Source organism: Schistocerca cancellata, chromosome 7 (assembly GCF_023864275.1).
Source record: "Schistocerca cancellata isolate TAMUIC-IGC-003103 chromosome 7, iqSchCanc2.1, whole genome shotgun sequence".
Classification (NCBI taxonomy): Eukaryota; Metazoa; Arthropoda; class Insecta; order Orthoptera; family Acrididae; genus Schistocerca; species Schistocerca cancellata.
Window position 1 is genome coordinate 482,317,571 of NC_064632.1, and position 144,179 is coordinate 482,461,749.

The following is a 144,179-nucleotide window of genomic DNA, read 5'->3' on the forward strand; positions in this document are numbered from 1 at the left end:
GTCTTGTTACGACTCAAACTGTGTGCAATAGGCTGCATGATGCATAACTTCACTCCCCACACGTCCATGGCGAGGGTCATCTGTGCAACCACGACACCATGCAGCGTGATACAGATGGGCCCAAAAACATGGCGAATGGGTCGCTCAGGATTGGCATTACGATATTTTTATCGATGAGTGTCACATATACTCTCAACCAGAGAATCGTCGGAGACGTGTTTGGAGTCTACGTGGTCAGGCTGAAAATCACAGACATACTGTCCAGCGAGTGCAGCAATGTGGCGGTTCCCTGATGTTATGGGGTGGCGTTATGTGGGGCCGTCGTAGGCCGCGGGTGGTCATGGAAGGCACCGGAACGGCTGTAAGGTACGTGAATCCCATCCTCCGGCCGATATTGCAACCATATCAGCAGCGTATTGGCGAGGCACCGTGCACATCTAGTGAAGGACTTCCTTCAGGATAACGACACCGTTCGATTAGAGTGACCAGCAAGTTCTCCAGACATGAACCCTATCGAAAACGCCTGGGATAGAATGAAAAGGGCTGTTTGTGGACGACGTGGCCCACCAACCACTCTGAGTGATCTACGCCGAATCGCTGTTGAGGAGTGGGACAATCTGGACCAACAGTGCCATGATGAACTTGTGGCTAGTATACCACGACGAATACAGGCATGCACCAATGCAAGAGGACGTGCTACTGGGTATTAGAGGTACCGGTGTGTACAGTAATCTGGAACACCACCTCTGAAGGTCTCGCTATACGATGGCACAACATGCAATGTGTGGTTTTCATGAGCAATAAAAATGGCGGAAAAGATGTTTATGTTGATCTCTATTCCAATTTTCTGTACTGGTTCCGGAACTCTCGAAACCGAGGTGATGCAAAACATTTTTGATGTGTGAACAAATATTGGTGCTATATCTCGGTGCAATAATTTTAATTTTTGATTCGGTACCTTTTGTTTTCCGACAATGTTTTGTTTGTTCATGTAGCAATCTTCGATTTCAAATACTTCTTTCCCGTTTGTATTGCTTTCCAAAAGTTTGCATAACAGTATATTTTTCGGTAGATATACCGTAGTTATATCTCACTATTCCAAGTAATATTGATAGACCAGCTACATCAGTATTTTCATCGAGTTGCATTGCAAACATATCAGAAGCATTCAGTCTGCATATGAGTTCATCTTCAGTGTGATCCGACATTTTGTGAATGTGATAACACACAGTATTTTTTGAATATTCTGTTGTTGCAACTTTCTTTACCGAGTCTTCCCCAGGTATACAGCTAACAGTTTTAACAGTTTCTCTGCAATTGTATGTGGTTTTCCATATCGAGGTGTCCTGTAATGTAGTAGGAAAAATTCTTCAGTAGCATTCTCATCATTGGCTTTTGAAAATTTATTCAATTTGGGCACTGTGACTTTATGCATCTGTTAGTTTTTTTGGAAAAAAGGCTGGTATCCTTGTCTTTGAGATTTTCGTGGCTTGTATCAGTGTAGTTTTAGCTTTACTGTTGCTGGAGAGCTCTTTACTAACTTAAACTCTAACTAAGGCATATTACACCGGGTTCCTTGGTACTCCCAACAGGAATAAGCACACAGGATAAATAAGTCCTCATATCTTCCTTTGTGAAGATTTTGCTTTATAATTTTATCTTTTAGTTGTTGTTGAGTACGAAGCTATGTTTGGGCACCCTAAAATTAAGGAAGGAATAAATTAGTGAAACTATTATTTTCAAGAAGAAATGGAATGTTAACTGAAAAAAAAAATAAAACGGTAGTTTAAGTATACTGGAAACATAGTTTTTCAGCGGTGAGAAATAAGAAGTAAAAACATTTGTTGAATATAACTATTACGTTCAGCAGCAGTAAGAAGTCGGTTAACTCAATACTTCTGAGTTAAACATCAATAGCTACTTATTATTTCTATTGAATGAAAGCTTTGCGTTTTAAGTTTATTTTTCAGTTTATATCGCTACAAAAAGTGTATTTTTAGTATGTTTTAGTATTATAGATTTTATTTTATAAAATTAATGAGGAGTCTCAGAGCTTAGTGTTCTGTGTGTGGTAATAAGTACAAAAGTATTTAATTCATATTTTCTAGCGCGCATAAACAGACAATAAAATTTTCCCAGATTTTTCCTCGATTCGCTAATTAAAATACTTTTTCGAGGGTGATAAAACACTTTTCCCAGGTGAAAATATATTTTTTCCGTGTTAAGTTACAATACACTTTCCCTCTGAGCTGTAAAACTTATCGATCGTTTGAATGGTAAAAGATTTATACACCATTGTAGAACTTTCCGGCATTTTAGGAAATGAAACCGAAAAAAAAGGAACTCATTTGGAAAAATCCTTGATACATGCCGAAGTGTACACTGTATATTTCCATAGGAAAGCCAATTGTGTGTGAAACTGCTCAAGAAGTCACCTTAAACCTTTTCTTAAGGCTAAATATAGTTTTTGCAATCGTTATTGTATTATTTGTAATCTGTGCAAAAACTAACATAAATATGGCAACTAACCTTGAAGTTTGGTCTTATGTAGCGAATATTACTCTTTAAGATATATCAAACACAAATGTTCCAGTTATATTTTAAATAATGGTATCAATGGCTTATCTCCTGAGCCACAAATTTTTTCAAGAGGCTAGCCCTCAACACGTTGAGTTCTGAATGAGAGTCAAACGCTCTGTCATTTAAGAAAATTACCGCACATCCTCACACGTAACACAGTTCACCTTGCCTACAGTGAAATCTATTTTCCAAATAACAACTCTCAAATCACCATTCGCAATATTTTGCCGCGACCGTCTAAGCCGCGTACGCAATGCACTTGTAAAATATTATCGAAACATGTTTCCTGCTGCTTGATGTGGTTAGCGTTTGAAAACATCTTTCGAAACACGTAAAAATCCATTCGTACCAGTGTTGCTACAGATCAAAGGAAATAATGTTTCAAGCTAGCTATTACATGTCGCCGCTCCACGCCGATAGTGAAAGTCGCATTGTGTCGTCTGCTGTGTAGAATTGTTAGGTACTGCACTTTCGCTTGGTATATTAAGCTTTTCGAGAATAATTGTAAAGAATTAGGCAGCAGACTGCTAAGTTGATACTCCTGTACCAGCCTGAGGGCTGCTTGTACAGCATACTCACAAAAACTTTCTTCGAAAGTGACGTAATTGCCCAAGGCTGGGGAATGAATTTACTGTCGTCAAAAAACGAAGAATGGCAGGATGGCCTTGGTTGAAGGTAATTGCTTTCCATAAATTTTTATCTTCTTTTCAAACAATTGGTGCTCCCACATTTGCCAGAAATTCGAAATCGATGGATGACATTCGAGTGAAATCGTAGAAACCAAAGCGATCTTCTATATTCAGCTACGGAAGTAAATTATTCACGCCAGTTCTATACTATCTTTTCATCCGAGAACGCCGTTCATTTTGTTAGGGTAAACCTTAGATTATTAATAATGCAACACCACATATCATTATAATTTCCACGTCTCTAGACGCAGTGTAACAGACTATACGAAAACAATACTGTAATGTGAGTTGCAGGCGATGTCATTACACAGTGAGAAATGTTGTCGACAACAACAGAGACAAGTAACAAAGTTGGTAACATGTTGCAAAACACTGCAGGAAACATGTTTCCAACAGAAACATGTTTAAGGGAGCAGTGTGTACGCCGCTTTAGAAATGTAAACAAACGGCAGACTAGGAACAGTTCTGGCATCACACTCGTTGAAAGCAGTTTGTTGTTAGGAAGTACGGCTTAGTCTGCGTCCTAAAGCTTTTGACAAATTTTGCAGTTGGCAGATGTTTGTGCGTATACTGTGTATTGGTGCTGTAATTTTCTTTGCATGACTAAAGTTTTGTTCTGCAGTTATTCTATCGTTTATGTTTTACTGCAGTAGTATTACTCTACGGTATCGGGCTAAAGTAAAATTCTGTGTTAGAGTGTCATTTCGTACCAGTCTAATGTACAATAATTTAACTGAAGACTAAAACAAAAAACAATTCCTGGGTTTCACGCTGATTGATCCCGAATTAAAAATTTACCGCATTCTCTCCGGATTTCCCGGTGGGTATGCATCCTGTTTTTCGTTACTGAGCAATTTCAGCTAATATGTGACAATTTGTCATGACGATCCTGGACGAAATAGTAGGTCAAAGTCACGAAATTATTGCATTGTAACCGATTTTTAAGTATGTGAGCAAAATTTCAAATTATTCAACTATAAATGGGTGAACATTCAATTGAAGTATAAAGGACAAGTTAACAAAAAGGTGAAAAAATATCATTAACGGAAAAAAAATTCTAAGAATTTTATTTTCTTATTCTAGCACTATTACATTATAAGTGACACCGTATGCAGCCAATATCAAAAATACAATACAAACAAGTAAATCTTTTCGAAAACTAGGAAAAACTTTTTCCGGGAAATTTTCTTGCGGTTTTATTCCGCCTTTACTCTCAAATCTACGTTTGAGCTTGAGACGTCGTGTGAGGCCGTCCCAACCTTACCCATCAGTCCATGATAAACCAGAAAATAAATACAGTTTTACTTATGTACCTACGAACGTGGAAATAAGTTTACAACAATTATTTAGAATTTATAGTTACACGTTATTGTAACCTTTATTAAATTTTAATAATACTACATAGCAGTAAATACTTAACTCTGTAATGAATCTTACTTTAAGTGTCAGTTATGCACCAAATTTTTTGGGTCACGGGAAAGCGATGCATCAACTGTCGCCGTCAAACGAATGAAATGAAACAACTGAAAGTTGAGACGAAGCTGGCGGGTGACGTCCACTGAACGTTCCTTCGACCTGCAGCCGCGCTTCACCCGCACCGGACATTGGCGCTCTTCTCAATAATTTACGCTATTCCAAAATAATTTTCGAAACTGTGGAGTTTCTTAAAATCCTAAAATAACCCAAGAATTCCATGATAAATGTAATTTCGTGGAACCCTGCTGACTTTTCCACGGGACTCCTAGGTTGTTCGGGACCCATTTTTGGGATCGCTGGTTCAGACAACGTTTCACATCATACTCGTTGCGTCAATAATACTTAGAAATTTTTTCAGGCCGAAAGCTGCTCTTCGTCCCATCTTGTCTCAGGCCAGACGTAGCACTGACACTTTGCTTATAAAATATCGCCGAATTTTCACATGATGATTTTTTGCTTTGTAGTTTTTCATGTTTCCTAAGCTACTGCTGTAGAACACCACTACTGGTTTGGCACTAACTGTATGTTCGTATTAGCTGAATGTGCGTGATTGCTGTTGCAACTGTGTGTTCTCTTGGAACCTCATTTCTTGTTTGGCCAACCTAACGAAGAAATATTGCTAACTAACGCCTGTAAGTTTTTAATCGCGCGCTCTCTCTCTCTCTCTCCCTCTCCCCCCACCCTCTCTCTCTCTCTCTCTCTCTCTCTCTCTCTCTCTCTCCTTCTCTCTCTCGCTCTATTTTCTCTTTCCTCCGACCACCCTCTCTCTCTTCCCCCCTCTCCCCCTTCCTCCCTCCTCCCTCTGGCTTCTCGCTCTCTCCCTCTCGCTCTCTCTCTCTCTCTCTCTCTCTCTCTCGCTGTGTGTATGTGTGTGTGTGTGTGTGTGTGTGTGTGTGTGTGTGTGTGCGTGTGTGTGTGTGTGCGGAGATGCGACTAAAGCTTAAGCCTTACAACACTGGTATAAAGTTTCGGTTTTGTATTTTTAAGGCTGTGCTTCATGAATTTATTGATTTTGTTCCAATTTTGTGTTTTTCTCATATCACTGATCATTATGTCCCTTGCGGAACTTTTTAATTTTTTTTACGGTTTATAAAACACCTTTAAATCTACTAACCCATTTTCTGATACCGATTTAAAGTTCTATATAGTTTACTAAATATTTTTCTGTCCTTTAAAATATTTTATAATAATATTGCATTTGATACGAACGTTTCATTGATGTGTAGATACAGCTCTGTAAAAAATATCTTGGTTCCCAAGTTTGAGTCAAAACTGTATAAGTGAGCTATTTGTCACAGACTGTTATCCAGAGCTGCTCAGAGTTGCACGAGCTCTCGCGACGCAGTGGAAATGAGCCGTCCAGTGTTGCGTGGGTAGGGACATTGCACTGCAGGCAGCAGCCTCCGCCCACAACTTAAGCTGACAACTTCTGGGCCCCAAGGCTCCAGAATGTAATGGAGTCCCTGCCCGTGGCGCTGTGATGTGGTGAGGCGGCAGGCTGGACTCCACAGCAAACACGCTGGAGGCTCCAGTAAATGTTTTGTAGCGTGAGGTCACGACTATGTGCTTGTGTTGAACGCTCTGAAACTTCTCCGTACCGTGCCTCCACAACAAAGCAGTATGAAAGACTCAAACTGCAAGATACAAGCATTACGTGATTCATTTCCTTTAATTTCAGTTTGAGATGGTCGGTGCTTGGAAAGTGGCTGCTGTTTTGAATTGTTTATGGTTCAAATGGCTCTGAGCACTATGGGACTCAACTGCTGTGGTCATCAGTCCCCTAGAACTTAGAACAACTTAAACCTAACTAACCTAAGGACATCACATACACCCATGCCCGAGGCAGGATTTGAACCTGCGACCGTAGGAACAGCGCGGCTCCGGACTGGAGCGCCTAGAACCGCATGGCGATCGCTGCCGGTGAATTGTTTATTCTTACTTGTTTACACTCTATGTAATTATTTCGCACCACTTCAGGTAACTTACGTTATTAATTATAGAATACACAAACATCCTTTAGTTCCCGTAGCATCGGTGAAAACAAAAACTGGCTAACTACAGCAAGAGAAGGAGCATTTCAGCAGTCATTTATCTCGTAGTCCATACGCGATATGAAAGTAAAGAAACTTTTACGTGTGATACCACATTAAGTATAAACTGCCAACACTTCACACACGTATAAACATTTCGTTTGCGTAGATGTCGATATAAAGTTTTCAATGTATTGATACCATTGATCTTAGTTCACACTGTCACTACGAATGACAACAACATAAAAGGTTTATTGCCTCTTGTTTGACATGTCACAGGTATCAGAAGATCCTTGTGCTAAGGATGTTCATAGTTGGCAATCTTGTGATATTCCTGGTACCTTTATGGGACCTATCATTAGAGACGAGTAACCAGTAACACAAGTAATCATTAAATGTGATGGTTTCTTTTTCTTACATCACTTGACCTGTGAGTACCTGACTTGGAAGTAAATAATTTAGTGGCTCTAGCTGGGTGTCTTCCCACGATGTAATTTCTTTTTCTTACATCACTTGACCTGTGAGTACCTGACTTGGAAGTAAATAATTTAGTGGCTCTAGCTGGGTGTCTTCCCACGATGTAATTTACTAATGGATTACAGTTTCTTGAATGAAACTTTCGTGACTCTTGATGACAGAGGAATTCCGTATTTGCCGACTGCATGGTAGAGTTTGTAGAAGGTTAACATTCTCAGTAGGCAAATTCACTCTTATTCGTATATTACGAGGTATTATGCTGTGATGGATTTAATTTCGTGAATAAATGCAATGTTTTAGACGCATCTGTGCGGGACATGGTAGTCTCATACACACTCTGCCTCAGTGCTCACTGAAGTGAGTTTTCGATTTTGGTTGCTCCTTCACAAAGATATTAGTCGCCTTTGTATGGTGTAACTAGTACAAAAATTTGGGCTGCAGGGCCTACGTTTTATCATATCGTCTCTTGGCGGTGCGCCAAAGCCCACCCAGTTGGTCTGGCTTGCCCACGGAAATGTGTGTATGTGGGGGGTGGGGGGAGGGAGGCGGAGAAGTTTGTAATCAGCTCCAAAATACCACGTGCCAGAATCCATGGACAAGCTGGTCAGACATCAGATAGACGGGCTGAAACCTGCACCTTTATTGGCGCTAGTCAACGAACAACTTTCGTCAGCAATTTCGGCAATATTTATGATAAGGCTTCCATCGACTCCTTAGCCCATATTGGCTATCACCGAATCGGGCTTCCATGACCCATGTTCATTGACCATATCTCACAGCTTCTTCGTACATGAATTTAGTGTAAAAAGTCTTCTTGGAAGTTAGAAACGAAACTCTTCTTCGAAAAGCCGAGAGACTATTCTTCCGCACTTCTTCTTCGGTTGAGGAAGGAAGTGAGGGTGTAAGGTCCTGTCGATGTTCTTCGAGAACATGGTGACTCCTCTTCGATACATTAACAAACCTTGTTAGAAAACTAATATTTTTGGAAAAATAAAATACTTTCTTTGAAAAATTAGAAACAAACTACTTCATCGAAAACTTTACAAACTCTTTTTCGCAAAACTATAAATACTGTGCCCTGTTGAATCGTACAGTCGATTTTCTCCGCCTCCAGAGATAACTTTCAAGTCACGTGTAGGACTCGTGCCTCGAGAGGGAATAGAGAGTTGGTAATGTGATGACAGGAGTGCCCCTGCAGCCGAGCTGTGGACAAGCACGGACGTTGGTGAGGAGTCAGGTTTAGCAGCCAGTGATGTGTCCACAGTCAGTGGCTGCGACCTGTCAGCGATTCAGATGGAGTAGGCGCACAACTTTCCAGAAGTGTACAGTTTGTTTCAGAGCACTTGATGGACACACTGTATTTCTAGGGTTTGAAGCGATACTGTTAGTACGCTCCATTTACGCAAATTGCATGCCAGAGATGTTAGCGTGTCAGTAGACTAATTGTTGTGGCAGTCTGTAGCATAACAAAATTTTTTCTATTTATTTGCACTTATAATATATGGCTCTTGGATATGAGATGGACACATTTATGTTTTATTTCAATGTGTCAGTCTTGGCAGATCCTGTCCATATACTTCCGTGAGTGTGTGACTACATGAATTGTTAATGTGATGGATATTAGAAAGGTGAGGGTCTAAGCAAAGATTGTTAGAATGCAATGGGCTTTGCCAAAGTAGGACCCAAGGGAAAGCTAAACAAAGATAGTGCCTGTAAGCTTCAGAAAAGATCGACAGAGTAGAAGATGTCAGGTGGCTTCAGTCAATAGGAGAAGTTCCCCATCATGAAGTTTGAACAAGGATTCGTTGGCTCCAGAAGTCCGCCTTGCTTGGGCACTGTTCGACGAGCTGGCGTGAGGTGCGGACACTTCTGAGGAGCACACTGCTGTGGAGCTCTTCCTGATACGGTGGATAAAAAGTATTAAAATGAGTTATATCATTGTCGATAACGTTGGTAATGAGTCATTTCGAGTCAGTTTACTCAGAGAAATGTTAGAAGACGGTTTAATTGTCATAATTTTGTTGGTATATAGTAGCTGGTGGACGTGGTCGTGACTGTTGGGTATGAGTGTTACACACGATTTGTGCACTCCGCTTGCGGAATAATAGTGAGTAAAATCTATTCAGTTCAAAAAATGTGATAAGCTGTAACCTAATTAGTGAAGTTTCGTGGGATGAAGTTGTATTTCAAATCAATTTCTTTGTAAAGCAGTCATGAGTACATGTTCGCTCCAATTCTGTGAGCGCAAATTAACAATTAGTAATTGAAAGTTTTGTGGGTGGTAAATCATCTTAAAATGCTTTCTGAAGAGAATGGAAATGAGAGTTTGGCGTCGTTGGCCTTGGTGCAGGTCTTATTACATTCTACGTCACATTGGGCGACCTGCGCGCCGGATGGGGATGAAACGATAATGATGACAGCACAACACCCAGTCCCTGAGTGGAGAAAATCCCGGATCCAGCTAGGAATCGAACCCGGGACCGTAGGACGGAAATCCATCACGCTGACCACTCACCTATCGGGGCGGACGCTGAAAAGAATAGATGCCGAGCTACAGTATTTTCACTCCGTTTTTTCATAAATTTTTGGGCAGTTTCTTTCTGACTTGTACTGGAACCGCAGAGTTCACCACATGTGTGCGTGCAATCTATCCTGAGCCCACTTGAGGTATCAGAGTGTGTTAAGGTGTGTTAACGTTCTCCCAAAAGATTCTGTGGAGCTGATATCGTTTTTGTGTGAATTTTCTTTCGAATTTAACCTAATGTAAGGAAAACTTCGGGTATGAAGTTTTCTAATGCCTTGATCCCGCGTATATACACGGGATTACTAGTTTCGATAGGATTAAGCTGCCATCTTCAGATTTGCAAGGTTACAACAACTACAAAAATATTTTTACACTGTAGTAGCAGCAATCGTAAAATGTTGATATTAAATAAATCCATTTTGATGTACCGACATAGTACACGTTGTGAAATCATGCCATGTGATACACCACACGTTTGTTCTCGTACAATCGAAACGGCTGTGAATTTGAAATAAAGCAAAATTACCGTCACATAAGTTGTAATGTCAAATACACAAATTAAAAACTTGCCCAAGATAACATTATTTCATAATAAAAAGTTAGTAATCTCTATTTTGTTCTCCAAAAGTTTATTGAACGTAACTTCTTCGACAATACAATAGATGGCTGTACAATAGATGTAGACGTCCGTCGATCTAGCCGGAGATGTGGTTCCTCTCGGTCGGCTGGTACTTCGATCGGCGGTGCAGTACAGCGGCTTCGGTTATATCTTCTTGGAGACTCTGCTATAGCGCTTGCCATTAGCAGCGGACGAAGACTGGTCTGCCTTCGACCGGGCGGGCATATTTAGTGAGCTGGAGCCAATAGAAACCCGGCGTAGGAATCCGTGGCCGGATATGTCGCGGCGACCTCTGCAAGGAAAGGTTCCTATTTACCGACTGGAATCTTCGGCGTGTTTACGTGATGTCTTCGCCTGTTTGGCTGTTGGTTTGTTTCCCTCATAGCGTGGCTGTTATGCGGTGGTGCCTGCCATTTAGGGGAACCCAATGGCAGACAGTACAATCTCCATGGCAATACGGAGTCACAAAAGTGCGGCACATCATGAAGTACTCCATGGGTCTGAGATAGCTGCCGGCTAAATTCCACTGGATACCTGTCGGGATAACAGAGTAATACAGAGGAGTACCACTACATGGCAACAAACTCCTGGGTTTTTAAAATCATTCGTGTAACAATAGATAAGCGAAGGCGAAGTGAATCATTTAAACTGGGAAATGGTATACTGTCAGTCACATAACAGGGAAATACATTGGGAAAAAAATATTTCGTCAATTTTAACACCGGAAACATTATTATTTTCAATAAGGTAGTGAACGTTAAACTTTCGATACAGGCTAAATGAACGACGTACGTGGACAAAATGTAGATAAGAGTATAACAATAGCTCATTTAATAAGATTACGGCAGAACGCTTAACTCTACAACTAATATTTTTCGTCTCACGTTGTACATTATACTGAAATTTACATTTATTGTGCCATTTTACTTAACTGTTTATTTGTGATGTATACATCGATAATTGTTGTGCGCCCTAGAACACTAATCATCATCATCATCGATACACAATACATGGCGTAAAGTAACAGCACATTGGCGTATTACAATAGTGGATACTGGAAGGAACTTGCCATAGCCCGAGGTCTAGGTTACCAGTTTAAGGTGGACACTTACATATTTCACAATGAATCCACTCATATACGTTTGCCTATGCAGTGATAAAAGAGCGAGGATCAATAATGAAACACAAATATTTTTCATTCTTGTTCTAGATCTCAAACTTTTATTGCTGTCTAAGGATATGTATACGTTTGGAGTCATTATGAAATACGTAAGTGTCTACCTTAAATTAGTAACCTACCTGGAATTGACTGAACGCTCTCCAGCCAACAATGTGTTGGGCCGTGTGTGTAGTAGTGGTGATAGTATCTAGAATGAGATTTTCACTCTGCAGCGGAGTGTACGCTGATATGAAACTTCCTGGCGGATTAAAGCTGTGTGCACGACCGAGACTCGAACTCGTGACCTTTGCCTTTCGCGGGCAAGCGCTCTACCATCTGAGCTACCGAAGCACGACTCACGGCTGCTCCTCACAGCTTTACTTCGGCCAGTATCTCATCTCCTACCTTCTAACAAACTTTACAGAAGCTCTTCTGCGAACCTTGCAGAACTAGCACTCCTGAAAGAAAGGATATTGCGGAGACATGGCTTAGTCACAGCCTGAGGGATGTTTCCAGAATGAGATTTTCTCTCTGCAGCGGAGTGTGCGCTGGAGACGAGATACTGGCGGAAGTAAAGCTGTGAGGACCGGGCATGGGTCGTGCGTCGGTAGCTCAGATGGTAGAGCGCTTGACTGCGAAAGATAAAGGTCCCGAGTTCGAGTCTCGGTCGGGCACACAGTTTTAATCTGCCAGGAAGTTTCAGTGGTGATAGTAGTCCACATGGTACATAAATCTGAAAATGATTCAGATGTTGTTTCATTTTGTGCTGTGCGATATTACGATTCTGATTGGCGTCAGCAATGTCTTACGTAATAATTTAGTAAATTTCATTGTGCATCTATTGTGAACGCAAACGGACTCCATGTGTTCCCGCCATTGTGAGTCCATTACACCCTGTCCGTCCAAGCCGTTTGTTTGAATCTCTTGACGTGAAACAATAACCCGTAATAGCTAAAATTTGTTAATTTATCTTAAATTTTAAGGTTTTCGGTAGACTTGATTCGTCAAGTCAACCCACACCAATTTGCTTTAGTAAACGGTATCACAAACGGTCGCTAAACTGACAGTGGATAACATAAGTTGTGTATTCGTCAATGTGCAGCTATACAAAGGAATATCCGTTTTATTTCGCTCTCCAATAGTGCAAGCTGGCACAGTTAGTCGGAATACCTACTATCGCATGCCCCCTTCCCTTCCCCTTTGCTACAATTTTTACGTGCTCTGTTGTGAAAGTAATGTTGCATGCCGCTACTTGGAACAACACTGAATTTAATCAGTGCCCCTAACCTATAGCGACTGAAGTTTCCTGAGTACTTTAAACTCTTAACTTGTTGCCATTAATTGAAACGCGTTTGCCCTACCTAGAATCAGTGTTATGTATCACCTCATATTGATGGTTTTGTTCTAGGCCAGTAAATGCAGATATTTATAAGGAACCATATTTTTACATCAATGTGGCCAGATCATCAGTCCCTTTCCTTACGATTGTGTTGAACCGTATTGCAAAGAATGATTTGAAATGTGAAAAAATGGATTGTAGGAAGAATTATTAAAGCTTTAATGGAATAACCTCAAATAGTATTTTCATTATGGTCACAATAAAGCAAGCGGTTACCGCCCTCTGTACTGAGAGTGTTGTTTCAAAATGCAGCCCGGGTTATCCCTTTCACTGTTAAATTGATTAGGTTTTAGGCGCAGCCTTCTACAAGGAATTCTGCACAACCGTTCAAATTTTGTACAGAGAACGTTAGAACTATAAATTAATTTTTAAGAAAATTTTAACTGGCATACAAAGGAACTTACTGGTTATACTTGGTGAAAACCAAACTTTTGGTTCACTTGCCACAAATGTTGAAGCACTCTTTTTACTTCAGAAATACAGCAGTAATGTCTTAACTGGTAGAATTGTGGGACAACAAAAATCATTTACCATATCTTTTTTGTGTTGTATAAGAGAATAACTAAATTCAAGAAAAAAATCTCAATATTGACTTTTGTTTCTTATACAACTCCATTCTTTGGATCAGGTATTGCGTAGTACGCTGTAGAGCTCAGTGTGCTGTTGAGGAAGAAATGGGACCTTCATCAACAGGTCTGTCCGATTTGCAACTGATAAACATGGCTGGTGGTAGACAAGAAGTACAGCATGGTATTCAGGGTGTCCCAGCTATCTTGTCCACCCAAAATATCTCTGGAACAATAACAGCTATTGGAAAACGACTTTCACCGGTATCAATGTAGGGCTGGGTCCCATGAATGTACATATTTGGAAACATTCTAAAACGAAAGCATATATGTTTTTTAACACAAACTTATGTTTTTTTTTAAATGGACCTCCTATATTTTTTCTTCAGCAATCCATAGCATGACAAAGCACAATGGCGTTGATTGCATCGCAATATTCCCATTACATCCCGAGATATTGAGACGCGAAGTTGACGCTTGAAACACCCGACATGCGCTGCTAGAGCACGTCCTGAGGCTCAGGCGTGAACCCCATGCTGCCCGTAATCGCGATGTGATTGACATGTGTAATCATACCTCCATACTTATCAAGAGGTCCGAAACGAATAATACGGTCTGCTGCCATCAACTCTCATAAGCACATAATGGTTTCCCTCTTGCACGTTTTACGTATGTACGTACACAATATGAACCAGTACCGATCGGTGTACACCCGTCAGGTTGTCTTATTTATCCTGCACACCCAAAATAAAGTTTATCTAATGCGTTATATGACCCATTGTGCCTGTCGCGCAGGGCCTGGCTCTACCTAGTCAAGTGTCCAACGTAGTTCCCACTACTGCCACAGTTACCACTTTGCCTTGTTTATGATTTGCGACCCATGCAAACTCCTGTACTCCACAACCCTCCGAGCATCCCATTTATTGTTGCTTTGGCGTGCAGTACACCGCTTGCCAGTGTAGTCGTGCATCAGAGTAATCTAGTGACGGCACGGAGATAGTACACATTGTGAATAAACGTTGTGTTGTGGAACTTATACTGTACAGTATAATGTACACACATGAAGATATGGTAGAAATGCTGCTGATGTATGGAGAATGTACGTTGACGGGAAATACGTTATGAGATTGCTTGTTTGTTGATAGTACTGTTAGCGAACATTATGATTATTAAGTTAATATGTCTGTTTTCTATCCTACTCTACATACCTGTACTGTACCCTGTTGTAGGTGGACGAAATGCTGTTCAGGCAGAACGACTGTACAGAAGACGTTTCCCTGACAAGCCATCGCCTTCGCGCCGGATGTTTGGTCGTCTCACATCTCGTCTACGTGAAACGGGAAGCTTAAATCCAAGACCTCGAAATCGTCCTAGAACGCGCACAGATGAACGTGCTGAAGTTGCTGTGCTCGCTATCATAGCTGTGAATCCTCAAATCAGCACACGTCAAATTGAACGTGAAGTTGGTGTGTCGAAATCAAGTGCACAGCGTATTCTTAAACGTCATAAATTTCATCCTTACCACGTTCATCTACACCAGGATCTTCATGGAAATGAACATTTTGTCGGTGGGCTCAGAAAAAACTTCTGACTAATCCAAATTTTTTTTGCAGATGTTCTCTTTACCGATGAGGCATCATTCTCCAACAAAGGAATTGCCAATATGAGGAATGCGTTATTCGTCCGCAGACAATCCAAAATCGCTCCGTCAGGTAGAGCATCAACGTACGTGGAAAGTTAATGTTTGGTGTGGGATTATTGGCGATACCATTATCGGGTCTTTCTTTATAAATGGCATCCAAAATGGCAGACAATACTGCAGATTTATTCGACACAATATTCCTGTTCTCTTGGACACCGTACCTCTGAACCGGAGAATGGTCATGTGGTATCAGCATGACGGATGCCCTGCACATAACGCCTTACGAGCGCGACGACTTCTGAACCGTAAGTTCCCTGGTAGGTGCATTGGACGAGGTGGCCCAGTTAGGTGGCCTGCTCAGTCTCCGGACCTTACACTGCTGGATTATTTTCTTTGGGGAGCAGTGAAGGATGCTGTTTACCAACATGAACCAACAACACCAGAGGACATGAAGCAACGCATTATTGAGGCTTGTACAGCCATCAAAGAGGAAACAGTAGCACGAAGTAGGGCATCCTTCATCCGCAGAGTGACCCTATGTATGCAAGCCAATGGGCATCACTTTGAGCATGAGATGTGAACGCTATGTTTAGTATGTAGTGCTGGTATCACAGTGGAAGTTTCTACAAAGGGCCATTTTACCCAGTGATGTTAAGAAACATTTGTTTGCAACAATTTGTCATTTAAAGCATTAGATAAACATAACATTGATAATTATGTGATAATAAAACTAATTGGTTAAACATGTTTACATTCATCTTCTACGTCCTACCTGAACTTCCCAAATCAAAACATTTTTACCTAAACAACAGTAAAACTTTTAGTCCACTTGCTCGTTTCACTAAAACCATCAACATGAATTTTACTATTAGGAGTGAATGATTAACTGTCACTTGCGCTAGATCTACAGTAAAGTAGAGTTTTAACGTTGAACGGCATTACCTTTTTAGTAACGGATTAACGATAAGCGAAGTTAACTTTGTGACTAACTTTGAGGTTCACAGATATGTTACAGAACCGCATCACCCCTAGCCTATGGGATAAATACCTGCTGGAATGTACGACGTTAATGCAGGTTGGCAGCAGACCGTATTATTCGTTTCGGACCTCTTGATAAGTATGGAAGTGTGATTACGCTCGTCAATCACATCGCGATTACGGGCAGCATGGGGTTAACGCCTGAGCCTCAGGACGTGAGCTAGCACCGCATGTCGGGTGTTTCAAGCGTCAACTTCGCGTCTTAATATCTCGGGATCCAATGGGAATATTGCGATGCAATCAACTCCATTGTGTATGTGATTTGTCATGCTATGGATTGCTGAAGAAAAAATATAGGAGGTCCATTTAAAAAAACATAAGTTTGTGTTAAAAAACATATATGCTTTCGTTTTAGAATGTTTCTAAATATGTACATTCATGGGCCCCAGCCCTACATTGATACCGGTGAAAGTCGTTTTCCAATAGCTGTTATTGTTCCAGAGATATTTTGGGTGGACAAGATAGCTGGAACACCCTGTATATCAGCCATGACCTTTCATCTTTTGAATACACAGACACCTTTCCACTTTGTTCCAGTGAAAGAATTCTTAAAAGTTTTTTGAGATGGGTGACTATGAGACACTTAGATCATACAGCATTTGGAGATATTACACCCCCGTATTTAGTTATTAATTTATTTAACCGGCTCTGACTGAAATCGTCACGTGCTCCCTTACATATGACGAAGGTTTCATATATACAGCATCATTTCTACATCACAGTTCCCTAAGAAATAACCATTTTATATGACAAACAGTATTATAATGATACGTCTATAGCGACAATGTGATTGAGTAAAACTGACAATGAACTAATAAAGACAATACTGGCAGTACTTGCACTTTTGCTGCTGCTCCCACTAATAGTGACAAGTGTAATAATAATAATAACAATAACATAGACAGTAATAACAATGAAGATAGTGACACATGTAAAAACAATTTATATGTGTGTAATATAGATATTCTTTGATGTAGCGAGTTCTGAGGAAAGGAAATTTGAGACTTCACAGGCTAGAAATGGGAGTCAGGAAGGTCTGGTTGGAAAGAAGAATGTACGAGGGTATCAAATATGTTCTGGGATAATGGTAATCATTACTGTTGCTTCATTAGACATGCCATTAACTGTCTTGTCTTCTGAAGCTGGAAATGTTATTCTGCTCTCTTATATACTGTGGACGTTTATTCCATATTCCGGTTCCTGCTGCTGACGAAGACTTCGAGAAACTGGCTGAACGATGAAGTGGAACGAAAGGCTTTTTCTCTAATGGGAACGAATCTTTCTACCATGTTGTTCAAACAAAAGCGTTAAGGTCCGGAAGCGAAATGAGGGACGTTGTACGTTTATAAGACATAGAAGAGAGCGTATATGAAAATCTCTGCGCTTGTCTGCATGTTTCCCGGATAGCTGTGAACATGTTTCCCAAATATGATCAAAAAGCGAACATCACAGATACAACGAACATAGGCGTTCATAACAAGTTCCGCTTACCGTGAACATTTCTGAGAAAGACATTGGAGGCTAACATCGCTGTAATCAGCACAGGGAAATATAAATATTTGTAAAAGTTTCTTTTTCGGATCAAAAGTGAAGAGTTTTTTATATTTATTAGCTCACGGATAGATGCTGATGCATTCTTGCACATTACGCTTACGCACTCAGTTCAATTTAGATTTTCATCTGTTATTACTTCTTGCCTCTTTGCTAAAGAAGAGAAGACCATATTTGTCCCTTTTAGGATTAAAGATGGTAGGGATTCTTGATATTTCAGGATAATGAGCCTAGAATGACCAGCGCATGTTAAATTTGGGATATTTGAGCTTTCACTTTGTATCCTGCATCCAATCTGAAAGGGCACATAGATCGGTATTGAAGTCTACAGGTTTAATGGTTTCTCACGTACTGTAGATGCAACCGGAGGTCATTGGCATACATGTGGTATTTGCAGTAGGATAAAATTGATGATGCATCATTAACATTCAATGGAAATACTATAGGACCTAATGCTATTGACAATAATTCAGCAACATCCTTCAATTCAAAAAAGTCAGGTGAATGCATTGGAATTAGATGGAAAAAGTGTATAGTTTTTGATGATTCAACAATCATGTGTAAATCTTACTGAACAAAGGCCTAGATTACTTTAGGTCTTTCTTTGTATAATTGTAAAGACCTTACCACAACTCAGAAACTGTGCCCACTAACCAAGAAATTGTGTGTTACCTCTTAAAAATATACTCGTTTAAATCGAGGAGAGTTTGGTGCATGGCACTTGGCAAGAAGACCATGTGCCATTTAGTAACAAACGTTTAAAACTTGTTCTCCGTGATTTGACTCTTGGAAGGAGTTTAGGGGTATTCAGCAGAGTGCCAAGAGTACAACAGGTGAAACGCGTTTTGTGGAGAAATGTCTGTTACAACGTTTGACATTTTCACTTCTCTGTTGCTGCTAATTTACAATAATATTTAAACTGGAATCTGTTATCAATAATTTGTAAATGCAGAGCATTTTATCATATCATTTTTTGATATATCTGCTACCAGTCCTTTGAGAAAGAGTTTGTCTAATCCAAAGGTGGCACGTTTTCAAGAACGTAGACAATCACACTTCCATTCAAAAAGAACAGAAAGTCTTTCATAATATAATCACAGTAACGGCTAACAAATTATCTACTTTAACAGGCAAGTGACGATGGCTGTAGCAGAGAGTCAACAAACTGTAGATTGGCAACGGAAAAAAAAGTCTCATCAAGGTAAACTGGTTAACATAGAATATAAATTTAAGTGATGGAAATTATTGGTTCAGTTAATTTATTTGTAGTGTGTTATGGGCTACACTACTTCTTCACATCCAGCTGTTTGGTATGTAGGTGGTTCTCACCCCAAAAGGTATTCTCTCAAGAAGTTAAGTGATACATGCAACAAGTTTGAGTAAAACTGATCCAGTAATTTAGGAGAAGATGTGGAACGTACGTACATCCATCCATAAATACATGCACACATACATCCATTTATATAATATGTGTAGATGTTAGCCACTGAGAACTTATAACCTGAAGTACAGAACAGAGTATGCCAACATATCGTTATACCACTTTTGAGAATGCAGTTCTCAAAATGTGAATTAATAGGTTTCGACAGCTACCTTATAGATAGTTATCAACGCGTAGTCTGTTAGTCAGAGAAATCACCTTGGGTAAAAATGCCGTAGGGGTCTCCCAGTATTCAGTCCTTTCTCAATGGATTTTCTCGAAATAGGTCAATGATATTCCATACTGTGCCATGCTATGCTATACTGTGCTATACTGTGATAAAAACCGATTATGTGCTGACAACATCTAGATTTTCTATGCTCCAGCCCTAAGACTCTTGGTGCTGACGTATCATGTATGAAAGACGACTTCCTTCAGAATCATGAGGGACACGAAACAGGGATCTTAAATTTAATCTTCAGATGATATATTTTATCGCCATGCAACACCGAAACTTTTGACCAAGTGAAGCAGTTCCTTCAACACTCCATGATGACAGCCATTATTTATTGTTCATCGTTCTTCTGAATGGTTTGATGAGGCCTGAGAAGAAATCTGTCCTGTACCACCCTCTTCTCGCCATAATAATTATCATCCTCAACAGTTTTTAATTTTCACAGCTCCTTTAGAACTGTAGAGGCTATTCCGTTTTACTTTAGCAAATGTCCCATTATCCTGTCCCATCTTATTCTCAGTATTTTGCATGTTTCCATTTCCTCGTTAGTTTGTCGAAGAACTTCATCATGTCTTATCTCATCGGTCTAGTTATTTTTCTACACTCATATAGCACTAGATTTCAAACGCTTTAGTTTCCTTCTTTTCCGGTTTTCCCTCATTTTATAATACTCTTGCACAGCATGGTGTGCTCTAAACGTACCTTCTTATACATTCTTCCTCAAATTATTGCCGATATTTGATACTAGCAGACATTTTTTGGCCAGTAATCCACTCTTTGTAATAGCTGGTCTCCCTTTTATATCCTTCTTGCTTCGTCCTCTTGTGTTATTTTTCTTATAAGGTTGTAGACCTACGTCACATCCTGTTTTTCTTGATCACCACTTCTTGTTAGGTTAATCGTTAATCTGATTTCTTCTACTACTCATTAATTTCGTGTGTCTTACGTTTACCGGCAATGATTATTCTGTACTCGTTAAACTGTTCCAAACATTGCAAAAGTCATGTAGTTCTTGTTTCTTTCGCTTTCACTGAGGACGGGAACACCATCAGTGGTCTTATAGATATCCCCTTCTTGTTCTAATCGTAAACCTGTCATTTACTTCCGTTACGGCACTTTCGATGCGTGCACTGAAAAGTCTGCATCCAAGCCTTAAAGCGTTTTTAATCTGATTGTTGCCTTCTTTGTCTTCCGTTATTATTGTTACTTCTTCGATTATTTAAATATTCTATAGTACCCGGATTTCCCTGTTGCTTACACCTACTTTTCTGAGACGTTTTAAGATTTTGCATCACTTTACATAGTCGAACGCTCTTTCTAGGTCGCCAAGTCGTATGAAGATTCCATTACCAATCGAAAACATTCTCTGATGGCTTTACCTTTCCGAAAGCCAAACTGGTCGACATTTTACAGATTCTTAAATACGTCCTGTTCTTCTGCGTATTATTCCTGTCGGCAAATTCAACCCTTAAGATGTTGAAGTAACAGTGCGATAATTATCGCACTTACATGCCTCTGTTATCTTCAGGATTGTGGGATGATGTTTTACTGATTCTACCACGATGTTCAGTTGTTTGGTTGCCACTTCCCCCATTGATTCTAGACATTCCGAATGGATTTTATCCACGCGCTTCCGCCCTATTCGATCTCAAGTTTTCAAAGTTCGAATAAATTGTGAGTTTGAAACTAGATCTCCTGTATCTTTCAAATGGAATCGTATTTCTTTACCCATCACTTCGGCACACGGTTCCTCCATCACGCAGAGGTTTTCACGGTACTCTTTCCATCTAACAGCTCTGTGCTATGCGTCAAAAATGAAATTACCCTTCCTCGCACTGTAGACGACTTTCGTTTAACTTCAATCCCTTGGACTTCTTTGTATGTTGACTGCGGCCTTCAGACGACCATTTCTATTCAGATATCTCCATATTTTCCTGAAAAGCACTTCGGTTTAGTTTCCCTTCATTGTCTACCTATTACTTTCCTTAGCGACGTATTGCTATATTGCTGTGGTATTCTGGAAATTATGTGCTTCCTTCTTTTATCGATAAACTGGAATATTATTTGAGAAATGGCCATTGTGCTTCAGTTGAACCTCGTACTGCGGCATTCACTATCGCAGTACTTACTACCTTAGACAAATTGAAGCGCATCTCATTTCCAAATTTTCGATATCCCTTTTTGTTTCACATTGTTCTTTCCGAGTGATTTTCTTAAACTTCTGTTTACTCTTCATTGTTACCAAATTGTAATACGAATCAGTATCTGCTCTTGAGTACGCCTTACAATCTACCACCTGATTTCGGAATCTCCGTCTCACTGTAATGTAATACAGGTGGAATCTTCCCGTGTCGCTAGACCTTTTCCAAGTAGAGTTCCTCCTCTTGTGATTTTTAACATTGTATTCGCTGTTAGTAGCTGAGATCCATGAGGAATTCAGTTTGATTTCCTCCTCTCTGATTCCTACCACTGATCCTCTATTATTGTGTTTCCTCTATTCCCTCCCCTACAACGGCGTCCCATTGCTACATGATAATTAATTTTCATCTCCATTTGTATCCTGTATTACTCATTTTCCCAATATGTTTCATTTAGCTCTTCATTTTCTACTTGTGACATCAGCATTTATACCTAAACATTGTCCGTTTCCATTCGCTTGCTGCCTATTCTCATGAGAATAATGCTATATCTGAATTATTCACAGCGACTCACTCCCTGTCCTACAATTCTATTCAAGACGATTCCTACTCCTGTTACGTGATCTTCAGCTGCTGTTGATACGGCAATATATTCGTCTAACCATAAGTCCTTATCTTCTTTCCAAATGGCTCTGAGCACTATGGGACTCAACATCTGAGGTCATCAGTCCCCTAGAACTTAGAACTACTTAAACCTAACTAAGCTAAGGACATCACACACATCCATGCCCGAGGCAGGATTCCAACCTGCGACCGTAGCAGTCGCGCGGTTCCGGACTGCGCGCCTAGAACCGCTAGACCACCACGGCCGGCTATCTTCTTTCCATTTCGTTCCTCTATCACCCACTACATCTACACTGAGACTTTGCATTTTCCTTTTCAAATTTTCTATGTTCCCTACTCCATTAGAACTGCTAACATTCCACGCTCACCTCCCAGTGTGTCACCCTTTACTTGGTTACTCTAATCATTCTCTCGTTGTCACCTCCATATTGGAAGACACATCCGGGAGATTCGAATGGTGATCACATGTTTTGTGGTCACACATTATGCGTCTTTAATGCAGTGGTTTGCATTGCCTTCTGCATACTGATGCCGTTGATCATGGCTTATTCTGCGCAGTTTCCCACCCCATAGGCATGAGGTTCCCTTGAAACTTTTTCGACAAGGTTATTACCAGAACGAGGATAATTGCTGAGTGGTGGGGGGGGGGCGGGGGGAGGGACTTCTCGAATGAAGCTGTGAATATAGGTTTCATAGTGTGCGCTACTGCTAGACGGTGGTGAAAAAAGGTATGATCCTAGGAACGATACATTTCCTATCTATTAGATGTACAAATACAGCTTGTATCAGAGGACTAGGCTGGTAGTCCCGAAGTCGAAAGTAAAAAGCAAAAATAACTGAAGTTAAAAAAAAATGGTTCAAATGGCTCTGAGCACTATGGGTTCAAATTGTTCAAATTGCTCTGAGCACTATGGGACTTAACTTCTGAGGTCATCAGTCCCCTAGAACTTAGAACTAGTTAAACCTAACTAACCTAAGGATATCACACACATCCATGCCCGAGGCAGGACTGGAATCTGCGACCGTAGCGGTCGCGTGGTTCCAGACTGCAGCGCCTAGAACCGCTCGGCCACACCGGCTGGCAACTGAAGATCATTTTTGCAGTCATAGGTAAATTTATTCCTGATTCCAACACCGTACAACTGCATTCATACCTTCCATCAACGATGGAAAGTTTTAATATGTAATATAATAATAATTATTATTATTATTACCTTTTTTATTACTGAATACTGCTCATGCACGAAAAATATCATACTGTTAGTTTACTAAGGCTGACTGGGGGGATGTGAGAGAGTCAGAAGGCTTCAATCTGTCTAGGTGATACATATGTATCCTTGCGACCGTATATCATAGCCGCCAGCAGTCATGTATAGTGGCTACATTCCTGTCAAGCCTTTCTGCAATATCGTAGAAGGAATATCCTGTTTCTCGTCGCCCTCTCGTACAATTTCGTTCAAACTCAGATGTTGATAACGGCGTGGTTGTCGCCTTATAGAAATTCTTGACTAACATGAACTCACCACTTCCAGTCTCAAATTTAACCAACACTCTCGACAGCTACTGCTTGTATTTAAGCAAACCTGATTTGCATGTTCATAGCGGTGTCAGTAGCACCACTCTTTTGCGACTGGCAAGCAATTCGAGTACACGTAATTTTTCAGATGTACAAACACGCCTGCTATCTTCGTTTACGCCACCCAACTCCTACTTTATTTTGCGATTTACTTTTGTTCAGTATATACAGATTCAAAATCTGTATCACTGGGTGCAAATCATGCATTGTAAAAAAATGTATCTAAATGCCATTGAGAGACAAGCAAGAGTCATATTTATTTAAATGTAGGTATCGATCTGAAGCATTACGAAGCTAAATGATTGTAATTTCTGGTATATTCAGTTTCGTCATTACGTGCGACTTGTCAACAGTTATCTCGTTACAAACGTATCAAACACATTTCGTGATCTAACAAACAACACCCTGAGTCGGCACGTGTAGCAACGTGAGGTCAGGCCGGCCGCTATGGCCTGCAGCGTTACGACCACGAAGATGCTTTCCGGTGCGCGGCGTGCTTTGTTCGTGTGCTTCTGCGTATTTAGTTGTGTGTGCGCGCTCGCGCATGCGCTCGCGAGCGTGCTGAGGCAGTCGTCGGCAGCCCATCTACTGTTCGTTACGCAGTGAGCCGCAAGGATACGCACGCTCCAATAGCGCTGCAGTCATTCGTTCCGATCCAATAAGGCCAGAAAATCGAAACAGTGCCCGAACGACTTGCTGCCCAGAAGTCCGAGGAGATTCGGCGAAGTAAACCTCGAAATGTTCTAGTGAGCTCCCGGAATACGGCGTAACTTTTCACGTGTTGGCGGACACCCGGGAATCGGGATCAAACAACTGCAGTAAGAGTAGCGGTCTACAAGCACCCTTCTCGGCGATCAGAAGTAAAAAAAAAGAAAAAAGAAAACAACTTTCTTTGTTAACAACTACGGGCCCGAAACCAATCGTTGTGTACATTCGTATTTTGTATCTCCATAAAATTTAAATCGAATAATCACGATTGGTCCTTCCGATGACTTTCTCAAATTGTGAGAGACGAGAGAGACGAGTACGAAGATGGTACTTTTAATCTGAACTCCATCTTATTACCAGACCTCAGTCAAGATGAGATAACTCTTCAATGCTTTACATCTTTTCACAACATGTGAATTGCATGCTTTTGGACAGAACGTGATAAAGGCAAACCTGATTATCTAGTTTTAGGGGTTCTGTAGAGCACCTTAAAAACTTGACGCAACAACCAGAATTGTCTTCAAGAAGTTCACATGCTCTCTATGCGCTGAATTAAAAGAACAAAGAAGAGTAGGACAGGAGGAAAGGAACAGATTTACTGGTAGGAGCCAGACACAAATATTTCGACGTCTCCTCTTACCAATAATTAAATACTTCTGAAACAGACTGATAAGTCTAAGTAGTTTACCAATTGATATCATGCAAGCAGCTTACTGCAATATACTTGTATATTACAAGAAATGTGCCGGGTGCTGCACTCTGGAAGTTACGTGATAAAGATGGTCGGACAAGATAGGTTGGGCTGGAATTATTTCTGGTGAGCACTTCACTTACGTTTAGGACGGGATAGAATTTAGTTTATGCAATTAGTCTATTTTGATCGTTGGTGAAGTCGAACACTAGGTTCCTGATGACAGTTTTGTAGGTCTGCCGATTGCGATGCTGTGGTGAAGATTTGGATGTGGACGTAATGAAGGTGTGATGGAAATGTGAGGGCCAGAGGCGATTTGTCAGGACACATAGAGACAGGGAGCTGGATGATATCAGCCACGTATCGGATTGTGGCTGGGTATAACGAGCAGTTATTTTAATGATTTTCGGGCAGCGTACGAACTTCTTTACTACGGAACTGAGGACACTGGCATAGGGATAGTAAAACAATAACGGCGGAAACATTCAAAATAACTACTGTCGTACATATTAATTCAATGTCAATTCTAATTTAGCAACTCTGGTTCCACACGGAACCGTTACGCAGAGCGACTGTATGTTATTATGAGGAAGGATAGGAATACAGCAATCAGTCGTATTCCCGTCCGTTTTTTCTTTTTTTCCCATTGTTCTTGCGTATCCAGATCGCAGATATTAAGCACTGAAGATGGCTATTTATAATTGTAATTACACTACTGGCTCGAAAATTGCTATACTAAAAAGAAATGCAGATGACAAACGGGTATTCATTGGACAAATATATTATACTAGAACTGACATGTGATTACATTTTCAAGCAATTGGGCTGCATAGATCCTGAGAAATCAGTACCCAGAACAACGACCTCTGGCCGTAATAACGACCTTGATACGCCTGGGAATTGGGCCAAACAGAGCTTGGATGGCGTGTGCAGCTGCCCATGCAGCTTCAACTCGATACCACAGTTCATCAAGAGTAGTGACTGGCGTATTGTGACGAATCAGTTGCTCGGCCACCATTGACCAGACGTTTTCAATTCATGAGAGATCTGGAGAATGTGCTGGCCAGAACAACAGTGGAACATTTTCGGGTCCACAAAGGCGCGTACAGGACCTGCAAAATGCGGTCGTGCATTATCCTGCTGAAATGTAGGGTTTCACAGGGATCGAATGAAGGGTAGAGCCACGGGTAGTAACACATCTGAAATGTAACGTCCACTGTTCAAAGTGCAGTCAATGCGAGCAAGAGGCGACCGAGACGTGTAAGCAATGGTACCACATACCATCACACCGGGTGATACGCCAGTATGACGATGACGAATACATGTTTCCAACGTGCATTCACCGCGATGTCGCCAAACACGAATGCGACCATCATGATGCTGAAAACAGAACCTGGATTCATCCGAAGAAATGACGTTTTGCCATTCGTGCACCCAGGTTCGTCGTTGAGTAAACCATCACAGGCGCTCCTGTCTGTGCTGCAGCGTCAAGGGTAACCACAGCCATGGTCTCCGAACTGATAGTCCATGCTGCTGCAAACGTCGTGGAACTGTCCGTGCAGATGGTTGTTGTCTAGCAAACGACCCCATCTGTTGACTCAGGGATTGAGACGTGGCTGCACGATCCGTTACAGCCATGCAGATAAGATGCCTATCATCTCGACTGCTAGTGATACGATGCCGTTGGGATCCAGCACGGCGTTCCGTATTACCCTCATGATCCCTCCGATTCCATATCCTGCTAACAGTCATTGGATGTCGACCAACGCGAGCAGCAATGTCGCGATACAATAAACCACAATCGCGATAGGCTTGTTTCCGACCTTTATCAAAGTCGGAAACGTGATGTTACGCATTTATGCTCCTTACACGAGGCATCACAACAACGTTTCGCCAGGCAACGCCGGTTAACTGCTGTTTGTGTATGAGAAATCGGTTGGAAACTTTTCTCATGTCAGCACGTTGTAGGTGTCGCCACCGGCGCCAACCTAGTGTGAATGATCTGAAAAGCTAATCTTTTGCATATCACAGCATCTTCTTCCTGTCCGTTAAATTTCGCGTCTGTAGCACGTCATCTTCGTGGTGTAGGAATTTTAATGGCCAGTAGTGTAGAATATGCAAGAACAATCAATAACCACATCAATAGGAGTGCGACTGATTGCTGTATTCTTATCCATTCCTATTATTGCAATTTATTTTATTCGTTCTTGAAATCATTTGACTTTTCCAGTTTTTCTCTATTTTTTACAATCGTGTATTGAATTTTAAAAAAATTATATTTTGTTCGAGATTTCATTCTGTATACCTAGAACAGTCGATGGGGTCAATCTGACACCACTGTAATTAGTCTTCTCAACTTTTGCGGATAATCCAACAATGAAGCGACAGTAGCCTGCGGTAAAGCAAAGTTATTGCTGCTCATTGCTGAATCTTGGCACGTGCCCTACTTAATCTGCCAAAGCTCATATCGTGCCATTCAAGTTGACCGTGGAAGATGTTTTTGAACATATACGATCAGCGTGAACTTTCTGATAGTGAACAGTTATGCACGTTACAGAATTCCGAGGCTGAATCGGAAACTGATTTCACTGATGAAGATGAGGATATTGTACCACAGACAAAAAAAAAAAAAAAAATGGGTCAAATGGCTCTGAGCACTATGGGACTTAACATCTGAGGTCATCTGTCCCCTAGAACTTAGAACTAGTTAAACCTAACTAACCTAAGGACATCACACACATCAATGCCCGAGGCAGGATTCGAACCTGCCACAGTAGCGGTCGCGTGGTTCCAGGCTGAAGCGCCTAGAATCGCTTGGCCACAACGGCCGGCGTACCACAGACAAGTGGAGATGATGATGAGGACATTATGAATAAGGAGGGAGCCGAAAGACACGCGTTTAAGCTCAAGCAGGCTGGCGTGAGGTCTGGAACAGTTAAAGGGATTGAGACTGGCAAATAAAGTACGTAGCTGATGGAATACTTAACTTTAATCCATAATTGGTGAACATCGGTCTGACGGTACATGCATCACAAGATAAATAGCAAATGATAAAGGCGCCTTGCTAGGTCGTAGCAAATGACGTAGCTGAAGGCTATGCTAACTATCGTCTCGGCAAATGAGAGCGTAATTTGTCAGTGAACCAGCTCTAGAAAAGTCGGCTGTACAACTGGGGCGAGTGCTAGGACGTGTCTCTAGACCTGCCGTGTGGCGGCGCTCGGTCTGCAATCACTGATAGTGGCGACACGCGGGTCCGACGTATACTAGCGGACCGCGGCCGATTTAAAGGCTACCACCTAGCAAGTGTGGTGTCTGGCGGTGACACCACAGTGGGCGCCTCTACAAAGATGTTCGCTAGGGATGGAACCGAACGGGAGACTGCAAGTTTCTTACCTTCTGAAAGAATATCGGCTGTGGACGTTCTCGTTCTAAAGGTAAGAGAAGGTCCCACTAATCACTCTTGTCAATGAGTAGACCACTCTCTCATCATTTCTTACCGTTTTATTTTTGACATAGTAATGCTGCTTCTCATGAAAACATATACAGAATCAAATGTTCGAAAAGTACCACAAAGAATTATTGGCCCGTATCACTTAAGGAACTGGTAAAATTGATAGCTATCATGTATGTTCGGGGTAACATACGTATAAAAGTTATGCTTGTAATTAAAATCACTCCATTCCATGACTACCACAGTGGCACTGACTGGTACAGCAACCGTAATAGATCTTCGACCTTAAAGGGGAAACACCCCAGGAGATTAGTTAACATCAAAGTAAGAACCTTAGGAAACTTAGACATGTACATAGTAGATCTCCCACCACAATTTTGTATAAGCGTCAGCATAGATTTCTCTTCGCTGAACCTGTTGTTAATCTCATAACAAAAAGTGCCACCAAGACTGTTCTTTCTGTTCTAGAAATATGCTCTGAAATATTGGACTAGCTCCGACGAAGCGACAAAGGACATACGTAATTCTTCCCGATACTTCGCAAAAGAGAATACAAATAGGGAGAAGAAACTACTGGGATGGTACATCGTTGTACGTGTCATGGAGCCATTTCTGATTCAAGGAGGAAACGTGACGACAGACAACTTCTGCATTTCAGCTCAACTTGTTAAGAAGCTCGAACAAAAGAAAACCTTAATAATTGATACTATGAACAAGATCCGTCGTGAAATCCTTGGTGGAGTAACAAACCAAAATTCTGAGATACACTCCACCAACGTCCTGCGCCAGATTGGCAACACAGACTGCGCTATGACTATATACCAAAGAAAGATGAATATAGATGTTAATCTTCTGAGTACGTTGCATGTTCAAGTGTCCATAATTAAAGAAAAAACCTGAAACGATAACATTCTACAAACAAGTACCAGGTGAACGTGATTAGTGAAATGAAAGGTTTCCAGAGACAACTTCGCTGGTCGTTGGGGCTCAGTTCAAAGCGGGACTCGTCACTGAGGGCAGTTCTTCTGGAATAAGAGGCCGAATACGTGTCTGGATTGCCACGGACAGCGGTGGGCTATCGACCCGACTGTCGCCAGCCACACGACGCAACAATCAGTAGTGATGGTTTGGGGTGACGTTTCTTTTCATAGTAGGACCTCTTTTGTTGTCTGCTGTGACACCATTACAGCACAGGGATACTTCCACGATATTTATCGCATCGGTTTATTGTCCCTCATGGTAAGCTACCTTGGACTCACATTTCAGCAAGATAATGCCCGCTTGCACACTAAAAGAGCTGCTACCGCTTGTATTCGTGCGTGTCAAACCCTACCTTGGCCAGAAAGGTCGCCAGGTGTCTCCCGAACGGAGAACGTTTCAATTTGTATGGACAAGGTCCTCCAATTATCTGGGGAGTTTGGCTGTCTAACGTGCCAGTTGGACAGAATTTGGCAAGATGTTGCTCACGAGGACATCTAACAACTCAGTCAATCAATGCCAAGACGAACAGCTGCTTGCATTAGGATCAGAATTGGACATACACGTTATGACGTGTTCAATTTGTGCAGCTCTCTCTCCTGCGTGAATCGCACGTTTTATCTAAAAACATCAACATTTGAATATTTGTTGATATATAAGTTTTTTGTTTGCGCGTACTGCCAAGACTCCATGTAGGAAATGGTCGATACATGTTTTGTACAACATCTTGAACATGGCGCCAGTAAACACAAGAGTCATTAAAAAAATAATAACGAAGAAGGAAACAGAGAGAAATAATATACTAATTCTTGCGAATGAACTCAAGAGAACGAAAGAGGAAATGAGAAGAACAGAAAAAGATTGGGTATACTTGTCAAAAATCATCTAGAAACAAGAAGAAGTGTCAGATCAGCCTCTGCAAAGGCATCAGAACTTACGGCACCTTTATGAAGTGCTACAAAAGCATTTGCAGGAAATGTGGGCTTAAAAATGAAATGTGCTATGTGTGTCTAGCAGCTTACGAGTCGAGTAAACAGTGGAACAATTGCGAGGGCACATATGAGAATAATAGATACGATTTACACTAATTGTGCCAGTAACGATCTACAAACAGAAAGTAATTTAAAGTCCACAGATTATGAAACTTTTTAGCTTCAGGAACAATAAATTTGTAAGGTGCCTCATTGTTTAAACAAATAAATAAATAATATATCAATTACCGTGTAAAAAATTGTTACAACACCAAAAATGTAGGATTTAACGTAAACGTAAATAAAGTACGATGGCTATGGGTTAAGTAAGGAACGATAGGACGCCAAAAGGAAACCACAGTGAAAATCTAAACTGTTTTATTTGCAACGGTTAGCTACATCTCCGAGCTACTTCTATAGACAGTCGCCGCTCAGACTTAGACATCTGTTGTAGGGTTGTACCAACTTTTCAATTACCTCGTCATATAAGATAGCCGCCAGTGCTTTTCGACAATTTTCTACTCAGGACTACAGCTCATTGTCTGTGTCAAAATTTGTCTTCGTAGCCAACGGTTCATCTGAGTAGAGATGAACTTTAGGGGTAGCCAATTACGGGCTGTATTGTGGGTGATCAAACACATCCCATGGAAAACGATGCAGGAGCATCTTCATTGGCCCTAGAATGTGCTGTCAAAGATTGTTGTTTAGAATGAACTGCGTGACAGTTATGTTATGTGGATTGCATAGCTTCAGGCGAAATCTTTCGCCAGGCCCTCATACTTGGCGGGAGACGCTAATTTCTAGCCATCTTTACGTTCTTACTGTGAACTCAGAACTGAAAAGAGCGACATGATGCGATCGACAGGCGTACTAAACACCGTTCCAGCACATCTGTGCAATGCTTCATCAAATTTTCACTGTATTTTCCATTTCGAAACCAAACGTTCCTTACTTTCCGAATATCTCATACATTTCAGCTGAAGGAATGCGGAATTTTTAAAGGGGAAAAGTGGAATATCCCCGCTTCAGCCCTTATAATTCTGTGAAGTTCCGATGGGTCTGGGCGCCATACGGGTCATTCACAATATCATCTACACTACTGGCCATTAAAATTGCTACACCAAGAACAAATGATGATGATAAGTCATTGGAAAAATATATTATACTAGAACTGCCACTGATTACATTTTCACGCAATTTGGGCGCATAGATACTGAGAAATCAGTACCCAGAACAACCATCTCTGGCCGGTAATAGTGGCCTTGATCCGCCTGGGCATTGAGTCAAACAGAGCTTGGATAGCGTATACAGGTACAGCTGCCCATGCAGCTTCAACACGGTACCACAGTTCATCAAGGGTAGTGACTGGCGTGTTGTGACGAGCCAGTTGCTCAACCGCCACTTGGTGAGAGATCTGGAGAATGTGCTGCCAGGGCAGCAGTCGAACATTTTCTGTATCCAGAAAGGCCCGTGCAGGACCAGCAACATGCGGTCGTGCATTATCCTGCTGAAATGTAGGGTTTCTCAGGGATCGAATGAAGGGTAGAGCAACGGGTCGTAGCACATCTGAAATGTAACGTCCACTGTTCAAAGTGCCGTCAATGCGAACAAGAGGTGACCAAGATGTGTAAACAATGGCACCCCATACCATCACGCCGGGTGATGCGCCACTATGGCGGTGACGAATACACGCTTCTAATGTGCGTTCACCGCGATGTCGCCAAACACGGATGCGACCATCATGATGCTGTAAACAGAACCTGGATTCATCCGAAAAAATGACGTTTTACCATTCGTGCATCCAGGTTCGTCGTTGAGTACACCATCGCAGGCGCACCTGTCTGTGATGCAGCGTCAAGGGTAACCGTAGCCATGGTCTCCGAGCTGATAGTCCATGCTGCTGCAAAAGTCGTCGAACTGTTGTTGTCTTGCAAACGTCCCCATCTGTTGACTCAGGAATCGAGACGTGGCTGCAGGATCCGTTACAGCCATGCCAATAAGATGCCTGTCATCTCGACTGCTAGTGATACGATGCCTTTGGGATCCAGCACGGCGTTCCGTATTACACTCCTGAACATACCGATTCCATATTCTGCTAACAGTCATTGGATCTCGACCAACGCGAGCATCAGTGTCACGATACGATAAACCGCAATCGCGATAGGCTACAATCCGACCTTTATTAAAGTCGGAAACGTGATGGTACTCATTTCTCCTCCTTACACGACGCATCACAACAAAGTTTCACCAGGGAACGTCGGTCAACTGCTGTTGCCAACCTAGTGTGAATGCTCTGAAAAGCTAATCATTTACATATCACAGCATCTTCTTGCTGTCGGTTAAATTTAGCGTCTGTAGCACGTCATTTTCGTGGTGTAACAATTTTAATGGCCAGTAGTGTAATAAGCTTCGTCTAGTAACGTCCAATATGCGGTCGCGGCATATCTCCTTTCTGCCACCAAGACGGGATGAAGTCCTCCTTACTCGTCTTCGAATAGGCCACATTCCTCTGACACATGCTTTCTTGCTCCAGCGAGAGGATCCTCCAATGCATGGTGCTTGTGGGGTACAGGCCAATGTGCACCACGTTTTACATGACTGTGTTTTATTTTTGAACCAAGTTGCAACGGTTGATTTGCTCCAAGATCTGCCCTCTATGTTACGTGACAATGAAACGAAAGTAGTGTGAGCCTTAAAATTTTCCAACACGTCTCAAAAAGTTTAAGGGAGACGTTGTTAATGTGTTAACTTGGCTCCTCGGTCACTTTTTTTTAAGTAGTCAACTAATCACATTACCGTTTGCATTTCTTTTAATTCTTCTGTGGTTTTACTTCTGTTTTAATCTCATATATAGTACCTTCACTCTTCTCTCTTGCATTGAGGCCTCTGAGATAGAGTAATTGTGTGGATCAACGCGAGTGAGGTGGGTGTGAGTGAATGAATGTCAGTTTATTGCTTTCCTCCTCAGTGTGTGACGACAATTTTAGACATTTTATCCACAATCGCTTCTTCTTTTATGTCTAAGATCACAGATAACATCGACTTTGGGCGCCTGTAGGCTCCAAACTCACACACTCACACCCACACAATTTCCAACTTGTCCGTAGTCACAAATGAGAGCCATGCACTGTCATGTTCATATGTTCGTCCATTACTGTGGCATAGTAGTCGGCTGCTTTGATGCTCTATGCATCCTCTGCCATGACAGAAGAGCAGAAACAGCCTTGGTATTTACTGACGGCACAGGGGGGAACTTTAACTGTGCTGCGTAATCTGGGTAAAATTTACAGATAAATAAAGTGGACATCGCACAGTTGTAGGCAGACCAGACGACGACTGCGTAGTTGACTAGAACCTAGGCAGGAACAAGTTCATATTACAGAATGCCGAAGTTCAGCTGGAGTAGAAATAAACTCTTGTGAAGAATGTCAATCCTCCAGCTACCTGAGAGTCCAAAGAACTTCGCACGAGGTCCCTGCCACACCAATGCGTGCTCATGCGATGCCATAAGCTGCTGACCGGTGTAACACTGCACTGGTCATGATTCCGTTACCTACACACACATATATCGGAGTATAATATACACTTTCGTGCTCGTCGTTTCAGATGAAAACTTGTGAGCAATTAGATCCTATCATGTTGCGCCTCAGTCTTCTTGCACACGCGACTCTTGGACTGCGCTGCTGGAATCTTCCCAGAACCCTTGTAGTGCAGCTGAATAGCTGAAGACTGTCGGGAGCCAGTGTCGCGCTCATTTACACAAGGATGTTCCCCCAAATTCGACAGCATAGCCTACAAAGCCACTAAAGATCCTCATTTACTTCCACAGCGGAAAAAATGTAGAATGTTCGTCACATCATACCTTGTAACTAACAATTCTACGCAAGTGAGGTACTTCTTGCTCTTTGTGAAATAATAATCGAACAAGAATAAATTAATTAATTTACTGATAAAGACGAAAACACGTTTACAAAAATCAGACCTATACGGAACCGTATGCAAAAAACATCTTACGTGAACTTTCCCAGCTAACCAGCTTAAAATTATACTATCTTCCGAAAACATGAGCTAAATTATGAATTTATCTGCACTTCTTACATTTACTGGAGAGTCAATGATAACAATTAAAGGAAAATCTCTAAATTTACCGCGCCAGAAAGAAGACGGAAATAGCAGCCAGAAGCAGATTTTATAAAATTTTCCCACGTTCTGGCGTTACGCAAAAAGAGACGTGAAACCATTAATAGTAAGCTACAACGGATAGTGACAAACGTATTTACAGAATAATCTGACTAAATTGACAGTCATTCTAATGTCTGTTCCAGTACTAGCTACCAATATCACTCCACTGACGATAGTCACCACTGGTAGGCTGAAGAATCTCATCCAATAACGCCACGTAATTGGATGGTATCTGGATTCCAATCCTGAAGATGATGTGTACCAGTCTTCGAAAATGGTTTCATATAGATAGTGGAAGACAGCAGGCCACAATGGCCAAATCTGCTTGAGTTTTCAAAACATGTGACATTACTCCTCTGCATAGGAGGACGCAGAGATAGATTTTTAAGTCAGTCAGTAACGAGCCAGGTATGCATCGGACCTTTGAAGTAGCCATCGGCCGCTTGGAAATGTCTTCCACAGATAAGAACTAATCGTTAAGTTTCAGCAACAATTTCGATCGACCATGACAGTAACGGGCAATATTGTACTAAGTTGGAAAGTCCTAAACTGATTTAAAAGTTGTTTCTCCCCACAAGTAACCGAAATTAGACCAAATTTATAGAGAAGATATGTATTACCCAAGAAATGAAGGGATGTTTTAAGACCGTATCTGTCATACAAAAATAGCTCTGACGTTTCTGCTATAGCTCTACAAGCTATGTTTCCAAACATTGAAGACAGTAACACGACGGATACTAAAGCAAAACATTACGAAGAACAAGGTAGTTAGATGAGGTAGTTACAGAAGGACAATTTGGGATTTAGTGTAGTATGAGATTGATGGAACCTGAGATGAAGAGGACGAAATATTATTTAAAATAGTTGACACTTTGCTAACACATGTATACAGTGTTTCAAGAGTTTTAACAATCATTAAATAAATGTTACTGGAATTAAGGGGTTGTCGGGCTCTGTAGACACTGTAGTGAAATCTCTCAGAGATGCCGGACAAACTTCAGTAACGTGAATACGACTCTCAGTATATCATTAGAAGCAATGATAATCAAATCTTTCGGACAAAGATATTTTAGTGGTTGACAATAAAATCTTTCAAATCAATATATTTTAGTGGTTATAATAAAATATCAACGAAGATAATAAAATGATGGTTTTCTGAATTTAATAACAAATTAAGTTATTTGTATAACCAGTCATTTACTGGTGGAACATTTTCTTTGTATAGGGAAGGAGATAAAGAAATAGCGCCAATTTTCCATCCAACTTCCCTCTAGCCAACATACACGAAATACTTAGAAGGGGTAATATACAGTCAAGTTCTTAACCATGTTGTTGTTGTTGTTGTTGTTGTCCTCAGTCCTGAGACTGATATGATGCAGCTCTCCATGCTACTCTATCCTGTGCAAGCTTCTTCATCTCCCAGTACTTACTGCAACGTACATCCTTCTGAATCTGCTTAGTGTATTCATCTCTTGGTCTCCCTCTATGATTTTTATCCTCCACGCTGCCCTCCAATGGTAAATTTGTGATCCCTTGATGCCTCAGAACATGTCCCATCAACCGGTCCCTTCTTCTTGTCAAGTTGAGCCACAAACTCCTCTTCTCCCCAATTCTATTCAATACCTCCTCATTAGTTATGTGATCTACCCATCTAATCTTCAGCATTCTTCTGTAACTCCACATTTCGAAAGCTTCTATTCTCTTCTTGTCCAAACTATTTATCGTCCATGTTTCACTTCCATACATGGCTACACTCCATACAAATACTTTCAGAAACGACTTCCTGACACTTAAATCTATACTCGATGATAACAAATTTCGCTTCTTCAGAAACGTTTTCCTTGCCATTGTCAGTCTATATTTTATATCCATTTTATATCCTTCGATCATCATCAGTTATTTTGCTCCCAAAATAGCAAAACTCCTTTACTACGTTAAGTGTCTCATTTCCCAATCTAATTCCCTCAGCATCACCCGACTTAAATCGACTACATTCCATTATCCTCGTTTTGCTTTTGTTGATGTTCATCTTATATCCTCCTTTAAGACACTGTCCATTCCGTTCAACTGCTCTTCCAAGTCCTTTGCTGTCTCTGACAGAATTACAATGTCATCGGCGAACCTCAACGTTTTTATTTCTTCTCCATGGACTTCAATACCCACTCCGAATTTTTCTTTTGTTTCCTTTACTGCTTGCTCAATATACAGATTGAATAACATCGGGGACAGGCTATAACCCTGTCTCACACCATTCCCAACCGCTGCTTCCCTTCATGTCCCTCGACTCTTATAACTGCCATCTGGTTTCTGTACAAATTGTAAATAGCCTTTCACTCCCTGTATTTTACCCCTGCTACCTTTAGAATTTGAAAGAGTATTCCAGTCAACATTGTTAAAAGCTTTCTCTAAGTCCACAAATGATAGGAACGTAGGTTTGCCTTTCCTTAATCTATTTTCTAAGATAAGTCGTAGGGTCAGTATTGCCTCACGTGTTCCAACATTTCTGCGGAATCCAAACTGATCTTCGCCGACATCGGCTTCTACCAGTTTTTCCATTCGTTTGTAATGAATTCGCGTTAGTATTTTGCAGCTGTGACTTATTAAACTGATAGTTCGGTAATTTTCACATCTGTCAACACCTGCTTTCTTTGGGATTGGAATTATTATATTCTTCTTGAAGTCTGAAGGTATTTCGCCTGTCTCATACATCTTGCTCACCAGATGGTAGAGTTTTGTCAGGACTGGCTCTCACAAGGCCGCCAGTAGTTCCAATGGAATGTTGTCTACTCCCGGGGCCTTGTTTCAACTAAGGTCTTTCAGTGCTCTGTCAAACTCTTCACGCAGTATTGTATCTCCCATTTCATCTTCATCTACATCCTCTTCCATTTCCATAATATTGTCCTCAAGTGCATCGCCCTTGTATAGACCCTCTATATTCTCCTTCCACCTTTCTGCAGTCGGCCTAAGTGGCCGTGCGGTTAAAGGCGCTGCAGTCTGGAACCGCAAGACCGCTACGGTCGCAGGTTCGAATCCTGCCTCGGGCATGGATATTTGTGATGTCCTTAGGTTAGTTAGGTTTCACTAGTTCTAAGTTCTATGGGACTCATGACCTCAGCAGTTGAGTCCCATAGTGCTCAGAGCCAGCCTTTCTGCTTTCCCTTCTTTGCTTAGAACTGGTTTTCCATCTGAGCTCTTGATATTCATACAAGTGGCTCTCTTTTCTCTAAAGGTCTCTTTAATTTTCCTGTAGGCAGTATCTATCTTAGCCGTAGTGAGGTAAGCCTCTACATCCTTACATTTGTCCTCTAGTCATGCCTTCAAAAATGGTTCAAATGGCTCTGAGCACTATGGGACTTAACATCTGTGGTCATCAGTCCCGTAGAACTTAGAACTACTTAAACCTTACTAACCTAAGGACATCACACACATCCATGCCTGAGGCAGGATTCGAACTTGCGACCGTAGCAGTCGCGCGGTTCCGGACTGCGCGCCTAGAACCGCTAGACCACCGCGGCCGGCTAGTCATGCCTGCTTAGCCATTTTGCACTTCCTGTTGATCTCATTTTTGGGACTTTTGTATTCCCTTTTGCCTGCTTCATTTACTTCATTTTTATATTTTCTCATTTCGTCAATTATATTCAGTATTTCTTCTGTTACCCAAGGATTTCTGCCAACCCTCGTCTTTTTACTTACTTGATCCTCTGCTGCCTTCACTACTTCATTCCTCAGAGCTACCCATTCTTCTTCTACTGTATTTCTTTCCCCCATTCCTGTCAATTACTCCCTTATGCTCTCCCTGAAACTCTGTACAACCTCTGGTTTAGTCAGTTTATCCAGGTCCCATCTCCTTAAATTCCCACCTTTTTGCAGTTTCTTCAGTTTTAATCTAGAGTTCATAACCAATAAATTGTTGTCAGAGTCCACATCTGCCCCTGGAAATGTCTTACAATTTAAAACCTGGTTCCTAAATCTCTGTCTTACCATTATGTAATCTGTCTGATACCTTCTAGTATCTCCAGGATTCTTCCATGTATACAACCTTCTTTTATGCTTCTTGAACCAAGTGTTAGCTATTATTATGTTATGCTCTGTGCAAAATTCTACCAGACGGCTTCCTCTTTCATTTCTCTCCCCCAATCCATATTTACCCACTATGTTTCCTTCTCTACCTTTTCCTACTCTCGAATTCCAGTCACCCATGAGTATTAAATTTTCGTCTCCCTTCACTATCTGAATAATTTCTTTTATCTCTTCATACAATTCATCAATTTCTTCATCATCTGCAGAGCTAGTTGGCATATAAACTTGTACTACTTTAGTAGGCATGGGCTTCGTGTCTATCTTGGCCACAATAATGCGTTCACTATGCTGTTTGTAGTAGCTTACCCGCACTCCTATTTTTTTATTCATTATTAAACCTACTCCTGCATTACCCCTATTTGATTTTGTATTTATAATCCCGTATTCACCTGACAAAAAGTCTTGTTCCTCCTGCTACCGAACCTCACTAATTCCCACTATATCTAACTTTAACCTATCCATTTCCCTTTTTAAATTTTCAAACCTACCTGCCCGATTAAGGGATCTGACATTCCACATTCCGATCTGTGGAACGCCACTTTTCTTTCTCTTGATAACGACGTCCTCTTGAGTAGTCCCCGCCCGGAGATCCGAATGGGGGACTAATTTACCTCCGGAATATTTTAGCCAAGAGGACGCCATCATCATTTAACCATACAGTAAAGCTGTATGCCCTCGGGAAAAATTACGGCTGTAGTTTCCCATTGCTTTCAGCCGTTCGCAGTACCAGCACAGCAAGGCCGTTTTGGTTAGTGTTGCAAGGTCAGATCAGTCAATCATCCAGACTGTTGCCCCTGCAACTACTGAAAAGGCTGCAGCCCCTCTTCAAGAACCACACGTTTGTCTGGCCTCTCAACAGATACCCCTCCGTTGTGATTGCACCTACGGTACGGCCATCTGTATCGCTGAGGCACGCAAGCCTCCCCACCAACGGCAAGGTCCATGGTTCATGGGGGTAGGTCTTAACCATATGACTACAAATAACATGTTGTCCAAGCAGCAGTTCGTATTTTTAAAGGGATTAGTTTATAACACTAACCAGTATTTTCAAAACGCTCAGGCTTACGTCACAGTAACGGTACACAAACGTCACAGTTATTGTAACCCCAGTGGTTTTACCTGTTCATAAGATTTAGTTGACGGTTATCTGCGTGTAATGGATTAAAGTTTGTCGAACTGTGGATACTGTCTCCTGACACAGTTGTGTATCACAAAAAAATACTACACCAACATCGGCTTACGAACTGAAGTGTCTTAGACAACAGTAACTCTAAATGGCAGGATAAATGCAAAAGGTCACCAGTCCAAAAAGAACAAATTATTTTATAACAACAGTTAATGATTTTCAAGTGTCAAAAATGGAAAATAAGCTCTTAATTGTCTCTACTTTCAGAATGCAAACAAAAAGCGATCAGAAAGAGAATACATAAAACGCAGCAATCATCTCATCTGTTACCATCTTACATTTTCCTATCGATGAGCACGAATAAAGCAATGAAGTTTGTCGCACTGACTTGCACAAGATGATGAATAAGACATCCGTTACGTTCTTTAATAGTCATCAACCGGCTTATGACTAACACAGTTCGTAGCAGAACCTGTTATGAGATACAGCTACACTTTTGACCAATCTTTTATTATGTACAAACACACAGCGTTATCCTGGTTATTATTATATAAGAGTAAACCAATTATTGAACCACACACTGACTGACACATGAAGACCCCACTACATCTGTTATTGTATTCTACTGCCCGTCTAGTGAAACATCCACTAAGCACGGACGCGTAATGCTTAGGTTATCCTTTAACGAAATGTAACTGATTTGCAACGTGAATACTGCCTAACCCCTAAAGTATGGAGACCATACAACTGTTACGCTCAAGTAAACATTCTTCAACAGGCTTTGGTTATAAACCAACTTGTGAATCATAGACACACTACTTTACTGTAAAACTTCACTGATTACAAAATCTGCATACTATGTAGAACATGAGGGTGGCTTTAAATCTGGTATGGCACACTACGTATTTTGCAAAGCACTTTTACACTTCCAAATTTTCTCAGCAATTAAAACTTATACAGTATTACTTCCTTGGCTAGGGTTACGTGAGAATAATTTCATACGCAATGACCTTATTCACTTTTATGAACACATGGAACACCTGAAACAGTATTTTGATTCACATTACAAAAATATCTCCACTAATACTTAGCACACTTTATCAAATAAATCAATTAACTGTTTAAGTAACAAATTTCAATTTTACGATCATTTGGAACTTTTTGTACATTAGCAATAGGTTCCTAACATAGGTGAGGTGATGCACCTCAAAGATTTATACTTGAGACATAATATTAGTAAAGAAGTATCATGAAACACTGCTTCAAGCGTAATGCCACAATGCTAATACATTACGTCGTTTGGATATGGTAGAAGAGTACACCTGGTGTGCGGCAGAGTTGGTTAGAAATATACAATCGTAGCTGTTCATGTAACACGCTCCACGAAACTTCTTCTTGGTGCCGCAATTATAAATCAAACTATGCCACTATTATCACTGTATGATGAACAAATGCAAATTCCATCCGAGGCCCAGCGAAAACAATCTAGCCAAACTTTGATTTGCTCTTCTCTCCAGTTTCTTCCACATCAATGGCTGACTGCAGACTGGTCTTCGATGTAGTATCAGCGTGTTCACACCGCGCCCTCCCACCTTCTCAATGGACGCATTCACCTACCTCCCAGGGACAGGACTTCCCTCCGCCTTTTCCTTTCATCTGTAGTTCTAAAATCCCCCGCTTGAACCAGCTGCATCGCATAGTGGTTTCATGCATTAGCCATACAAACGAACATCAACTTCAAATTTAAGAAAACAACAATATTTATGTATTTATATCTGTATGTCATGTGAAGTTGCATTAATGTTACATGAGAGAAAAACAGTGCATTACATGATACTGAGATGGCTGTTTACACATACAGCGGGAATGTAGGTAATTCGTTAGACAATAAATTACAGGTTCCTTGCATAGTTTGTTTTCTAACAAAGGAATTTAACTGTGTACATTAAAACATACTTTTAAGAAAGTTAGAGTATTATGGTGTAATATTAAATATTCAGATCGTATCTTTCTGGCAGAATAAGGATGGTGTTAATACGAAAGAGTCCTGTATTACATTGTCATATCATCCAACTGGGAACTAGTTTCACGTTGTATCCCATTAGGTTCTCTGTAGGAGCTCTTAATTGTTCTTGTTAGTTCATAGACCATACGCAAATTTTGTTTCGTTTGGTGATGTTTCTAACACTGTAATAAACAACAAATCAAATATACTTTTGGAATAATTGGGAACTGAAAATTTGATGGACGTTATGAATGCTTACTAGCGAATTCATTACCATCAAATCTGAAAAAGGCACTATATGTGCTACGGAACTTGTAAGAGGCCGTCCTTCTCCACGTATAGGTCTGAAATATGCGATCAAGTAGAAAGAAGATGATGAATGTGTTAAATTCCTGGAATTACAACTTGACAATAAATTCAAGTGGAACGAGCATACGACAAAACATCTGAAGCACCTAAACAAATCTTCATTTGCAATAGGGGCGTTATCAGACATAGGTGATATAAAAACAAAAATGCTAGCGTTCTAGAGCCAGAATTCTTTGCTTACGTTTTTCCCCTAATGTCATATGGTATCATATGCATTTGTATATAAAACTCATCAAGCCAAGCTTAAGTTTTCCGAGATGAAAGCATGTAATAAGAACTATTTTGGTATGAGCTCAAAAAAGTCTTTCAGAATGCTGTACAAGGGACTGAGGATACAAACGACTGCTTCCCAGTACATCTATTACTTAAAGATATTTACATTAAATAACGTAACTTATTTTCAATAAATCCTCTCCATTCTTGAATTAAACAATGGAAATTAGAATAAACTTCACAAATATTTAGAGATACTTAGTTTGGTTCAGAATGTTGTGCATCATTCAGAAAAACACATTTCCAATACTGTTCCAGCAACCATTGATAGTTTAATTAATAAAGTTCGGTTTAAGAGCAGCCTAATGAATATATTGGTAACCAATTAGTTTTACTCTATTGACATATTTGTCGGTAGAACTAACTGAAGTGTATGTTCTGTTAATAAGTTTACATAATGTGAGTTTTAAGTAAAACTCTGAATTCTCTACATCTTCTCTGTAAAAATGCGTCGCTACAATAGCTTAATAATTAACATACGCACGTTAGTGTATTGTACGTCTACTTTTTTGTGGCAAGTAAGTTTTTGTCTTCCAAAACTGTAAGAATCATTTCACATGGGATCTGTAGAAGGTACATTGGGAAATCCTTTTTTCTATGTACATACACAATGTGTATTCCTGTTTTATGACATCTTATAGGATCTCCTATCTATGGAATGAAATATACAGTTTATCATATCCACGAAGATATTAGTGTTTCCGTGATACGAAAGTTACTTTCTCTTTGTCGTTCGTATTCCTTGCTCATGATGGCTGGGTATTTAATGTATTCTTACCGTCCTCCCAGATTTGTCTGCATACACTTTCCCACAACTTAACATCAGTTCATAGGCTCCTGCAGCATGGAGGCAATCAAGGAAATCGTTGCATTTATTTTATGCTGAGTGGAAAATGTAGTTTTTATAATGCTTCAGCGAAGAATTTCAGTTATGTGGTCGGCTTTTAGAGTAATGTAGGTTATCCTACTTGTCATAATAGGATTTCTGTACACTCGTTGACCTAGGCCAACACTACTTGAAACGGCACACTGATCTCGCACTCTGTTTCGAAGGTGAAGTGTATTCTCAAATGAAAATCATTCAAGAAGTCGTCGATCTATGCAACTATTCATTACTGTGAGAGCATGCAACGAGGATGTCATCAACATATCGGAGGCAGCAATATGGCTACAGGTGAGCATCACTTACGGCTTGTGTTGGAAATGCTCCTCAAAACGGTAGTCTCTATTGATGTCAAACGTAAACTTTCCAACACATCTGCATTCAAAATATCTCGATATCACAGAATGGAACCGACAGTCGTAGGAAGCATTTTCTGTCTTTCGGTACAAATACTGTGCTCTCTCTCACTCGGCTGTAAACCTGTTGGTTTTGCCAGCCAGGCAAGGATTGCAGATGGCTTCGTCCGGTTATGTGCATACTGATACACAGAGTCCCAAATCGCCACCATCATAAATAACGTTTCAGATAGGAGTTGCTTATCGACTGACCGCAGTTGTACAGAATTCGGCATTGGGGAAATAACAGTAGAACGCAGGGGCTCGATACGCAAAAGGCGCCGTTGCAAAATTTAAGTGACTATAGATTGCTGCCATATCATTACTTACTTATGAATGTGTTTGAGTTTACTGAAGGTGATACTATTGTTTCGCACATCGCTATTTTTATTATACAGAGACAATTTTCGCAAAAGATAAACACATAGACAAAATTACAGGAAAAACGAATTTCTCTGTGACGTAATGAAGTAGAAGGCAATGAAGAGAGGAATTGTTATAAAAGTACGAGAACTGTATTTGTCCTGATTAATAACTACTGCATTCGATAGGTGTCACGTTTTCTTTCGATTAAATTATACAATATTTTAAGTCCTCAAGATCTTTCTCTTTACTGCACCTCATTAAATGGAGACTTCTACTGCACACTTCTTGTACACTACTGCCCATTAAAATTACTACACAAGGAAGAAATGCAGATGACAAACGGGTATTCATTGCACAAATATATTATACTAGAACTGACATGTGATAACATGGGATCGAATGAAGAGTAGAGCCACGGGTCGTAACACGTCTGAAATGTAACGTTCACTTTTCAAAGTGAAGTCAATGCGAACAAGAGGTGACCGAGAGGTGTAACCAATGGCACCTCAAACCATCACGCCGGGTGATACGCCAGTATGGCGATAACGAATACACGCTTCCAATATGAATTCACCGCGATGTGGCCAAACACGGATGCGACCATCATGATGCTGTAAATAGAACACAGATTCATCAGAAGAAATGACGTTTTGCCATTCGTTCACCAGGTTCGTCGTTGAGTACACCATCGCAGGCGCTCCTGTCTGTGCTGCAGCGTCAAGGGTAACCGCAGACATGGTCTCCGAGCTGATGGGCCATGCTGCTGCAAACGTCATCGAACTGTTCGTGCAGATGGTTGTTGTCTTGCAAACATCCCCATCTGTTGACTCAGGGACCGAGACGTGGCAGCACGATCCGTTACAGCCATGCGGATAAGATGCCTGTCATCTCGACTGCTAGTGATACGATGCCGTTGGGATCCAGCACGGTGTTCCGTATTACCCTCATGAACCCACCGATTCCATATTCCGATGACAGTCATTGGATCTCTAACAACGCGAGCAGCAATGCCGCGATACGATAAATCGTAATCGCGATAGGCTACAATCCGACCTTTATCAAAGAAGGAAACATGATGGTACGCATTTCTCTTCCTCACAACAACGCTTCACCAGGCAACGCCGGTCAACTGCTGTCTGTGTATGAGAAATCGATTGGAAATTTTCCTCATGGCAGCACGTTGTAGGAGTCGCCACCGGTGCCAACCTTGTGTGAATGCTCTGGAAAGTTAATCATTTGCATATCACAGCATCTTCTTCCTGTCGGTTAAATTTCGCAAGTCTCCGCACCCGTGGGGAGCTCACGAAATTTCCTTGGACTGTTGTTCCGCATCCAACACACAGCCCGGATCTCGTACGTTCCGATTTCCATCTGTCTGACCCAATGAAGGATGCATTATGCGGGAAGCAATTCGTACATGATGGGAAGGTTATTGGTGTAGCAAGACATTGGCTCCGACGTCAACCTGTAGTCTGCTACCATACGGGCATACAAGCCCTCCCAGTAAGTTGGCGCAATGTCGTCGCCATGAACGGAGATTAAATTAAGTAGTGTTTTGTAGCGTAAAGAATGGGAAATAATATGGTTTATTGAAATGCTGAAGAAAACAAACCTGCTTTAAGAAAACCTGTGTTGTACTACTTACTGAATGCTCCTCGTATTTGTGTTCAATAGCTTCGCTGAATCAACTTGTATAGTAGCACGTGGTCAACGATTGTTTATATTACAGTGCAAATAGAAAAAACGCCAACGTGTATGAGTTCTGGGTGGTATCATTAAACTGGTAAACGTAAGCCGTTGGTTTGAATCGTCCACTGGGCGTGGATATGGAACAGGAATGAACAAATGTGACAAATATCGTCCTGTTGTTTCTGAGAATTCTCAAATTTTGTTTTCGTGGTGCATGAGTGTTGTCAGTTGAAACAAAAAATCCTCACTGTATCATCTATTGGTGGCTGTTGACAACTACGAGGCGTGTGTTTTAAGTAAGTACTGTTTTGAAATTAAAATAATACATGCCAAGATATGTCAATAATTTTATTTTTACATGAAAGCCTGTACCTTAAACTACTCTACTACATCATTTCCGTCAATATTGAGGTACTTGCCATAAAGTTGTACCAGTTTTTGAATACCCCCCTCATATAAGTCTGCTAGAAGTCTGCCGCCTGACTTGTTAAGCATTGCATCATCACTGTTTTGACTTCGTCATCGTTTTGAAAACGTTGACCGCCCACGTGTTTCTTCAAGTGCAGGAACAGATGGTAGTCACTTGGTGCAACATCGGGACTGTACGGAGGATGATCTAGAGTTTCCCATCGAAAATATGTGATAAGATCTTTGGTCGGATTCGCCACATGCGGACTGGCATTGTCTTGCAGCAAAACGATGCCCTTGCTCAACTTCCATGGACTGTTGCTTTGATTCTGGTGTGACGTAGGCCACCCATGTTTCATCGCCAATAACAATTTGCTTAAAAAATCATCACCGTCGTTGTGGTACCGCTCAAGGAAGGTCAATGCACTGTCTAAACGTTTGGTTTTGTGCACATCCGTCAACATTTTCGATACCCAACGTGTACACAATTTTCGGTAATTCAAGTTCAAAATGGTTCAAATGGCTTTGAGCACTATGGGACTTAACTTCTGAGGTCATCAGTCCCCTAGAACTTAGAACTACTTAAACATAACGAACTAAGGACATCACACACATCCATGACCGAGGCAGGATTCGAACCTGCGACCGCAGCGGTCGCGCGATTCCAGACTGAAGCACCTAGAACCGCTCGGCCACTCCGGCCGGAGGTTATCAAGTGCTCGGTCACAGTGCCATACACAATACTTCGAGAAACATTAGGAAAGTCATCCCACAAGGAGGAAATCATAAAGTGTCTGTTTTCTCTCATCTTATTGTCCACTTCCTGCACCAAACTTGCATTAACAATCGAAGGACGCCCACTCCATTGTTCATCATGCACAATTGTGCGGCCATCTTTAAATGATCTCACCCACTTTCTTAGCATTCCATCACTCATAATGTTTTTCCGTAAACTGCACAGATCTCACGATGAATACCTATCGCTTTTAGGGCTTTAGCACTAAGAAATCTTATAACATCCCGTACTTCACAGTCGGCGGGACTCACGATTATCGGAGGCATCTTAAACACTCAGTACACAACGTAAACAAGGAAGAATCAGACTGTAATGGCGTCAGTGCGTAGATTAAGGTACAGGCTTTCATGTAAAAATAAAATTATTGAGATATCTTAACACGTCTTTTTTAATTTCAAAACGGTACTTACTCACAAAACACGCCTCGTATAAAAGTTGACTGTATTCGCGCAATTAAAGAATTTAATGGTAATTTTTTGCACAGTCGAGGGAGAGCTCTAAAATTCCTTTGATGCAACGTGCGAGAACGTACACAATATATAAGACGTAACAGTTGGAATTTACATCCTAAACGAATCAAAATATCGATGATTTGATAGTGCAGCTGCATATATAAAAGTCATTTTCGTGTAAATTAAACGATGAAATGTTTGTACATCATCAAATCCGATGTCATCAAATACACAAGAACCTTGAACAATCAATCGTTATTGATTAACTAGTTGACATTTCACAGTTTGTTTGCTACAAAACAGAGTACGGGGTCGGTGCAGGTGGGGAGGGCCTAAATAATTATTCATATTTAACGAATGGCGTGGCATACAGAAAATCCTCTCAGTCTCTTGAATATTTTGAGATATAGAGAATGAGATTTATTTCACGTTCTCCTACTTTACCGCCATTATTCCATCATCATGTTCCGAAAATGCTTTCACATCATAATCTATTGTTTACGTAAAAAATACGAGAAGACGCAGAAAAAGTACGAGCTTTACGAGGCTGAATGAAAGAATAAACTGAAACCCAAATCGGAAATAATGTTATCTTTGTTTTGGAGAAGTTTGATGAGAGGAAGTAAAGCTATATGTTGAAACTGCAAACAGTTACTTTCAGTTAAAACGTCTGCCACTTCATCTCTGTGTTACTTAAACCACAACGAATAACTACTGATTTGCATACCATATCTCATTATACCTGTGAATGCAAACTGTGAAAAGATTTTCTTCCAGTCGTTAAATTACAACTGTGACTTCTTCCGGCTTCTTGTTACAGCGGACTGTTGTCGTAAAAGACAGTAATGAAGGATGCTCAAAGCAAGAGCGCTTCTTTGTAATCATTGTAGGACGCGGAGGAAAATGTGAACATGTAAACAAAGCACAGTGGAAATAGCAACGAGAGCATGAGAGGGTTATATCTGCGTGGGCTCAGAACTTTATGCGAGGCGTAAAAACGTCGGGCGGAAAGCTGCAAGTGGTACGTGACGCAACAGAGGAAGTGCGGGGTTCTGACTATTTGCTCCGTCCCACATGTGGGTCAAATGGGGTTGCGGGGCTGCTGAACTTGGCAGGGTCACCTTTTCGTCTTTGTTGGTGCAGTGCGAAGGCACTGCAGCCAGAGATAGTTCAGCACAGGTACTCTGTCTTTCAACGCCAGATTGCGGGCAATGTATTTCGTAGAAGCTCCCAGCCTGTTTGACGCATACGTAAGTAGTCGAGGATACAGCTCACAGCCGTAAACTTTATACATGCCGTGGCGTTCGTTTTAAAGCAAAAGACAAGAGGGAATCACAGTGAACTAACTTATTTCCATTTTTCGTTCTTTCATCATTAAACTTGTAATTCTTTATGTGTACAGGAGTGGAAATCTTAGTTATAAAATTGAATGACTTAACTTTATGGGTATTGTTAGTTAATTTGAGTGGATTCAAGTTATACAAATTGTTCTCTTGCTAATGAGAAACTAAAGTATGGAGATACGTGAATATTCATGGGGTAGAGACTATTTCAAATGGTTCAAATGGCTCTGAGCACTATGGGACTTAACGTCTGAGGCCATCATTCCCCTAGAACTTAGAACTACTTAAATCTAACTAAACTAAGGACATCACACACATCCACGCCAGAGGCAGGATTCGAACATGCGACCGTAGCAGCAGCGCGGTTCCTGACTAAAGTTCCTAGAACCGCTCGCCACACCAGCCGGCTACAGACTATTTTCAAGACGATTGGCACACATGGAGAATGTATGGAATGTACATTTTTTACAGTGAACTTTCGTCTTAATTCTACGTTTATAATGACACATTAATTTATCCTCCACATCATTTTCCATAAAATTACTCTGTGACAAGTGCTCTTTAAGAAGTCGCAAGATACATTCGAACTACTTCATAACCAAAATTGTTTAGTAGGAAAACGATCGTTCCAAATGTTATATGTTAACTTTGCGAATACCTGTAGCGCCTGAAGATGCAGTTGAGTTTCAATGGATCAAATGGCTGTAAGCACTATGGGACTTAACATGTGAGGTCATCATTCCCATAGAACTTAGAACCACTTAAAACCGAGCGAGGTGGCGCAGTGGTTAGCACACTGGACTCGCATTCGGGAGGACGACGGTTCAATCCCGTCACCAGCCATCCTGATTTAGGTTTTCCGTGAGTTCCCTAAATCGTTTCAGGCAAATGCCGGGATGGTTCCTTTCAAAGGGCACTGCCGATTTCCTTCCCCATCCTTCCCTAACCCGAGCTAGCGCTCCGTCTCTAATGACCTCGTTGTCGACGGGACGTTAAACAACACTAACCTAACCTAACGTAACTACTTAAATCTAACTAACCTGAGGACATCACACACATCCATGCCCGAGGCAGGATTCGAGCCTGCGACCGTAGCACAAGCGCTGTTTTGGACTGAAACGCCTAGAACTGCTCGGTCACAACGACCGGCAAGATTTGAGTCTTGAGAGTATATTTCCTTAAAGACAATGTGTATCACGCGTTATGTCTTCCCGTGTTCATGTATAAAATGAAGAATAGAGCTACTAAATTCTGTGGTGAAAGATGTTTTTAACAAAGTGATTCATATTTTTAATAAGCTGCAGATCTGAAAACCCTTTGTGTCCAAATGTTTTATACACACACTGCAAAGGCTGGTTGTATAGACGATACCTATATTGAAAACTGATTCTCCTATAAATAACATCAGCTCTTGCTGGCGTTTAATAATGTTGACTGTAATGAGTTTTATCATATATGGTTTCAGGAGTTGGGAATGGAAGCCAAATAATGGATGGTGTACTCACAGTAGAGCTAAGATTACCACCAGGTATGAGGTTTGGCAGTCGTCGTTCACGTTCAGAGATCGTGGAGGCAAGAGCGAGGTAGGAATGCAACGCTTAACGCTAAGAGAGCTAAACTGTTATAAGACGTTAATGACAACTTGTAGTGCGAAAGCTTTAAGTCTATGTGGAAGACCATCAACATCCAAATCGGAAGACAATATGAATGTTGTTCAGCACAACTTTGAACAGAGGTCTTACAAGTCAAAGGAGACAATCTGCTATGGAACTGGACTGGTCATGTCACACGGAAATGACCAATTTAAAACGTGAGATATTTTCGATCTAGGTAGCCTAATTACATGTAATGAGTGTTCGATCAGGACTGGGAGAGGATAATGGAATTTTGGAAGCTCATGCTCAGTTGGGAAGATTATTATCCAGTCTGTACGACAATCTCCTGTGGTCTGATGAAATGGTGTTTTACGTTGGAGGTATTGTGAACCGTCACAATTGCCATTGGTGGTCAAATTTGAATCCGAATGTAACTGTTGAGAAAATGGAATGCTAAGCGCAAATTGAGACGCGTATGGCACGTGTGAAGTGATACGACAGTCCAGCGCGACGCACACATTGCGCCCGCGCCGCGTTGTCCAGCGCATACTGAGACGGTTACACATACTTTGCACGCGCCCGTTGTCGGCGCTCTACGCTGACAAAATCGACGCGTGCACCCTGCAATCTTTCTCAACTTATTGTACAGAAACTATTAAGTAAAAATATTTCATTTTTTCCTTACTAGTAGTGTTATTTGTCAGCTTCGTGGCGAAATGCCCATTATCTCGCTAATGGTCACAGTTATAGTGATATACACGTTTTAGTAAGACCCTAGGCAAAATTCGAGAAGTTCGCAGCGAAAAATATGGGTTGCTATGATTTTGCATTTGGTGCTTAGTACATCATATGTTGCTGCGTATGAGATTTAGCTAACGTTTTTCTTTAGACTTGTGTCTCTGTCTTCAGTCTCGAGAAAATGGCTCCCATGTAGCGTGTTCAGTCTTGATCTCATGCCTGTGAAAGTGAAATATTCACAACATCCCTCATACCTGCTAAACAGCTCGAGACATCGAAACGAGCCGGCGGCTGTGGCCGAGCGGTTCTAGACGCTTCAGTCCGGAACCGCACTGCTGCTACGGTCGGAGGTTCGAATCCTGCCTCGGGCACGTATGTGTGTTATGTCCTTGGGTTAGTTAGGTTTAAGTAGTTCTACGTCTAGGGGACTGATGACCTCAGATGTTAAGTGTCATAGTGTGTAGAGCCATTTGAACCATTTTTTGAACATTGAAACGAGATTTTGGCGATTGATAGCACACAAGTAGAAGAGTACTTTGCCAATTTGTTAAAACACAGAACTTTCTTATCTTAGACGATATATCGGACGCTATACTTTCTATTTTATTTTTTTCACTCCAGTGACTTCCATTTCCTGAGTTATCGATAGCTAGTGGAACAAAAGCTTCCCAGTACGATAATAACCATTACGCGCTCGCGCGGGCGATGAAGTGACCGCCTTTTTGCAATTTCGCGCCATACTTACTCCACAAAGGTAACGAGGCGGCGGGAGGGACATGAATTCTCTAGTTGCACCATTTTCCGACAGATGCTGCTCCAAGTTCGTCCAAGTCGCACCTCCCTGCCTCTCAGGACAAGTTCAAATAGGTCCGAACACCTTCGGCGGTCAGTTTACTGCCTTGCAAGCGCTTACGGCACTTACAAAAACGGTCATTAACCGCCTTGCGAGCGCTTACGAGACTTTGTTCTACTCATCTACTCCGGAATGTAAGTATTTCTTTTTGTAATTCCCCTATAATTCCTCAGTTTTATAGACTCTTCCAATTCTCTAGTGAATGTGCATTACTTTCTATCAATTTTGCCATTCATAAATTCTGTTTTTATTTCTACTTTAGCGCTTCGTCATTCTAAGAAATTTCTATTGGCAAAAGTAACAATTATTTTTATTTTTTAAAGGGAACGACGAAACCTTACGTCTGATGACATACATAGAATCTTATCTGAATTGGAGAGAGAGGAAGCAGAGGGGAAAGGCCATGAGGAATCCCTAGAAGATGACGTTCCCGATGACCCAGATTATGAACAAGAAGGGATTGAAGATGATATACAACAAAGTGAGTCGGAAACTGATTTGGAAAATGGGGGAGAAAATGACATAGATCAACAGGAGCTACCAACAAATGGCATCAGATTTTATATAGGTAAGGACATGGAAACTATTTGGGCTAGTAGTGCCAATATTACCAGCACAAAATCAAAGTAAAAAATTATAATCAAAACTCTACCAGGTCCTAGAGGAAAAGCCAGACAATGGGAAACTGGACTGGAAAGTTTTCAGTGTATAATAACTCCGGAAATGGTAGAATGGATCGTAAGGTACACGAATATTTATATTGAAAGGAAAAAATTGGCACGTCAAGCACTGCTAGAAGGAAGCAGTAACTCTGAAGTACGTGAAAGGGATTATAAGCCGACAACAACGGCTTTAATGCTAGCATTGTTTGGTGCTTTGTTTTTGATTGCGGTCAAAAGCGGAAACCGTGCATATTTCTCTGAATATTTCAATAGCAATGGAACAGGTCTGACAATTTTGCAAGCCAATTTCAGGCTAAATAGATTTAGATTTTTGCTATGAGCTCTAAGATTTGATGAGCTAAACACCAGACTGATACGTCAAGCAACGGACAAACTTGCTCCTATACGAGAAATTTTGTATTATTTCATTGCTGACAGCCAAAAATCATTCAGTTCAGGGGAATTTGTCACTGTTGATGAGATGTTGGTTGCTTTTAGAGGACGGTGTTCATTCATCCAATACATGTCTCAAAAACCAGCCAAATACGGGTTAAAAACGTATGCATTGCTTGATGCACGCACTTTTTATACATATAATTTAGAAGTGTACTGCGGAAAACAAGTGCCAGGCCCTAACGTACTCTCAACAAACCATACGACTTGGTCGCTAGATTGGTTTGAATGCATAGAAGGAACAAATAGAAATGTAACAACTGATAATTATTTTTCAAGTTACCCGTTACCTGAATACCTCCTTAGCAAAGGCCTCACTTTTTTACTTACAATGAGTAAAAATAAAAAAGATATTCCCCCAGAATTTGCGACAGTAAATGGAAATGCAGTGGCAGGAGACCATGTTCGGTTGTCAAGATGACAAAACTTTGATTTCTATGATTACAAAAAGAAAAAAAGGAAATCTGTAGTAGTGTTCTCCACAATGCATGATACCTACATCACTGATGAAGATACCAAAAAACCTATACAAATCACAGACTATACTTCAACCATTAGTGGAGTTGATACTGCAGACCTCATGTGCTCCAGAATTTCAAGACGAAGAAGAGCACAGAGGTGGCCAGCACGTATATTTTTCCGCTTACTTGACTTGGCAGGAATAAGTTCGTTACGCATTTTTCAATTCAACACAGGTAATATGAAAGAAAAAACGAGAAGACAATTCTTATATGCGTTATCTTTGGAACAGATGAGCGAAAACCTGAAAGAAAGAGCTAAATTGAAGCATTTACCAAAAGATTTGTTAGTATTTTTGGAAAATTACAGAGATAGTGACGTAGTTTATCCAGCTGTATCAACCCCTACAAGGAGAGGAATGTGTTAATTGTGTGGCTGAAACGAGAACATAAAAAGAAAGCGAGAATGCGGTGAATATGGAAGAAACGTCTGTCTACGACATTCAACCACGACAGTTACGTGCAATAATTGTTGGCAACCTCAAAACGAAAATGAAATAGATATAGACTGATCAGCATTTTTCATCTGACGTTTTCAATCAAAAGTTCTTTTTTCGAAGCAAAATTAGCTTTCCTTGTGACGAGTTAAGATAGTGAATAATTCTAGTCTTAAGTATTACATTATATAGTCCCAAAACATTACAATTTAAAAAAAAGTGTTCTTGTATTTCCTTTTGGTATATGGCTTCCTTTTTGTGTTCCATTGTATATTTTCTTGTTAAATAAATAATTTTGATTACGAATGTGTTTGCAATGTTGTGTGAGATATCCTATATCGGTATTTTATGGAAATATGACCTTTAAAAACGGAAAACCTCAAGAGATTGATGAAAACTGTCGGGCGGTCGGCCGACCGCCCGCGCCAGCGCACGCGTGACTGTGTTTCTAGCGCGAGCGCATGAAGGATAAACATGTCTTCTCTTATGTTACTGCAAACCGGCATAACGAGGTTTTTCGTAAGCTATTGAGCTCTCTGGTCGGCAGTTACTTGTTTAATTAGACACTCTGTTTCAGAATTCTATCCCAGTAGCTGCTGCAAGATGATTTTTGGCAAATCGAGTATAATTAAACCTGCCAACAAGAGAAATGTGACCGTTACGTACAGATGGTGAGGCTTCTTAGAATGAGAAATGGTTAACAATTTATACAAAAATTAATCACCACTTGGAATTTTGGTGAATCCCCGTAATAAATCGTATTTTTAATACTGAACGATTGGAATGGAAACTTACAAAGGGATTTTATTCCTTTTCTAATCTGACCAGTATTAAAATAATGACTAGCGTTCCCTTCAGGCAGAATTACAGGCGCGTGTCAGATGCTAGTTAGTCACCTACCCCTTGCCAAACTGACAATGTGTAATTCACGAGTAAAATAGTTGTTATTGTGAAAAGTAACAAATTGATCAGTCGTTCAACACAATGGTCACTATATTATCAGCAGATGAGAATACTGCGCTACAGGAATGCGGAATTGCCTTGTGAGCGGAAGAATTCACATTGTTCCAAAAACATCGTCATGAAAGTAGAACTGCCTTTGTCAGCAATATATTTCAGTAAACTAAATATATAAAAACGCCACACTCCTGCGGGATATTCATACTTTCGGAATAGTACCGGTCAGTTCTTAATTTTTGTAGTTTGTTCTAAAATTAGTTTATTAATGCTGACAGCGTGTATGCTACCACTGAAATGCATTTTCTGGTCGCGAAATGCCAGTTAAAACATTGTTATTAGTGAGGGATTCTCGACTGTTTCTAGCTTGCAGTGGAAATGTGCTTTCCACTTGTACGAAGTGTAGTGTCTCTTATTACATCCATAGCCAAGTAATGATAGTGGAACTTACGCACTTCTGATCTTAGGCACTTTTTATCAGGAGCACAAAGGGGTCATACCAGAGGAAATTACGCCCTTTCGACTTTTTGCAAGAGGTCGTAGAGATACGTTAGTATAACAGGCAGCAAGTGGATAGACCTGTTTTACTTTCCTGCGTTGCTTCTATACCACATGATTTTATAATATTCCTTACTCCCTACCCTCACGATGAGTCGTCTGTCCCTGATCTGAAAACATTGTGGAGGTAGAAGATAAAATCCCAGTGGCTAATGAATCACCACTTATTGAACTGTACATTGTTCTTGACAAAAGAATAAACAAAACAAGAAACTATATATATATACGAGGTGCGACAATAAAGTAATGAGACTTTCTTTGCAAGATGTGACAACCCTGCAGGCTTGTGTAGGCACAATAACATTGACCTTGGTCTATAAGCTGCTTCTAGTCCAAGCGGCACATCGATTCAACTGCTCGGTCGTGAGTTGTGTTGTAATAAGTTAACACGTCTTTGTGTCTCTCGTCACGGAAATGGAACCGCATAATATTACGCAGCGGTATGCCATTTCTTTTTGCATTAAATTGGGTGAAAACGCGACGACAAGTTACTGTAAGCTTCAGGAGGCTTTTGGAGATGAGGTTATGTTAAGAGCTCAAGTTTTTCGTTGGCATAAAATGTTTAGTGAAGGCAGAACGAGTGGCGAAGATGAAGACCGCAGTGGACGACCATCAACCTCACGGACGGATGTCAACTTGGCCAGGGTGCGTGAACTCGTAGATCGGATCGAAGATTACCTGTGAAAATGATTGCAGAAGAACTGAACATCAATCGAGAAACGGTTCGTCTAATAATAACTGAAGATCTTGGTATGAGAAAGATTTGTGGAAAAATGGTCCCCAAAAATCTCACAACACAGCAGCGAGAAACACGGAAAAATGTGGCAGCCGATCTGTTAGAGCAAGCGGAAATCAATCCAGATTTGTTGAGCCGTATTATCACTGTTGATGAAAGTTGGTTTTTTCAGTATGATCCAGAGACAAAAGGCCGAAGTTCGCAATGGTGCTGAAAGGGATCACCCAGACCAAAAAAATATCGCATGTCAAAGTCAAAAGTAAAATTCATGCTTGTGTGCTTCCTTGATTCCAAGGGAATTCTTCATAAAGAGTGGGTGCCTCCTGGACAAACAGCTAACCAATATTACTACAAAGAAATTTTAGAAAGACTTCGTCAGAGAGTTCTTCGTGTCCGTGCCAACATTGCTGATAATTGGATTCTGCATCACGATGATGCGCCATCCTATAATGCTCTGTCAGTACGGCAATTTTTTTACCTCAAAACAAATTTCAGTACTACCACAGCCACCTTATTCGCAACATATCGCTCCGTGCGACTTTTTTCTATTTCCAAGAGTCAAAACGGCGGTCAAGGGACACCATTTTCACACAACAGAAGATGTTTAAAAAGCTGTGACGAGGTTCTTCAAGGTTATTACGGAAGATGAGTTCCAGAAATGTTACCATCAATGGTTTAAGCGCTGGGAAAAGTGTGTACAATCAAAAGGGGACTACTTTGAAGGAGACAACACTAAACTTGACTAAAACGGTAAGAAACATATTTTTTTCACATCAGTCTCATTAATTTATTGTCACACCTCGTATGTGACTGAAAACTATTATGTAGTAGTCGAAAAAGATAGAGCACTTAAATGGCGAAAAAGGAAATACTGCTCAGTGACAATGAAATTCTGTATGCTGTAAGGCTGTATTTTTCGGATGGCCGATGTACTGTGCCGATGTGAGTGTATGGCAGGACTGCCTTCCCACTCCCTGCCTCACTCCTCCCGCAGTACTCGCGTGGCGCGGCGCGAAAAACTTGTAGTGTAATGACGTAAGTTTCTTATAAATGATTTTCTTTCGACATATGACCATGTCACTTACATCAGTTACAACCCACTTCAAAATTATTTATATTCTTCTTAAATTGTCTCAGAATGGTTCTTGAACGAAACTGTAAAACATCATTTGAGTCGTATGCGCAGAATTACGTCACTCGGGCCAATTGGTTTGCGTAAACTTTTTCAATTTTAGATGTCGTTTGTTTCTCCTCAGAAATTATATTGATACACGTTATCTGATTTAATCGATATTAGAACCACATTGAATAAAGTTTTGAGATTCAAAGTCGCGATGAGCGCAGTCAAAATTCAATAATCTTTCAAATATATTATTAATTCATTCACATAATTCCTCATAAATAAATCCTCGGAACACGTATTTCAACTTTAGTAGCATCCACTAGTTTATTATCTTCCTACATACAGACGTGAACCTGAGCCTTGACAAGATAGGACTAACATTTTCAATAAGATTAAACTCTCTATGACGTCACTGTTGTACAAAACATTACAAATTATTCATTTTCAATTTTTAGAAGCACGACGCAACAAATCGGTTTCAGAATCTTCTGTTGCTCTTTGGCTGTCGACCCGCGACGTATAGTGGCCAGTAATTTTCTCTCTGGTCCCGGCAGCGAAGATGCTGTCTCCGTTCGTTGCGCCGCCCTCTCCGTACATTAAACATAAAAAGTAAATACAAAAACTTTAGACAATTCACAACCATTACAAATGTTACAAAAAATACATAAACAAAACTAAATTAAACTAATATTCACCTGCAAACTTGGCTGACACTGGTGGATGGGTGACGCTTCAATTTCGCGTCCCACTACAAACTGTGCCGCAATCACAACGCCGCACGACCTGGCGCAGGCGCGTGTCGCGTCCTAGTCGCGTCGCGTCCCAGTTTGCGCGGTCCCATTTGAACCTCTGAAATTACAATAATGCGGACTGCGCTGCGCCGCGCCACATGCTCTATAGACGTTTCAATTAGCGCCTAGCGGAACAGTAACCGTCTCGTTTGGATGACATAAAGCGGATTCATTGACTCATACGTGCTGCGCGGCATCACGGACGGTGTACGGTACTTGGAGATGCTTCAACCGTATGTGTGGCCTGGGGTTCAAGAATGGGAAAATGGAAGAGAATTGCTGTTCGTGCAGGATAGAGCTCCGCCCCGCTCCAGAATTCCAGTGAGGGAATGGCTTGATGACAATTTCCTTGGCAGACGGATTGGCCGACAGGGACTAACGGAATGGCGTACACCCTGCTCTGATCTAATCCTCTGCGATTTATTTATTTGGGGCTGGGCTAAGGAACAAGTGTACAATTTAAGATAAAAAGATATTTACAATCTTGAACGAAATACTTCTACATCTACAAGCCAGCTTGCTGAGTGTGTAGGAGAGTATTTCTGGTGTCTCCGTCTTTTCCTCCATTTCCTGTTCCATTCTTGAATGGATAGTGAGATGGGAGAATGGTAAACCTCAATATCATGTCTAATATTCTAGTTTGGTCATTTCGGTGAATGTATTTCGGAGAAGGTAATACGCTAACGGAAGAAATTAGTACACCCTTTTAGTGGATTCCAAGTCACTAATGATTACAACAACATATGCAGTACATGAATGTTCACATTTACAGATCAATAGCACAAGCGGTCCTGATGTATCAGGTATCGAACCACGCTGAAACACCCAAAGTAGTACATGGTGTAGCGTCCACGGGCGCCATTGTACGCTCTGGCCCTGACATCCAGTCGATTGTACAGATGGCAAATACTGCCCTGGGACGTGCTATGCCTTGCCTGCATTACCTGTTCACGTAGTTCCGTAAGACCTATTGATTGACGAGTTACAAGAGTCACTTCTAGAACCATCAAATCTTACGCGTGCTCGATTGGAGACAAGTTCAGAGATCTTGCTGGCCAAGTAAGCTGGGCACATTGAGCTTCACGCGCAGTTATGTGTGGGCCAACATGTCCTGTTGGAACAACACACCACATTCCTGTTGTACGAACGTCAAAAGAACGGGTATAACAACGTTCTGCGAGTACCGAATGCTAGTTAGTGTCCCCTCTCGAAACACCAAAGTTGAACGAGAGTTGTTGCTTATCGCACCCTAGACCATAAGGCCTGGGATGGAGCCAGTGGGTCTAGGACGAATGTACTCTAGACGAATGTGCTCTACGAGATAGCGCTCACCAGGTCTACGTCGCACGCGCAGATGACTATCACTAGAATTCAGGCAGGATCAGTCTTCATCGCTGAAGACCAAAGCGCGCCATTCCATATCCTAAGTGATCCTCTGATTGCACCAGTCGAGCCTTACATGACGATGATGTGGGATGACTGGAAGACAGGCTAGAGATATGCGTGCTTTTAGACTCATTGCTAATAACCGTTTCGGAACAGTTTGCGTTGACACGTCTATGCCCACAAGCCCTCTTACCTCTGCTGTGATTGCTGTACGATCTGCTAATACTGTCCTTACAATGTATCGATCCTAGATGGTGTCTGTGCTTCTTGAACGTCCAGAACCTCGTGTACGGGTGCGATAGTGTTGGAAGCACGAGTGTGTCTCCATGGCATTGTTGCCTGCTTGATTCGCACGCTTGCAACACCCCGTGCGTTCTTGCTGCGTCTCCTATTACAGGGTAGACAGCGACGGCGCTCTTGTAGCTGTTTCACTACGCTATCTGTTGGCGGACAACGTTGAAACCATTATTTACTAATCCTCTCTTGGCACAAACCGTCATCGAACCAAAATGGACGTCGTCTTTGCAGGTGTACTTTTTTTCCCGGCAGTGTATGTTCCTCGACTCTTCCTAGAAGATACTCTTCCAACTTTTCAGTAGTAAATCTTTCCACGACACAACGCATCGCGTATAATGCGTGCCATTGGAGTTTCGAGGAGCATCTCTATATCGCCTTTGCCCCGACTGAACGAACGTCTGAGGAAACGCACCACCCTTCGTAGGATTTCCTCTATTTACAAAATGGCACTAAGCACTATGGGACTTAATATCTGAGGTCATCAGACCCCTAGACTTAGAACTTCTTAAACCTACCTAACCTAAGGACATCACACACATCCATGCCAGAGGCAGGATTCGAACCTGCGACCGTAGGAGTAGCCAGGTTCCGGACTGAAGCGCCTAGAACCGCTCGGCCACAGCGGCCGGCACTCTCTATTTCTCCTATTGATCTTACCTGGTAAGTGTTCCAGACCAATGAACAATAATCAAGGATCAGTTGAACATGGTTGATTAACAATTTTTTAACATTCTTGTAATTAATCTCACTTCGCCATCTTCCAGTTTGTTTTATGAGCTCATTATGCTTTAGGTCCATCCGTAATGAAACTTCCCGGAAGTTTAAGACTGTGTGCCGGGCCGAGACTCGAACTCGGGACCTTTGCCTTTCGCGGACAAGTGCACACGGGGTGTGGGTCGTGCTTCGGTAGCTCAGTTGGTAGAGAGCTTGTCCGCGAAAGGCAATGGTCCCGAGTTCGAGGCTCGGCCCGGCAGACAGTTTTAATCTGCCAGGAAGTTTCATATCAGCGCACACTCCGCTGCAGAGTGAAAATATCATTCTGGCTCCATCCGTAATGTTTCCAGTGATGTGTCTCCAAAAATATATCGAAATGTAGTCCTTTTATTTGGCTATTTATGCGCTCAACGTGGCATTTGCTCACGGTCGAGGTCAACAGCCAACACATGGACCGATCATTGATCCTCTGCATGTCTTCCTGCAACTCGCTACAGCGTTCTGCCATTATTACCTCCTTAAAGAAAACCACACCATCTGCTAACAGCCTTATCAAACTTCCGATGTTGTCAACTAGATCCTTTAAGTAAAAATGTAAACCCTAACTGCCTTATCACGTTTAATTACGGTATTCCTCATAATACTTTTATATCTATCGATTTTGTTCCATTAAGAGTAACGCGTTAAACTCTGTTTGGAACCAAATAAAGTTTTCTTCATACATTATGAAACATTAAACGCTCCAAATTTGCTACATCCTTGTTTAAAAGTTGCATTATGTTTGCATTCCACATAGCTTCCGTTCAGCGCTGTGACAAGAGGAACCCATTTTGTGCACTATATAGTAATATTTGATATTTTGTTTACATGACCTTAAAAATGTGTACAACTCTTGATGATAGTCATCATCAATTAACATACTGCTACTTTTCAGGTTATGGATACAAATATCCCTTGAGCTGCAGACCTAGGAAAATCGAGCACTCTGTTACGTAAATACATGTTTTGAATGAGTGTTTTATACTACAAAGGGAATTGTATAACACAACTGCTAACAACAGAAGACTGGTCACTTTATATTCCAGCGAACGTGAATAAGCGCTGCAGAGAACAGGAAGCAACAGAATGCATTTCCATTTCTCAAAAATAAATCTTCCGGACGAAAACAGTTCCAGCGCAAGTTTTTCACGGACGTAAATGGCCGGAGAGAGCCGAGAAACATCTGAAGTGTAAAACGCCGCTGATAAATCTCCGACATGTTTCCCTCGCTAACTGAGTGCCCCCGCTATTGTGAAAGTATAATGAGAGGGGGGGGGGGGGGTTTGCGGACGTCTGCCACCGCCAGTTCGTCATTCGACGAGCGCGCGGGGGGGGGGGGGGGGGGGGCGGGGAGCCACTCCAGCGACTCCGGAATTGCTGAGTGGGTTTGCTGGAAGTGTGTAGCCGCCGTAACTTTTTTAGACGTTCTGCCTGCCAGAATCGACAAGAGAGACTGCTGAAATTCTTCCGTTGCTTGCTTCATAACTGGAAACTAGGCTGCTGGTGGTGCCACATGTAAAAATAAATCTTAACTTCTCACAAAAGTAATACGGGCTTATAGTTTTTATTATTATTATTGGTTTCCTGTATATTCCCAAATAAAAACCATCTTCCATTTACACATTTATACGCACACTGAGAATGTCAAGACTAATTAAGACGCTCAACAGGTCACGTAATAACAATGAGTGTGTGGATTCAAGTATTACGATAGTAAAAAAATAATTATTACCCACATATCAATAACTTTGAAATCACAGTTTTTTCATTCATTGATGTTATGGAAGCACAGTCAGTATTTCATATCCCGTAAAGAAGAACACATTAAGAGTAGAGAATTTTATCATGCTTTAACAGATCTTTTCGCTCACTTGAGTTGCACTGCAAGGGAAGTTCCTTGACTCATTTGTTGTGCCAATGAGCGTATTCATGTTCCACACCTGTCACTTTATATAAGCATTGCTCCTGAAAGTCAGAATATTGCTTTGCCATCGGCAACCAGGATTTATTGTTTCAGAATTAATTTTCTTTCATGCTCAGTATTACCTCTAAGTAATGTGAAAGCATACTTGCGCTGGAGAAACAAATATATATTGAACTTGAATCTTTTCTCCCGCTGGCTCACCCTTTATGGGGGCACAACGTAATACTCGAAATTTCCGTCACGTTATTCGCGTCCCACTGACTTGACGGATTCTAGTTTTTACTCATTAACTCTGTAGTTAAAGTTCATCATGATTTCACGTTCTGTAAAATTTACAGTTATGCGTTCCTTAACGTTAAGATCTACTTGGCATTCATTGCACGAGGCTAACATATTTGATGATTTAACTGAATGTAACTACACACTTTGTGGGATAGAATTTCCTTATAATTAACTGGATCATTGCAATTAAGACTGTCCAATAACTTATTGTTGTGGGACAAGAACAGTAAAGAGCTTATTTACTTTGCCCCTGAGGCATCTCTGGGGATAATTGTGCTTCTGAAGATGAGTCTTCTACCTGAATAGCGTGACACGTCTACATTAGATCTACATTCTCACTTTACAAACCACTGTAAAGTGCACGGCAGACAGTACTTCCCAGTGTATATGTTATTTAGGGTCGTTCCCGCTCCATTAATAATGAATCACGCTATGGACGACTGTTTAAACGCCTCTGTGTGCACTCTAATTAATCTAATTTTGTTCTCACAGTCCCTGGTGGAACGGTATGTAGGGGATTGTAGTGTATTCCTAGAGACGACATTTAAAACCGGTTCCGGAAACTCTGTAAGTAGGTTTTTAAGAAGACTTAGTAGTAGTAGTAGTAGCAGTAGTAGTAGCTTTATTCATCCACAGATCTCTTTTTACAAGGATATAGGACATGTCAAAGAATTTACAAATTTAGATCAGTTTAAAATAGGCTAATACGTAAACACATATATTTACAGACTTCTAGTTAGAGAAAATAATTAGATTTACTCCTGGTATACAATAAGTTTTTTTACAAATAACTTGTTAAGTAATGTAATGCCACATTGTTCACTCATATCTCACTATCAGTCGCTGCACACACTATACACACATTGTTTCATAATACTTCACTCACTAAACACACACACACACACAAAAAAGGTTCAAATGGCTCTGAGCACTATGGGACTCAACTGCTGAGGTCATTAGTCCCCTAGAACTTAGAACTAGTTAAACCTAACTAAGCTAAGGACATCACAAACATCCATGCCCGAGGCAGGATTCGAACCTGCGACCGTAGCGGTTTTGCGGTTCCAGACTGCAGCGCCTTTAACCGCACGGCCACTTCGGCCGGCACACACACACACACACACTAGTAATCTCTGGGCCATTTTCTGTACCGAAACTTCCCATTTGCTCTCCTGAAAAGCTGTGTCAGCATCCCTCCATAATGAGTGAGACGTTGAGCTCAGAAAGAGGAAGAGGTGTTAGTACTGTGCTGTGCATAACTTGGTGGTAAGTATTTCTATAAAGGAAAAAAAAAACAAAAGTGAAGGTGTTATGTGGAATGTTGGATATTTTAGAATCAGTGTTATTATTATTTATTTGTATAATATTTTTTATCAAACCCCTACTCCGTTTTAGCTAAGTAATCCTTCAATGTATAAAATGTATTTTGTACTTTTTAGCTGCCTTTATAAATAAGTGTATTTTGCAATTTCTTTAGTCTCTTTTGGTAATTTATTTTGCAGTTTTATTCCTTGGTAGAAAATGCTGTTTTAAGTTTTACGTTTATTTTTTATTGGTAAAAGTAAGTTGAGTTTATCTCTTGTTACATGATCATGGACAGAGCTGTTTGTGCAGTAATTACCAATGTTATTTATGATGTGTATAGCCGACTGGTAAATGTATTCACATTGAGTAGTTAAAAATCTCCAGTATTAAGAACAGATCTTTACAATGAGCTCTATTAGTATTTTTGGTTATTATTCTTATGGCTCTTTTCTGGAGTTCGAAAACTGTGTTTATATTTTGTGCATTTGTTCCCCAAAAAAGAATGCCATAGCTTAGAATTGAATGTACATATGAGTAATATGTAACTAAAAGACACTGCATGATACCCACTAATGATAGAATTCTAAGGGCGTAACACACTGATGACATTCTGTTTGCAAGTACCTTTGTGTGTTCACACTACTTCAACTGAGAATCAATATTCATTCCTAAAAATTTTGCGTTTGTTACACAGTCTATAGAGGTGCCATCTACATTTAATTTAACATTGTCATTTTTCCTCTTCAAACTGAAATTCATGACATTAGTTTTCTTTATGTTCAGTGTCTCTGTATTACTTATTGACCAATTATAAACTGCCTTGAGAGATTCATTTGCTTCCTCGGCAAGGAGTTATTTTGTTATCTCAGTGGCTATAATATTGCTGTCATCACCGAAGAGGATTTTTTCACCATGAGTAACACTACTGGGAAAGTCATTGATGTATATCAGGAACAGTATTGGTCCTAATATGATATCTTGCAGAACCCCTATATTAATGTATTTTGGCTCTAATAAGAGTTATACTAAATGTTTAAATCTATTTGAAATATGTGTTATCTCTACTATTTGTACCCTGTCTGTTAGATATGATCTAAACCTGTCATTAGCTACCACTCTTATTCCTAATGCTTCTAATTTATTTAAGAGCGACACAAACATCCGGCAGCAGACCCGTTCATCCAAAAATATGCTTGTGACACACTCATCTTTGTCAAGAGCATCAAGTACAACTTTTGTGAATTGTACTATAGCTGACACCGTATTTTTGCCACTTCGGAAACCAAACTGTCATTTGCTTGAAAGATTGTATTTATTCAGGTACTTCATTAATCTGTCTTTCATAATTGCTTGTATTATTTTTGAGAATGCTGATAGCAGGGAGATGGGCCGGTAATTTTCTACGTCTTCTGCATTACCTTTCTTAAGCAAAGGTGCAACTCTTACCTGTTTTAACTGCTCTGGAAATGTCCCTGATGAGAAGGATTCTTTTATTATATTTGTTAAGAGGCCTTGTATAAGATATCCTCAAATATCTATCTTCAAATGTGTGCCAGTTCAGTTTCTTTGGCATCCGTATGACGCTCTCTCACAGGTTACAGAAACTTGTAACCATTCGTGCCGCCCTACTCAGTTCAATTTTCACCTATTAATCCTACTTGGCACTGGACCCACAAGCCTGAATAAATTTTAGGATGGGTAGTATGAGTGATTTGTAGGCAATTTCTTTTATAGAATGTTAACATTTCCATACTATTCTACGAATAAACCGAACTCCACCATCTGCTTTACCAATGACTAAAGATATATGATTTTATCCATCATTTTATATCATTCCAAAGTGTTACACCCAGGCATTCGTGCGATTTAATCGATTCCTACAATGACGCGCTGACGCTGTATACATAGTCTATAACATTTTTTAGTTTTCTCAAATGCACAGTTTTTCATTTTTGAGAATTTAAAGCAACTTGTAAATCTTTGCATCACTTGGTAATCTTATCAACATGTGACTAAATACTTGTGTAGCTTTTTCTGCACAGTTCTTCACTATAGACAACTGCATCATTTGCGAAAGGTCTGAGGATACGGTTAATATTTTAGGCAAGGCTATTAATATATACCATAACCAGCAAAGTTCGCAACACACTTCCCCGGAGACCGAAGCCCATCCGAAGTTACTTCAGTATCTGTCGAAGGCTGCCCAATCTAAGATAACATAATTCTCCATAATCCTGTCACAAATATCGCTTGATACCGTATACGAACGTGATTTTTATAAAAGTTTATACGGTACTTACTCAAATGCTTTCCAGAAATCGAGAAATACTGCATCTGCCTTGCTGCCATGAGCTATGGCTTTCAGGATCTCACGTAAGGAAAGAGCGAGTTGGGTTTCGCATGAACAATGACTTCGGAATCGATGCTTGTTGGCATGGTGGAGGTCATTCTGTTCCAGGTACCTCATTCGAGTGAGGTCATAATATCTTCTAAGATCCTACAGCAAATGGGTACCAGGTATATTCGACGGTAGTTTTGTGGAACACTTCTGCTACCTCCCTTGAAAGTGTTTCGTGTTATTTCTTACAACTACAGGTGACAGATTTGTTCTGGGAATGTTCGGTAGATTGTATTTGAAATAGGGGTAACTCAGCCGCTAATTCGGTACGGATTCTGATACTGAATCTATGGGGTTCAGAAGCTTTATTGAATTTTAGCGATTTGAAATGTTACTTGAAACCACTGATACTAATTTCTACATCAGTCATCTTTTCAGTGGGGCAAGAGTTACATCGGGGCAATACCGATGAATGTTATTTTTAAAAGAATCATTTGGAAACCGATCTCAGCGTTTCTGCTTTTTCTTTGCTACCCTCAGTTTCAGTCCCTATCTTGTCCATGCCAACAACATACTGTCTGCATTATTGTAGCCAAGACAGTCACGAAGCCCACGCCTACCACAGTGTACGGGCTTATATGCCAACTAGTCACGCAGATGATGAAGAGATTAAATAAATGTATGATGCCATAAGAGAAGTTTTTCGGATAGTTAAGGGAGGCGAAAATTTAATAGTTAAGGGGAACTGGAATTCGACAGTAGGTAAAGGAAGAGAAGAAGAAGTTGTAGGTGAATATGGACGGGGGGTAAGTAATGAAAGAGGAAGCTGCCTTGTAGAATTTTGAACAGGGCATACTTAAGCTTTGGTACCACTTGTTTTAAGAAACATGAAGGAAGGTTGTACACGTCGAAAAGGCCTGGAGACATTGGAAGTTTTCAGATAGATTATATAATTGTAAGACAGAGATTAATGAATCAGGTTTCAAACTGTAAGACATTTCCAGGGGCAGGTGCGGGCCTGACCACTATTTATTGGCTATGAACTGTTGATAAAAACTGAAGAGACTGCAAAACGGTAGTAATTTAAGAAGATGGGGCCAGGATCAACTGGAAGAATCAGAGGTTGTAGAGAGTTTCAGAGAGAGCGTTAGTGGATGACTGACAAGAACGGGAGAAAGAAATACAAGAAGAAGAATGGGGGAGCTTTGAGGGATGAAGTAGTGAAGGCAGCAGAGGATCAAGTAGGTAAAAAGACGAGGGCTGGTAAAAATTCTTGGAAAAGAGAAGAGATAAATGCAGTAAATGAAACGGCGGAAAGGAATACAAACCTCTCAAAAATGATATCGACAGGAAGTGCAAAATGGCTCAGCAGGGATGGCAAGAGGACAAATCTAAGGATGTTGAAGCATATATTATTAGGGTAAGATAGATACTGCCTATAGGAAAATTAAAGATACCTTTTGAGGAAAGAAAGCCATCTGCATGAAAATCAGGAGCTCAGAGGGAAAATCAGTCCGAAGGAAAGAAGGGAAAACAACGGTGGAAGGAGTATATAGAGGGTCTACACAAGGACGATGTACTTGAGGGCAATATTATGAAAATGAAAGAGGACGTAGGTAAAATATGAAACAGGAGATATGATACTGCCCGAAGAATTTGACAGAACACTGAAAGCCCCCGGGAGTAGACAATATTCCATTAGAACTACTGATAGCCTTGGGTGAGCCAGCGATGAAAAAAACTGGTAGAAGCCTACTTCGGAGATTGTCACTTTGTATACCGTAGGAATGTTGAAGCACGTGAGGCAATAGTGACCGTACGACTTAGCTTAGAAGATAGGTTAAGGCAAAACAAACCTACGATACTAGCATTTGTAGTCTTAGAGAAATCTTTTGACAGAGTTGCCTGGAATACTCTCTTCCAAATTCTGAAGGTGGCAGGGGTCAAATACAGCGAGCGAAAGGCTATTTACACATTGTACAGAAAACAAAAGGCAGTTATAAGAGTCGAGGGGAATGAAGGGGAACCAGTGGTTGAAAGGTGAGTGAGGAATTTTTTAGCCTATCCCCGATGTTATTCAATCTGTATATTTAGCAGACTGTAAAGGAAAAAATAGAAAAATCTAGAGCGGAAATGAAAGTCTAGGGAAAAGAAATAAGAACTTTGAAGTTTGGCAACGACATTGTAATTATGTCAGAGAGAGCAAAGGACCAGGTAGAGCATTTGAACGGAATGGACAGTATCTTGAAGGAGGATATGAAATGAACATCAACAAAAGCAAAACTATGATAATGGAATGTGTCAAATTAGATCAGGTGATGCTGAAGGAATTAGATTATTAAATGAGACACTTAAAGTAGTAGATGTGTTTTGCTGTCTGGGAAGCAAATTAACTAATGATGGTCGAAGTAGGGAGGATATAAAATGTAGACTGGCTATGGAAAGGAAAGCGTTCCTGAAGAAGAGAAATTAGTTATCATCAGGTATAGATTTAAGCGTCAGGAAACCTTTTTCACTAGTTTAGCAAGAAGAGAATAGAAGCTTTCGAAACGTGGTGCTACAGAAGATTTATGAAGATTAAGTGGGTAGATCACGTAACTAATGAGGGCATACTGAATAGATTTGAGGAGAAGAGGAATTTGTGGCATAACTTGACTAGAAGGAGGGATCGGTTTGTAGGACTCGTTCTGAAGCATCAAGGGATCACCAGTTTTTTATTGGAAGGAAGCGTGGAAGGTAAAAATCGTAGACGGGGACCAAGAGATGAATGCACTAAGCAGATTCAGAAGAATATAGGTTGCAGTAGTTATTCGGAGATGAAGAAGCTTGCACAAGACAAGGTAGCCTGGAGAGCTGCATCAAACCAGTCTCTCGACTGAATACCACAACTACAACGCCTTGCCCATGACAGTCTGGATACTAACTTTGGTACCACTGACAGCCTCTATATGTAACAAGAATTTTATTGGGTTTTCTGATAGATCCCACAATAATATTCTGTTACGGTCGTCGTTGAAGGATTCATGCGTTACGCATTTTTCAGCCAAACACGTTTCATTCAGCGTATCCCATTGTTTCAAGGTACTATCGAGCCAGTTTCAAACCTGTTTACGCAATTAAATACAAACTGGTTTCTTTAGAATGAGTAAGCAAAGTTTTTCAAGAGACAAGGAAAAGAAAGCTGATCTACCTGTAATTTCAGTATCCATGCCTCTGAACGTATGGTGTTTGAAGAGCAGGAGTATAGAATTTCCAAGATTTAGGTATTCATAACCGCATTTATTTCCCTGGAGTAGTTCATTTTGATCCATGTAGATCGTCGTACATGTTCTCAAATTGCATTCTGATTTTATTGTACAAATAAATGTCACTGACATAATGCCACGTTGTCGCAGAAAGAACAACTGATAAACAACTGAACCTTTGGAATGACCACTGGTATTCCTTTTCCCACATAAATTACATGGTTCCCCTCTGTAATTTGTTTAAATATTATACTTTTTTCATCGGAAAAGAAGCGAATGTTCTGAGCCAACTACTTTATTAAATGTACCATATTTTATCAGAATACTGCCTCTGGCACTGTCAAATTGCAGCTGATGATATTTTTTCCTTAGTTTCTTAGTTATGAAAACTGGTTTTCAAAAACCTTCATGACGGACGTGCTTAAAGACCTTACTTATACAGGCCGGTGCGGCCGAGCGGTTCTAGACGCTTCAGCCTGAAACCAAGCGACCGCTACGTTCGCAGGTTCGAATGATGCCTCGGGCATGGTTGTGTGTGATGTCCTTAGGTTAGTTAGGTGTATGTAGTTCAAAGTTCTTGGGGACTGATGAACTCAGATGTTAAGTCCCATAGTGCTCTGAGCCATTTGAACCATTTGAACCAAACTTGTAAAGAACAGCATAGCGCGGCTAAGACGACAGTGAGACAAAGAAAATTAACATTTATGTCGAGATGACGGTAGAAATATGTCGTCCCGTTAAGAAACAATGCAAAGCCGCCTCGGCCGTCTGTCGTACCCTCTGGCAGCGAAGCTTCACACTGCGTCGTACTTGTGCGGCGCCGCAGATTCCACTCTGTGGAGAAGGATAATCTGGTCCTAACACGGAAGCAGCCCTCTCTCCCATCCTGGCACTTCCTTAGTGGCGCGCAGAGCGGTGGCCTTGCGATCATGGCTTATCCTCAAGACGAGGCAGCTGTGCTTCCTTGGAAGAGTCTGGAACAGCAGCATTTTCTAAATCCCCATAACATTGATTTACTGTTTATGTAGGCAGAGTGCTCGCACTTCATGCAGTATTCACATCAAAACTTCTTTTCCTCGAACATAAAAGCTTTAAGAATCGCCTCTATGTAACCTGTGCACTGCGGTCCTGTGCTAATGCTGTGTTAATCCAAATATTTACGTGACACTTTCTGTTACAATGCAGTTAGCAAGAGTATACGATTATGTCTACTTATCTTCGACAGTTACACTAATTCTCACGAACAGTAGATGTACGAGGTGCATTCAAGTTCTAAGGCCTCCGATTTTTTTCTCCGGACTGGAAAGAGATAGACACATGCGCATTATTTTAAAATGAGGCCGCGTTCATTGTCAATACGTCCCAGAGATGGCTGCACCGTACGGCAGATGGAATTTTACCGCCAGCAGCGAGAATGAGAACTGTTTTAAACACTTAAAATGGCGACGTTTTCCTTACTTGAACAGCGTGCAATCATTCGTTTTCTGAATTTGCGTGGTGTGAAACCAATTGAAATTCATTGACAGTTGAAGGAGACATGTGGCGATGGAGATATGGATGTGTCGAAAGTGCATTCGTGGGTGCGACAGTGTAATGAAGGCAGAACATCATGTGACAACAAACCGAAACAACCTCGGGCTCGCACAAGCCGGTCTGATGACATGATCGAGAAAGTGGAGAGAATTGTTTTGGGGGATCGCCGAATGACTGTTACCAGATCGCCTCCAGAGTTGGCATTTCTGTGTGTTCTGGGCACACAATCCTGCATGACGACCTGAAAATGCGAAAAGCGTCATCCGGGTGGGTGCCACGAATGCTAACAGTCGACCACATGGCTGCCCGTGTGGCATGTTGCCAAGCAATGTTGACGCGCAACGACAGCATAAATGGGACTTTCTTTTCGTCGGTTGTGACAATGCATGAGACGTGGATGCCATTTTTCAATCCAGAAACAAAGCGCCAGTCAGCTCAATGGAAGCACACAGATTCACCACCACCAAAAAATTTCGGGTAACCGCCAGTGCTGAAAAAATGATGGTGTCCATGTTCTGGGACAGCGAGGGCGTAATCCTTACCCATTGCGTTCCAAAGGGCACTACGGTAACAGGTGCATCCTACGAAAATGTTTTGAAGAACAAATTCCTTCCTGCACTGCAACAAAAACGTCCGGGAAGGGCTGTGTGTGTGCTGTTTCACCAAGACAACGCATCCGCACATCGAGCTGACGTTGCGCAACAGTTTCTTCGTGATAACAACTTTGAAGTGATTCCTCATGCTCCCTACTCACCGGACCTGGCTCCTAGTGACTTTTGGCTTTTTCCAACAATGAAAGACACTCTCCGTGGCCGCACATTCACCAGCCGTGCTGCTATTGCCTCAGCAATTTTCCAGTGGTCAAAACAGACTCCTAAAGAAGCCTTCGCCGCTGCCATGGAATCATGGAGTCAGCGTTGTGAAAAATGTGTACGTCTGCAGGGCGATTACGTCGAGAAGTAACGCCAGTTTCATCGATTTCGGGTGAGTAGTTAATTAGAAAAAAAATCGGAGGCCTTAGAACTTGAATGCACCTCGTATATTCCTTGTGGTCGGATTGCCGAAATAATTGCGCTTGGGTCACCTATCACATCAGCCAAAAATGTCAAAAACCTTTGCTTGCAAAACGCAGAGTGAACGACTGTAATTACATTTGGAATAAGCATCAAATATTGTAAATTTTACTCTAACGCTTAAGAGTTTAGGCTTCCCATATCACATTTTCTTCTTTATGAGAACGTAACCACGACGACAAGATAGACGAATGCGAAAATAGATTATCAGGATATCAAGGAGAGTCATCATCGAAAAATCACTGATGCCAGCGTCAACATTCCTGGATTCGCTATTTCTTTTGTGGAATTCCCTCCACTCCGCCTTTTTTTTTAGTCTTCAGTCTTCTGACTGGTTTAATGCAGCCCGCCACGGATTCCTTTCCTATGCCAATTTCATTTCAGAATATCACTTGCAAACTTCGCTCACAGTTATTTTATGGATGTTTTCCAATGTCTGTCTTCCTCCACAGTTTTTCCCTCTACAGCTCCCTATAGTACCATGGAGGTCATTCCCTCATGTCTTTACAGATGTCCTATCGTTCAGTCCCTTTTCCTCGTCTTTGCTTGCCACATATTCCTTTCCTCTCCGATTCTGTGCAGAACCTCCTCATTCTTTACCTTATCAGTCCACCTAATTTTCAACATTTGGTTGTAGCACCACATCTCAAACACTTCGATTCTCTTCTGTTCTGGTTTTCCCGCAGTCCATGTCTCAGTGTCATACAATGCTGTGCTCAAAACTTACATTCTTAGAAATTTCTTCCTTAAATGAAGACCTATGGTTGATATTAGTATATTTCTCTTGGCCAGCAATTCCCTTTTTGCCTGTCGTAGTCTGCTTCTGATGTCGTTCTTGTTCCGTAAACTTTGATGCCTAGGTGGCAAAAGTCCTTAACTTAATCTGCTTCGTCTTTTTTCCATTTACTCTTCATCCACATTCTGTACTCAATTGACTGTCCATCCCGTTCAGTAGTTCCTGTAATCCTGCTTCACTTTCACCGAGGATGACAATCTCATCAGCAAATCATATCACTGATATCTTTCACTTTGAATTCTGATGCCACTCTTGAGCCTTTCTTTTATTTCCGTCTTTGCGTCTTCGGTGTATAGACTGGACAGTAGGGGCGAAACACTGCGCTCATGTTTACCCCCTTTCCAGCCCGAGCACTTCGTCCGTGGTCTTCAACTCTTATTGTTCCTCTTGGTGCTTTTACATATTGTATATCATCCTTCTTTCCCTATAACTTACTCCCATTATTCTCAAGATTTCGGACATCTTGCACCATTTGACGTAGTCGAATACTTTCTCCAGATCGACAAATCCTTTGAACGTATATTCTTTTTTCCTCAGTCTGAGTTCCATCAACCGCAAGCCAGAACTGCCTTTCTGGTGCCTTCACCTTTCCTAAAGCCAAACTGATTCTCATCTAACTGTTCCTCAATTTCCTTTTCCATTCCCCTGTATATTATTCTTGTCAGTAACGTGAATGGATGAGCTGTTAAGCTGGTTGTGCGATAATCGATAATTCTCGCACTTGTCGGCTTTTGCAATCTTCGGAATTGTGCGGATGATGTTCTGCCGGAAGTCTGATAGTATTACCGGTCTCATACATTCTACACACTAACATGAATAGTCATTTTGTAGCCACTCCCCACCCCCCATGATTTTACAAATTCCTATGGAGTATTATCCATCCCTTCCACCTTATTTGATCGCACGTGTTCCAAAGCTCTTTTAATTTTGAATTTAATACTCGATCCTCCCCCTCTTTCTTATCGAATCATGTTTCTTTTCCCATCACGACATCAGACACGTCCTCCTGTCATAGAGGCATTCAGTGTTCTACTCCTTCGACCTATTCGCTCTCTCCTCTTCATTTAACACTGGAATTCCCATTGCATTCATAATATTAGTAGACTTGCTTTTAATTTCACCCAAGGTTGTTTTGACTTTTCTGTATGCTGAGTCAGTCCTTCCGACAATCACTTCTATTTCGATTTCTTCAGATTTTTTAAGTAGCCATTTTGTCTTAGCTTCCCTGCATTTCCTATTCACTTCATTCCTAAGTGACTTGTATTTTTGCATTTGTGAATTTCCCTGAACATTTATATACGTCCTTCTTTTGTCAATCAGCAGAATTATTTCTTGAGTTACTCGTGGTTTCTTCGCAGTTACCTTCTTTGTACCTATGTTTTTCCTTTTAACTTCTGTGGTTGCTCATTTTAGAGAAGTCCATTTCTCTTCGACTGAACTGCCTATTAAGCTATTCAGTATCGCAGTATTTATAGGCTCAGAGAACTTGAAACGTACGTATACTTCTCTAGTACTTCTCATTCTACGGAAGCTGCATTTACATAGCTATTGTGTCGTGTAAAGGGGATGATGGAGAAATGGTCAACGGCATGAGGATGCAGAAAGCAACGGAAAACACTACGTTATAGACACATACTGTGTATGTGTTGGACATGTGACCTGTAATGAAAAAGTGTCATGATGAGCTCTCCATTGGCAACAGACTCCGGAATAGTTCACCAATCGAATTTCGGGATGGGACTGCCAAGCGGCAGGTGACCATAACAAAAAGATTGAATAACCAACGAATGGCTGATGTTCTACTAGTTGGGACATGGAATGTTGGAAGTTTGAATCTGGTAAGCAAACTAGAAAATCTGAAAAGGGAAATGCTTATTCTGAATATACATATAATAGGGAACATAAGAATGAATGAGAAGAATGAATAATTGAGTCCAGCAATAAATTTCAAGAAGTGATAGGGAATACTCTATTCAATAATCACTAGAGCAGGATGTGTACTTGGAAAAGACCAAGAGACAGATGAAGATTTAGGTTAGATTACATCATGGTTAGGCAGAGATTCCGAAATCAGGTACTAGATTGTAAGGTTATATAACTGGTCAGTACTTTAGTGAGCGAATCGTCATGGGTAAAAGATACCACAATGTCTTACCTAAAAGCTTCGATTTTCCTAGAGTAAATATCAGTCGAAATAATCAGACGTATTTCGTACCAGCGCGAACAGTGTCCGTCCCACTACACACTTGTGACTCGAACAGCGCAAACAATACATTTGGTTGGTAGCTAGATAACATTTGAGGGTGGTATTATCGGTTGGCTCACGTGCTCGCCTGTTTCAGCACCACACATCTTCCTCAGGGGAAGCTCAAAGATTAAATCCATGCACGTGGTCCAATACGGAAAAGGACTTGATGTACTGAGTACAACAGTTATCAAATGATCAAAGGAATCTCCTCTGTCAGTCCAGATGTCCTTGTACTAGCGACGGCCAGCGTTTGTTGCTTCGAAAATGGTCAGTTGGATCAAATGAAGACAGAAATGTGAATTTTGTAGGAGTATTTCTTACCTTACTTAAGTTGTGATTTCTTTTTTTAAATTATTGCTGACTTTGTGATTTTACGATGTAAGTGCGTATTTCCAATGAAGCTCATGAACTTCCTGCGAAGCGATTTTCTAACGAAATTTCTGCTAAAATTTCCATTTAATTCATTTAATTTGTGACATCCTTTTCTTTGAATCTCTGAAAGGAAGTAGATCAGAATTGTCACCAGAGTTGTGCATTACTTTTAGATGTCATAGCCTTTGTCTTTACGTTAACGTGTCGATAAAAGCACGCGTATTTATGTATCTGTTTTGATTATAAATTTCCAAGCTTCTCCGATTTTAAAGTAAGACATCCATACCTGCCTCAAGCTGATGCCCTCATACCAGAGGTAGCAGTTCAACCTAATAAGACGATCTCCGCGCGAAACAGCACCCAAGTTTATGTACGGCAAAGGTAAATCCTAAGTTCTAAATGCTGTAACCGAAAGCAATAAACAAATAGTTTTACAATTAGAGTATTTAATGGTCACAAGATTGGTAAACTTAAATGGAGGATGTCTGATCATAGAAAAAATTAAAGGCCAAAGAAAAATAACGAAACAGTAGGGGATGAGATCTAATGTTGCAGAAGTTCAGGTCCGATTACAGAACGCTGTCAGTGACAAATGATAATAATTTGAGCAAATTATAAACATTCAGATGCTCAGGCCGTTCCACACGGCTCAGAGGCCACAGTAGCAGAGATTTTATTTATTTGTTTATTTCTTTTTTTGAGTCATCAGTCTTTTGCCTGCACTGACTTGACACGCCACGAATTCTTCTCCCGTGACAACCTTTTTGTCTCAGAGTAGCACTTGCAATCTAAGTCCTCAGTTGTTTGCTGCATGTATTCCAATCTCTTTTTCCGTCTACAGTTGTGACCTCCTACTACTCCCTTCGGAACCTTCCATTCCCTGATGTCTTAACAGGTGTCCTACCTTCCTGTCCCTTCTTCTTGTTAATGTTTTCCATATATTCCTTTCCTCGTCGATTCTCCGGAGAAGCTCCTCATTCCTTATCTTAACAGTATACCTAATTTTCAACAGTCTTCTGTAACGTCACATCTCAAATTTATCGATTATCTTCTTTTCTGGTTTTCCCACAGTCACTGTCATGCAGTGCTGTGCACCTACGTACATTCTCAGAAACTTCTTTCTCTAAGGTCTATGTTTGATCCTAGTAGACTTCTCTCGGCCAACAATGCCGATTTTTGTAAGTGCTAGATTACTCCTTGCTCCGAAAGACATGAGGTATCTTGCCGTCTAGGCAGCAGAATCCTTAACTTCATCTAATTCGTAATCACCAAACGTGGTGTTCGATTCTCGATGTCCGAATTTCGACTACTTCTAAATACTTCCGTAGTTCTTTGCTTTACTCTCAATCCATATTCAATACTCATTAGACTCTTCACTCTGTTCAACAGATCCTGTAATTCTTCTTCACTTCCACCGAGGATAGCTGTGTCACAAGGAGACTTATCGTTGATATCATTTCACCTTGAATTTTAATTCCATTCTTGGACCTTCGATGTATACAGGTTGGTCCATTGGTAGTGACCGGGCCAAATATTTCACGAAAGAAGCGTCAAACGGATAAACTACAAAGAACGAAACTCGTCTAGCTTGAAGGGGGAAACCACATGGCGCTGCCATAAGCCAAATTTATATCAACTGCGTTTGTTTTAAATAGAAATCCCCATTTTTATTACATATTCGTGTAGTACGTAAAGAAATATGGATGTTTTAGTTGGAACACTTTTTTCGCTTCGTGATAGATGGCGCTGTAATAGTCACAAACATATGGCTCACAATTTTAGACCAACAGTTGATAACAAGTAGGTATTTTAAATTAAAATGCAGAACGTAGGTACGTTTGAACATTTTGTTTCGGTTGTTCCAATGCGATACATGTACCTTTGTGAACTTATCGTTTCTGAAAACGCATGCTGTTACAGCGTGATTACTTGTAAATACCACATTAATGCATTAAATGCTCTAAATGATGTCCGTCAACCTCAATGCATTTGGCAATACGTGTAACGACATAACTCTCAACAGCGAATAGTTTGCCTTCCGTAATGTTCGCACATGCATTGACTATGCGCTGACGCATGTTGTCAGGCGTTGTCGGTGGATCACGATAGCAAATATCCTTGAACTTTCCCCACAGAAAGAAATCTGGGGACCATTGCCCGACGTTCACCGGTGAACGTACGTGCCATGGTATGCTGCTTCGATGACCAATCCACCTGTCATGAAATAAGCTAGTCAATACCGCTTTCAACCGCACGCGAACTATGTGACAGACATTCATCATGTTGGAAGTACATCGCCATTCTGTCATGCAGTGAAACATCTTGTAGTAACATCGGTAGAACATTACGAAGAAAATCATCATACATTGCACCATATAGATTACCATGGATAAAGTGGGGGCCAATTATTCTTCCTTCCATAATGCCGCACCATACATTAACCCGCCAAGGTCGTTGATGTTCCACTTGTCGCAGCCATCGTGCATTTTCCGTTGCCCAGTAGTGCATATTATGCTGGTTTACGTTACCGTCGTTGGTGAATGACGCTTAGTCACTAAATAGAACCAGTGCAAAAAATCTGTCATCGTCCCGTAATTTCTCTTTACCCCGGTGGCAGAACTGTACACGACGTTCAAAGTCGTCGCCATGCAATTCCTGATGCATAGAAATATGATACGGGTGCAATCGATGTTGATGTAGCATTCCCAACACTGATGTTTTTGAGATTCCCGGTTCTCGCGCAATTTGTCTGCTACTGATGCGCGGATCAGCCGCGACAGCAGCTAAAACACCTACTTTGGCATCATCATTTGTTGCAAGTCGTTGTTGACGTTTCACATGTGGACGAACACTTCCTGTTTCCTTAAATAACGTAACTATCCGGCGAACGGTCCGGACACTTGAATGATGTCGTCAGGATACCGAGCAACGTACATATCAGACGCCCGTAAGGCATTTTGATCACAATAGCCATACATCAACACGATATCGACCTTTTCCGCAATTGGTAAACGGTCCATTTTAACACGGGTAATGTATCACGAAGAAAATACCGTCCGCACTGGCGGAATGTTACGTGATACCACGTACTATTACAGCGCCATTAATCACAAACCGAAAAAGTGGTCCAACTAAAACATTCATATTTCATTACGTACTACACGAATATGTAATAAAAAAGTGGGTTCCTATACAAAGAAACGCAGTTAATATCCGTTTGACCTATGGCAGCGCCATCTAGCGGGCCAACCATAGCGCCTCTGGTTTCCCCCTTCAAGCTAGACGAGTTTCGTTCTTTGTAGGTTTTTCGTTTGATGCTTATTTCGTGAGATATTTGGCTCGGTCACTATCAATGGACCACCCTGTATACTGAACAGTAGGAGCGTAAGACTACATCCCTGACATATACCGTTTTCAATGAGAGCGCTTCGTTCTTCGTCTCTCACTATTATTATTCCTCTCGGTTCTTGTACGTTTTGTATATTACCCATCTTTTGTTGTAACTTACCCCTATTTTCGTAATATTCCCAACATCTTGCACCATTTTACATTCTTGAACGCTTTCTTCACGTCGACAGATCCTATGAACGTTCCTTGATTTTCCTACAGCCTTACTTCCATTATCAACAGAAATGTTAGAGTTGCCTCACTGGTGCCTTTACCTTTCCTAAATCCGAACTGATCGTCATTTAACACATCCTCAGTTTTCTTTTCTATTCCCCTGTATATTATTCTGGTCATCAACTTGGATGCATGAGCTGTGAAGCTGATTGTGCGATAATTCTCATAGTTATCGGCTCTTACAGTCTTCGGAATTGTGTAGATGATGTTTTTCCGAAAGTCGAGTGGTATATGGCCAGACTAACACATTGCACACACCAACGTGAGTAGTCAGATAGTTGACATTTTCCCCAATAATTTAGAAACTTTGGTGGAATGTGTCTGTCCCTTCTGTCTAATTCTATCGTAAGTCTTCTGAAGCTGTTTTAAATTTCGATATTGGATCCCCTATATTTTTTATATCGCCTCTTGTTTCTTCTCCAATCACGTCATCAGACAAGACTTTCCCTCATAGAGGTCTTCAACGTACTCCTTCCACCTACCTGCTGTCTCTCTCTCTCTCTCTCTCTCTCTCTCTCTCTCTCTCTCTCTCTCTCCTACGTATTTAACAGTGGAATTACCATAGCACTCTTAATATTATCACCTTTGCTTTTAATTGCACAGAAGGTATTTTGACTTTTCCAAACACTGGGTCAGTCCTTCCGATAATCATTTCATTTTCGATTTTATCACATTTTTCCTGCAGCCATGTCGCCTTAGCTTCCCTGCACTTCCTGTTTAATTCATTTGTAAGTGACTTGCATTTCTGTACTCCTGAAATTCCCTGAACGTTTTTGGACTTCCTTCTTTCATCGATCGACTGAGGTATTTCTTGTGTTACGCATAGTTCCTGCTTTGTACCTATATTTTTATCTCGAACTTCTGTGATTGCTATTTTTAGTGATGACCATTCCTCTTCAACTCAACACCCTACCGAGCTTATCCTTGTCGTAGTATCTATAGCCTCAGAGAACTTGTAATGGATTTTGTTCTCTTTAAAGTTGTTGTGGTGGTGTGTACGTGTTATTGTACAACGCGTTAAAATGTAGCAGCAAGAATAACAGTTTTATTTGAAAGAAATAAATAATCTCTGATAATGTATATTTATGTTCTGCTGATTATAATGAATTATTTTGTCATACATTATCACTAAAAATAAGTACTGAAATGCTGTTTCACTAATTCAGTAAGCGTCATTAAAATGTATACACCAAGTAATTAATGCATCACACCACAACCTCTTCCCGCAGCAACACTGGTGTCGTAAATATTTTTATTTAAAGTCACTGATAACTTACTCTGAGAAGAACTAATCTTACGCACCAGGCACAAAGATGATTTCATTTACTTTAAGTCTAAGATTGTTCTGCTGAATGTTATTTTTACTGTTGGAATAGAAAAATAATAAACTACTGTGGGTTCTCGTCTTCTGAGTTCAAACATTGTAACATCGATCGACTGCTGCGGACACAAATCTTAAAACATTCATAGTTGGTTATCTAGTTACATATAAAAGTCCGTGCACTAGAATTTCATTTAGTAAATTCTGCATTATATTTTTCTTTTGATAACTTATGACTATCTTTTACAATATTTAAAAGAACGGACCTCATCTTATCTTGGATCTCATCCGCTTCATACATCATAAGAACACTTGAAGAAAGAAAAACTTAACAGATAATCAATGCCAATACATTCTTTTAGTGATAGTATCTTTTGTTATATGATTACTCATTGTAGAGAACTGGTTATAAAAATAATAAAACATATCGTTGTTGGAAATTATTTACATTTCGCGATATAATAATATGTCACAATATAATGATAAATCTTTCCTCAGTTTTCACATATAGGCTTAAAAGTCATTTCTGGAAAAATTTCATCACTTCATATATCTCGAGAACTGTCACGTACACTGGTGACACAAAATATTGGCGTTCACGTTACAGACTTCAAGCGTTCTCTTCTTTTCTTAATACCTTCGTATTCTACTTCTTTGGGTATTGAACAACTTTTTAAACGTCAACCAACTCTTCATCAGTACTAAAGTGTGATCTAAGTCTATATTTTGATCTGGGTACGCCTTGTGATCCAGTATCCGATGTCGGAATCTCTGTCTAATCAGGACGTAATCAAACTGAATTCTTCCCGTATCTCTTGGTCTTTCCAAGTAAACTTCCTCCTCTTGTGTTTCTTGAATAGAGTAGTCACTATTATTGCCTGAAATTTATTGCAAGACACAGTCAGCCTTTCTCTTCTTTCATTCCTATCCCAATCCAATATTTTTCCGTAACTCTTTCTTCTACTTCTTCCCCCACAACCACATTCCAACCTCCCATGCCCATTAGATTTTCATCTCCGTTTACGTACTGAATTTCCCGTCCAACTCCCTCATATACTTTCTCTATCTCTTCATTTTCTGCTTGCGACGTCGTGATGGATGTTTGAACTATTGTTGTCGGCGTAGGTTTGCTGTCGATTCTGATGAGAGCAACCCTATCATTGAAGTGTCCGAAGTAATTCACTCTCTGCCATACCTTCCTATTCATAACGAATCCTACTCCATACACAGTTTCCGGTTACTTTTGTTATTACCCGATACTCATTTGACCAGATATCCTTGTCTTCTTTCCATTTCACTTTAATTCAGATTTTCTAGTTTCCCTACGATGTTCAAACTTCTAAGATTCTAAGCCCCAACTCGTAGAATATCACACTTTCGTTGGTTAATCAATCTTATTTCCGTGGTCACCTTCCACTTGGCAGTCCATTCCCAGAAAACCGAATGGACACTATTCCGGAATCTACTGCAATTGGAGAGACCATCAAGACACTTTTTCGTTACAGGCCACATGTCCTACCGATACACAATATGTGTCTTTAATGTAGTGATTTCCATTGCCTTCTGCATCCTCAGGCCGTTGATCATTGCTGATTCTTCCACAGTTATCCAGAGGAAATGTTTCCCAGTCTACCTCGTATGGTCCAGTACTGCTGACAATGTCCCGTGGGCGTATACGAGGGCGCGACGATGAATCTGACAGATACCATCCGAGTGAACGTACACTCTTTGACATAAAACTTGACCGGCGGCCGGCCGCTTCAGAGGCTAAGTCCGCGCCGATCGCGACATGGGACAAAGAAACTGGCCAACTCGCTAATTCTCTAAGTCCGGTTATCTGCACAATCTGGCAACACTGTAGACTGCGGCACTTCCTGGAGGAAAACTTGTCCCAAGATAGAGAGACTGTAGGCTGATTACGCCTGTGGTCTAGCGGTAGCGTGCGTTGTTTCTGTTCATAATGTCAGTGGATCGAGAGCAGCTGGCATAAAATATTTTTATAGCCTCTTCTGTCTGAATGCTGAAGACGTGAATGTAATGGTAGCGCAGATTCAATCTATTTCGCTTTGTGACACACCGATATCAAAATTTTATCTAGTAACGATTTTGCGGCAGATTTCCTGCAGACTGTCCTCCTCTGGACGCCGTATGCGGCAAAGCTCCGGGATCCATTTGCTGGCTACTGGCAGCGGCCGTGGCGACAGCAGCGGCGCTGCACTCCCCCGTTCTTTATCGAAAGCGCCTGCTACCGCTCATCGCTTTTGATGATTTGAAACGCTTTATTATTAAATGTTGCTCCACAGAAAATTTCTACAATTTCCATTCACGCTCAAAAGCATAGGAGACAGACGCCCTGATTAGTAGGCGGGTAATCGGCAAGAGCTGAGTATGGCCCGAAATTAATTTTATAGACTGGGACGAAATTAAACCACCTCACTACATTCGATGAATTTATAAATGCTTCATACCTCGTTTCTTTTCCTTTCAAACTTAATTATTTGTGCAACTTTTGGTCAATGATTGGATGTTTTCGTCAAGCCAGAGTGAGCGTCTGTGGTGTAAAATGTATTACAGTTCTTGTTTCATTCCTTATGGTAAGTCTATGCGATAAACTGTGTGAATACCTTGCAATGCATGCTCTGTAGCAGTGCAGGCACACTGCACATTTGGAGTTCCATGTATGGGTTCATGAAGTATTTATTGTTGATCGGAAGTGATAGTTAAGGTCATCAGATTTAATCCAGATAAATTTGTCGTTTTGAAGGTTTCAGAGAACGGAAAGGAATTGCTAACGCCGGTGTTAGAAAACGTCTACAGTTAAACGCTATTGCAAAAATTTAGAAGATGTGAACTATATTAATGAACATGTGCACTTCATAAACAACCTTCTGACATGTTAGACCTATATGACGAACAAAGCTCAAATTTATATCGTTGACAGTCGGTTTGAATCTTTTCAGGACCAATTTTACAGTGAAGCACCTTGGAATTTGCAAAGCAGAAATCCATGATATTAACTTAATTTACTAAGTCGAAATCGGACGAAGATTGATGTTTAAAGGCATTCTTCAGATTTCGCATAAGAAATGTTTACTAGCAGTTTGCAACTCCATTAATTAAAATGGAAAATAAAATGTTTTAGTCAGCGGCTTCTACCGTGATTCGAACTTATAGTACAAGCACTGCAACGCACAAGGGAACCTCTGAGCTAACGACACACTGGCGGCCAGAGGCGGACTATAGTCACTGCGATGTTGCCTGAGCCTCAAAACGCAACCTTAAACACAGAAACAGAGGAGGTGGAGATTACTGTTTTAACGTCCCGTCGACAACGATGTCATTAGAGACTGATCACAAGCTCGGATTAGGGAAGGATGGGGAAGGAAATCGGCCGTGCCCTTCCTAAGGAACCATCCCGGCATTTGCCTGAAGCGATTTAGGGAAATCATTGAAAACCTAAATCAGGATGGCCGGGCGCGGGATTGCACCATCGTCCTCCCGAATGCACACACAAACAGGTGTTACTTATGTGAAGAACGCCGTTCTTGGAGTCCAGAAATTAAATATACTTTCTAATTGTGTCATCTTGCAGCGGATTATATCGTACGAGTCTTCGATGTGGAAAACGAATGTTAAGTGAATTTAGCGAGGTAACGCCGACCTACACCCGGAAGTAAATGCACTATCAGAGTGTTGACAAATACTTGCTACGACGCTGCCATTTCTCGGCTCTCTGACGAGGCAGCTCTTCAGCGAAATGCTTGCCGTGATTCTCCGATACGGTTCTTCAGAGTGGAGACGCGCGCGCACGTTTGGTTTTTATGCGGCGTTCTCCCCTGGTGGTTTCTGACGTCGCCTTGTGGGCTATGTATACATATGAGACATTCAATTATCAGTAATCCAGAATGATACAAGTTTCAGCTTCCGGCGTGGAAGAAGGCTGTTGACGCCGACATTATATCATTTCAACGTAGGGAAAGCAAAACGGATCATTCAATGTTTCTCATTCAACATAAAGCATGTGAGATAAATTTCCGTAACGTTCATAATCATCTAAAAATACAAACGAAGTAAAAATACACCGGAATCTTATTCGAATTGAATATAATGTAAGATACCAAACGCTTTGCACCTCGATGTCGAATTTGTCCACTTGCAATCGTTTGCAGCATGCACATAGATTGTCATGATTACCACGAGAATGAAGAAATATGTTGGTAAGGATGGAAGCAAGAAGAGACGCAGTCAACAAATATTCTATTCCTCATGGCATTCATTTCATTTGACACGTAAGAAGAGGTAAAGCGGGAATTTACTTTCGTTAACACGAAAGATATGCCGCACATATTGATAACGAGGAAGTCTGCGTCTTCATACGTTTCCTCCTTGAAATCTGTATGCTCTATTATATACTAAGTAGCCCGATCATTGTTTCAGTAATGTGACCCTCTTGTTTGACCCCGTAACGATGAACAGATTCCAAATGCATGTCTCTGCGTGAAAGTAGCTGTTCGAACCCTTCCTGGGTTGTTTTTTGTGTTTTATTGCTTGGAATTCCTGAAGCAGACCACTGTGCCTTCCCCCCTCGTGGGTTAGGTCTCAAAACTAAACCGCTTTGTGTCCAATGGCATAATTTATTCATACAGCATCAGCATAAGACTCTTGCGAGTGAGAGAATGACAATAACAATCGTAACAAGAACAAGCAAATAATGAATGATGTTTATTCCAACGCAGAACGAGAATGGCTTTAAATATAAAAATCTATATCTATATCCATATCTATTGATCTTTGAGTTGGCACAATGAAAATATATTCTTAGCATTTAGTTACTGAATTTAGTTCTGGATGTTTGCAGAGAAAAGGAAAAGTCGGTACTTCTCGCTAGTGTAATATAATGTGAACCAGCAACTACCCTTTCCTTAGAACACGACTCAAGCAGGTCCTCAAGTAGGCACTGCTGCACTCTGTTCCCTGACATTGCTCTGATGACGGTTAATGCAGATAGTTCCGATTATGAAATACAAAACGTATTGCAGGTTAGTTCCTAGGATAGTAACATTAAATTTGCGTTGTAGACGGCACATGAACGTGACGACTATCCATATTACTCATCAATATAAAAAGACAATATTTTGGGAATTTAACAGGATTACTCAAAATGAATTCTGAAATTGGGTGACTGACCGCACAGGTGCTAAACGTCGTCAAGAGTATACGATGTCCTAATCGCATTAGGAATATGAAGATCGTCTTCGACAGCTCGCAACTTTCACATTGCTATCCCCACCCTACTCCAGACAGCTCTCGGTGGAGTTGCACTACGTTGCCGATGTTATGGAAGGCCTTCAAACCGACAACAGACCACATATTGAAAAATACAAGCGAATTCTCTTGCAGCGTAAGCTCATTGTAACTAATCTAAAAATTATTGGAGAGGAACATTGTCCTATTCAAAAAAGTAAAATGTTACACACTGTTGACGTCAAACGGACATTATCTATGTCCTGTCTTGTGTCCTACTCATCTATAATATCAAGTGTACTATGAAAATGATTATATATAATGGATTATAAGGTAATGCATTGATACCAGATGGTGGGGGCCGGCCGATGTGGCCGTGCGGTTCTAGGCGCTTCAGTCTGGAACCGCGTGACCGCTACGGTCGCAGGTTCGAATCCTGTCTCGGGCATGGATGTGTGTGATGTCCTTAGGTTAGTTAGGTTTAAGTAGTTCTAAGTTCTAGGGGACTGATGACCTTAGAAGTTAAGTCCCATGGTGCTCAGAGCCATTTGAACTATTTAACACAAAATGACATTAAAAATTTAAGTTATTCACGAGCAGCTAGTTGAGAATATGTATGAACATTAAATGACACGACGAACCGTCATGTTCTGCATATGGATTCAAACCCAGCTCATGCAGACTAAGCAACGATTTCGTGACTGACGGAAACTAACAGTCATTCCTGATTAGGCATACAGAGAGTGATATACCTCGATTTTAGACAGTATCAGTTAGCAAATATCAACTTTAAATTGCATAACGCAAACATTTTTAACAGACGCGAATTCCTACCCAGCATCTATTGTCCCTGTTAACGAACTACGAGAGATGTTAAATATTGCTTCTTCACAAGTAACTTACTTGAAATGCCGTGAGGTAAAGCTGTGTGTTGGACACGGATTCGAACCCGGAACCTAATCGGATTGCTATCGAAGCACAGTCAAATGTGACATATCGGAATTTCGCGGCAGTAACTAGATGTTATAACTGAAATGACGAGACGAAAAATTAATTTTTTCCTTCCCAGGACTCCAACCCGGCACCTATCGCTGTTATATTCTAGAGAAAACTAACGTTAAATATGGGTTTGTTGCACCAGCAGTGACATGTGAGCATGTTTGAACTGAAATAATATGACGAAGAGTTCAGCGCTCACTGGGAATAGAGCCCCACACATATCGTTGTTGACTACACACAAAGAGACGTCAGCTACCGAATTTTTCTCCACCAGCTGCTCAGAATAGCATCTTGAACTTACAGTCATCTCGCAAATAGTTCTGTGTCTCACTGGGAGTTAAAAACGTCAGATATCGCTAGTGTGACAGCGAATGAAAATACATTAAAAATCAAAATTATTATCCACCAGCAGACAGGTGTTCTCATGCTAGAGCTTGATAATACATAATTAAATCTTTAGTGCCGGGCCAGGATTCGATCCCATTCACGCATAATATGTGAAGGTGTTGAGGAATCTGCAGTTTTGAACAAACAACAAATTGTAGCCGAGCTGTATTGCCACGAAGGGATCAAATTCCGTGTTAAGGGCGGTCTGAGTTGCATTCCCAGTTCAGAACCAATTTTATCGACATACAGAAGCTCAAATAAAAGATGGAATAAGTGTCCTGTGACCATACATAGCGTTTGTGTCGTCACTTGAAATAAATAACTAGTATAAGAAAGGTTACTGGTGGTAGAGTTTCTACATGTCGCCACTCCAGACTTTATTGTGGTTCAACCTACCGTCTACTTGGTAAAGAAGGAATATCATCTTTAATGTGAATTTTCTGACCACGCAGCCATTATATCTCCTTCACTTGGTGTAGCCAGGAGAGAATGGAATCTGTCTCTCCCTATCTAAAATCATTGACAGAAGTGGGAATCGAACCCAGACAATAGGTATAACAACCTACCATCCGTCCAACACACCACGAAATCCTCTTCTCTGCGAGTCATTTTTCTATCGTAACGCAGTTGTGCCACACTGGATGAGACTTCTGACACACAGGCTCCCTGTAGTAATTTGCAGCATGTTCAGTAAATTCATTTACTTGGTTGACCGAATCACCATGAACTAGCTGCCTCGGCTACCCAGTGCATACATTCGACTATTTTGTAATCACAGAAATAAAATCACGTTACTGCCACCTACACACAACTGCCAACATTGTAGGATGCAGAAGTTTAAATAAGAAGTGTTCCTTTTCACTTGAGCTATTCTATTGCTCTGTCTGTTACTAGAAAACGTCGTTCAGTCCAAAAGAAAAGCTGTAACTGTTTGTCTCTCAGAAGTCAAGACATGGCCATATGCATAATCTCACAGTGCTGTGGAATCCAAAAGTTCTGAAGTAATAGTTGCTGAGCTCTGGAGCTGTTGTAGTTCCGTGTCAGCTTGTAGCATAGATAAGATGTCGCGAGTTAAATACATTCAGTGCTACATTTTTTAAAACGCAATTCTGCTCTCTGCTGAAGGTATCAATCTAATGGAACTTTGAACAAATTCCCTTCACTTCTCAACCCAAAGTAGTCGCATGTGGAAAAAGGACTAACTACTGTGACATTTTGTCCTATTCAGGTTTAATAGACAGCAGGCAGCAGATGCATCTCGAAGATGTGCAGGGAGAGCGCATCGTGCCATAATATGTCAGAAAAGTATTTTCTACATTAGCCGTCGTGTGGTAGTGATATTTTATTCTTCTTCAAACTTTGATTGACAGCTTTAACTCAGAACAAATTTTCTACATGCATGTAATCAATAAACTGCATGTGCATTGTCAGACTGTCATAGGTAACATCAGAGAATTCGCATATATCGTTGATGATTAATTTCTCTCTCATGTTTACTATTGTTTTAACAACACTAAAGGAAACCTTACGAAAATTGTGCACTGTATTATAAGAAATGAAATAAAACTAACGATGATAACCTTACGACGAAAGTATCTGTACACAAGCATGCCTCTATCGACACGAATTAGTAAAATACTACTCACTTAGATTTTGATAGGGTCTGTGTTTAATTGGTATGCTGTGTCATACTCAAGAGGTATGCAAATGTGGCATTTCATAAATATAGTTACGTATTCCTAGAAACCCAAAATTCGCTTGTCAGCAGCGGAAAGAGGCGATACCTGTTGTGCAGCATTGTAAGTTTTTCAACATTGCACTATGAGCTGAAAGCATTTTCTTGCGATTTCCGTATTGATGTTTGATCTGACTGCTTGTAGCTCTTTCACAGAAGGGATAAAAACGTTTCACTCAGTGAGACTGGAACTGCGAACCGTAACAGACGCTGTTTCACAGGTCAGCACGTTACTACAGAGCTGGCGAGGGGGTATGGGTCTCAGCTTCCTATTACGACGGCAATAGTAACTAGAACTCGTAAACCGCTATTTAAAGGTCGAGATTAGTTGCGATTTCCACCTGCAACGACTTTCTTGGGCTGAAAACCGTAAATCTTCAATCTTTTGTTACCCTTCAAGCTATAATAACTCAGATTATTCAATGGAAATGACAGGTAAAATCAAGTGAACTTTGAGGCTTAATTCCGTGCACACCAGGAAGTAACTCGTCGATCACAGAGTTGCCAAACATACGTTGCCTTATTGCCAAATCTCAGTTACAGTACCAGCAGGAAGAAGACGAACCGATGTGATCCTACAGCGGTCTGGGAAGTGACCATAGCTGGTGTCTCCAAGTCGCGGCTGCTACGGCCTGGAATACGTAATGCGTCTGATTCGCTTTCTGTAACTAGGTTTAGGGACTGGAGCGTAGTTACTAATAATACTCAGAACTGACTGCAAACTGAGCATCATAAATCAGTAACTCTCATTGTTGTTTTTATATTTCTTTCGTAAGTGCACTCAAAACTAAGAAAGTCATTCACAGGCGTTTTCCTGCCTCGCCGATAGTCGAGCAGAACATACAAATAAAAATAAAAAAGGATGTGTGTGTGTGTGTGTGTGTGAGAGAGAGAGAGAGAGAGAGAGAGAGAGAGAGAGAAATAAAAAGCAATGAGAGAGTGTGTAAAAAATTGTTGTAAAGAAATTGAATCATGGTATTTAAAGAAATCTTTCATTAAAATGATACGTTCCACATCATTACGAAATGTCGTATTCATGATCTATGGAACAAGAGTTAATCTAATGTAATGTAATCTAATCTAATCACATCATATTGATTATTAGCCATGAAGAGTCATGAACTACCGAAAGTTTTGCCAATACCAGTAACCAAATCTAAACTTGAAAATAAAAGACGACAATTTTTGTAATAAACCGTGACTCCTATCAAGACCCTTTCATCCCTGTTATCTAACCACGAAAGATGTCTGATATACCTCCATTCTGAAGTAACAAAGTGTGCATGCATTTAAAGATGAAGTGCATGATGTGAAGTTCTGTGACGGAGATACGAACCCAACACGTAATCCGATTGTTAACTAAGAAAAATCAAATGTTACGTATCGGTTTTTCTTACGAGCCGCTAGGTGTCTGAATCTAAAATAAGGATACAAACTTTTGTGCCTAAGCGACAATCGAACTGCACACCTACCGCGCATCCACGAATATAGCTTAAGTATCAGTTGCTTACTCATGAACAGTAAGATGTGTGCGTGTTTGACCAGAAATAACGACACCTGTTGCGATTGTTGGCAACACATGAACAGACATTGAAATTGCGCGTTAATTTTCACTAGCAGGTGGGTGTGCACTTGATAAAGCTAGAAATGAAATTATGAATATTTTTGTACTGGATCAGGTTTCAGACCCACATACTTACCTTTGGAAGAGAGCTAGAGAAGATTGCAGTCTTGGGAAAAGGAACGAAATGACTGAACTATACTGTTCCGAGAGATTCAGATCCTCGAAAGAGGAGATACGAATTCGAATCACAGTCCAGCACCAAATTTTTAAACGTCTCTAGTTCAATCAAGTACAAGTAAAATAAGAGCCCTGTCCCTTTAAATGGCTATCGGTTCATCAAATAAAATAAAATTTTCTAATGTAAGTAAGTTTACTGGCGACTGTATTTCTGTTTACCATGACTTCCGCTTTGTCATTTCCCAACGAAAACTGGCTCTGCTCAGTTGGTTATGAAGGAACGTGATGTTTAATGCGGATTCTGGATTATAACGTCTTTCTCTTGAGGTTACCAGAGGTAAAATAAATCTGTTTTTGCCTCTTAAAAGTAAATGCCTGAACCCACGCATTGCACCTGTGATAGCTCGTTCCACCAGACCATTGTGGCCACATTACCCAGCCCCAGGAGTGTGCTGTAACGGATGATGTGCTTAGCTTACAAAATTAGTCACGGTGGAAAAAATGCGAGTCTATTAAATGGTCAAGTAGAAGCAAGCTTCTGACGCAGAGATTATGCTATTCTCATGTCAGCAGGATGTAAAGACTCTTCTAGGCATCATAGGCTGGATGTGAAGCCATTTTGATTTTTCACAAATCCAGCAAATTTCTTAGTTCGAGAAAATCCACTGTGAAGTGTGAAGTTGCCGGATAATTCGATTATTACTGTTATTATTAATATCATTTTATTCGTACCGCTGATGGAACACGACCGTAGTCTTGAGGTAAAACGCGAGACCAGCTAATATGACGTCTGGCGACCGAAAGCACATATCGACAGAATTTTTATCGCCCCTTTCCTCTCGGTGCTGAAGCTATGAGTGTAATTCAAGCGAATCTACAATATCATATTAGCTGGTCTCGCGTTTAACCTCAAGACTACGGTCGTAGTCTAGAGTAATGTACTAAGACTGGTGTCAAGACTTCCTCTGGGAAGTGCCGCAGTCTACATGTTGCTAGATCGAGCATATTGCCAGACATAGAATTCTGAGAGGAGCATGACTGTATTGTCCACCTCACGTGAACGACTCGGCGGTCAATTTTTTGGTCTGAGACTGTATCTACAACACATATTGCTCGCTTAAGACCCAGAAGAATTTTAAGAAAAGTAGTTTATGAGAGCAACGTTAACCATAGCGTTCGAAGTATTCATAGTATTGTATACGTGTGTGTAAACGCCTTCCAGTGACCACTCAAGAAAGACAAGGATACACAGTCTAGCTTCAATATTATAAATACGCCTCAGTTTGTGGATGAACTCAGACTTAAGTTGATAATAATTTTGAAAATATAGCAGCACTGTACCCATTGGTGTTAAACTCGTTTTCAACCAATGATTCCCACAGCTACAGGGATACTACTTGTGATACCTCTTAGACAAAATACTTAAGCAGTGTTATCAGACGAAAAGATCAACCTGACACAAACTGTGGGAAGTTTGTTTTACAACCTTCGTACCTGGATATTCAGCTTTTTCCTATTTGAGATATCTGTGAACGTTGCTGCTTAAGACGATTTAAGCAGAAAATAAATTCCCTCAGCTTCGACAATGTTTAAAGAAATCGTCTTATCGGCACTAAATCGTGATTTGTGATTTGTTTACCGGCTGTACTCTTCCGTATTTTGCCGGTTGGAAGGCGAAAGCTTATTGACAAATTTCACACAGAAATTACTGTTACAGTGTACTTATGGAGCCAAATGAGTCAATTGCGTATTTTCCGGTGAGAAAGAGCACTGGCAAACAGTCTTCGCTACATTAGGTTATTTAAACTGGTGTCACTCTGAGCTAGAATTTATGGTCAGCGACTAAGTGTAAGGTCAACGTTTCGGATGCGAGTTTTGCGACTGTGAAATACTTTTATACATTATAGAAGCGAATATTAAATGTGCACTAATATTGCGAAAATTTTGTACTTGGACAGCTTAGAATGAAAATACTTCTGTTTATTGCAAAGGGAAACAATAGATTTTCTAAAACACTGTCTGTCATACACTACTTGAAACAGGTCATGTCGACCAAATCATGTGGAAGAACTAACAGCAACGTATATCGGAAGGCAGTAAGATCTCTTGCCTTTTGGTTTGTCAGTACTCGATAGCCACTTCTAGGCGAAAGTAAATGAAGAAAGGCAGTGCGTTTTTGTTACCAAGTAACGTCTTCGTCAATTACTTTAGTTTTAATGTAATCTACGAGTAATTGCTGGTGTTTGATATTAACATGAAAAGGATTCCGTAGACAGGGAAAGAACCTGTTCTTGGGAAACTACTTCTATAGTGACCAAAAGATACTAAATGATGTTCAAGCACTTGTGTTACAGCAGCAGTATGAATAAAATGATATTAATAATAACAGTAATAATCGAATTATCCGGCAACTTCACACTTCACAGTGGATTTTCTCGAACTAAGAAATTTGCTGGATTTGTGAAAAATCAAAATGGCTTCACATCCAGCCTATGTTGCCTAGAAGAGTCTTTACATCCTGCTGACATGAGAATAGCATAATCTCTGCGTCAGAAGCTTGCTTCTACTTGACCATTTAATAGACTCGCATTTTTTCCACCGTGACTAATTTTGTAAGCTAAGCACATCATCCGTTACAGCACACTCCTGGGGCTGGGTAATGTGGCCACAATGGTCTGGTGGAACGAGCTATCACAGATGCAATGCGTGGGTTCAGGCATTTACTTTTAAGAGGCACAAACAGATTTATTTTACCTCTGGTAACCTCAAGAGAAAGACGTTATAATCCAGAATCCGCATTAAACATCACGTTCCTTCATAACCAACTGAGCAGAGCCAGTTTTCGTTGGGAAATGACAAAGCGGAAGTCATGGTAAACAGAAATAAAGTCGCCAGTAAACTTACTTACATTAGAAAATTTTATTTTATTTGATGAACCGATAGCCATTTAAAGGGACAGGGCTCTTATTTTACTTGTACTTGATTGAACTAGAGACGTTTAAAAATTTGGTGCTGGACTGTGATTCGAATTCGTATCTCCTCTTTCGAGGATCTGAATCTCTCGGAACAGTATAGTTCAGTCATTTCGTTCCTGTTCCCAAGACTGCAATCTTCTCTAGCTCTCTTCCAAAGGTAAGTATGTGGGTCTGAAACCTGATCCAGTACAAAAATATTCATAATTTCATTTCTAGCTTTATCAAGTGCACACCCACCTGCTAGTGAAAATTAACGCGCAATTTCAATGTCTGTTCATGTGTTGCCAACAATCGCAACAGGTGTCGTTATTTCTGGTCAAACACGCACACATCTTACTGTTCATGAGTAAGCAACTGATACTTAAGCTATATTCGTGGATGCGCGGTAAGTGTGCAGTTCGATTGTCGCTTAGGCACAAAAGTTTGTATCCTTATTTTAGATTCAGACACCTAGCGGCTCGTAAGAAAAACCGATACGTAACATTTGATTTTTCTTAGTTAACAATCGGATTACGTGTTGGGTTCGTATCTCCGTCACAGAACTTCACATCATGCACTTCATCTTTAAATGCATGCACACTTTGTTACTTCAGAATGGAGGTATATCAGACATCTTTCGTGGTTAGATAACAGGGATGAAAGGGTCTTGATAGGAGTCACGGTTTATTACAAAAATTGTCGTCTTTTATTTTCAAGTTTAGATTTGGTTACTGGTATTGGCAAAACTTTCGGTAGTTCATGACTCTTCATGGCTAATAATCAATATGATGTGATTAGATTAGATTACATTACATTAGATTAACTCTTGTTCCATAGATCATGAATACGACATTTCGTAATGATGTGGAACGTGTCATTTTAATGAAAGATTTCTTTAAATACCATGATTCAATTTCTTTACAACAATTTTTTACACACTCTCTCATTGCTTTTTATTTCTCTCTCTCTCTCTCTCTCTCTCTCTCTCTCACACACACACACACACACACACACACATCCTTTTTTATTTTTATTTGTATGTTCTGCTCGACTATCGGCGAGGCAGGAAAACGCCTGTGAATGACTTTCTTAGTTTTGAGTGCACTTACGAAAGAAATATAAAAACAACAATGAGAGTTACTGATTTATGATGCTCAGTTTGCAGTCAGTTCTGAGTATTATTAGTAACTACGCTCCAGTCCCTAAACCTAGTTACAGAAAGCGAATCAGACGCATTACGTATTCCAGGCCGTAGCAGCCGCGACTTGGAGACACCAGCTATGGTCACTTCCCAGACCGCTGTAGGATCACATCGGTTCGTCTTCTTCCTGCTGGTACTGTAACTGAGATTTGGCAACAAGGCAACGTATGTTTGGCAACTCTGTGATCGACGAGTTACTTCCTGGTGTGCACGGAATTAAGCCTCAAAGTTCACTTGATTTTACCTGTCATTTCCATTGAATAATCTGAGTTATTATAGCTTGAAGGGTAACAAAAGATTGAAGATTTACGGTTTTCAGCCCAAGAAAGTCGTTGCAGGTGGAAATCGCAACTAATCTCGACCTTTAAATAGCGGTTTACGAGTTCTAGTTACTATTGCCGTCGTAATAGGAAGCTGAGACCCATACCCCCTCGCCAGCTCTGTAGTAACGTGCTGACCTGTGAAACAGCGTCTGTTACGGTTCGCAGTTCCAGTCTCACTGAGTGAAACGTTTTTATCCCTTCTGTGAAAGAGCTACAAGCAGTCAGATCAAACATCAATACGGAAATCGCAAGAAAATGCTTTCAGCTCATAGTGCAATGTTGAAAAACTTACAATGCTGCACAACAGGTATCGCCTCTTTCCGCTGCTGACAAGCGAATTTTGGGTTTCTAGGAATACGTAACTATATTTATGAAATGCCACATTTGCATACCTCTTGAGTATGACACAGCATACCAATTAAACACAGACCCTATCAAAATCTAAGTGAGTAGTATTTTACTAATTCGTGTCGATAGAGGCATGCTTGTGTACAGATACTTTCGTCGTAAGGTTATCATCGTTAGTTTTATTTCATTTCTTATAATACAGTGCACAATTTTCGTAAGGTTTCCTTTAGTGTTGTTAAAACAATAGTAAACATGAGAGAGAAATTAATCATCAACGATATATGCGAATTCTCTGATGTTACCTATGACAGTCTGACAATGCACATGCAGTTTATTGATTACATGCATGTAGAAAATTTGTTCTGAGTTAAAGCTGTCAATCAAAGTTTGAAGAAGAATAAAATATCACTACCACACGACGGCTAATGTAGAAAATACTTTTCTGACATATTATGGCACGAAGCGCTCTCCCTGCACATCTTCAAGATGCATCTGCTGCCTGCTGTCTATTAAACCTGAATAGGACAAAAGTCACAGTAGTTAGTCCTTTTTCCACATGCGACTACTTTGGGTTGAGAAGTGAAGGGAATTTGTTCAAAGTTCCATTAGATTGATAACTTCAGCAGAGAGCAGAATTGCGTTTTAAAAAATGTAGCACTGAATGTATTCGAACTCGCGACATCTTATCTATGCTACAAGCTGACACGGAACTACAACAGCTCCAGAGCTCGGCAACTATTCCTCCAGAACTTTTGGATTCCACAGCACTGTGAGATTATGCATATGGCCATGCCTTGATTTCTGAGAGACAAACAGTTACAGCTTTTCTTTTCTTATTTAAACTTCTGCTTCCTACAATGTTGGCAGTTGTGTGTAGGTGGCAGTAACGTGATTTTATTTCTGTGATTACAAAATAGTCGAATGTATGCACTGGGTAGCCGAGGCAGCTAGTTCATGGTGATTCGGTCAACCAAGTAAATGAATTTACTGAACATGCTGCAAATTACTACAGGGAGCCTGTGTGTCAGAATTCTCATCCAGTGTGGCGCAACTGCGTTACGATAGAAAAATGACTCGCAGAGAAGAGGATTTCGTGGTCTGTTGGACGGATGGTAGGTTGTTATACCTATGGTCTGGGTTCGATTCCCACTTCTGTCAATGATTTTAGATAGGGAGAGACAGATTCCATTCTCTCCTGGCTACACCAAGTGAAGGAGATATAATGGCTGCGTGGTCAGAAAATTCACATTAAAGATGATATTCCTTCTTTACCAAGTAGACGGTAGGTTGAACCACAATAAAGTCTGGAGTGGCGACATGTAGAAACTCTACCACCAGTAACCTTTCTTATACTAGTTATTTATTTCAAGTGACGACACAAACGCTATGTATGGTCACAGGACACTTATTCCATCTTTTATTTGAGCTTCTGTATGTCGATAAAATTGGTTCTGAACTGGGAATGCAACTCAGACCGCCCTTAACGCGGAATTTGATCCCTTCGTGGCAATACAGCTACAATTTGTTGTTTGTTCAAAACTGCAGATTCCTCAACACCTTCACATATTATGCGTGAATGGGATCGAATCCTGGCCCGGCACTAAAGATTTAATTATGTATTATCAAGCTCTAGCATGAGAACACCTGTCTGCTGGTGGATAATAATTTTGATTTTTAATGTATTTTCATTCGCTGTCACACTAGCGATATCTGACGTTTTTAACTCCCAGTGAGACACAGAACTATTTGCGAGATGACTGTAAGTTCAAGATGCTATTCTGAGCAGCTGGTGGAGAAAAATTCGGTAGCTGACGTCTCTTTGTGTGTAGTCAACAACGATATGTGTGGGGCTCTATTCCCAGTGAGCGCTGAACTCTTCGTCATATTATTTCAGTTCAAACATGCTCACATGTCACTGCTGGTGCAACAAACCCATATTTAACGTTAGTTTTCTCTAGAATATAACAGCGATAGGTGCCGGGTTGGAGTCCTGGGAAGGAAAAAATTAATTTTTCGTCTCGTCATTTCAGTTATAACATCTAGTTACTGCCGCGAAATTCCGATATGTCACATTTGACTGTGCTTCGATAGCAATCCGATTAGGTTCCGGGTTCGAATCCGTGTCCAACACACAGCTTTACCTCACGGCATTTCAAGTAAGTTACTTGTGAAGAAGCAATATTTAACATCTCTCGTAGTTCGTTAACAGGGACAATAGATGCTGGGTAGGAATTCGCGTCTGTTAAAAATGTTTGCGTTATGCAATTTAAAGTTGATATTTGCTAACTGATACTGTCTAAAATCGAGGTATATCACTCTCTGTATGCCTAATCAGGAATGACTGTTAGTTTCCGTCAGTCACGAAATCTTTGCTTAGTCTGCATGAGCTGGGTTTGAATCCATATGCAGAACATGACGGTTCGTCGTGTCATTTAATGTTCATACATATTCTCAACTAGCTGCTCGTGAATAACTTAAATTTTTAATGTCATTTTGTGGTAAATAGATCAAATGGCTCTGAGCACCATGGGACTTAACTTCTAAGGTCATCAGTCCCCTAGAACTTAGAACTACTTAAACCTAACTAACCTAAGGACATCACACACATCCATGCCCGAGGCAGGATTCGAACCTGCGACCGTAGCGGTCACGTGGTTCCAGACTGAAGCGCCTAGAACCGCACGGCCACATCGGCCGGCCCCCACCATCTGGTATCAATGCATTACCTTATAATCCATTATATATAATCATTTTCATAGTACACTTGATATTATAGATGAGTAGGACACAAGACAGGACATAGATAATGTCCGTTTGACGTCAACAGTGTGTAACATTTTACTTTTTTGAATAGGACAATGTTCCTCTCCAATAATTTTTAGATTAGTTACAATAAGCTTACGCTGCAAGAGAATTCGCTTGTATTTTTCAATATGTGGTCTGTTGTCGGTTTGAAGGCCTTCCATAACATCGGCAACGTAGTGCAACTCCACCGAGAGCTGTCTGGAGTAGGGTGGGGTTAGCTATGTGAAAGTTGCGAGCTGTCGAAGACGATCTTCATATTCCTAATGCGATTAGGACATCGTATACTCTTGACGACGTTTAGCACCTGTGCGGTCAGTCACCCAATTTCAGAATTCATTTTGAGTAATCCTGTTAAATTCCCAAAATATTGTCTTTTTATATTGATGAGTAATATGGATAGTCGTCACGTTCATGTGCCGTCTACAACGCAAATTTAATGTTACTATCCTAGGAACTAACCTGCAATACGTTTTGTATTTCATAATCGGAACTATCTGCATTAACCGTCATCAGAGCAATGTCAGGGAACAGAGTGCAGCAGTGCCTACTTGAGGACCTGCTTGAGTCGTGTTCTAAGGAAAGGGTAGTTGCTGGTTCACATTATATTACACTAGCGAGAAGTACCGACTTTTCCTTTTCTCTGCAAACATCCAGAACTAAATTCAGTAACTAAATGCTAAGAATATATTTTCATTGTGCCAACTCAAAGATCAATAGATATGGATATAGATATAGATTTTTATATTTAAAGCCATTCTCGTTCTGCGTTGGAATAAACATCATTCATTATTTGCTTGTTCTTGTTACGATTGTTATTGTCATTCTCTCACTCGCAAGAGTCTTATGCTGATGCTGTATGAATAAATTATGCCATTGGACACAAAGCGGTTTAGTTTTGAGACCTAACCCACGAGGGGGGAAGGCACAGTGGTCTGCTTCAGGAATTCCAAGCAATAAAACACAAAAAACAACCCAGGAAGGGTTCGAACAGCTACTTTCACGCAGAGACATGCATTTGGAATCTGTTCATCGTTACGGGGTCAAACAAGAGGGTCACATTACTGAAACAATGATCGGGCTACTTAGTATATAATAGAGCATACAGATTTCAAGGAGGAAACGTATGAAGACGCAGACTTCCTCGTTATCAATATGTGCGGCATATCTTTCGTGTTAACGAAAGTAAATTCCCGCTTTACCTCTTCTTACGTGTCAAATGAAATGAATGCCATGAGGAATAGAATATTTGTTGACTGCGTCTCTTCTTGCTTCCATCCTTACCAACATATTTCTTCATTCTCGTGGTAATCATGACAATCTATGTGCATGCTGCAAACGATTGCAAGTGGACAAATTCGACATCGAGGTGCAAAGCGTTTGGTATCTTACATTATATTCAATTCGAATAAGATTCCGGTGTATTTTTACTTCGTTTGTATTTTTAGATGATTATGAACGTTACGGAAATTTATCTCACATGCTTTATGTTGAATGAGAAACATTGAATGATCCGTTTTGCTTTCCCTACGTTGAAATGATATAATGTCGGCGTCAACAGCCTTCTTCCACGCCGGAAGCTGAAACTTGTATCATTCTGGATTACTGATAATTGAATGTCTCATATGTATACATAGCCCACAAGGCGACGTCAGAAACCACCAGGGGAGAACGCCGCATAAAAACCAAACGTGCGCGCGCGTCTCCACTCTGAAGAACCGTATCGGAGAATCACGGCAAGCATTTCGCTGAAGAGCTGCCTCGTCAGAGAGCCGAGAAATGGCAGCGTCGTAGCAAGTATTTGTCAACACTCTGATAGTGCATTTACTTCCGGGTGTAGGTCGGCGTTACCTCGCTAAATTCACTTAACATTCGTTTTCCACATCGAAGACTCGTACGATATAATCCGCTGCAAGATGACACAATTAGAAAGTATATTTAATTTCTGGACTCCAAGAACGGCGTTCTTCACATAAGTAACACCTGTTTGTGTGTGCATTCGGGAGGACGATGGTGCAATCCCGCGCCCGGCCATCCTGATTTAGGTTTTCAATGATTTCCCTAAATCGCTTCAGGCAAATGCCGGGATGGTTCCTTAGGAAGGGCACGGCCGATTTCCTTCCCCATCCTTCCCTAATCCGAGCTTGTGATCAGTCTCTAATGACATCGTTGTCGACGGGACGTTAAAACAGTAATCTCCACCTCCTCTGTTTCTGTGTTTAAGGTTGCGTTTTGAGGCTCAGGCAACATCGCAGTGACTATAGTCCGCCTCTGGCCGCCAGTGTGTCGTTAGCTCAGAGGTTCCCTTGTGCGTTGCAGTGCTTGTACTATAAGTTCGAATCACGGTAGAAGCCGCTGACTAAAACATTTTATTTTCCATTTTAATTAATGGAGTTGCAAACTGCTAGTAAACATTTCTTATGCGAAATCTGAAGAATGCCTTTAAACATCAATCTTCGTCCGATTTCGACTTAGTAAATTAAGTTAATATCATGGATTTCTGCTTTGCAAATTCCAAGGTGCTTCACTGTAAAATTGGTCCTGAAAAGATTCAAACCGACTGTCAACGATATAAATTTGAGCTTTGTTCGTCATATAGGTCTAACATGTCAGAAGGTTGTTTATGAAGTGCACATGTTCATTAATATAGTTCACATCTTCTAAATTTTTGCAATAGCGTTTAACTGTAGACGTTTTCTAACACCGGCGTTAGCAATTCCTTTCCGTTCTCTGAAACCTTCAAAACGACAAATTTATCTGGATTAAATCTGATGACCTTAACTATCACTTCCGATCAACAATAAATACTTCATGAACCCATACATGGAACTCCAAATGTGCAGTGTGCCTGCACTGCTACAGAGCATGCATTGCAAGGTATTCACACAGTTTATCGCATAGACTTACCATAAGGAATGAAACAAGAACTGTAATACATTTTACACCACAGACGCTCACTTTGGCTTGACGAAAACATCCAATCATTGACCAAAAGTTGCACAAATAATTAAGTTTGAAAGGAAAAGAAACGAGGTATGAAGCATTTATAAATTCATCGAATGTAGTGAGGTGGTTTAATTTCGTCCCAGTCTATAAAATTAATTTCGGGCCATACTCAGCTCTTGCCGATTACCCGCCTACTAATCAGGGCGTCTGTCTCCTATGCTTTTGAGCGTGAATGGAAATTGTAGAAATTTTCTGTGGAGCAACATTTAATAATAAAGCGTTTCAAATCATCAAAAGCGATGAGCGGTAGCAGGCGCTTTCGATAAAGAACGGGGGAGTGCAGCGCCGCTGCTGTCGCCACGGCCGCTGCCAGTAGCCAGCAAATGGATCCCGGAGCTTTGCCGCATACGGCGTCCAGAGGAGGACAGTCTGCAGGAAATCTGCCGCAAAATCGTTACTAGATAAAATTTTGATATCGGTGTGTCACAAAGCGAAATAGATTGAATCTGCGCTACCATTACATTCACGTCTTCAGCATTCAGACAGAAGAGGCTATAAAAATATTTTATGCCAGCTGCTCTCGATCCACTGACATTATGAACAGAAACAACGCACGCTACCGCTAGACCACAGGCGTAATCAGCCTAGAGTCTCTCTATCTTGGGACAAGTTTTCCTCCAGGAAGTGCCGCAGTCTACAGTGTTGCCAGATTGTGCAGATAACCGGACTTAGAGAATTAGCGAGTTGGCCAGTTTCTTTGTCCCATGTCGCGATCGGCGCGGACTTAGCCTCTGAAGCGGCCGGCCGCCGGTCAAGTTTTATGTCAAAGAGTGTACGTCTTACTCAGACACAAGCGGCAGTGGTGGTGAGGAAAAAGAGGGTCTATCGTAGGTGACTTATGATCTGCTTGAGGTGACTGCCCGAGGAGAACTGGCTCCCGTCTGCTCTGACACCAGGTATGTGGCGATTTTCTTAGTTCTGCAGGTGGTTGCCGATTTGCATGGCCACATATCATGTGTTCTACTAGGTACCGCCGCTTGTGGCGGAGCCGCAAACCAACAGTGTCAATTTCCTCTGCCATCGATGCATAATCACCTGTCAGTGACAAATAAATAACAATAAGTGTGATATTTCTTGCCGTGTACACTATTGGCAGCGGAAAGTGTTGACGTTCCATGCTAAGGACTTGAAAGAGGTACATTGCCTGATAATAAGTGAAGACGTAGGGGTGGGGGGCGGAGAAAACGAAGTGAAACTTCATGGGTTAAGACTATGTGTGGAGCTGTTACAGTGATTACAAAATCTAGTCAAGTTAGTTATACAAAGAACTTGGCAATGTGACCCAGATATCGGTATGTCGTACCATCCCCTGGAACTGGATTCATGAACTGATTCGGTTGGGAAAAACGTCATTAAGTCGTCGTATCCTCTCCCGGGGATTGTTGGTCCACAACTGTTACAAGTGGTTATTGTTGTCTTCCTTATTGGCACTGGGGCAGGGTTGACGTCTACGCTAGTCTCACACAATTTCTATCGGGTACAGAGATGGAATCTTGCTGGCTACGGGAGTACCACAAGATCACAGACATTTCAAAGTTGCTCGAGTCGAGTGTGTATCAGCTTTGTCATGTTGAAAAATGGCACCTCGGTACGGGCACATGAGAGGTAATACACGAAGAGGCAGGATATTGCTGAAGTACCGTTTTACCTTCACAGTTAGTTCAATAACTTCCAGGTGCAACCTGAAGTTATACCCCATCCGACGGCTCCCAGGATTAACACCGTTGTGCCTCACCAGAAGGCTGGAAGAATGATACGTCTCGCCAGGAGGCAATCATATTTACTGACGATGGTCATGCAACGTAGTATAGAACGATGATTCACAGCTCAATGTAGTGCGGCTCCATTCACCAGAAGTCCATGCCTTCCAAACACGGCACCACTTCGAACGCTGCCCTGCGAACCTCACTAAACGCGAACGTAACTATTACCCTCTTGTTGCCGTTCTGCCGCTCACGAGATTTGCAACTCTAATCCGAAACTCCCTGGCAGATCAAAACTGTGTCAGACCGGAATTCGAACTCGGGATCTTTGCCTTTCGTGGGCAACCCTGCAAAGGTCCAGAGTTCGTGTCCGGCACACAGTTTTGATCTGCCAGGAAGTTTCATATCAGCGCACACTCAACTGCAGAGTGAAAATTTTATTCTGTTACTCTAATCGTTTAAATTCGCGCTGATTGTACGTACGTGTAAGAAGAGAGTGCATTACAAAGTCAGAACACAATTTTACAAACCTTCACATCAGAGCTGACCTTTAATGTCTATATAACACACGATCTGTACAATATAAGTAGAGCTTCCTCTAATGCAGGATGAGTTGCACACTCTACAATATCAGAAACAAAAACGTGTTTTAATTACACTGTACGGACCACGAGTAGTTGAAATCATACTGAACTGAAAGAGTTCCTTCACAATACGTTTATTTTTGTAACATTCGTCTGAGTAATTTCAGACCCTTATTCCTTTCGCCTTCTTCATGACGGAACCATGCAGTAGAATCCACAGTGTACACTTATCTGGTGCGTTCAGTAGGGGAACACTGACTATTTTCTTCTTTCAGGTACGTAGATTAATGCTGGTTGGACCTTATTGTGCAGTGAACAGACAAAAAACCAGTAAACATTGAGCAGTGTGAGGCTCGTGTTCTTGCCGTTCTTAACTTGGCGTCTTGTAATAGCAGTTGTGGCGTCTCGTTTCCTTAATGTATTAATCGCGCCACTGAGTTTGCTAATATTGTTTGTCCGCGGGTGGCAGCAGCAGCGGTTATCGATAGCCGGTACTGTGGTACTGTCTTTGGTGCGACCACTTGTATTTCCGGATCGTTGTGTGTGTCAGGCAGTTCGGCTTCGTAAGGAGCAGCGAGCAGGCCCGCAGCGCGGCGGCAAGCCGGGACCGCAGGCACTGTCGGACCGAGGGGCTGTAGCCGACGACCGAACCCAGGACTTTTGAAGTTGATTGAACATTATCCAGTAGTGAAACCTCCAGTGTTTGAGATCTCGCTGTTGTTTGCGTGTTGCTGCTGCCAGGATCGGTGAGACCAACAGCAACAAGTGGAGTCTGTTGGTTTGACGGATGCTATTAGCCGCCTTCTGCTGCTTGATGTTAGTTTCGATTTAGTGTTATTATTGCTGAAGTGCAACGAGCGGTATCTTACTGCTTAGTGGCCTCTAACGCACCAGTTACCTCCCCTGGGTGTTAGCGTATGTTGCGGCAGTGTACTTTTCCTCGTCATGCCGATGCTGTCTGGCATGGCGTGTAATTTGATAGCTTCCTTTTGGGTTATGGATAATTGATTTCCTTGTCTACCTGCGCTATAGTGGTACTTTCTGCCTTTTGGTGTTTTAAACACTGAATTCTGGAGACGCAGTGCTGTCTGTAACTTCGCTCTCGCCTGAATTATTTTGTCGTTGTACTGGTTATCTAGCGTTAGGTGGATTTGCTAAGAAGGTTGGTCGGTGTTTGAACCGTCTCCAGTTTGAGTTGTCCTCCTTAGGTGAACATTACTCTTGACTGCCTGTCTCACCGCTTGCACAGCTCTAGTCACCTTCCTCAGGTCGATCCAGGGAGCACTGTCTGAAGATCACTCCGTCTTACTTGGTCAAGTTCTTATAATTGTTTAAAATTCACCTTAATGTCATAACGTGTAACTGCTTTCTCAATCAGGCCTTCAGCCGTTAATGGTTTGGAACATTGATTGTGGCTTTCAGCCAACAAATAATGTTCAATTCTGTCTTGGTAAAGCCTTCAGCTGTCACTATAGCTTGTTACATTTTGTTAAGATTGATTAAAAAGGTTTTAGTATTTTTAAAGTGTAATTGCCGTTCTCATTTGTAATTCAGGCCTTCAGCCGTTGAGTATTCTGAAATTGCATGTGGCCTTCAGGCGACGAATAATTTTGAATTTTTCTTCTTAATGTGGCCTTCAGCCGTTGATTGTTTGTAACATTGCTTGCGGCCTTAAGCCGATAAATAATTCGCAATTTTTCCTTAATAAGGCCTTCAGCCGTCAGTGTAGTAAAATCTTTCAAAATGATTGTTGAAAATTATGTATTCAGGTAGATTGTATGTGTTTACTGTAGCCAACGGTAGCTGATTACGGCGCCATCCACAATCGTTGCCTTATCAAATGGTTCAAATGGCTCTGAGCACTATGGGACTTAACTTCTGAGGTCATCAGTCCCCTAGAACTTAGAACTACTTAAACCCAACTAACCTAAGAACATCACACACATCCATGTCCGAGGCAGGATTCCAACCTGCGACCGTAGCGATCGCGTGGTTCCAGACTGTAGCACCTAGAACCGCTCGGCCACCCCAGCCGGCGTTGCCTTATCCTGCCTCTCCCAGACTACCAGATTAGAAACATATATGTAAGTAAACAAATATGTTTTTATATACACCACAGTATGAGAATGTGAAAATTAATGTTTTTGTTTTATTTTTTATTTTTTTCATTTTATTTTATTTTATTTCAGGAAAATTTGTGCATTAACATAAATGTAGAAATGTAGACCATTCTTACGCCGAACTGGCACCTTCTGAGAAATATCAGTGAAGAAAGGCACAGATTTCTCTTGGCGTGCCTTGCGTTTTTCCGTTAATTACTTCCTTTTTGATTTTGTAAGTGGGATTGGCTGTAAGTGTGAGTTAATATTTGAGATACGTGGTTGTCCCCGGAGTAATCAACAATATTTAGAGAAATGAAAGGAACGCTTATTTGAAGCAAAAATTTTGGTATGATTTCAAAAAATGAAATGAATTACTTCAAGGAAAGAACTCAGTTAATGTAAATTTATTTTTGGGGGAATGGCGCACATTTTTCTTACCCATCCAGGATCTTTTATTCTAGCCCATCCTTCCTTGTTGCTTTCAACTTTTTAGCTGAGGTTGTCTTTCTGCCAATAAACTAAACGTGCAGCTGTCCACGGTGCGTTGTGAATGAAGCACTGCGTGGGCCTGAGAGTGTGCCAGAGAAAATCATCGGTTAACTGCTTTTGTACAAGCGCTGGCTAAATTGTCTCACGTCCACACTAACGTACTGTTGTAACCGCGATTGGAACAGTCGTGGAGTTGCCGAGAACGAAAACGCGGCGGGACCAAACGGGAGCGGCTCGCGATCAAACAAAACGAACGGACACGAACAACGAATTTCATGCGTGAAATTTGTACCTGTTTGACATGCAAGGTGTACACAATACTCACATGGGCGACAATGCCAGTCGAATTGAGTTTTGTCATTGGTTAAATGACTATCGTCATTGTCTTCAATTAATACTGTTCACTAAAGAAGACACATTCACACGGAATGGGATCAACAAAACGCGTAATAATGGTCATGACCGCAGTAAAATCCACACGTTGCCGCGGAAATCAATTTCCTAGCCCGTTTTTTGATCAGTGCTTGTTGCATCATGGTACGTAACATGTTTCTATGTCCAGTCTTTTTAGAGGTGAGAATTACTTGCATTTTTAGGTAAATCCGTTTTTTGAACACCTTGTTCACGTTCTCTTGGCTCCGTGGACTGCAATGCACTTCCAGTATGGAGTTAGCAGAAGTGTGAAGGAACATCTCAACCGCACTTACCTTAGTCGCTGGTTTGGTAGTGGTAATACAATTAGCTGGCCACCAAAATCACCAGACCGAAGGCTTTTAGATTTTTGTTATATGATTTGATGAAGTCTGAGCTGTTAAAACGATAGGTGAATACGCTAGATGATCAGTTTCGTCGCATCATTGACAGTTCTACCCTCATTAGGGAACATCAGAAGCACTCAGACCAGTAACACATATTGTCCCAGGAGTTCACAAATGCACTGAAGACGATGGTGGGATATTCGAATATTTATTGTGAATTGAACAACAACTGTAACGTGTTTTGAAACAAGAAGAAAACCGCAGGACAGTTACTTAATCGACAATCTTTTATTGGGTACACGATACCCAATAAAAGATTGTGGAGTAAGCAACTGTCTTGAGGTTCTCTTCGTTTTTCAGAATGGGCCTGTACAGCTGCGCCCATAAGAAGAACTCTTTGAGCTGTAATGTGATATGTACGATAATGCTTAGAGATGAAGTTGTTAAAAATACATATATTTTAATTAATACTATGTAATTCGCATGCTTTTATGTTTACTAATTGCTGTACATGTGTAAACCAGACAGTCTATTCAATACTACAGAATATATAAAACAATGTACATTAAATGTGTTCGATCCCAGAAACCATTCGGAATAGGGTATGCATCCAAATGAAGTACATCGCTTGAAATTACCGATCCTGCATGTCACTGCTTACGGAACATTCTTCATGGGATACCCTGTATAAAACACCTTTCTGATATTTCGGTTCACTTTTTTTGAACGTTCAGTTCATTACTGCATGAGGTGTCGTTAACTCTTGTGTTAGAAGGTTTAACCAGAAAGTATGTTGCATTTTGTATAATTACATACGATTTATGCTATTCATTGATTAAATTTTTATAATGCAGGAAACAGATATAGATATCGACATGAATAATAGCACAGTGTGTTTCATATTCCCAGGGGCGATAGCTATACAAAATATTAGTTTCAATATCATGCTATCTGGATGATGTACAACCAAACATGGAATTCTATACAAGTTTCATGTTTCTTATTTAAAAGTGTAATCTAACAGATGATACGACTGTTTCACGAAAACTTTCATTATACCTTCCAGTATTTAATTCTAACAATTATTTATTTCTGAACAACTGGGAAAACTATGCAAACTGGTAATAACATATTACCGATATTAAATAATAACGGACGTTATGTTACTATTACGAAATAGTGATCCTGGTTTTACATTTTACTTAGAATTTTTTAAACCATGGCATATCATGCAGTAAAATGTTCAGGTAATTTTGGTGTACTGAAGTTTAAAATAAATGGCATATTTTTCCCAATGTGAATTCCTTTTCGTTACTTTATACTTTAGCCAGTGAGTTCGTGGAAAACTGTCAGCTCGATTCTAATTCTCTGTATCATTGTTCCTTTGCATAAAATGTGATCCATGTGGACTTCCAGATAACCCAACAGACACTTAAAGAATGATTCTACAACAGTTAAACTGTGACAAAACTATAGCCATAATGCCTACAACGGGACTCATAAAACTATGGATAAGACAGGTGTTCAAATTACTCCACCTGCGATGTAAAACATTTTGCATTCTGTATTGTAGGACGCCTAATGACCCGCCAGGGTAGCCGAGAGTGCTAATGCACTGCTTCCTGGACTTGAGTATGTACTCAAGCCCCGGAGCAACTAGGGCCGGTATGCCGGCCAGTCTGGATGTGGTTTTTAGGCGGTTTTCCACATCCCACTAGGTTAATACCGGGCTTGTCCCCACGTTCCACCTCTGATACGCTGTCGCAGACATTCGAAAACTTTCGCACTATTTCATAGCTTACGCTAAACGCAGGCAGCTGGGGTACAATTCTTTTGTCCCCGGGAGGGGGGGGGGGGATGGCGGAAGGAAGGGAACCAGCCACCCCATGCTACTAAAATTGCCAAATCCGTATTCACATGGCCGACCCTTCATCATATGGGACTAACGCCCAATGGGAAAGGAATTCTAGGACGCTTAATGACTTCTAAAGATTTGCGTTAGTGTGATACAATAATTTTGTTTCTAAGTTTCCGTCTAAGCAAACAAGTGTCTTGATGTTAAATAGCGATGCGAATTTATCTACTTAGCTGAGAATTTCATTTAAAATAATAATTTCCTCACTCCTGAAGGCAAGTTATTGTCTCTTGGTTTCAAATTTCGCTTAAACAATGAAGTACATTCCATAAAGTAGTTCTTAAGGCCAGACATGTGAAGATGTGGAACATGCGAAGGGTTAAATTGAACAATGACTAACGGCACTCAAAAATAACTTCGTTAAGTGTCCAAAGCTGTATTCACTCCAAACATGTTGCTCTGTAGTTGAATATAAAATCTCTTGTTTCGTACACAAATCCCATTCGACGGAGCACGTGTTTTTACATGATCCTCCATTTATAATGGACAAAGCAAAATCACCACACACGAATTATCGAGCCCTGATTGCCTAATAAGAACTGTATACTGATGCTCACGTGTTCTAAGGAAGCAATACCTCGAACAAAGGTCTAACGGTACCTGCGATAAATGTGACTCCAAAGTATCTCGCATAATGAAGTCTGATGTTCCATAATTTGGAGAAGCACGTAACATACTGTAACGTAAATTCAGCCATCTCACTAAAACCCAGAACTAAGTTACTTTATTACCCATGACATTAACTCAAGTCAAGGCGCCTATGCTAAAATGATTGGCCCATCATCTCATCAGCAAGCGGAAGAAGAGCGTCCAGTTTTAATGGGAGCATTTGATCGCGGACCACGAGTCCTCGTGAACTGCTTTTACTGCCCAATAGGCTGACTCACGTCACAACTCAGACGATTTTGTAACTCATCATTTGCACCCAACAATATACTACAGCTAGATGGTTACAGATTCATTGAGACAGAGAAATACCTAAAGCCGTTCACAAGAAAATCCAGCACAGACTGTGTTGAACAGCAGGGGACTTTCAAATGTGCTGTTTATATCCTCACGCAGAACATTCGTTTATTCTGAGGTGATATGAGAAGATGTGTACAGTCTCGTAATGATACACCGGTCATGTGTTTCGACGCCACTGTTGACGGCTCTCTCGTGAGCCCTGGACAGCTATGTGATTCATTTCCAGCGGTCTGAGAACTGAGCGAAAATAAACATGAAATTTTATGGCGCTGCCAGTTGAATATTTACGAGATATCCTGGTCGTAACGTTAGATTCCTTGCGTCACATGTACAAGTGGATTGGCATTACAGTCCTGACAGTTTACACTGCGTTTTTCGATCTTCGTAAGTGTTCGTTCCTATTAGAGGCGTACTGGCGTTTCACGTCGATACGTTAATATATTCTGACAGCCTATCTTTTCTCATTTACTCATAATTTCCGCGATATTTCGCGATATCTTTACGTATTATAAAAATAGATGTATGTACGTGTATATCTGGGTGTGTATACACCTATAGGTTCCACATCTTCTGCTAAGCAACTGGACCGATTACATCCAAATTTGATACACATTTCTCACTTCAGGCAACAACCTCTATGGGTCTAAGAACAGCCTACCTATCATAGTCAGGAGACGTGGCTTCATGAACAGTTAGATGCGTGGACAACAGCTGTAGCATGCATGACGCTTAAATGTACTACTTTTGTGCTACTAATAGCAGTCCAGAAGGAAATTGATACATTAAAACAGATAGCAATCCAGAAGGAAATTGAGACATTAAAACAGATAGCAGTTGCTAACAATTATAATTCCCATCAGGTGGATCTGTTATATCAAAAATTACAAGAAACAAATGATGCTGTTATAAATTCCAAGAAGACATTTACAAAAATGACATACATGGGACCTATTTCAGATAAAATAAATAAATTATTTAAGAACACAAGCGTGACAATAGCATTTAAAACTAAAAACCACCTGCAGATAAAACTGAAACACACAATTGGAGACTCAAATATATAGCAAAAGTCAGGCGTTTACAAAATAATATGTAATGACTGTGAGAAACAGTATATTGGCCAAACTGGCCGTAACTTTTTAACACGTTTCAAAGAACATACTACTGGTACTGCACGTACCAAATCAATATTTGGTCAACATCTTGATGGATACAATCATTCTGAGGGTTGCATTTCTAACAATTTGAACATATTACATACTGCGCCAAAAGGACCACTGCTAAATACTTTAGAAGAAATTGGCATCTTTTCACTTCACAAAAGCAATCCATTATCTGTTTTAAACGAACAACTTCAGTTCAAAGACAAACATTTCTTTGACCTTTTCGATGATCTGCTTTAGAATGTTTACTCTTCTGTCCTTTGTTTTTTAAAAAATTTTAAAATTATTAAGACTTTTAGGAAATATTTTATCCTTACATTGTAATTTTATTTCCCCAAACATTATTTTATGACTGACTATCTGTTTTAGAATTTTTGCTTATATACTTTTAGACTGCATATTGCTAATTGACATCCTTTTATTTTTGACACTATGGCTCATAATTTTATAATTTAAATTCCTTCCTTTTTCAATATTTTTATTTGTTTATAAGACTGGCATATAACTTGAGGAATGGCAATGCCTTTAAAAATTGTCACATATAATTTACATACCAACTTCATAGACAATATTTCATATATATGGACAACTACTTCGTATCTTATTTGTGCAGCATGTAGTATACATGTCAGCTACAGTGCAGCTTACTCATTGAAAATCGTTTCAATAAACACATGTTGCTGCTCAATAATACATCGCCTGACACGACAGTCTTCGCCATTCCACTTTCGCAACAACTTCGTTGGAAAGAAGCCTGCTGCCACACCTTTGCACTGGCGTTTGTCCTCACCATGGCAACCACTAGTTCGACTATCGACTTTATAACAACTTCAGTGGAAAGAAGCCTGCTGCCTCATCTTTGCAACGGCGTCCAACTTCACCATGGCAACCAGTGATTCCAAATGGTTCACTAACAGGACTTGAGAGGGCAACCCGTGTACTGCGAAACAGAAGTTCATTTTTCCTACATATTTAAATACTTTTTAACGCTTCTTAATTAACAATAGCTGTTTAATAACCTAAGTTTAGCTTTTAATTCTTGACAATGTTCTCTTAACTAAGAAATTTTAAATTGTAATTCGACTTATAACTCATTGGTTAGTAATGACATCATGCAGTCAGAAGTGGGTGGAGCCTCCATCATATATAGTAAGACGTGCACTGGTTTCTCCAGTAGTGATCCTCCAACAGAAAGAGGTTCCTACTCAATGGTAATTCATCGTTTTATAGCTTTATAACTTTATGTATTTTCTTTAATGTATGTAGCCCTCTAATTAAAGCTTTGTATACAACTTGTAGGTCTGAAGATGACCACAGTAGTGGTCGAAACCGGTCACCTTGATAAATAAATCGTGATAAAGGCTGGTTTTAATAATAAATAATAGTATTCACATTAAATTTCGCAGGCAGTGTTCACATATACCGACAAATGTACCTATAGAAGTATATTATGGTATCACTCATATTCAGGAGATATGACGTTCTGAAAAACTGCCTCATTGTGCATGACGATCAAATTTATTGCTACAAATTCTATTCGCAACACATTCTGCAAGCAGTAACCACATATACCACTAAATGTACCTACAAAATTATATCATAGTGTGACACGTAAATCAGGGGACATGACGTCATAAACACTGAGATCCGTGAAAAACGGCACTCATAAATTTATTACTTCTTTACTATTAACTGTATCCTCAACATACTTCTCTGACAGTATTCACATGTGCCACTGAGTTTGCCTACACAAATATATCATTGCAAGACATACAGTTCAAGAGATGAGATGTCATAAACACTTGGATACGCGAAAAGATGCCGTATCATTCATGAAGTTTTAATACATTTACTCTTTACCGCTAACCCACTCCTACTGTCGAGGAAACTTAAGGAAATCCCTGACTCATGGCGGCGCTTTTAACACAGCATTCAAACACAAGACGGCAACGGCTGTAGGTGATAACGATATATGTCTATAGAACTATGAAGAGGCGTTACCACTCATATGTTTACAATAGCAAGTTGCAGACCTCGAACAAGCTGCGCCCAGCGTACAGAAACTGCTCGGGATCATATTTTTAATTCTGGTACTGTACTTGTACATTATGCATGTACGACTACTTTATAATTTCAAAGGTGTTTTCGCGAATGCATGGAAATGGAATTTCTTTGATACTTCATTACAAACTCAGTTCAGTTTCTGTTTTCATTTCTAACAGAAAATTGACGAAATAATTGCCAGGGCAATGCGGGTTGGTCAGCTAGAGTGTACATGGTGATCATAATTAAACTTTCAAACCGCTTTATAAACAACACCACTGGTCAGAATGACGTCAGTGTGCAATGGTATATAATCGGAGAAGAAAAATAAATAGTTACAAAATGTAGCAGTAGATGGCGCTGTAAGCATCGTAATTTAATATCGATTAACTACGAATGACAAATGAAACATAGAAAAATGCCTAATATGTACGTTTTACGTTAAACATACTGTACTACTCAGTGTGCATAGGTGTACAGATGTGATACTGCTAGTTACGTAAGTCCATCCACCACAGCAAGGTCATATCACAACGGATGGGAAAAATTGGCTTTTAATTGTCCTGAGGCCAAAAACCGCATAATAAGCATCACTCACATAGGTTTTTAATTCTCCTGAAGCCAAAAACACATAAAAAGCATGAATCACATCCGTTTTTAATGGTCCTGAGGCCAAAAACCGAATAACAAGCATCAATCAAAATCAAATCAGATTATTAATTTCCGTGTGACTACCGCAAATCATGTTCGACATGCTATCCACCGTTTTATGCAACAAGCTGATATCGAGAAACAGCATGTTTCACAGCTGGTAGAAGTGTTTCCGGGGTCACGTTCACAATGTGTTGCGCAATGCGTGCTTTCAATGCACCTAAGTTTGCAGTCGGAACACTGAGCACAAAATCTTTCAGACAGCCCCACAGCCAGAAGTCACACGGATTAAGATCAGGTGATCGGGACGACCATGCTGTTCGGTAATGGCGGCTGATAGTTCTAGCATTTCCGAAATGGCGCTTCAACAGCTGCTTAAGTGATTTTTGCAATGTGCAGAGGTGCGGTACCTTGCATAAAAATGATCCCACCCACACATCCGTTCCGTTGGAGAGCTGCAATGACGAGGGTGTGCAAAACACATTGATAGCGTTTGCCAGTGACGGTACAGGTAACAGGACCGGAAGCACCTGTCTTTTCGAAGACATATGGCCCTATGATAAATGATGCTGTAAACCCGCATCACACAGTGATCTTTTCGGGATGAAGTGGTACTGGTTGATTAGCGTGTGGATTTTTCGTTGCCCATAATCGCCAATTCTGTGTATTGACGAATCCTATCACATGGAAGTGGGCTTCGTCTTTCCGCAAAATCTTCCTCGGCCAATCATTTTCCGCTTCCATGCGAGCAAGAAATTCTAAAGCAGGCCAACAGGAGGCAGCTCGTGCACATGGATAATTTTGAATGGATAGCTAAGAAGGACGTTTCGTAGGATTTTGCTCACCGTGCTCACGGGTCTGTCCAATGTTCGGGCAATTCTCCGAGCACTGCACGTTTGCACTCCAGCACTCGTCTCCTCCTGCATTGCTGTGGCCACTGCTTCCACTGACGTCGAATCAATTCGTTTGATCCCTCTACTAGGTTGCACACCGATAGAACCCTTTTTTCGAATTTCAGAATCATTTTCTCCACACTCAAGGCAGTCATCGGAACAACGCCTTTTTTCAAACCCTCCAGTGTCCGGAACTTCTGCAGAGCGACGTGTGCACTGTCATCATTCTTGTAATACAGCATTGAGACAGTCATGGCGAACGTCGCAGGCGAGTAAGGAGCAAAAGCCGTCTACACGTCGTGTTTATACCAATTTCAATAAGTTCAATGGGTTGTGCTCATGACTGGTGTTTTCATTTACGTATTCTAACACATAAAGCGCCATCTATTGATCAATTTTCACATTTTTTTCTTCTACCGCACGTTTCCCCCCTACTCCGATAATTTTCCATTTCAATTTGACGTCATTCTGACGAGTGGTGTTCTTTCTACAGCGTCTTGAGAGTTTAAGTTTATACTAATGGACATCAAAATTGCTACACCAAGAAGACATGCAGATGATAAACAGGTATTAATTGGACAGATATATTATACTAGAACTAACATGTGATTACATTTTCACGCAATTTCGGTGTATAGATCCTGAGAAATCACCACCCAGAACAACCACCTCTGGCCGTAATAACGGCCTTGATACGCCTGGGCATTGAGTCAAACAGAGCTTGGATGGCGTGTACAGGTACAGCTGCCCATGCAGCTTCAACACGATACCACAGCTCATCAGGAGTAGTGACTGGCGTATTGTGACGAGCCAGTTGCTCGGCCACCATTGACCAGACGTTTTCAGTTGGTGAGAGATCTGGAGAATGTGCTGGCCATTGCAGCAGTCGAACATTTTCTGTATCCAAAAAGGCCCGTACATGACCTGCAACAATCGGTCATTCATTATCCTGCTGAAATCTAGGGTTTCGTAGGGATCGAATGAAGGGTAGAGCTACGGGTCATAACACATCTGAAATGTAACGTCCACTGTTCAAAGTGCCGTCAATGTGAACAAGAGGTGACCGAGACGTGTAACCAATGGCACCCCATACCATCACGCCCGGTGATACGCCAGTATGGCGATGACGAATACACACTTCCAATGTGCGTTCACCGCAAGGTCGCCAAACACGGATGCGACTATCATGATGCTGTAAACATCCGAAAAAATGATGTTTTGCCATTCGTGCACCCAGGTTCGTCGTTCAGTACACCATCGCAGGCGCTCCTGTCGGTGATGAAGCATCAAGGATAACCGCAGTCATGGTCTCCGATTTGATAGTCCACGCTGCTGCAAATGTCGTCGAACGTTTCGTGCAGAAGGTGTTGTCTTGCAAACGTCCCCATCTGTTGACTCAGGGACCGAGACGTGGCTGCACGATCCGTTACAGCCATGCGGGTAAGATGCGTGTCATCTCGACTGCTAGTGATACGAGGCCGTTGGGATCCAGCACGGCGTTCCGTATTACCCTCCTGAACCCACCGATTTCATATTCTGCTAACAGTCATTGGATCTCGACCAACGCGAGCAGCAATGCCGCGATACGATAAACTACAACCGCGATATGCTGCAATCCGACCTTTATGAAAGTCGGAAACGTGATGGTACGTATTTCTCCTCCTTCCACAAGGCATCACAATAACGTTTCACCAGGCAACGCCGGTCAACTGCTGTTTGTGTATGAGAAATCGGTTGGAAACTTTCCTCATGTCAGAACGTTGTAGGTGTCGCCTCCGGCACCAACCTTGTGTGAATGCTCTGAAAAGCTAATCATTTGCATATCACAGCGTCTTCTTCCTGTCGGTTAAATTTCGCTTCTGATTCACGTCATATTCTTGGTGTAGCAATTTTAATGGCCAGTAGTGTATAATAACCCTGTAGATAAGGAATTTTACTTAGTGTCGAGAGTACCAGGAAGAAACGTAGGTATTTCCTCGAAGTAAAGAGATGTACTTGTGTTTATATGTTAAGAAAGAAAACACTGGGAATTAGGTCAGTTATCGATGAAATAATTCAACCTGTGAAGTTGCTCCTATATTCTCGCCAAGGTAATTATGCGAGACGCATGTAGGAGGAAGTTATAATTCGCCTAACTTGTTGAACGTTTATTCTCAGAATATTAACAAGAAACTCTCTATAATGCATAAGGCATCTCCCGTAGCCTTTGCCGCAGGAGTCTGATGAGTTTCGCCGCTACACTCTCGTGTAATTAAAATAAAGCCATGATGGAACGCGCCACTCCATCTTCTCTATGAACACTACCTGTGAGAGCCCCAGGTTGACAACCAGCTATGAAGATTTAATTGGACGAGGATCCTGCAATCCACTTCTATCATGGATGATTTATATTTACTTAGGATTCTTCACGTAATGTAATCTGCTTCTCACCGAGTAAGTATTACGATATCTTTCCACTTCAATTCTCTCCCAGAACAAACACGTGGATGTCTGGCGATTGTTCTTGTTTGCAATAGTTGATCTCCTGCAGTGTAGCCCTACAAAAAAATTCTTCCAGTTTTTTTAGGAACAGTATGGGACACTTCATGAGGTAAACGTCAGGCATCTTCATATCTCCCTGCATTTGAAACCACCGATTTCACTACTGGAATTACCTACAACCAGAGACACCCTTGAAATGGTAGGCAGTATGGACTTGGTATTGGTAAGGTGTTGAGTACAGAAACCGCTAACAGTTACCTCCTTATTAGGATTTAACTGGATTAAATAATATAAACAATAATAAACATTTAAGGTGCAAAAAACTGCAATAATTAAGTAGACGAAGAGCAACTTACGCACAGTTCAACTTTTGACAGATCCTTAAATCCCATAAAGATTTAAAACTTTGCTCCAGAGGTGTTCAGTAAAGTGTTAACAAACATTTTGCCAATTTGCAGAACAGGCGTTAGAATAATCACCATCTAAATAACACTTTAAAGGCGAAAGGAAAATTTTAAAAGTCTGAAACCCTTTGACTTGGACAGACTTTTAAATGCGCTAAGTAAACTGAAGAAACTGCAAAAAGGTGGGAATTTAAGGAGATGGGACCTGGATAAACTGAAAGAACCAGAGGTTGTAGAGAGTTTCAAGGAGAGCATAAGGGAACAATTGACAGGAATGGGGGAAAGAAATACAGTAGAAGAAGAATGGGTAGCTCTGAGAGATGAGGTAGTGAAGGCAGCAGAGGATCAAGTAGGTAAAAAGACGAGGGCTAATAGAAATCCTTGGGTAACAGAAGAAATATCATTTAATTGATGAAAGGAGAAAATATAAAAATGCAGTAAATGAAGCAGGCAAAAAGGAATACAAACGTCTCAAAAATGATATCGACAGGAAGTGCAAAATGGCTAAGCAGGGATGGCTAGAGGACAAATGTAAGAATGTAGAGGCTTGTCTAACTAGGGGTAATATAGATACTGCCTACAGGAAAATTAAAGAGACCTTTGGAGAGAAGAGAACCACTTGTATGAATATCAAGAGCTCAGATGGCAACCCAGTTCTAAGCAAAGAAGGGAAGGCAGAAAGGTGGAAGGAGTATATAGAGGGTTTATACAAGGGCGATGTACTTGAGTACAATGTCATGGAAATGGAAGAGGATGTAGATGAAGATGAAATGGGAGATATGATACTGCGTGAAGAGTTTGACAGAGCACTGAAACACCTGAGTCGAAACAAGGCCCCGGGAGTAGACAACATTCCATTAGAACTACTGACAGCCTTGGGAGAGACAGTCCTGACGAAACTCTACCATCTGGTGAGCAAGATGTATGAGACAGACTTTAAGAAGAATTTAATAATTCCAATCCCAAAGAAAGCTAGTGTTGACAGATGTGAAAATTACCGAACTATCAGTTTAATAAGTCACAGCTGCAAAATACTAACGCGAATTCTTTACAGACGAATGGAAAAACTGGTAGAAGCCGACCTCGGGGAAAATCAGTTTGGATTCCGTAGAAATGTTGGAACACGTGAGGCAATACTGACCTTACGACTTATCTTAGAAGAAAGATTAAGGAAAGGCAAACCTACGTTTCTAGCATTTGTAGACTTAGAGAAAGCTTTTGACAATGTTAACTGGAATACTCTCTTTCAAATTCTGAAGGTGGCAGGGGTAAAATACAGGGAGCGAAAGGCTATTTACAGTTTGTACAGAAACCAGATGGCAGTTATAAGAGTAGAGGGGCATGAAAGGGAAGCAGTGGTTGGGAAAGGAGTAAGACAGGGCTGTAGCCTCTCCCCGATGTTATTCAATCTGTATATTGAGCAAGCAGTAAAGGAAACAAAAGAAAATTTCGGAGTAGGTATTAAAATTCATGGAGAAGAAGTAAAAACTTTGAGGTTCGCCGATCACATTGTAATTCTGTCAGAGACAGCAAAGGACTTGGAAGAGCAGTTGAACGGAATGGACAGTGTCTTGAAAGGAGGATATAAGATGAACATCAACAAAAGCAAAACGAGGATAATGGAATGTAGTCAAATTAAGTCGGGTGATGCTGAGGGAATTAGATTAAGAAATGAGACACTTAAAGTAGCAAAGGAGTTTTGCTATTTAGGGAGTAAAATAACCGATGATGGTCGAAGTAGAGAGGATATAAAATGTAGACTGGCAATGGCAAGGAAATCGTTTCTGGAGAAGAGAAATTTGTTAACATCGAGTATAGATTTAAGTGTCAGGAAGTCGTTTCTGAAAGTATTTGTATGGAGTGTAGCCATGTATGGAAGTGAAACATGGACGATAACTAGTTTGGACAAGAAGAGAATAGAAGCTTTCGAAATGTGGTGCTACAGAAGAATGCTGAAGATAAGGTGGGTAGATCACGTAACTAATGAGGAGGTATTGAATAGGATTGGGGAGAAGAGAAGTTTGTGGCACAACTTGACTAGAAGAAGGGATCGGTTGGTAGGACATGTTTTGAGGCATCAAGGGATCACAAATTTAGCATTGGAGGGCAGTGTGGAGGGTAAAAATCGTAGAGGGAGACCAAGAGATGAATACACTAAGCAGATTCAGAAGGATGTAGGTTGCAGTAGATACTGGGAGATGAAGAAGCTTGCACAGGATAGAGTAGCATGGAGAGCTGCATCAAACCAGACTCTGGACTGAAGACCACAACAACAACAAGTAAAGTGATGCTGACAAATTTCACTAGTTACAAAACAACAAACCAAAAAAGGGCAAAAACAGATACATTTGATTCACAGGCTAAAAACAGAACAAAGGGAGCTGAAAGTGAATGCTCTAGCCAACATATGATTAGCGGCTTGAGCTCAGCCCACGGATCACACAGTTGCTTGATTCATCTGCCTCGAAAATACACACAGGGTGCATATTAAAATCATTTAACGAAAGTAAATTACAGATTTCCGTGGGTCACTTACGTTGTAATTGTAAACTTAAAGCAAGAGGCACTGTGCGACATGATGTGCGATGGACCCAGAAATGGTTTAAAGTTAACAGAGAACTGTAGATAAAGATGTTTTATGGCAGCTTCAACACGTAAGTTTGCAGAATGAAGCACACATACAATTTTAAGGAATGAATGTTTACGCTTAATCAAGTAACAACGTGACTAGAACTCGGCAAACTACCAGCCCTTTTACAACTGTCTTCAGAAGAATTCGGTGATACTCCGATTATCAGGGATGCTGATCGACATATACACAACGCTATAAACGAGAACGCAAAATAAATATCACTGACAAGGGCTCAGTTAAAGAACACGACTTTCACGAATCGCATCCAGTGCTTAATGACAAGTAAAACAAGGTCCGCATCACTTATTTCTACGCCAGACCAAGGTGAAATGGATTGCTGGTAGGACCACATTCGCGAGCCAAGGCATCAGGGATGGAAACCCTGCCAACGCGGAAGACGCAATCAACAACCATGGAGGTGGAGGGAAGCAGTGAGTCTTCAAAATGGCATGGGCGTGCCCTGTACGGTAAACGATCACCAAGTACTGCACGGCGACAAAACCTTTGAGATGGACGAGCGACTCCTGTTAGCATCCAGAACAGCCAAGTAGACGAGGTCTCACAGGGAAACGTGCATGCAATCAGATCACTACCTGAACCGCCTCAAGGACGCCACGGAAGTGGTTACTAAGACATGAGGAGCAGAGAATTTCAGCGAGTGACCTGTATCAATATGAGCGACCGCACAGCTCAGCATTCTCACATAAACTACTGGCTTATACCAGACCACGGACACTATTTCTGATCTGCCAACAGATTTCTCAGGTAGCTACTTTTGGACGGATTCAATTGCATAACTGGGACGGTACTTCACAGCCGTGCTAATTGATTATAAGTCCCTTGCGGGGAACGTTGCCAGAAGCCTTCTAGAAATGTGCAATCAATTTGAGATCCCCTGTCGATTCGACTTCGTGCGAATAGAGAGCTAGTAGTGTTTCACAAGAACTATGATTTCTGAATCCGTGCTGACTATGACGCAAAAGAACGTTTTATTCGAGGTATCTTATAATGTTAGAAGCTATGTATGTTCCAAAATTCCAATACAAAGTCTGCGTCGTAATGTTACACTTCTTGCCTTCGCCAACTCACAATCAAACCTGCCAGGTTAACTAGACATCAGATTAGTCTATAGAGTAGTGTGTAGTATCGTATGTTATCGATATTGACAGAGTTCACTCTCTTTCACTGTCTTGTCTTCAGACGGGATACAGCATGTTAGGTGGCCCAGAAACAAGAGGATAGACAGAAAGTACCAGTCACTCACTATGAAGCAAGGAGGACGAACTACCATGTTATGGGGCTGTTTTTCACGAAGAGGTGCAGGACCTCTCGTCTAAATCCATGGGGTAATGAAGAGGTTGAAGTATGGTGAGATATTAACACACCGTATGACATCTCACGGAAGACGAGATATGCCTCATAGTTGGCAATCCCAGCATGAACGACCAGAAGCACACATCTGGCATGTCAGGAGAGTTCTGAAGCAGCACAAAGTAAAGATCTTCTGATCATCAAGCCTAAGTCCAGAGTCAAATATCGTAGAACATCTGTGCCGAGAGCTGGATAGATGTGTTCGCCAACAAAACTGCACCAACAAGAAGGCTTTCTACAAAGAATTGTGTAACCAATGGAAGAAGGTTCCTCAGGCACGATTGGCCAAACTCGTGGATTCTGTGCCATCCAGATGTGCTGCAGTAATGCACGCAAAGGGCTAAGCAAGCAAATATTGAGCCAAGAACATCATAGGTCAAGATTTAATTATTGTTTTTCTCCTGTTTAGTTTCAACAAATTACTTTTGAGCCTATGTAATTTGTTCATTTGTGTTGTATTATTGATGCAAAGATTAAAATAGTATAATGTGTGTAAATAAAGTATACATTACAGCGATTTGGTAAATAAATTCTTCCATTTAAATTTTCTTATAAAAAATTTGTTTTCCGAAATTATTGCCTCTACTAAATACTTTCAGCAGTACTGTATACAGCCGGCCAGGGTGGCCGAGCGGTTCTAGGCGCTTTAGTCTGGAACCACGCGACCACTACGGTCGCAGGTTCGAATCCTACCTCGGGCATGGATGTGTGTGTTGACCTTAGGTTAGTTAGGTTTAAGTAGTTCTAAGTTCTAGGGGACTGATGACCTCAGATGTTAAATCCCATAGTGCTCAGAGCCGTTTGAACCATCTGAAGTTCTGTATACAGAGTGTTTCCAAAAAATCTATCCAATTTCACAATGCTGTAGTGTGTAAGAAGATAAGAACTGGGGGTAATCCGGTCCGCGACGTGTTCTCTTTCTAGCAAATCCGGGGTGAGGGGTGACCCTATTGTGTAGACAGTGGAGTGGCAGCGTGTTAAGGGGTGCTGCCAACTGGTGGCTTTTCTGCCAGATAAAACATCTTTATTCAGTCTTGCGCTACAATGATCGAAATGCTGCAGAACCACGGACACGACGCAGTGCAGGAGCATTGTCTGGCAGCTCCGCCATTAACTGGGGGAGACCGTAGAGTCGTGTTGGATTTTTGACATCCAAATTCTGCTTTGCTGGCACTAATTACTTCACTCAGCAACGCGTTCGCCATTCACCACTATGCGGCCGTGAGTGAGAAGTGCCTGCGACGCGAACATCTGCCCGGATTTTAGTAGAGGTCTATTTATGACGAAAGAGAAGCTTGCCCTGGTGCAAATGGGTGGTTGTAGTATCGCCCTGGACACGGACCGCTGCCCTCCAAGACAGCAGGATGGCTGGAGATGACTGGGCGAACCAGCATAGGTTGCTCGCTGTCCGATAACGCGATGGAGACAGACGGCTCAATCCGACCACGCCTTGTCAGGTAAAATGGCTCGTTTGTGAAATTACATACCAGCACTTCTGCGTCTGTTTGCTAGCCGCACATACGGTTACAATGGAGGTGCTTTTCTCAAAGTAATGGTCAAAATGAGCTACGCCGTTACATATATTACAAATAGCACATAAAATCTTCGGGTACGTTTTACAATTGGTTTTCAGGTAAACGTTCTCATTTACATTTCAGAAATGTTCAACATGGCCTCAAACGGTTGACAGATGATAGGCGATAGAATCTTTCCATGGTTTTGTGACATTTTCTGGAGTTACTCCAAACGCTGTTATTCCTTTGCAGTGTCATAGTTCACCCAAAAATTTTCGATGGTGAAGCACATAACAGTGCCTTTCACAAACACCCTCAGAAACCTTCACACACTGAGGTAACAAAAGTCGTGGGATATGGATATGCATGGATACAGATGGCGATAGTATCGCGTACTCGAGGTATAAACGGGCAGTGCATCGCCGGATTTGTTATTTCTACTCACCGTAATTCATGTAAAAAGATTTCACAGGCAATTATGGGCGCACGACGGGAATCAGTAGACTTTGAATGCAGAATGGTAGCTCGATCTATATGCGTGCGACATTCCATTTCGGAAACTGTTAAGGAATTCTATATTCCGAGATCCACTGGGTCGAGAGTGTGTCCAGGATACCTAATTGAAGGCATCATCTCTCGACACCGGCAACACAGTTGCCGACGTCCTTCACTTAACGACCGAGAGCAGCGGCATTTGCGTGAGGTCGTCGGTGCTCACACAAGCAACATTGCGTAAAATGTACGCAGAAATCAATGTGAGGCGCACGACTAACGTATCCGTCACGACAGTGCTGCGAAATTGGGCGTCAATGACCTACGGCAGCAGACGATCGCAGGAGTACCTTTACTAACGGCTCGATATCGCTTGCAGCGCCTTCCTGCACTTGTGACCATATCGGTTGGACCATAGATGGCTGGAAAACCGTGGTCAGGTGAGCCCCAATAAGAGCTAATGGTAGGGTTCGAGTGTGGTGCATGCACCACGAAGCCACCGATCCAACTTATCAACACGGCACTGTCATAGCTGGTAGTGGCTCCATAATGGTGTCGGCTATTCAAGGATTTCATGTGCCCAAACAACTACGAAACTGACAGTGCGCCATGTCACGAGGCCACAATTGTTCGCGACTGGTTTGGAGAACGTTCTGGACAGTTCGAGCTGATGATTTGGTCACGAAGATCACCCGCCATTAATACGATCGAATATTTATGGGAAATAGTCGAGAGGACAGATAGTGCACAAAATCCAACACTTTCGCAATTATGGACGGCTACAGAGACAGCATGGATGAATAATTCCGAGGGGACTTCCAAAGCCCTATGCACGTCGAGTTTCTGCACTGCATCGCGCCAAAGGAGGACCGATCCCATATTAGGAGGCATTCGAAGACATTTTTCACTTTTCTGTATACCTCGAGATCAAGCCATCTGTGTAGTGAGCGGGGTGACGCAGTGGTTAGACACTGGACTCGCATTCGGGAGGACGACGGTTCAATCCCGCGTCCGGCCATCCTGATTTAGGTTTTCCGTGATTTCCCTAAATCACTGCAGGCAAATGCCGGGATCGTTCCTCTGAAAGGGCACGGCCGACTTCCTTCCCAATCCTTCCCTAATCCGATGAGACCGATGACCACGCTGTCTGGTCTCCTTCCCCAAACCAACCAACCCAACAATCTCTGTAGTGCAAGAACCGTATTTGCCTTACGACTGCTCCCTTGTTGAAACAGATCTTTCATACGAAATGCTCTTACATGCAGGAGCCATACCAGTGCGGATGTGCTCTGCTCTACTGATAGATAGGGTCTCCAACAAACCCACGCACGTGATTACTGAACCACGTTTTCAACAGTTAGTTGCGGTCTTCAGTCCTGAGACTGATTTCATGCAGCTCTCCATGCTACTCTATCCTGTGCATGCTTCTTCATCTCCCAGTACCTACCGCAACCTACATCCTTCTGAATCTGCTTAGTGTATTCATCTCTTGGTCTCCCTCTACGATTTTTACCATCCATGCTGCCTTCTAATACTAAATTGGTGATCCCTTGATGCCTCAGAAAATGTCCTACGAACCGATCCCTTCTTCTATTCAAGTTGTGCCACAAACTTCTCTTCTCCGCAATCCTATTCAATACCTCCTCACTAGTTATGTGATCTACCCATCTAATCTTCAGCATTCTTCTGTAGCACCACATTTCGAAAGCTTCTATTCTCTTCTTGTCTAAGCTATTTACCGTCCATGTTTCACTTCCATACATGGCTACACTCCATGCAAATACTTTCAGAAGCGACTTCCTGACACTTAAATCTATACTCGATGTTAACAAATTTCTCTTCTCCAGAAACGATTTCCTTGCCATTGCCAGTCTACATTTTATATCGCCTCTACTTCGACCATCATCAGTTATTTTGCTCCCCAAATAGCAAAACTCCTTTACTACTTTAAGTGTCTCATTTCCTAATCTAATTCCCTCAGCATGACCCGACTTAATTCGACTACATTCCATTATCCTCGTTTTGCTTTTGTTGATGTTCATCTTATGCCCTCCTTTCAAGACACTGTCCATTCCGTTCAGGTGCTCTTCCAAGTCTTTTGCTGTCTCTGACAGAATTACAATGTCATCGGCGAACCTCAAAGTTTTTATTTCTTTTCCATGGATTTTAATACCTACTGCGAATTTTTCTTTCGTTTCCTTTACTGCTTGCTCAATATACAGATTGAATAACAGTGGAGAGGCTACATGCCTGTCTCACACCCTTCCCAACCACAGCTTCGCTTTCATGTCCGTCGACTCATAACTGCCATCTGGTTTCTGTACAAATTGTAAATAGCCTTTCGCTCCCTGTATTTTACCCCTGCCACCTTCAGAATTTGAGAGAGAGTATTCTATTCAAGATTGTCAAAAGCTTTCTTCAAGTCTACAAATGCTAGAATCGTAGGTTTGCCTTTCCTTAATCTTTCTTCTAAGATAAGTCGTAAGGTCTGTATTGCCTCACGTGTTCCAATATTTCTACGGAATCCAAACTGATCTTCCCCGAGGTCGGCTTCTACTAGTTTTTCCATTCGTCTGTAAAGAATTCGTGTTAGTATTTTGCAGCTGTGGCTTATTAAACTGATTGTTCGGTAATTTTCACATCTGTCAACACCTGCTTTCTTTGGGATTGGAATTATTATTTTCATCTTGATGTCTGTCTCATACATCTTGCTCACCAGATGGTAGAGTTTCGTCAGGACTGTCTCTCCCAAGGCTGTCAGTAGATCTAATGGAATGTTGTCTACTCCCGGGGCCTTGTTTCGACGCAGGTCTTTCAGTCCTCTGTCAAACTCTTCACGCAGTATCACATCTACCGTTTCATCCTCATCTAATTCCCTTCCATTTCCATAATATTGTACTCAAGTACATCGCCCTTATATAGACCCTCTATATACTCCTTCCACCTTTCTGCTTTCCCATCTTTGCTTCGAACTGGGTTTCCATCTGAGCTCTTGAGATTCATACAAGTGGTTCTCTTTTCTCCGAAGGTCTCTTTAATTTTCTTGTAGACAGTATCTATCTTACCCCTCGTGAGATAAGCCCCTACATTCTTGCATTTGTCCTCTAGCCATCCCTGCTTATCCATTTTGCACTTACTGTCGATATCATTTTTGAGACATTTCTATTCCTTTTTGCCTGCTTCATTTACTACATTTTTATCTTTTCTCCTTTCATCAATTAAATTCAATATTTCTTCTGTTAGCCAAGGATTTCTATTAGCCCTCGTCTTTTTACCTACTTGATCCTCTGCTGCCTTTACTATCTCTAAGAGCTACCCATTCTTCTTCTACTGTATTTCTTTCCCCTGTTCTTGTCAATCGTTTCCTAATGCTCTCCCTGAAGCCCTCTACAAACTCTGGTTCTTTCAGTTTATCTAGGTCCCATCTCCTCAATTTCCCATCTTTTTGCAGTTTCTTGAGTTTTAATCTACAGTAACCAATAGATTGTGGTCAGATCAGCAATAGATTTTGCACAGTATGAACGGCAATTAAATCTTTGCACCAGTAACTGCACATAACGCATGTAACATGTCTCTCAATCTCGGCGGTGGTGGTCGGTTGCCATACGGGGAAGACATTTGTAGGGTCTGGTCTCCCGACGGTGGGACCGTGGTTTGTGGCTCACTAAACTTGTTACCATTTGATGAAGATCCAAACTTCTCACACCATTGAAGACCTCTTGAAATACACACTTTATTACGTTGTACCTCTTTCATGATTTCATTGTTTCCTTCTCTCGGTTTACATGACAATGCCAGGAGCAGGAGTTCTATACGACAAGTGATTTTTTTTCCTTTGGCGTGAAATACGATCAGCAGCCTCATAACGCACCAACTATCTTCCTCTAGGCCAGCACCCTGCATGAAATCTGAAAGACAACGAGTTAGCAGCAACTCAGAGGCAACTTCTTCCTTTCTTTCTCTTCAGCCTGACCGTAGGATACGAACCTCAACGGTAGAGTCAAACCTTCACGCGTATTTTAAAGTAATTCATTTCATTGGCTTTCCATATTCCGTAGTAGAACCTCATAGAACACTGAAAAAAAATTAGTAGAGTTTCCGCCGCTCTCCTCCTGAAATCCTGATTGGTTCAGCAAAAAAAAAAAAAAAAAAAAAAAAAAAAAAAAAAAAAATGGTTCAAATGGCTCTGAGCACTATTTGACTCAACATCTGAGGTCATCAGTCCCCTAGAACTTAGAACTACTTAAACCTAACTAACCTAAGGACATCACACACATCCATGCCCGAGGCAGGATTCGAACCTGCGACCGTAGCAGCCCCGCGGACCCGGACTGCAGCGCCTAGACCCGCGAGACCATCGCGGCCGGCTGACTGGTTCAGCACCTCACGCTCTCTGAGTGCCGCTGCATCCTGCCCACTGCCACCCCCGCCCAAAATTTCGGACGCTGAATGTTGCGTCAGTGACGAGGAGAGCAAAAATTTCGGTGGATACAATTCTTTGGGCACCTGGTGCGTATGGACGCTCTGATATAGCGCGGAGATGTAATTTTAAGTCTGGTTTTGATTCATGAGTTAGAGCGCAGTAAACCCTTGTTGTATCAGCAGCTATAGCCACAGAGAGTGAGTGATTATGTTTAATTAATTAATTAATGTATTTATTTATTTTGCTTGTGAAATTTTCGAATTAATGTGAAACTTGGTACCACGTCTTCAGTACATCACAGAAATTTGCACCCTCTCGTGTCAGACTAGTAATTGATTTTCAGTTACTTTTACTAGAGAGAGCATGGGTCATTCCCCCTTTCATCAGTTTTATCGTGCGAAAAAACTAAATCATCTAGAAACTAAATCATCTAGAAAATCCTTAAGCAGATCATAAGTAGTTAAAGGGGGTTCTTTAAAGATGCAAACTGACTTTATCCTCCCACTCCATGTACAGTCTTACATATAAAAACTGACCGCCGGCCGGCCGCCACAGACACTAAGTCCGAGTCGTTTACTTAAGATGGCCAATAAAACTGACCGCCCCTGACAACTCTAAGTCCGGCCATCTGCACAATCTGGCAACACTGTAAGATGTGGAAGTGTTGCGAGAAAGTGTTGTCTACTTCCGAGATATTCCGGATCGAGTGCGTCCGTGGTTTTGCGGTAATTGTCGTGCATTCTGAACTTAGAGTCGCATATTCGCGTCCAACAAATTTTTTTTTTACCACATTTCGGTCTAAAGTTATGAGTCTGGTTTAACATCTAAGACAATTCGCTTAACATTCTGCCCACCGGCAATAACAAGTATTCCAGAAATAATTCCGCAGGACAGCTCGTGGCTGCGTCGAGATCATAACAGCTTACGCTCGGGCGTTTCCTCGCGCTGCAGCGGCTACCGGCCACCGGCCAGACGCCACCCGCCGCCTGAAATCCGGCGCCGCCCATGTGAAGGCGGCACCACGCTGTCAGTGTATGTATCAATGCCATTTTCGAATTTGAAGTTCTAGTTATTAGCTTGAAGTTAAGCATTGGATTTTGCATACCTGAAAATCGAGAACTACAGTTAAGTATTGTAAAATTGAGTTGTAAGTGGAAAAACGTGTAACATCTGCAACACAACATTTATTTTGGTATAGCAGAGGGGTGAATGTAGAGGAGGCAGCTAGAAAGATTTGAACTGTGTTTGGAGCGAGTGCTTTTGGGAAAAATACGCCAGAAAAAGATAATCTTGTTTCAACAAGATCGTTCTGACATCAATGATTTTCCACATTAAGGAAGTATCGACTACTGATATATGTGACAGATTACCATTTGACCATCATGCGACATTTGCATTCAATAGGCAAAGTTCAGAAGTCTGGTGTAGGAGTACTGCATGCTCTAATTCGAAACAACAAAAATCAACGGAGTGACTCTTATTGAACATCATCAGGTCGCTCATTGAGCATTCCTATGCCGTACTGTTACTGGTGACGTGTTATGATGCCTTTATCGTTAATTTCCTAAGATTAAATGAAAGGCTGAGCCCCACCAAAAGACAAAGACTAGAGGAAAGAGTAGTGTGAACATAATATTTTACATCTGATAGCTCCAAAAGTGTGTTTTGGGCTATGTATTCTGCCCCAAGGGGTGTGTGCAACACAGCTGGAATTTGTTGTCAAGAACTGAAACACCTTTCGGTCACAGTGTAAGAGAATCGAGCAACAAAACTACGTCACCTATGCTACTGCATGATTATTCACTCTGTTGATTTGAGAAACAAAACTATCCAGGGGATTGATACGAAAGTCGTCTCTCAGGTACTTGTATTGATAGGAAAGTCCTCTCGCAAGCATTTGTCCCTCTCGTCATATGTTCGTAAAATTTTCCCTTCCCACTCTTGATCGATCAACCGTCAAGGCAATTCATTTCTAGACGAAAATACTCTTAAACCTACACTGGTTTAATGACATCGTTAGAACCAGTGGGTTTCTACAGGCGTAGAATTGGCAGACAAATTTAGCATTGTCATATTGTTTTAGATATCGTGAGAGAAAATTCAGCTGCTGATAATTTCTCTTTTTTGATTACTGTTGCTTTTAGTAAACTAATGGAAAATGCAATTAAAATATTCCCTGTGCTAATACAAATTACATTCTGCTTATTACAAAAACATCGCGACGGCAGTCTATCTTAATAAAGCATTAAGTGTCTGTAAGACGATTGAGCTTATTTTAACACGAATTAGTAAGATATTACCGACTTTTGACTTCGAAATGATCTGTATTTACTTCATTTCCTGTATCATTCGCAATAATATGAAAATGTGCATTTCATAGATAAAATTATGTATTCACAACAACAAAAGTATGTCGGTAGAAAACAAAAGTGGCATTATGAAATTGGCAGTACCATAAGGTTTTCGATCTGACACTAAGGGTTACTACAAGTAACTAGACGAATTTTGCTCGAGCGTTATCTTACAATTCCCTTATTGAGTTTGTATCTGCTTGCTGGTAGCTCAGCTACAAAAGAATTAAAAATCCGGCTTTCAGCGAGTCTCGACAGGCGAACGAAAGCAGTTTGCACCTGGTAGCCAAACATGTTACCTAAGAACTGGTTTTTTCCTAAAGTGGGAAGACATCCTTTTGTGGTTGAATTGTTATCAAATATCAGTGGGACGTATGCCGTTGGTCTAACCGTTTCGGTGTGTTGAAATTGTACCACTAATTTTTCTACAGGTTTTTTCTGTTCCAAATAGAGAGTTCAAGTCTCCCATTAGTATTTTCACGTCATCTTGGTGAATTTTGCTCATAGTATTTTCGAGTGGGTTCCAGAATTGTTCGACAGTTTTGGTGTTTTTCTTATTTTCGATATTGGTGGGGGCATGTGCATTGATGAGTGTATATTTTTTACTGGGGCTCTGAATGATCAAAGTCATAAGTCGATTGTTGATGAGTGTGATTTCTTTGACAGAGTTGAAGATAGATCTGTGTTCGAGAAAGGCAGTGCCAAAGATTGGTACGCCTTTCACTACCTTTTGTTGTATTTTTCTCTTGAAGATGCAATGGTTTCCCTAATGCAAGGTTTCACTGTCAGTTAGTCGTGGTTCGTGAAGAGCAAGGATGAGAATTTTTTGTTGGTCGATTTCTTTCCTGAAATTATTTAGTTTTCGTGCTTGGATCAATGAATCGATGTTTAGTTTTCAAATGCATGTTTTGTGCTTCTAGGGAAATTTACTAGAGATCTTCGATATTCTCTGGCGTGCTAACCTGGACTCCCCAGAATCCGAAATTCCAACTGCCGCCAGTCGACAGCCGGGTTGTGTACCACCTGGGGTAAAGTTGATCGTGCTTGCACAATTCATGTTTGCTTGTGTTTCGTTGGTTTGGCTTGGGTGATACCAGGACCGGACAGGACCACAGGGTGTTGAAGCCTTTGGAAGCAAATATTTTCAGCCGAGCTCACTGAGCTAAGAGACGGTGACCAGAGTAGCGGCGATTTTCACTCAGACGTGCCTGGATTTTGGGTTAAACGGATTGAGTAGCCGTTCAGGATTGTGTTAGTATTTGGTTCACCCCAAGGATTTGATTTCCTCGGTACTACCCATATGGGGGAAGGTTTCCCCTATCGGCCCCACGTGATTATTTTTATTATTGTTATTGTCATTATGTTATCCGCAAATCCGATATGGTGCATCTTCCCACCACTGAAATAGATGTGCATTGTTCGATTCAGTGTTTCCATCACATAAATATGTGTCATAATTACTTTACATTGCTGCTAGTAGACATATTTCTCACTGTTTCTTAGGCAGTTGCTACCTGTTACTCCATCATAGGAATTTATGTGCCCAGCATTGTTGCAATACAAACGTTCAAATTATCCGATTTCTGTAATTTCATTTCCATACCAGATCGTTCAGCCAGTCAGGCTTAATGTGGATATCCGAATACGACTCTCATCATTTGATAGACTGGGTAAACCACATTCTCAATCGGACGGTTGAATCTAGATCACTTATATATGACAGGGCCTGAATTCTTAAACACTGTGGAAAATAATAATACAATGTGCTTATTACTAATATGTTATTTAAATACACCACTGGCCATTAAAATTGCTACACCAAGGTTAAATGCAGATGATAAATCGGTATTCACTGAATAAATATGTTAAACTAGAACTGAGGTGTGATTACATTTTCACGCAATTTGGGTGCATGGATCCTGAGAAATCAGTACCCAGAACAACCACCTCTGGCGGTAATAAAGGCCTTGATACGCCTGGGCATTGAGTCAGACAGAGCTTGGATGGCATGTAGAGGTGCAACTGCCCATGCGGCATCAACACGATAACACAATTCATCAAGAGAAGTGACTGGTGTATTGTGACGAGCCAGTTTCTCGGCCACTATTGACCTGACGTTTTCAATTGGTGTGAGATCTGGAGAATGTGCTGGGCGGGGCAGCAGTCGAACATTTTCTGTATCCAAAAAGGCCCGTACAGGACTTGCAACATGCGGTCGTGCAATACCCTGCTGAAATGTAGGGTTTCGCTGGGATAGAGGCACAGGTCATAACACATCTGAAATGTAACGTACACCGTTCAAAGTGCCGTCAATGCGAACAAGAGGTGGTCGAGATGTGTAACCAATGGCACCCCACACCATCACGCCTAGTGATACGCCAGTATGGCGATGACGAATACATGCTTCAGATGTGCGTCCACCGCGATGTCGCCAAACACGGATTCGACCATCACGATGGTGTAAACAGAACCTGGATTCATCCGAAAAAATGACGTTTTGCCATTCGTGCACCCAGGTTCGTCGTTGAGTACACCATCGCAGGCGCTCCTGTCTGCGATGCAGCGTCAAGGGTAACCGCAGCCATGGTCTCCGAGCTAATAGTCCATGCTGCTGCAAAAGTCGAACTGTTCGTGCATATGGTTGTTATCTTGCAAACCTCCCCATCTGTTGACTCAGTGATCGAGACATGGCAGCACGATCCGTTACAGTCATGCGAATAAGATGCCTGTCATCCCGACTGGAAGTGATACGAGGCCGTTGGGATCCAGCATGGCGTTCCGTATTACCCTCCTGAAACCATCGATGCCATATTCTGCTAACAGTCATTGGATCTCGACCAACGCGAGCAGCAATGTCACGATACGATAAACCGCAATCGCGATAGGCTACAATCCGACCTTTATCATAGTCGGAAACGTGATGGCACGCATTTCTACTCTTTACACGAGGCATCACAACAACCTTTCACCAAGCAACGTCGATCAACAGCTGTTTGTGTATGAGAAATCGGTTGGAAACTTTCCTCATGTCAGCACGTTGTAGGTGTCGCCAACGGCGCCAACCTTGTGTGAATGCTCTGAAAAGCTAATCATTTGCATATAACAGCATCTTCTTCCTGTGGATTAAATTTCGCGCCTGTAGCACGTCATCTTCGTGGTGTAGTAATTTTAATGGCCAAGAGTGTATAAATGTATGAACAAACATTTTTTACACGAGCAGAGCACCATCCATCATAGCAGAGCAGTGAGAGATTGGTTTCAGGGCCAAGAGAGGATAGAGCTGTTGCCGTTTGTTCCATGATCACCGAACATCTTCCAGATAGAGAATATGTGGGCAGAGGTAACAAGGTCATTGCCATGTGGACCTACAGTTGCAATCGACCTTTGGACGAATATAGAAAACGTGTGGTGGGAAGTAAACCATCACGCTACACTGTCGACGACATAATGAAATCAATGTCCCTACGCCTTCGAGAAATATTACGTAATGATAATGGGTGGGTTGGTTACTAAAAATATACTCGTCCACAAAAACCATATGGACAATTATTTGATAATCGGTGAAGCTTTGCTTTGTCGCAGCTCTTTAGATACAAATCCATTTACTTTCAGTCTCCTCCTTACAATTCTTGCAATGCACGGTAATTGAAAAATCTCATCCACTCGACGCCAACTGAGGGATTGACTGGTGCATGTGTTGTTCAACACACAGTAGTTGTCACCCTCAATGGAATCAATGACTTTGTGTGTGTGTGTGTGTGTCTGTGTGTGTGTGTGTGTGTGTGTGTGTGTGTGTGTGTGTTTTCGTGTTTTCGATTTTACGCACAATGGCACAATCTGAATCAATACTATTAACATTAGAGAATCAACCAACTATAAATATTGCATCAAATATGACTGTGAAGTATTTTAATGCGATGGGAAGTTACAAACTGAACTTTTACCCAACCCACGACCTGCATATTACGTTAAGTAAGATGTATTAACTCCATAGTATCGTTAGAGAGACTCTTGTTGTCGAGGATAGCGCCACGTGTAGCGATTAGCAGTGCCCAATGCCGCTGCGATTTGTTTATGTTGGCTGAGCGTGGATACTGCAGGAGACACTTCGCCATAAACAGAAATAAATCACCTTGGCTCTGACTGCAGTGAGCGGATATCACTTCCTGCGTGTTCTTATAGAAACTAACGCGAGACTCTACTCACAGGCGCCATGGAGGAATTGCAACGGGTATCATGTCATTAGTCATCACAATATTAACCAGTGATGAAATGTCCACCCTATTTGAATCCCAAGTAAATAGGAACCTTCTCACAAAATTTATCCAACATACAAAAATTAACTGCAGGGCTTTCATGAATGCAGTAGTAGCACACAAGGAAATATTATATCTTGGAATCGTATATATCATTTCCTCTTCTCATATTAGCGCTCTTGTTTTAGTATGAAGTGAAAAAATAAACACGAAAAACTAAAGTTCCTGAGAAGCATATCAGTCATTTCCTCTTCTCATATCATAACATTTGTTTTAGTATGAAGTAAACAAATAAACAGTTGAATGTTGTGAAGCATAATATGACACCAGATTCTTATCGTAGGCTCTATCGGAAACGTAAAAAGCAGGGAGCTGTCCATTCTTTTGTCCAACAGTCTGTCTCCTTTCAAGCATTACTCCCGCTAGGAGATTGTTATTTAAGGACTTTCGGGCATCAAGTTCTTCAGCAGAACAAGCCTTATGTTATTGTGCTAATTACGGTATGGAAATAAATGCAACAAACACGATTTCCCCTAAAGCAGTGGGGATATTCGCAAATGTCTGTATTCAGCAATGACTGCCAGCTGCCACAACACAGAATCCATTCGGCAGGCAACACAACTGTGCGTGCACTTCCGACTTCATTCAGTAAAACGTCAGCAGATGGATGGAAACGTCAAATTAACGTCGCTTTCCGAGTCGTATTCAATCCAGAATGAGGTGTTTTTGAGGTAGTTGAGCTTTCTAGCAATTACACTTTTGTAATTCACCTATGAGTATTCCGATAGCCAAAAGAACCTGTTAGTGGGAAACTGTCTGGAACTGCATTAATATCAAACTGCAAGAACTTGAGACAATACGGGGACTCTTCTCTTCGCTGTGTGACTTATTACTGTTGTTTAGGATTCTCTCCGTCCTGGACGTAATGCAAATGGAACTTCAGAGGCACTTTCCACCATTCTTGACAAACATCAGCAACTTCTAATGAGTGCGAGGTAAAACTGCATGATGAAATGGCTCAAGTTGTCAGTATTTGTGGTGTTGTTACGCTGTCAAACTGCTTACAGTATGGTTAATGGTGGCCCACATAATTTAGCGCTCACTACCTACTTAAGCAGAGATAGTGTTGTGGCGTCGTCGCTTCTCTTTATTTGGCCTCAGCTTGAGTAATCCGATTTAACGACCATAGTACTCCATTCGCGGGCTGCTAATGATACAGTATGACTACAGAGATCATCGTGTGGGTTTTACAATAATTGCTTAACAAATATTACCCTCAGCTATGCAGCTCGAATGACTCATTACACAGGTACTCTATGTTGCACTTGGTTAAGGGATCAGTTCGCTGCAATCCTGCTTCTGCTGTTCGTAAATACTTGTATACTTCATGAATGGTTCAAATGGCTCTGAGCACTATGGGACTTAACTCGCTGGAATCCTGCTTCTGCTGTTCGTAAATACTTGTATACTTCATAAATGGTTCAAATGGCTCTGAGCACTATGGGACTTAACTTCTGAGATCATCAGTCTACTAGAACTTAGAACTGCATAAACCTAACTAACCTAGTGACATCAGACACATCCATGCCCGAGACAGGATTCGAACCTGCCACCGTAGCGGTGGCGCGGTTCCAGACTGTAGCGCCTAGAACCGCTCGGCCACCCCGGCCGGCATACTTGTATACTGACCATTCGTTATTTGACTAAATATGAACTACAATCTGATTCGCATACATATGACTTGGGTTAGCGCCGGCAAAAAGCAATGACTAAGGGTTGGATGCCGTTGAAGTCCCGTTACACTGATGGCCAAGACAAATGATCGCGAATCACCTCTGTTGCCTGAAAAAACAATTGCATTTTAAATATCGAAGGACCGACGTCCACGCTGTCACAGCGAGTTGAAATACAGCTAAGACGGCAGATGAATATTTGTGACCGACTGGGCTTCGAACCTCGACCTGCTGCTTACTAGACAGACAAGCTGATCACTGCACTATTATTTTTTTTTAAAGTTTGAGAAGACTTTCAGCACCAGGTAGGCAGAGGCAAAGAGGGCAGGGGTCGAAGATCCGAGGCCTGGCCTCAATACCTCCCCCATACCTGTCACTGAGCAGCTCCATTATTTCCATGTATTCAGTGTTTGCACTCATATATACCTTTAAATTGTGGAACAAAATTGAAGTAGTAATTAAGGTAAAGTAAATTACAGCTTGTCGCCTCCAATGGCGTGCGTTCCTTGTAGAACATACCTTGTAACAGTGAAAAGGGTGACGGAAAAATACATAACAAACATTCATTCAGAAATATATTCACAATTTAATTTATTTTGCACTGGATGCATATGAAGTCTGTAAGGATGCCATATATTTTTCAACATATGAAAAAAATTTCGGAGCCGGAGGTCTTTGCCCAATTAGAACAGTTCTGATTTTAAAACTAACGCAAAAGAATATTCCTGGAATAAAAAAAGTGAAAGAATAGTATTCTGCTTCTAATCAAAAAAACTGTCATCCTCTTCGTAGCCCACATAAAGCAATAGATAAAAAAATTGAAACAATCCATTATATTTGTTATTCTTCTTCAGCATAAAATGTTCTTCTGCGATATAAAACATGTACTCTAAGTTCTGTTTGTTACGACGTAAAACATAAACTGTCGCAGAAGCCACGAATAACTGTTATTCTTTGCGGACGGGTAACTTTTCCAGTCGGGTTGTAAAGCTTCAGTTATCGGTGTATGACTTTCTGCGGTTGATAGTGCTAATTTCTTCCTAGTCCAGTTCCAAATTCTGATTCTATTTTCACATAAGAAGATGTGCGCTACAGTTTGTACAAGCCGACATTTGTCGCAGTATGGAGATGGTCATAATTTGATTTTCCATAATCGTTCCGCTGAGGGTACGGTTTCGTTTACAACGTCGCACCATACGGCACTGACTCTAGTTGGTAGAATTGTATTGTTGATATTTTTCCAGACGTTCCTCCAGTTTTTTGTAAGTTAATTTACTGGAATTGGTTTGTGAAGACTACGTCTGGTAATACACTCCTGGAAATTGAAATAAGAACACCGTGAATTCATTGTCCCAGGAAGGGGAAACTTTATTGACACATTCCTGGGGTCAGATACATCACATGATCACACTGACAGAACCACAGGCACATAGACACAGGCAACAGAGTATGCACAATGTCGGCACTAGTACAGTGTATATCCACCTTTCGCAGCAATGCAGGCTGCTATTCTCCCATGGAGACGATCGTAGAGATGCTGGATGTAGTCCTGTGGAACGGCTTGCCATGCCATTTCCACCTGGCGCCTCAGTTGGACCAGCGTTCGTGCTGGACGTGCAGACCGCGTGAGACGACGCTTCATCCAGTCCCAAACATGCTCAATGGGGGACAGATCCGGAGATCTTGCTGGCCAGGGTAGTTGACTTACACCTTCTAGAGCACGTTGGGTGGCACGGGATACATGCGGACGTGCATTGTCCTGTTGTAACAGCAAGTTCCCTTGCCGGTCTAGGAATGGTAGAACGATGGGTTCGATGACGGTTTGGATGTACCGTGCACTATTCAGTGTCCCCTCGACGATCACCAGTGGTGTACGGCCAGTGTAGGAGATCGCTCCCCACACCATGATGCCGAGTGTTGGCCCTGTGTGCCTCGGTCGTATGCAGTCCTGATTGTGGCGCTCACCTGCACGGCGCCAAACACGCATACGACCATCATTGGCACCAAGGCAGAAGCGACTCTCATCGCTGAAGACGACACGTCTCCATTCGTCCCTCCATTCACGCCTGTCGTGACACCACTGGAGGCGGGCTGCACGATGTTGGGGCGTGAGCGGAAGACGGCCTAACGGTGTGCGGGACCGTAGCCCAGCTTCATGGAGACGGTTGCGAATGGTCCTCGCCGATACCCCAGGAGCAACAGTGTCCCTAATTTGCTGGGAAGTGGCGGTGCGGTCCCCTACGGCACTGCGTAGGATCCTACGGTCTTGGCGTGCATCCGTGCGTCGCTGCGGTCCGGTCCCAGGTTGACGGGCACGTGCACCTTCCGCCGACCACTGGCGACAACATCGGCGTACTGTGGAGACCTCACGCCCCACGTGTTGAGCAATTCGGCGGTACGTCCACCCGGCCTCCCGCATGCCCACTACACGCCCTCGCTCAAAGTCCGTCAACTGCACATACGGTTCACGTCCACGCTGTCGCGGCATGCTACCAGTGTTAAAGACTGCGATGGAGCTCCGTATGCCACGGCAAACTGGCTGACACTGACGGCGGCGGTGCACAAATGCTGCGCAGCTAGCGCCATTCGACGGCCAACACCGTGGTTCCTGGTGTGTCCGCTGTGCCGTGCGTGTGATCATTGCTTGTACAGCCCTCTCGCAGTGTCCGGAGCAAGTATGGTGGGTCTGACACACCGGTGTCAATGTGTTCTTTTTTCCATTTCCAGGAGTGTATAATCATCGACGGTTCTAGTGTTGGTTTGTGCTGGTGGAAGTCCTACACAGCTCTAATCGCCATAGTACTTTCGGACGTAATCTAGGCTGGCATGCTACATTAACAGGAGCGTTCCTATCCCCAGGATCTAACGAGAGGAACAGATGTTTCGTGATGCCTGTCTTAGTGGCATGTATTAGTTTAAAAGCACGTCTTTAATTCCAAGTCCTCCGCCTTGCCTATGCAAAGTCGCCGTGTGGAAGGATACTTTGATATTTTGATTCGACACATAACAAGAGGCTACAGCTAATATTTCAAGTGTAGTGACCTGCAGTATCGGCGAGACTGCTGCGACATGATATATTTTGCTAAGTATGTATGTATTTATAAAGTGAACTTTCTGCAGTCAGTCTAACAATCGCATGTCATGGTCCTTCAACAAGGTTCCGATGACATTAACTTTCCGCTCCCAATTGTTCGTGGCCTTGCGCTTGGTATTCGCCCTTAACCTCAAGCCGAGTTGGAGTCTCTCTTCAGTTACATCTAACCAGTGCGCACCTGTTGCACTATTGTAAGAACCGAGATGCAGGTTCATTTGGCTACAAGAATGCGTATGTTCCTCCAGCATGACGGGGCTCCTGCACATTCTAGTCGACGGGTGACACATTATCCAAACCTAACATTTCCCGGAAGGTGTATCATTAGATATGGGCACTTTTCTTGGCCTTCAAGGTCCTCGGACCTTAACTCTTTGGTCTCTTTGGATTTTTGCCTGCGGGGATGGTTAAAGCCGAAGTCTACAAATAAAAAGTAAACCCAAGAGCCGATTTGATCGTTCGGGTTATGAATAGTGCAGCCCTCATAAAAGAACGCAAAGACGACCTCAGTAGAGCTACACGTGGTGTTATCAAGAGAAGTCAAATGTGCATTGAAGTTGGTTGGTGAATTTTTGAAAATCAACTTTGAATGTCTTCATTTGCCTTTGCTTTGAGTTTGTTAGTGTTACGTACTAACAGTTGTATCTCTGTACTCTATAAAAAGTGGACGCATTTATATGGAATCTTTGTCGTCTGTACTACCACCTGCTAAAATATCTACTACTACTCCTGAAACACCCTGTATATGGATATATGTGTGGTGTCTGTTCTTTCGGACACGTCCGAAAGAAAAGGCTTCGTGGCATTCTGCAACGACCTTCGATCTAGTTGCAGGGGCTGATACAGATTTTAGAGCTGCTTGGCTGTCTGAATAAAAGTAGATGATACGATTTTTGTAGGGTCTACTCTAATTTTCCTCCGTGCACATGCTGACAGAAAAAACAAAAACGTGTAATAATGTGGCCATCTTCCCTAAAGAGATTCTAGGCAGTACACCAGACCTGGTACTTTCATCTGTTTTCGACCTGTCAGTAAACCACTATATTATGTCTCCTGCACGGTGTTGTGGTTCGTTTTTCCACTGCTCCCTGCTTCCAAGTTTATTGAAACAGCTAGAAGTTATTGTGTAGCTAGTCGGCGTTTCCCCAGCCATTGCCTAACTGATTTGGGATTCCGTATAGTCTGACTATATCCAGTTACTTCTAATTTTTAGCCTTTATGTCCCTGCCGCTGCCTCCATTTTAAGCCACAGGTGTAAGGTGGTCATGTCTAGCAAAATATCCATTCCAAGAGTGGATGTCCTGCTAATTTCATCTGTTTGTGAAAGCAGGCCAGTCTCTGCACTTTGCCAGACTCCCTAGCAGCCACCTTCTGTTCGACTTTGTTCATATTATAGGCCAATAAATTATCATTGGTCTTTTTGCAGGAATGTATATCCAGTACGTACTGGGTGTAGACCCCATTTTACCCTACAGCAGCTTCTAGTGCTTATAAGATTGTCTTTCGCAGTGGAACATATTCTTTATGTGACGTGTTCATAATAGTTTTCCATCCAGGGCTACCTCTAGATACACAACAACCCTCTCTAACGTTTCATCGAGAAACATAATTTTTCAGTTTGTGTGCTGGACGTGCTTCCCCATAAATAATACTGCACCAACTTTCGTGGGGCTCGTCTTTAAATACTTTTTCACGATGTTCAGTGCACATAGGTTTAACAGTACTAGCAAGATTTCTGAGTCTAACTGTGAATAGATCGTCTACTTATTCTTTTCAAGAGAAGTCTCCCGCATCAGCTCATCTATGAGTTTATTCACCACTAGTTTCTTCATCTCTAACCATTTTTCTCGAAGGTCGTATTACTCGGCATTCAGGAAGATACAGAGAGCATCCACCTTCCCAACAAGTTGTTGAAGTGTTACTTCACATGATTTGCTTCGCAAGTATTATGAAAATGTGGCAGTTCGTAGATAAAATTATGTATTCACACTAACAAAAAATATGTCGGCAGAAAACAAAAACGTGGCATTATGAACTTGGCAGTACCTCAAGGTTTTTGCTTTGACACTAAGGGTTACTAAAAGTAGCAAGACGAATTTTGCTAGTGCGTTGTCTTACGATTCCCTCATTGAATTTGTATCTGCCTGCTTGTAGCTCTGCTACAAAAGAATTTAAAATCTGGCTTTCGGCGAGGCTCGAAAGGCGAACAGAGGCAGTACACACCTGGCAGCCAAACACGTTACCTAGGAGCTAGCGAATAGGCGCGGTGTCTTTCACTTACTTATTGACCCAGTAAGCGCTATGGCAGATAAACCATAACATAAGAGGCGACAGTACTTGTATTTCCCATGTGGAACGACTTTCGTAGACTCAAAAGGATTAACTGATATCCTTATGTCACATCTCAAGCGAAAATCACTCAGTATTAAATAGAAATGAAACGATAATATCAAGTGAATTTAGCAGGATAGTTCTGTGCCATCAAGGAAGTATCTCGTGTGCCACAGAGTTGCCAAACATATCCTGCGCTGTTGCCAAGTTCCAGTTATACCACCAGGAAGGATACCAGCTCATGTGTTCTGTGTGTGACCTGGGAAGTGACTATAGCATCGTTTCAAAGTTGGCAAGGGCCGCAAGATCCTCATTATATATCAATGAGTCTTATTCGCATTTCTGTAAGTAGGCTTGGGGGCTAGAGTGCAATTACTTGTAATACATCGATGCACTGAATGCAAACTAAATGTCATTAATTGATAACTGTGGCAATTATTTGTGTTTCACTGACGTAATCGGACCGAAACCTTGAAAGCGTATTCACCAGACGCGATTAAAAGTTTTGGAGCTTCTCCAGTGGTTGAGTTGGCTATGTATATTTGCTGTACAATATTATTACTGAGATCACTGTCATTGGCACTTCCACCAGAAGACAGACATGGCCTGGCTTATTGTTGTCAGCTTTCCTGGCGGATATTCTGTCCTTGTTCGAAACGTGAAGACTTAGGGTGAATTCGAACATTCCATATGGCGACAATTTGATGTTTCTATTCTTCCAGCTCTGACATTCAAATAACAGTTACAATAAGCGGCAGAAAAGCGCCTGTGAATCAACAGTTAATAATGCAATGATAATTAGTGGAATCTGACAAATTCAATCTGTCATCTGATAATTGTGAAAAACTACTTTTTTCATCTTCACAGCACCACAGTATGAACTCAAGGGTTTCATAGGATACCTATACTTAATTTCGTTGTGATCGTTTTCAATGACAGTACGGGAGGAGCAAAACCATCTGACTTGAAACATACTTTTCCAGCGTGATTTGAATCTTTGGCTACAGTTTCAGTAGCACATCCAGTGAGATATCAAGAATGTGAGCAATCACTCATTGCTATAGTATAAGCTAGGGGAGAGAGAAGCAGGTTTCCGACCAAGCAATCGATGAGAGACATTGTCGCTGTCACTTATTAAACAGGAATTGTTCATAAAATTACAACTATATCTAGTGAAATGAGTAGATTGATGCAGCTCCAGTCCGGCACTATCACTGAGTTGCCAAACATTTTCCGAATAGCACTTAAGATAAAAATATGTGTGTGTGTGTGTGTGTGTGTTCTTTCGGACATTTCCGAAAGAACACACACTACGAATCGAAATAGACAGCCTTGTTAATCAATTAAAGATTGAAGGACAGATGTCCAGGCTGTCATGCGCATTAAAATAGATCAACGGCGTCAGATGAAAATTTGTGCCTGACCATGTTCGAACCCGGATTCGTAGTGTCTTTTCTTTCGGACATTCCCGAAAGAACAGACACCAAACATATATCCATATACAGGGGGTTACATGGCATTTTTTCTGCAATTTGCCTATACCACCACCTCCTACAATATTTACTATTCCTCCTCATACATCCTGTATAATTATTTGGGTCTCGACGGGTCATCGAAAGTTTACAGTGCTAGACGCACAACATCGTCCGAACCCTAGTGGGAATACAGTGTGGCCGCGAGCGAGTCGAATAATGGCCGCGGGTGGCGGCGGGGGGGGGGGCAGCGAGGGGCGGGGGGTACTATGCATGAGGTGTGCGGCAAAGATGGGAATTCGCGTCTGACGAGGAGAGTGTGTAGATAGGTGCTGAAGAGAGGTTGGCTGCTGTGTCCCGACAGTGCCCACCGTCGGAGGTTCGAGTCCTCCCTCCGGCATGGGAGTGTGTATTGTCCATAGCGGAAGTTAAATTAGGTTAGAGTAAATAGTGTGTAAGCTTAGGGATCGATGACCTAACCAGGTTGGTCTCATAAGTTCTTACAACGAATTTACAAAATTTTAAATCCAAAATTCTGCATCTCGGATCTTACAATAGTGCAATAGGTGCGCACTGGTTGGCTGTAACTGAAGAGAGACTCCAACTCGGATTGTGGTTAAGGGCATAATAAGTTAAATTGTGAATATATTTCTGAATGAATGTTTGTTATGTATTTTCCGTCACCCTTTACACTGTTATAAGTTATGTTCTACAAGGAACGCACGCCACTGGCCAGAGTGGGGGTGCGGTTCTAGACGCTGCAGTCTGGAAGCGAGCGACCGCTGCGGTCGCAGGTT